The following is a 144179-nucleotide window of genomic DNA, read 5'->3' as shown; positions in this document are numbered from 1 at the left end:
TTTATATTCTCAGAGTTGATAACATTGTAATAAGAACCTACTCTGGGCCATTCAATCTTCTATTGCTTTAATAGTTTTATTTAATCTACAGAGCAAGCACTATTTTCAGTACACAGCCGAGGAAATTCAGATTCACAGAGGCGCTGTGGCCTGCCTGAGGTCACACAGTTACTTCATATCAGAACTGTTATTTGAAGCCAGCCCCTTTGAGACCAAAGCCCACCACATCTCTTCTGGAAGATTCAGAGGCAGCGAGGATAGCATTAGAGGTCCTGAAATAATCTTTCCCTATTCTGATTTAAGAATTCTCAGTATCTAGATGGAGGCATGGAATAGAGTCTCCCAGACTGGCTTCATAGAGAACATGGCCCTCTGACACCTTGACCTTGGAATTCTGACCTCCAGAACCGTGAGAGAATACATTTCTGTTGTTTTACACCACCAGTTTGTGGTCATTTGTTACAGCTGTCTTAAGACACTAGGGCATCATCTCAGCAGATCTGGTTGAGTCCTGATGTGACCTCCCAGGCCCATTGTGGCTACTTTGGAAGGTCACCATGCTGTGGTCAAGGGTAGACAGGACTCACTCAGTTCAACTAAGATCTTGTGCCACATATTCGTCTCAACCAGTAAAACCAAACTTGGCACCCCATCCCGTTTCTCCTGCCTTTCTGGAGATGTGATTTTAAAATAGAAAAGTATCTGTGCAATGTTAAAAAAAAAAAGAATTCTGAGTATCTGAAAAAATATTTTCTTAAACGACAAACAATACATAGAGGGATGGAAAAAGAAACCTTACCTAATTGAGTGTAATCAAAAGAAACAAAAACCAATGCCTCTTGTTGGAATCAGTTTGGAGTAATGAGGTGCCAGGCTGTGGTTCACTGGCAAGAAAAGGTCTGCAAAGTCGTTCCAGAGAGATGTGGTCCTGACGCAGCTGCGTAGATACAGCCCAAGGAGTAAAATGTTCCAGTTGTATTCAGTCAATGACAATGATCTCTCTAACTACTAAAAACCAAAGAAACCTCTTTCTTCGTAGCTAGTTTGAAAGGCTACATTAATTTGAAGCCAGATCAGATTGTTATATTCTGTGCAGCCCCACCATCTTCATCTCTAAAGAGGAGATGATACAGGAGAGTCATATATATTGCGTGAGAACTAATAAGCACTACCAGTTTGTTGAATGTATTCATACTAGCTGTTATCGTTCGGATTTGAATATCATTTTCAGTACTCAAGAAAAACGAATGGTGAGTAGCCCGTAGCTGATTCAAGACTCTCCAGAAGGGGTGATCACGGAGCTGGGACTCAAAGGCATCCCATGTGAAGGTGGCAGGTGTTGCCTCAGCTCACAGTGCTTCCTTTCCCCACCAAGGGTGCCCATCACAAAGCACTTCTGTGTGCCCAGATACACATGGCTGTACATTCTAACCCATTATATTCAACGTGGAAATCCGGAGCCCCGACAAAGCAGGGCATGGGTAGAGACAGAGGAAGAATGGCTTATTGAAAATCAGCATCAAATCTGGAAGAACAGATGACACATGACTAATTTGGACGAGAAGTTTAAACTCTCTAAATTATAATTTTCTTATGTTTAGAATAGGGGCAATAATGATATAAATGTATAAACAGTGATAATTATTATATCATCTCAACGGGGAGTTATTTGCTGTGTGTCTGTATGAAAAAGTCAGATTCTCATCCACTACTGTTATGGTTCCCCAAAATACAAAGGTACCAATGTATCTCTGATAAGATGTATGAAAGCAGGTGACAGGAAGTACATTAAGGTGCCAGACATTGGAGTCTAATTCACGTCTACAGAGAGTTTACTCTAAGCATGTTCTTTTTAACTCAAAGGTAGAATCTATGAGTTTCCTCTCTGTTAAGCCCTGGCCTCCTGGTTCTAAGGATTTGTTGTAGACATACTTCCTCTTGGCTTTCATAATGTGTGTCTAGTACATAAACTTCCCTGTGTAGGCCTAAGGCTGACTGAAATTGCGTCCTTGAACGTAGAGATCTAAGATTTCCTGACCCTTCAGCTGATAAAATATTTTAAAGTGATGAGAAGCCAAGCTGTGTGTTGAGAAAAACCAGATTCCCAACAAGGCGATTTTTTTTTTTTTTTTTAGCATAAAAAAGCCTTTTTCTCTGCTGACTCTTTGATACCAGATCTTGTCTTTGATATTAAAAAAGTGGCATTCACTTAGAGTTTAGACATGTGCTATCCAATAGGCGTGTCACTAGCTACACAGTTGCTTAATTTAACATTAAATAAAATGAGAAGTTCACTATTCAGTAACATTAGACACAATTCAAGTCCTCAACAGATACATGAGACAAATAGTTACCATAATGTTTTATGCAGAAATAGGATATTTTCATCCCAGTGAAGAGTCCTTTCAGAAAGCATAGATCTAGGCCAAAGCATGAAGTCATAAGAAATCATGAAAAGAGTCATTTTTTAAAGTAATGATATCATTTCTGTAAGGGACATTCCCCCTTTTAAGCCAATTTATTTGGGCTCACCTATAAAATGAAGCCACTGAACCTGTACTCTGACCTATAACTTACTAGCCAAGAAGTCTTGGGCAAATTGCCCAACCCTTTTGTAATTCTTGGTTTTGTTTTCTAAATAATAGGAAAGGTAATATGTACTTATTGAATGAAATAGTGAAAATGAGAGCCATTTATTAAACCTGTTTCTTCACTTGATAATATATGAAAATAAGACAACAGCTGCTTTCCTTTCAGTTGCCCCAAACCAGGCACACAGAAAATACTCAGTAAAAGAGCACTGAATTCACAAATTCAATGAATGAATAAGTAATGCATAAGTAAATGAATACAGTCATTAAGTTACTAAGAGCATATTCTGTGCCAGGTACAAGGCTCTACAGTGGAACTATAGAATAAAAACAAGAGTTCCAGCTTCAAGCAGCTTATAATATGCCTGGAAACAAACAAAAAAATAACAAATCATCAAAATAGATCTTGAGATGGGTCATGATAGAGGTGCCAAAGCGGTACCTTACTCAGCCTTGGAGGACATGTTGAAGGGTAGAGAGCGCATCACAGAGAAATGACACTTACTTTTGATCTGAAGTATGAATAGGACTTTGTCAGATTTTTTAAAGGTGGTGAATGTGAGGAGGGCAAGCCATAAGAGGACCAACCATCCTAGTTTGCACAAGACTGTGCCAGTTTTAGCACTGAAAGTCCTGCATCCCAGCTAATCCCTTAAATCTGGGCCTCCTGAGCTTGTTCATCAACAGGAGGCAAGAGCACAAAACTGATTTCCAGGTGGAGGGTAGAGAAGAAGCAAAGACAGCAAGGGAGCTGTCCCATGAAGCGTTCAGGGAACAATAGTGTGTAGAATGGAGTAAGTCACATAGACCAGCGTTCCCTCTGGAAATGACCACAAAAAGCCAAGCAAGTTCCCAAAACCCACATATTTTAAAAGTATCAGAGAGCTGTGGAAAGGGTAAGAAATAAATGTTCTAAAATTCCAGAAAACAGAGAGTCATTCAGAAGAGAGTTGATGATGGACAGCTGCCCTTCCCTCCTGCCTGTGCTGGGATATTGCAGGCTCTGGGCATGAGTGAAAGAACTAAGATTGGCCCTTGTGGGTGAAACAAACCTGCAATTGATCTCAAATATTGGAGTTATCACAGAAAGGCTTTAAAATATTTATGATTAGTATTTTAAGACAAGAGTGAAAAAGATAGCAAAATAAACAAAATGATAGAGAAGTTCACCAGAAAAGTGGGATTTATAGTAGAAAACCAAGTGGCCATTCAGGAATGAAAAATTCAATATATTAGAACTTCAGTTTTGACAGTAGATTTTAGCAACGGAATACGGAATTAATGAACTGAGGGCCAGGTCAACAGAAAATACCCAAAGTGGAGAGTAGAGAGAGAGAAAAAAAGGTAGAGAAAACAAAAATAAAACAGAATAAGAGCATAAGAGACAGTGGGGCATGCACAGACATTTTCACATATGTGCAATTGAGTCCTAGAGAGATAAGAGGAAACAGGCCAGAGGAATAGCCAAAGAGACAATGGCCAAGAATTTTCCAAAACTGATGAAAGACATCAATCCAAATATTCAGGAAGCTCAATGAGCCTCAAGCAGGTTAAACACCAAAAATAAATAAATACTCACCTAGAGTTTCATACCCAATAAAAATATTCCTACAACATGAGGAGGAAATAAATAGTTTTTATGATAAACAAAAACAAAGGAGATTTGTCACCTGAGAGAAGGAAAATAGTTCCCAGTAGAAACATGAGAATATTTGAGGGAATGAAGAAGAGTACAGCAGAGAGTAAATGTGGAGGCAATTGAGTCAATAAGCACTGTAAAAAATTACAGTAGCTGGATTGTCCTGGGAATTTAAATGAAAAGACCTAATAAGCATTAATGTACAAGGCAGGAGTAGAGAGGAATTCAGGGAGCTGTAAGTTTCCAGCAATACTTTGGGAATAGTAAAAGTCATCATTTGCATTAGACTGTAATATGGCGAGATGCATGGTGTAATACTCGGATAGTCACTAAAAGAATAGTAAAAGAATGTATGATTAACAAGGTAACAGGATGAAGAATGAAACAATTTCTAAATCTTAGATGGGGTAAACTGTGGATACACAAAGACTTCTGTTAGAAATGAGATTAAGGAAGCCACATTCTGCTAAGACAACTAGCACACGTGAAGAAAGAAATGCACATAGTTGTGTAAAGGTAAACACATTAATGAAAACAACATGCATAGAAAATCAACTGGTTCCCACTGATATTCCATTAAACAAAGTGCTTCTCTTTCCAGTGATCCAGGATAACCTTGTGGTTCAATCTAAAGATGCCATTGCTCTTAAGTCAAGGATTTTCATTTCAGTTGTAATAAGAAGGGTCAGATCACAGCCAGAATAAAATCCATATTCCCTAAGGACAAGCTGAAAAGTCAAAAAGGGAATACAGAACCCCTGAAAAATTCACAAGGTAAAAAAGTTAGGGATGGGAATATGAGAGAATGTTTCCAGATCTGAAGACCAGGCGTCCTAACATTTTTTTCTTCTCCCTTTTCCCCAAAGTCACGTTTTGGGGAATCATTGCATGACATTTCATCTCTGGAAATTCCTCACCTGGCTCATAAATTCACTGATGACTCAGTAAGGTTGAGAACATGAAATCGTCTAAGGTCAGACTCATGGTTTCCTTTCAGGCTCATTTAGCCTTTCATTGCAAAACCAATGCATCTGCTAACCACAGGGACATGGTTGGCACACACTGGAGACAAAACGGCTCAGTGTCACTGCTTCTGAGAGAAGGTTGTGGGCCAGGATGCACCGTTAGTGTGGGAGGGTACAGGATGGTGAAGCACCTCTTCTGTGGCTTCTGAGGACTGCTCCTCCTGCAGAAAGCATTGAGTCCTCCCACCAGACCGTTTCTCTACATCAAATTGGCCAGCAGTCAAGGGCAGACTTTCTTGAAATCAGTACAATATGTACCGCTCAATGATTGAAAGGGCGTCATAAGGACCCCCTACCAAAAATAGACACCCTCACTGCCATACTGGAATGTCACAAATCCTTTCATTTTTCACTCCATTAACTCAGATTGTCTAAAGGTCTTAGATTAATGTAATCGGCAAAAGTATTATTGGGTAGGGCAGTGTAATTAGGACCTCTTCAAAATAACAACACACCACTGGGGAATTCAATAAAGCAAGGATCCTTTGGAATTAACTTGCACAAGTATCATATCTTCATATTTCTATTCTTGGGTACAACATTTTGCTTCTGCCTATAATGTGTTCCCATTGGGAATCACTACTTATCCTTTAAATTTTACCTTAAAAATTGCTTCCACCCCGCCTGCTGATGCAGGGGACACGGGTTCACGCCCCGGTCCGGGAAGACCCCACATGCCGCGGAGCGGCTGGGCCCGTGAGCCATGGCCGCTGAGCCTGCGCGTCCAGAGCCTGTGCTCCGCAACGGGAGAGGCCACGGCAGTGAGAGGCCCGCGTACCGCAAAAAAAAAAAAAAAAAAAAAAAATTGCGTCCACCTTGAAAGCTTCCCCAGGCACACTTACTTTCATTCTCCCTATATTTACATTACTCTTTGTGCCCACATTTATTACAAAACTTGTCAACCTCATTTTTAATCACTTATCTTCCTACTTCTCTACTAAGCGGTGTGTAAGCTTTTATAACACAAATCCTGTGTTTAATCTATTTCTAGATCTCCAGTGTCCAGAATGTTGATGGCCCCTAACACAAAACAGGCACTTGGTAAAATGTTGACTAAATAAATATTTAAGAAAGATAATCTCGGGAAGATTCCCAAAAAGATGCTAGAGGAATCTGAATGTGGACAGTGAATAATGAGAAATATGTGGGTCCCAGACTGCACTGGGATGGATCCAAGCCCTCTGTGGGGTAAGAAGTGTCTCCAGAACTTGCAAGTTACCAAAGATGGTCCTAAGCAAGGTTAGCAGAAGAAAGCAAGATCATAGGAACCTGATTTACTACCTTGACGGTGATACTTAAGATTCATATTCCTGCAGGATGAAGGCTTGAAAAGGACCTTATACCAGTCGTTAGAATAATTGTGTTGAAATCCTAGCTCAGATCCTTACCTGATATCCTGGGAAATCAAGATGATTATGACAGAAACTATCAAATGTTTATTAAAACCACCAAACCGATTTGTTTTTCCTCCTGAGCACACAGTTAGGTTACCTGTATCACCCCCTTCCACCAGGTATGACTATAAGCCTGAGTTCTGGCTGATGTACTCTTGAGCAGAAGCTTTGTCTTCTGCTTCCAAGCCTGGACCATTCAAACCTCTCATGGGATCCTCCACATACTGTTTCTTCCTTCATCTGCTAGACCAGGATGGCAGAGGACTCCAAGGTCTAGGGAGTTATAGACCATCAGAGGGAAGGAAACAGGATCTCTGAATGGATGGAGAAGAACACGCTCTACCTTCCTGCTGCCAAACCACATCAGACTCCAATAAGAATGATAAAGATCTCACAGCTCAGTAGCTTCACATATTCAAGGTTTCCTCTTGTAGCCATTTGCCTACCATACTGACAAATACAATACTTCATCTTGTCCCTTGTCTGACAAATGGAGACCCTAATTCCTGCACTGCCTTCTTCACAGGGTTAATGTAAACATCAGGGTAAGGTTTTGTCAACTGTAACATCCTTAACCCATCTTATCTGAGTTTATTGTTGCCTTTTCTTACAGAAAATTGGGCAGGAAAAAAATCATTTCAGAGGAATTATAAATTCCATGGTGAGAGACCAATCTGGAAAGTGTAGATCTTGTCCAACATGAGTTGGAGAAACCTTCTTCTACTTTAATGAAAGGTTGGGATGAATAGTCTGTGCTTTGGTAGTGTTACCTTTCACCTCTGTTGAGTTTGGCTTCAGGGTCTGGTGAAGCCGCTCTAGAAAACTACCCTCAGTCATCTGGGCATTTGCTACCCTATGGGTGATCCTGGGTGACGTATCATTTCTCTGGACCTTAATGTCATTATCCACATAATGAGGGGTTGAACCAGAGACCTTCTGTGCCTCTTGGTCTTACTAACCATCCCCGAGGATGGTTGGATCTCTGTCCCTGGATGTCTTTGAGGGAAGATGTTGTAGAGGAGATTCCAGCCTCAGGGAGGATTGCTTGACCTCTTGTCCTTAAAGTCTTTTTCAAGCCAGAGATTTTTGAGATGGCTTTGTGACGAGGAGGATTATGCGTCATACAGGTTTCTGATTCTATTTCAGGAAACCCGTGGGAGGCAGTGTGCTGTTGTGGAAAAGAATGAGGGCACTGGAGTCACCCAGACCTGGGTTTGAGATCTGACTGTAAAACTCACAGGCGGAGTAAGGTGGAAACATTATGCTGATTCCCTGAATCTCAGTTCCCTTCTCTGTCAAATGGGTACAATAGCACGCACTCCCAAGTCATGTTGGGTGCCTACAAGGGTGGCCTGAGAAAGCACTAGAACAGCGTCTAGAGCACACAGCACACTCACTCTGGTACATACTCCTAAGGGATACTGCAACAACTTTCCTGAATCTTCCACAGGTTCTGAATATGGGGTGAACACCATCTTTTTTCTAACTTAGTAAGTAGACCTTTGTTAGTATTTCTACAGTACACAGATATATCAGTCTTCATGGTTCAAAGCCACCAAATGTATTATTCAGAAAAATGTATTTCAATATTCCAACACAGCCTTGGTGTCCTCAAGACATAATAGGAATAATATCTACCATCAGTGTTTTGGGAAAGTTAAATAAAATATGACATAAAATACCAAGTTCACGGAATGTCATTAGGATTCAAATTCGTTCATTCTTTTAGAGATCAAATAGTTATTATGTGCTTACTACATGCTATGCCCTGTGCTCCATGACAGGATTCAGCAAGATATGAATCAGAGCTATCGTGAGTATAACTAGCACTTATCAATTCCTTAATATGGACCAGGCTCCGCGCTAAGTGTTGTTAAGTGTATTTTCTTACTTATTCTTCAAAACAAAGTCATGGATTATTATTGCTCTAATTTTAAAGATGAGGAAATTACTGTTTAGGCAGTTGAAGTAACTAATTGTTAGAACCAGGATGCCAACCCGAGATCTTCAGGTACAAAGTCTATTCCGTAACCAGTGTGTGAATCCCACCTCCTGTCTTTCTGGATGGCATGGCTGAGCAGTGGGGATTCCTCCCCTTAGTATGGGAGCTTCCGGTGTAGAACTTGTAGAGGGGGACTAATTCCATTCACCCCACGATAAGGATATAGTGCCAATGGGACATGCAGGTGGAGATGTCCTGCTAGCACTTTTATAACTGAGTTTCCCAGATCAGAGGACTGAGGGCAGAGATTTCAATATTAAATCCCTCTCTCTTTCATAAAATAATTAGTACACAGGAAAGGAAAAAAACCCGCATCACTAATAACAGAAAGAACAGCAGTTCGCTTTGCAGGGCAGCCCTCAAGTTTTAAAAGTAGGCTCCTGCTGGGGGTTCTGAGAATTTGGAGGGTAATTATTTAATAGAAAAAACAATGGCCGCCATGCTATCTATTTTTGTTGCATCTTTATATGAAAACACCATCTATGGAGTACAATGAAAATGTTTGAAACTCAAGCCATCTGTTTCCTTTCCCCTGGATTTTTGGATGATTTTTTGACAACTCTGGGTTCCACTGACTTAGACTTGTGGTTTTGGAGCTATCACTGGTAAACCTCAAGCCAGCGGCTTCTGGGGGACGCATGGGTGGCATTTAGGTGCAGAGGCAGAAAGATGGAATCAGCAAAGATTTCTGAGCTGTACTCTCCTGTTCAGATATAAAGTCTGGAGGGGTTGAATGAGAGCTGGGCCAGGAGTCAAGAAACCCGACTTCTGGTGCTGTCTGTTGCTAGGTGGTTTCGAGGTGGTCAGTTTCTTCCTCGGCCTCAGCTCCGCATCTCTCATTTAAAGCTTTCCACCATTTTCCAATTCTCAGATTCTCTCTGCAATTCCAAATTTTCTGATTTCCACTTCCTGTCAAATTTTTCCCCTCCCAGAATATTTTATATCCACTTAAGTCTGCTAATACATCTCTTGAATGTTTGAGTTCATAGGCTTGTATATACTAGTCCTCTCCTCGGTGGTATCTTCTCCCAAATTCTGAACGTACGCATTATTCAAGGCTCAATGACTCCTTCTCTCAGGGAGAGACCTTCAGTGACTCAGGGTCATGTTAGAATTCACCACTCTGAATGTTGATTCTCTAAGAAATTAGGAAATAGGGATTAACATATACACGCTACTATTTATAAAATAGATAACTAATAAGGACCTACTGTGTAGCATAGGGAACTCTACTCAGTATTCTGTAATAACCTATATGGGAAAAGAATCTGAAAAAAATGGATATAAATACATATCTATACATATATAACTGATTCACTTTGCTGTACACCTGAAACTAAGACAACATTGTAAATCAACTATACTCCAATAAAAAAAAGAAATTTGGGTTCAGCAAATCTTCAACTTGTGCAGGATCCCCCCAAAAGTCCCTCATTTTACACATGGAGTAACTGAGGGCTGCATAGACTTGATACATGATAGAGACTCCAGAATTGTTTTCAATTGTGTTGAATATTTCTAGACCTTAATAGAAACCATCTATTTAGAATTTCCTTCTAAGAAATAACTTCTTGCTCTTTCCTAGCACTCCCTCTTTACCATTAGGTTCATAGTAGCCATGAAAAAATCCAAATGTTGGTGAAACCCATATCCTCACCTCCATATAGACCGTAGTAGCGGGTGGAGTAACAGACACTGGGATTAAAACCCCAGGCTCTGCTTCTGGCATTCATTTGCTGTGTGGCCTTAGGAAAATGAATTCTTTTGTAGGGATAAGGCCTCTGTTTCCTTATCCCTTTTTTTCTGTTCAGCTCAGTGGTGAGGAGCCCTTGAGTCAAGTTTATGAGAGCTCTGTGTAAACAAGAAGAAGCTGCACAAATGCAAAGTAGCTTTGATATTCAGAAAGGTGATATTATGACCCCTGCATACAGTGTAACAGTTGTCTATATGCGTGTGGATAGGAGGATGTTGTCATTTTTTTGGTAGCAGCTTTGTCGAGATAAAGTTCTTGTATCATACAATTCCTCTATTTACAGCGTATGTTTAATGACTGAGATATGCCCTTCTGCCTAATTGACCTGGCTCTAAATCTTCACTGTGTTTATTTTATTGGCTTTTTGTATGCTTGGTATGACCTAGGCTTAGAGAAGCAGCAGCCCTGCTAGGTGACCCTGATTTGCATGGCCCTGGGTTCCTTGGTTTTCGGTATGAGTTGTCCTGACCTTCTCTTGCTTGTTCAACCAGTGGAGGGGCAGGAAGGGGAAGGGTGGAGGGGAGCTCCCACCTTTTCCTGCACAACAGCAGAGACCTCAGACCTGCACCAGCCACAAGGCCTGCAAACAAAAGGGGAGGGCTTTCATGCGTTTTATGTGCCTTTACGCTGATACCCAACTTGAGACTATCTTTTCCACTTCCTAAATTGTCCTCCTCTCTCTTTTTTTTCTTTTTCTTTTAACAAATCAGAAGTGCCTGATTACTTGCAAGGGTCCATCAGCAATACAAAAACACTACCAGAGAAGAAAACGGCGTCAATAAATACTGGCGTCCTACTCAGCTTTAGACAATGATTGTTAAAATTACTTATTTTCACTCATTTAACGTATTATCTCTGACATGAAGTACCTTTTCTCCCTCCCGAGACAAAGACGTACTCCACCTGATCCGGACAGGACAAGAGACGTTTTTATTTGGGTATGGCATTATTTTTAAAAAGTAACTTTGTTGATCACATCTGAAGTGATTTCAGACCAAAAAATAAGAGAGCTGCCCATTGATGAAGCATTGACAGTGCTGGCTGCAAGGCAGTTAAGGATGCTGCTGCCTGGGGAAGAAGGCATGACTGGGGCAGAAGGGAGGGGCCCTGGGTCACCAGCTGGGAGCCCAACTTTCTCTGGTCTTTTCATTCCTTTTCATTGTTTCCAGCTCAGATCACTCAGTGTCTTCTCAGGGCTTCAGTTTCCTCACCTGCACTTTGGAAGGGAGTCAGAGTCTCTTTAGCGCCCCTAGAGCTATAGGGATACGCATGTCTACAATTCTAAGATCCAGCTTAAAAAGAAAAAACCATCAGCCCCCCTGTTTCTATAGAAGAATGAGTCCCCTGTAGGCATGAGATGTCAGACATGTCAGAACTTCTCTCCTTCCTTCTCTTTCATCTTGTTTTCGAAACCCGAGGAAAATCGCCAAGTTTTCTGCCTCAAAATAAAGAAAAGCAGCGAAGTTTGTCCTTTAGCCTGATTGCATCTCATTTCAGTGCCGAGTGCCCCCTCCTCCCCACCGCGACCCCCTCAGATTTTATTTACCGTTAATGGAGTGACCGAATCTATACCAGAAACAGCTACTGCACGTTTGTTATATGCATGTAAAGCTGACTCGCGCTCTCTGACCTTGGGCAGTAAGTAAGAAACAGAATTTTTTTTCCATAGTAAATGAGACATGCTTATATCAGTTGTTTTATTAGATCTTTATTGCAACTTTGTGAGGTTATCTTAGGAATGAGCAAATGGAGGTTCAAAAATGGAGGTGAGTGGAGGGAAGTGGGCAGCAGAGCTAGGGGAACGGGCTCATGGGCTCCCGAGTCCAGTGTTCTTTCCAAAACACCCTCTTTCCTTCTGATGCTCAAGAAAGCAACTAAGACACAGGGCTTCTGTAGATAGAAACTAAGGGCTCTGGGAGCACTGACAGGGAGGCTCCACCCAGAAGTTTCCTCTCAGGGACCATGACTGTCCTTGCAGTTGTGTCTTTATCTACAGGACTTGGACAGAGCCTGAAACTTGGGAGCCTCACAAATGTGTGTTGGGCAGATGACAAGAACAGGATGAGATGCGGAGGCCTTAGGAAGGAGAAGCCCTGAGCTGGACTCTGGATGCTGGGTCCTCAGGGGCAGGGAATGGATCCTCTTTGGGTGGAAGGTGATTCTGTGTGGCTACAGCATTGGGGTTAAGAAGGGGAAATGAAGAAGGAGGGTTAGATTATAACTGTAGAGAAACGTGTTTAAATGAGAAATTCGAACACTATTCTCTAAGCAATGGAGACTCTAAAACTATTGTTTTGAGTGAAATAATAACACTCTCATATGAACAAATAAAGACTAATTACAATAGTCAGGCATCTAAACAGGCACAGGGCCTGAGTGCTTCCCGAAATCTCTACAATCTTGCCCCACTGGGGCTACTCTCTTGACTGTAAGTAAAGCCCTGATTTTTTGTTTGTTGACGCATTTTTGAGACTAGCTAGAGAACCCCTTTCTACTGGTATCCTTTGTATTTCATTCTCTAGCACATTCGCTTATGAGTAGGGTGATCGATTCTCTTGGTTTGTTTGAAATGTTCCTGCTTTGAGCATGGAAAGTCCTTCTTCCCTGGAAATCGTTCATCCCTGGATACATTTATTATGTATATGTCAACATCTCTCCAATGTTGGGTTCCAGCCCAGTCTTTTCTCCTGAAACCCATACCCATATATCCAACCATGTTAAGGCAACTTCACTTGGGTGACTCAGAGTTAATTAAAACCTGGTGTATCTCCTACTGATCTCATAATTTCCTGCTATCCAAAACAGCAACTCAGCCATTGTTCCAGCACAATCCACACAGTTACTCAATCTAGAGACACAGAGCATCACAGGACTCCTCCCTCTGACTCATCCCACTCCTATCCAGTCATCTCTTGAGGACCTTTCAGACTCACCACTTTCCCCCATCCCACTGCCACTATCCCAGACCAAGCCACGGTCAAACGTTCCCTAAATTTTTGTAAAAGAATCTTATTTGCTCTCTTGCTCCTCTGACAAGTATTTTTCAATCATAATCAGAGCGATGACTTAAAAATACAAATCTGATCCTGGGACTTCCCTGGTGGCCTATTGGTTAAGAATCCACCTGCCAGTGCAGGGGACACAGGTCCGATCCCTTGTCTGGGAAGATCCCACATGCCGCGGAGCAACTAAGCCCGTGAGCCACAACTACTGAAGCCTGCACGCCTAGAGCCCGTGCTCCGCAACAAGAGAAGCCACCGCAATGAGAAGCCTGCGCACCGCAAGGAAGAGTAGCCCCTGCTCACGGCAACTAGAGAAAGCCCTCATGCAGCAACGAAGACCCAACGCAGCCAAAAAATTAAAAAATTAAAAAAATACAGATCTGATCATATAACTATGCTGTTTAGTAATTACCAGTGATTTGTCTCCAAACTCCCTGACCCAACTCACAAGGTCCATCATATCTGAGCCACGCCGCTGTTTGTAGGATATCCACAGATGTTCTCCCGTTGATGGGTTGGGGAGGGAAGTTGGAGGAACAGGGGTTAAAGGGTGAAGACTTTTCTACTTCTCCTCATTAAGAATGTAAACTCTGGAAAATAATTTTCCCTTCTTTCCATTGTGGAGCATGACTTAAACTACCCACTCACATTTCCCCAAAGGGAGAGGATTTATTAATCTGATGGGTAAGAACTGGAATTTATTAGGCCACGTTTTACTAGTAGACAGAATCTCTTCAGTCAAAGCCAGTTCTCGCTTGGGATCCTGGTCCCTCCAAAGGCAGGCTCTTATCTTCTGCACAATCACTAATTTGAATTATCAGGCCTCTCTCTCTTTACTCTTCTTTCTTTCCAGACTTCAGGCATACCTGAGTAAGCAGATCTAAAACTTTAGATTCAGAGACCAAAGTCCAAATTGAACCTCAATCCTAAACCACAATTTCTAATCCAAGTGTTACCAAGCCTGGCAAAGGAGATTAGGCTGATGACAAGAGCAGACAGTATTCTTTCCACTTACATTCTTTACTTCTTAGAGAACTGTTGGGATGGATGGAAAGGCTGGTCTCAGGGCATAATCCACTTCAGGTAGGTACCAAAATATATATATATATATATATTGAGCTATTTTGGAAAAGTGTCACTTATATAATCTGATCATACATAAACTCTCTCAGCAAACCAAGAAACCAGTATTGCTTTTGATGTCAATGAAAACATTCCAACGAGTCACATACATACCTACCACACTCTGCTATACTCACATGCATGCACACACACATACACACGTATACACACAATGGAACCACATTATATATGAAGACAATATTCTAAAATTATGCCTATGTGGCAAAAAACACATGTATTCAAAATGACACTGGGTCATCCTTTCTTTGATTGGGCCCCCAATTAAGCAGTTACATTGGTTCCGAGCCTGTGTGTGTGAAAAAAATATGACTTGGAGGGACTCACAGCAGAGTGAGGGGCTCATACTGAGGCCCCCAGAGCTCAGAGCCATGGAGACATCTTCAGGTGTTCACTTCCCGTCTCATGCTCACGCTGGGACATACTCACTGAGTATAACAGTGGGTGAGCCTCTCTCTCTCTCCTCTCTCTCTCTCTTTCTTTGTTTCTCTCTCTCTCTCTCTCTCTCTCTCTCTCTCTCTCTTTGTTTCTCTCTGTATTCAGTCAGAGTTCTCCAGAGAAAATGAACCAGCAAGATATATCTAAAAATCACAAGAGCTAATTCCTTAGGAAGACTGACAAATCCCATGACCAGCAGTCCACAAACTGGAGACCAGGACGCAGATGATGGTATAATTCCAATTTGAGTCCAAGTCCAAAGGCAGGAGAAGACCTATGTCCCAGCGCTCAGACAGTCAGGCAGAGAGAGAATTCTTTCTGACCCTACCTTTTCATTATTCAGGCCTTCAGTGGATGGGATGAGGGCCACCCACATTAACAGGGGCACTCTGCTTCACTTATATACTGATTCAACTGCTCATCTCATGGAGAAACACCCTCACAGACACCCCTAGAAAAATGTTTAACCCAATAACTGGAAACCCCATGTCCCAATCAAGTTGACACATAAAATTAACTCTGTCTCTGTCTGTTTGTCTGTCTTACTCCCATTTTTAGTTGACAGCACATAGTTGAATTAATGTTAACAGCTGTAGTGCAAAATTCATACAACCCGTTTAGGGAGCCAGGAGGAGGAAGCCATTTCTTTTGCCACATTTTGGAGCAGTGTCAGGGAAGACATCTCAGAGAGTTTGTTTTGGAGCACACCTTGAAGGAGAAGTTTTTCAGATGGAAAATGTGGGGTGGGGACTGCAGCACAGCCAGGCCTATGAGAGAGGCTCCTGAAGTATGATCTCAATGAAATGATAGACACATTTACTCTTGGAGTGGTTTCTCTTTTCTTCAGACAGTCTTTCTCTTTTTCTTATCTGTCTCAGTCTCTCTCCAGGAAAGACCTAGGCACCTCAGGAATGAAATAGTGCCTTAAAAAAAGAAAACGTGTTGGCTTAAGAGTCAGAGAATCTGGTTCTCAGTGAGTGACTTTAGGCAAATTACTTCCTCTGCAAGAGTTCGCTTCCTTATTTGTCCAAAAGGACTAAAACTCTCTAGTGTAACACTGATGTGATTTAAATAAAACACGCAGGAGAAAGAATAAAGCTAGAATCCCAACCCAGAGAGCACTTGGTAAATTCTGGCTCCCTTTTTCTCCCCTGGGCATCTGGAGTGCTGTCTCCCCAGGGTCCCAGTCCAGGGCCAGAGAGGAGGGCCAGGGCCAGAGAGGAGGCCACCCACTTGCACAAGAGATGATAAAGATGTGGAATGTGTTTTCTGAAAGCCACCTGTGGTGTGACAGTGAAAGGAAGCCAAGAGAGGAATGAAGCAGGCTGTCTGCCAAACTCTTGGAAGAGGAATGTTCCACAGGCTTTGGTGAGGACAGCAGAGAGACACCCCTCTCGATGTTACTGGATTGCGGTGGTCCTGTTGTTCATTAAGAGTTCCAAAGGGGAACCCTCCTACACTGCTGGTAGGAATGTAAATTGGTGCAGCCACTATGGAAAACAGGAGAGAGTTCCTTAAAAAACTAAAAATAGAGTTACCATATGATCCAACAGTCCCACTCCTGGGCATATATACGGAGAAAACTCTAATTCAAAAAGATACATGCACCCCAATGTTCAGTGAAGCACTATTTACAATAGCCAAGACATGGAAGCAGTGCAAATGTCCATTAACAGAGGAATGGATAAAGATGTGGTGTCTATATATAATGGAATACTACTCAGCCATAAAAAAGAATACAATAGTGACATTTGCAGCAACATGGATGGACCTAGAGATTGTCATACTAAGTGAAGTAAGCCAGACAGAGAAAGACAAATATCATATTATATTACTCATATGTGGAATCTAAAAAATGTTGCAAATGAACTTATTTACAAAACAGAAGCAGACTCACAGACATAGACAGAGTTACCAAAGGTGAAAGGGTGTAGGGAGGGATAATTTAGGAGTTTGGGATTAACAGATACACACTACTAAAAACAAAATAAACAACAAGATCCTACTGTATAGCATGGGGAACTATATTCAATATCTTATAATAAACCATAATGGAAAAGAATCTATCTATATATATGTATAACTGAGTCACTTTGCTGTACACCAGAAACTAACATAACATTGTAAATCAACTATACTTCAATTAAAAAAAAAAGTTCTGAAGGGGAGAAGACTTACATCCTGATTAGAGGATGACACTGGGCGAGTGAGAGCACAGAGGCCTTGAAGCGCCGAGCGGGCACCTGCTGTGCTGGGGTCCCGGATCCTGTCTTGACTTGCAGATGCCACAGCACAGGGCGTGGTGGGGCTGGAAGGTCTCTTCTTATTATACGCAATACTCCACGCATCACAGGTTTCCTCTCATGCCTTCAAAATGTCCGTTTTTCAGGCAGCCCCATTCCTGTTAGCATCATCCTGAGAAGCAGAACTTTCTCTTCCACTCCTTGCTGCCTGAGGTCTAGTGGGCAGCTCCTGACTGGGACAGCGAGGGCCCCTGGGCCCAGAAGAAAGAAGCCCAGCGTGGCTGAGCGCTCCAGCACTTGGCACCTGCAGGCGGAGCTGGCCTTGTCAGCAACGGGGTGCCCTCTCTTTTCCTGAGGAGCTCACCTCCAGAAGAACTGGTCCTGACCTGTTGAATCTATTCTAGAAACCTGGAATCCTCTCTGTCACAGTGAGACCAGCTCTGGAACCTGTCCATCAAGCCGGGCACCCTAGTCCTGCACCACTCTCCACATCCATGTAAGGGAGGTTTTCAGACCCTCTGCTCACATAGAACTTTCCTGAACGGTGTTATCTCTAAGCTTTTGTTCATGCTCTTCCTTCTACCTGGCATGCCCTCTCTCTTTCTTGGTTTATTAAAGATCTATTTTTCTTTCAATGCCAATGGCCCCTTCTGCTTCCAGTCTTCCCTGAAACCCACCATTGTGCTTAGTTATGCCCTTTCAGATGAACTTCAGTTACGCCTGCTTTTGTCGCAATCATTCATTCTACCTGGCAAAGCATTGTTAACAAGCTTATCTTCCCCGTTGGATTGAATGCTCCTTGAGGAAAAGGAGCTCAGAGGAGAAGGGGGAACTGGGCTGATGTCATTAGGGGTAGTTGAGGGGCAGAAGTGGGATGAGTGGAGGCCACGAAAGCTCTGATCTTGGGTGCAACATTTAAGTATGCACTAAAAAAATTAAACTCAGAAGTCAAGATAAATATTTGAATGCAATATATTTTTTTTTTTTTGCGGTACGCGGGCCTCTCACTGTTGTGGCCTCTCCCGTTGCGGAGCACAGGCTCCGGACGCGCAGGCTCAGCGGCCACGGCTCACGGCCCCAGCCGCTCTGTGGCACGTGGGATCTTCCCGGACCGGGACACGAACCGGTGTCCCCTGCATCGGCAGGCGGACTCTCAACCACTGCACCACCAGGGAAGCCCTGAATGCAATATTTTTTAAAAATCAAAATTAATTCAAAAATCCTTGATGAACAAAATATTAAAGTTTAGAAAAAGACAGGCTGCTGTCCATGTACTTGTTTTATGACCCCAGGTCATTGAGCAATATGATGGGAGACAGTCGTTTCCAATCAGCCTGCAGTTCCAAAGCTGTGCCTCCTGCTGTGGAGGCTTAAGAGGCTTAACCACAAAGTGAAAACTGACTGGGCAACACGGGGTTTTATGTGTAGTTGCATTTTGGGTATAGGTAGTCAGTTTTCATTTGTTTTTTCTACTTGGATTAATATACAGGAGGCTTTTGAAAAGTATGTATAAAGGTGCACATCTGTAGATTTCCCTTTAATCCCAGGCTCAACCACGTCTCTGCAAGGCTCTAGTTCTGGCAAGAAGTGGCATTTGCTTTAGGATCATGGCATGGGGACAATTTAGTTAAATTGGAAAGGACCCTGAGGAATCTTCCCCAACTCCTGAGAGGGTCTCCATCAACTCTTCACGGGAGGGTCTCCATCCAAGACGTCTGACTGTATGGAGACCTGTGTCGTCCTTTCTTGTATCTCAAATCACAATTCCCACCCTAGTCAGTTCAGAATCTTCTGGAAATACCAATTCCTCCTCTTTTTAAGTTAGAAATAAATTAGTCTTAATAATTGCTTCATGATGGTTTGTCTATATCATCTTTTGTTTATAAGCAAAATAAGACTATTTTTTAGTCAGTTTACATTTTTCAGTTATTTCAAAGAACACTTACTCTGAACAGGCCCTGGGCTACATCCTGAAAACTCAGAAATAGGTAAACGAAGGTCCTGCCTCAATTTGCTGACAGTTTACTGCACTTGGCTGTGCGTTACTGGGAGGGGAGGAGGCAGGAGATAAGGAGATGGAAAGTGATCGTCATAATTATCACAATCATAATTGGTGTCATAAGTGTAACAGCAGCGTTAAGCTCCGCAACTACAGGGACATAGAAGAGGAAGCCAGGAATTCAACCTTACTAGGTGGAGGGCAACTGGAGAGGCCAGTGATGCCAGGATGAGGCGGGAGCTGGCCTTGGCAGCAGAGCAGGTGCACAGGGAGACGAACGTGGGCTTGAGGTGGTCTTCCTGACATGCTCAAGGGGAAAGGTATTCCTGGAAAAGGCAGCAGCCTATGGAAAGCTCAGAGCAGGAAGAGGTCAAGTGCATTCAGGGGAGTAAACCAGCTTAGTATGGCCGGCCCTTAGGACAGAAGAGTGAAGCACTGGACCTTCTGATCCCCACCAAGGACTTGTGCGCAGCGAGGCAGAACTCTGATGGATTTTAAACTGCTAGAGTGACGTGGTGGGTTTTGTGTTCTCAAGTTTGTCTTCAGGCTGCTGTGAGTGTGAGGGAGAGTGGGTTCAGCCTGGGGAGAGAGAGAGAGAGAGAGAGAGAGAGGCAGGCGGGCGTGGCCTGTTGGAGACGTGCCACGTGGTAATGAGAGGAAATAGAAAATGTCATTAACGTGTCTGCCACCAGCAATGAGAGCTAAATCTATGACTCTCCTCCTCCCATTTCTATTATGAATGATTGTGTTTCAATTATGATTTTGAAAGTATTTCCTTGAGGAAATATGTCAGGGTTCCACGATGGGAAAGAAGGAAATGGAACCATGAAAGTTTAATTTATTGTAGTGACTCTGCATTTACAGAAAGGAAGAAGAAAATGGAAGAGAAGAGAGAGGCCGAAACATGGAGAGCACCCGGGCTGGGCCACCTGCTGTGAGCAAGGAATAGGCAGAAGTGGCCTGAGGTGTCTGAATATCGCTGGAGTCATTTGATGGCCTGTGATGAATGAAGTAGGGAGGCACCATCCCTGCCGGACAGGGAAGCCATTTCATGGGCCTCTAAGTGCCAGCTCTGTTGTTCCCCGAGGACGTTGAAGGAAAGAAATAGCCTTTTCTCGGGAAGAAGGATGGTATGGCTCTAGCCCCACGCTGGACACTGGGGAAGCGGGTGCAGGAACGAGTAAGATGGGGCCCCGCCCTCACAAGGCTTGCAGTCTAGGGGTGAAGGGACACTAGGCTGATATAACAGGAAAGGAAGTGTGGACAAGAGAGCTTCTACTGGACAAAGAAGCAAGCAACGCTAACTGAAAGGCGGGGACCCATTGTCTTGAAATAAAGGGGTTACCAGGCCTTGATTCACACATCAGTCAATGATCGTCTCAGGGGATCACACCCCTCACTGGTCTTTGGAAGGGATGGGTGCATTCAAAGTGCATCCATTTATCCATCCACTCACTTACCATGTAACCAAGAATTCAACCGAGAATAAGTCCCAGGCCTTTGCCTTGTAGGAGCTACTGGGGGAGATAGACACATCAGGAAATAATTAATCAGAAAGCAAGGCAGTCTGAGCTCAGATAGTGATGTGCGTAAGGGTTGTAGGATCTCAGATGCAGCACAGTGAAATCTGTCTAGGAGGAAATCAGAAGAAATCTCTGAAGTGAGACTTAAAGGAGAAAGGGAGTTTCCTGGTAGATGGGTAAGAAAAAGGGGGCAGAGGAGGTGTCCCAATGAAAGCCACAGCCCATGCAGAGCAAGGCAGGGAGGCGGGAAGCGGCACAGTGATTTCAGGAAACCCAGGACTGGTGTGGGAATCACAGGAGAGGAAACTGGTGAACCACACCTCACAGGAGCCAGGACCACCACAACACGTGGGCCGTGCCAGGGACTTGGGATGACCTTGGGGGACCTCGTGGGTGGACTTGGGTTCTCAGGAGACCACACGGGATGCTTGGTGGAGGATGGCCAGGAGGGAAGGGACTGGAGTTCTAGAGCTCGAACACCCAGCCGTCATAGGAGAGAGATGGCGGCGTCTGGGCAAGGGCAGTGACCGCAGCCTGATCAGAGGACATCCCAGGGGCCGTGCCGAGAGGACCGGGAAAATAAGCCTGCAGATGCTGAACGTAAATCAGCAGAAACGTTAGTCTAGAAATGTTCTGTTGCAATCAAAGCCTAGGAGCAATAGAAGTTTAGAGGGTGGAACACATTATTTCTTAAGCGGAAGCTGCATCATAATTACCTCGATCCCATCTCTTTTCATTTGCACATATTAAGCTTATTTGATCCCCAAAGCCATCCTGCAAGGCAAGGAGCATGCCCCTCCCCCCTACCTTTTCCAGATAGGGAAGCTAAATCCCGGAGAAGGTTTACCGTTTGCTTCAGGTTTTACATCCAGTACACAGTGGAGCTGGAACAGAATATATGTCTTTCTCACTCCAGAACCGGCACAGATTCCGTCCGTCCGTCCGTCCCTCCCCTCCTCCCCTCTTGTCTCTGGATGCCAGGCTTTGAAGATGAGGAATCTGGAAGGCACAGGGCCTGGGTCTAATGGAAGAGAAACACTGAATAGACTGCCCTGGGAGGCGTCAGTACTGGAGGTACATTTTTACATCAATCTACAGAGGAAGAAACATCTAGCTCTGCCTGGGGAGAAAGGTAAGGCTTCCAGAGGAGAGGACGTTTGAGGGTGAACATGAATCTCTAGTTGCAGAGGGCTCTCCTTAGCTCAGAGCTTGGCCATGGAAGTTAATTAGCAGAAGAATCTACCTTGACCCACGATGAGTCAGACTGGAGTTCCCTTCTATTTGCGGCTAGCCCCTTGGTCTGCTGGCTAACGCTCTTCCTGGTGACCCCCTCTGCTTCTTCCTCCAACATACTTCCTTCTGACCACTCAGCTTTACCCGAAAAGCCCACTTGGCGCTCACGCAGGTTCCTGCACGAGGCCCCTGGGAGAAGGTGGGTGTGCTGAGTGGTGTGACCTGGAATCCATGGGCTTTTCTGCACTCATCCCAAGGGGGCTGCCGGTAGTTCCCTTTAAGAAGGGCGATCACACAAGTTAATTCCAGTCCCCCTGGCAACCGCAAGAGAGGCAGGCAACTCCCGGTTCATGGGGGAAGCAGCCCAGCATTGCAAAAGGATGCAAATGAATAATTAAGTCACTGTTTACAAGAAATTCTAATCTTAGTGCAGTTCAAGGTAAAGACAGACACTAGCCAGGAACAGTCAAGAACAACACTGCCAGAACACACGGAGACAGAGGCCTCTAGCCAGACGGTGCTTTTTTCTCTAAGTACTGTCGCCAGAAAAACTCAGCCAAAAAATCTCTCTGTTCTCTGGGCACCCGCAGCGTATCAGTAATAATAATAGTAAAAGTAATTCCCTGTGACATTGGATTGCCTGCTGTGCGCTAGACATTTGTTTAGATTATTTTATTTCAAACCTCCCCCTCTTCCCTCCCCCTCAAACATCTAAGTAGGTGTGATTACAGAACAGGAAACAGAGAGGTTGAGTAATTGGTTGAAGTCACACAGTTAATGAGTAACAGAGTTAACTTGGGTCTAGGAAGTGAAATTAAGTCTAATTGCTTTTCAGATCTACACTTTGTTTTGCCAACTGGGGAAAACGGTTCTACAGATTAAGGTTTTATTTATTTCTGAATCTCCTACATCCCTCCCAATGCATCTCAAGTATTTGGGGTTATGGGGATCTTTTTTAAAACTTGGGAAATAAAGCCCGACTTCCTCCTAAAATTGCACCTGTGTACAAGGAAAGTTTTGCATAAAATTTCAGAGTATTCACAGACTTCTTTTGCAAACCATCTGTGAACTGCGGGCTAAGAAACTCTGAGGACACTCTTGTGTGTGAGTTGATTTAGGATTATACCCTCAAACCTTACGTGGTCATTCAGTGCAGGGCTCTGTGACCTGCCTTTGCCCCTAGCTCACCAGCCGCCCACTCCTTCCCGCCCACCCCCAGAGCTGAATAGGGACCGCTGCTCTGCACAGGGCAGGGGAGATTCTGAGAAGGGACATAGACAGCTGTCCTGATAGTTCTTTGTCGAGGTCGATGGAGGTTGTCTCATTGCGTCCGAGACGTCTTAATTCTGACATCACCTGTGGCTTGTACAACCGTCCAGAGGTCCGGGGAAACCCTGTAATGCACACAGCCTCTATTAACCTTACTGATGGCGGAGACGAAACAACAATGACCTCGTACGTTCTCACTCTTTCCCAAACACACCCTTGATGCTATACTAAGACTTGACACGTTGTAGTTTCTTAAGCAGTTGTTGTAATGCAGAATCTGAAACCACAGAAGTGGTCTTTTGTTACTTCGTGTACCGCAGTCCAAACAATACAACACATCAAATTGAAGGCAAAAGCAGATATGAGAATCCAGACATTAAAGAGATTTACAAAAAGTGTAAAACAATCTCTCTCTACTATTTTATTTTAAAAATAATTATTTTATTAAAATATGTTATGTCAATAAGTAATTGACTTATTAGAGTTATATTTGCATGAATTATGCACATTTTTTAACTTTCTCAGTTTTAATTTCTAATATAAATATTAATAGACATAACTCACACAAACAGAAGGCCTTTGAGATTCTTAATAATTTTAAAGAGTGTGAAAGCATTCTGGTGTCAAAAAATTTGCAAACCATTGCACTCTAGCAATCTTTGAGCATACAAAAGATATCTCCAAAAGCCATTATTAGTATGGACTGAGTGGTGAGATGGCCCAGCTTCTATTACCTAATACCTTTCAGCCCCACTCCCGCGATACTAACTCGGAGCTGTGTGGCTGGTCGACAGGGTACTGAAGCCTGGAGAGCCAGTGGTCTTATGTCTACAGTATGGTTCTAGATCGCCGAAGGCCAATACATGCACATTTGTCCTGTATGTCCAGGGCCGCATCACTGGGGAGCTGGACCGCATCTCTTTGCACAGCATCAACCCAAACTCTCAGTGCAGGTGGCATGCCATCTTCTAGAAATGTATCTGTTACAGCCACTGGAGCTCTGGGCTTGGAGATGAGAACATTAACCAGCTGTGTGACCAGGGAAGTCTCTCCTCCTCCCTGGGCCTCAGTTTCCTTATTCACAAAATGTCTGATGAGTGGACCAGACTCTCTCTAAGACATTTTCCAACTTTGACATTCTACTAATCTATTTGGAGGAATAGATGAAAGACAATACAAATAACAATTGGCTTCTACGTGGGGCTTTTTATAGTTGACAATTTACTTTCCCATCCAAATTTTTGCTTGGTGCTGTTTTCACTATACACACACCATGGTAATCGTGGTTGAAGATTCTAGAGGGAGGTTTCTGGTTTTGAATCTTGTGCCACTAACTAGCTGTGTCAGCCTTGGGTAAATTATGCCTCATAGAACTTTTGAGTCGATTAAATAAATTAAGGCAAGATTCTAGCTATGCTACATGCTCAGTAAATTATTATTAGCACAGATTCATTTTATTGTAGTTGTATGTTCATGTGACTGACTCCTCTTCTAGACTGAACACCTTGTTTAGTCTGGGACCAAAATGAACCAATACTAGCAGGCTTCCATCCCACAGCCTAGAAGCAAACCCAGGCAACCGTGTTCTGAAGCAGAGCTGTCCAGTCAGTTCTGCCCCTGAACACAGGCAAGCTCTCGGGGAAGTACCATATTTCTTTCGTGGAATGTGTGACTGGGCTGCCAGAATGGTACTCACACACTGACTTACAGTGACTCCAAATGTTTATTTACTCAAGGCCCTGCACCAAATATTTGTCTGCTGTCCATACACTCTAGGGCAGCCTTGTACCCCACTAAGCCCATCCTAAATCACCTAAGCTGATAATGACCTGCAGACGTATGAGCACAAGAACAGAAGTTTACTGATAAATGACTGAGATTTAGGGGTGGTTTTTAAAACAACGTTAATGGGGCAGTAGTGGATTGATGCAAAGGAACATATAATCTATGTTATAGTAAATATCATTCTTCCCATTTTAAAAGGTGAGAAAATTCCAGGTCAATAGGGATATCATCTAGGGTGTATTTGGCTGGAAATAACAGAAAATTCAGCTCCAGCTGTTATGGGAGTTAATGGGGCCTAAAAAGATAGAAGTAAGTAGGGCTTCTGGAGGAGGCTGATCTAGTGGCTCCGTGGGGTTGCCAAGGACCTCATTTCTTTCTGTCTGTTCATGTGGCTTTTTATCATGTCAGCTTCATGACAGGTGACTCCCTTTATGCTTTCAGGAAGGCGGGTGGTGGCAGCAGCCAAAGCCATGGGCTACTTTGGGCGCATGTACAGAAGCAGAGCGCCTTCCTCTCCTAGGGTCCCCACTCAGGCCTCGAGAGTCACTGGGAAAACCCCCGTGGATCCACATCCGGCCCTGAACTAGTCGCTACTCCATTCTCCATCGCCCCCAACCCTTGTGCTTTATTTTCAACGTTCATACTTATCGAGAGCCTCCTCTGTCAGGTGCTGTATGGTGGGAATACAGTTTTGAAGGAAGCCAACACAATCGCTGCCCACACCGAATTTACATCCTCTGTACTGTACATAAAGTAAGACTAATAGATTAAGTAGATTGGCAGGTAGATAACTGTATATACAGAAACATAACCATGGCTGGCATTTATGGAGACCAGCACCAGGCACTACATCAGATGCTTTTAACTTGCATTTTAGTTCAATCCTCAAAATATTCTTATAAGTATTATCATCCACATTTTAGTATTAGAGGAAAATGGGATAGCAAGGGCAAAGGATCTCAATGCTAAGCTCACATCGCAAGTCCGTGTGAGAGGATACATTTGTGATCTTTTTCTCTTCTTTTTGCTCTGTGCACTGCCTCCCATACAAGGAAATACAATTAATTATGCCATCACTTTATTAGTATTTTTTGACTGTTGGAAGTTTAGATTGGACAAATAATAAATCTAGTTTAGTTTCTTCTTATAAAGACAGAATGTACTTTATTTATTCACTTACAATTTAATTTTGCAATGGCAAATTATGTTGAGAGATGCCTTGATTTTTCACAGTCTTCAGGTCTAAATCTGAACTCATCAGCTTCTTCCAGGGGAAAAAAAAAAATCATTGTTTCTCCTACACCTCCTCTCTTTCAAGGTTAAGGTCTCATTTTCCAGGTTGGCCTAGCTCAGAAATGTCCAGCCAGCCTGACACCCTGCTCCTTGAGAATTCGTATCTAATCAACCTACAAGGCCGCTCAGCCTCTCCCTCAGGGTAGGGTGAAATGGTATTCAAATCTTTCCCCCCATTTTCCAGAGTAAATATCCAAAGTTAAGCTTCTTTATCTCATGTTTTCTTTACTTAAAAGCCAGTGTCATAACTCAAATAATTCTATACTTGTATGTAGTTAGTTCTTGATGAAAATTGGATAAATGAATATTAAATAAGCAAATAATCACTTTTACCTTTTTTTAAATTTGATTTTAAACACAAATACTATCCCATTCCTCCACTAAAGGCTTGATGAATACAAAAATCAGGAACTAATAATAAAAAAGCAACCAATTAAGAAGATCTACTATGTGCCAGGCACTCTCCTAAGTGTTGTACAATTCTCCTTTATTGCCTTAACTGCCCCATACATAAAGATCAGCCTTTTATTTCATAGACATGAATAGAGAAAGATAGTAGGATTTGCCCTGGATCCCACAGACCACTGTGAGGGCTGGATTTTTAAGCCAGGTTGTCTGCCTAGGAATAGCTTCTGTCACTGTGACTAGCCCAAAGTCACAAAGGTTGGAGCCAACAAGATAAGCTCCAACCATATCATGGTTATCTGCTTCTGTTCCCATTTGGGAGACAATAAATGTTAATTGACAGTAAATTTTGGGAAGCTAAGAGCTTCAAGAAAAGAAAAATATATTTTCTAATATTCTATAAAAAATATTCCCAATAGTGTGTCATCATGTTTTTATCATCTGGCATTATCCTGAAAGCCTCAGCTTCTGGTGGGGCAGGCTTGCTTGGGTCATAGTAGAGTGATGCTCTCCAATCTCTGGAATGGGGCTGAGAGAGGCAGCCCCACAGCTGAGAGTTATAGGCATTGGTTTCAAGACACACTACCTCAAATCCCATCATTGATACTTACTAACTTTGTGGCATTGGGCAAGTTGTTTAACCTCTTAACTTTGTTTCCTCTAGTTAAAGCAATAGTAACTACGTCTACCTAATGGATTTTGTTTTGAGAAGAATTAAAGAAAATAACTGAAAATCATGACTACCATCCCTGGCACATGTCACATACTATTATTTTAATTGTGATGACCCCAGTAATCTCTTGCTTATTCAGCAGTTATCCCTGGTGGTGCAAACTATCACCCACTGGGTGGTACACACTAAATATTCATTGCATAATTAAAGAGATAACAGCAAAGGAAGAGATTATAAGCCAAAGGAATAGATGTACAGAAACATGAGGCCAAAAAGCAGTGGGGAATTGCAAGTAATTTATTACCTTTCAACCCAATATCATGAGCATAACAATGGCCTTAAATGGTTTTTGGATTGAGTTAATTTTTTAATAAATATATCTCACTATAGATATTACAAACATAGGCATTCACACACCCAGCACCATAAACTTCATCACTTCTCTTCCAGTAAATGACCATCTTTGGTACTTCTTTTGCTTTTAAAAATATGTTTTAGAAGACATTAATTACCTTCTGTTGTTTGTAATTAGGCAAAAAAAAAAAAAAAGAGATTCTTGATGCCTGCCTCATATTGGGCAATAGGGTAGTCAATATCTAGGGAAGACTCCTTTTTGTATAAAATAAATAAATAGGTGAAAATATTATGAAAAAATTACTCAAATAGATGGCTGAGCTGGTAAGAAAAAGGAGAAATGCTCAAACTCCAGAGATTAGGAGAAGCTCAAGACCAGAAAGTAACCTTTCTGGTTACTTTCTGGAACTCTTTAAAGCTGGTATTTACCCTGGCATTATTTCCCAAGCCCTGGTAGGTTAGTGCTTGTGTTTCAATGGCCACAAATGTGCACAAAGACAAGAGAACAAATCCTGAGCCTGGACAAAAACAGAAACCCCCAAAAGCTAATACTCTTAAGGGATGAAGTAGTAACCCCTCCCACCCCAATAGAGAGAAACTTAGAGTTAATCACCAGGTCCCTCCTCAGCCCTGAGTGGAAAAAATATCCCCATGCATTTCCTAAACAACATGCTAAGACTCACAAGGGCTTAGAATCAGTCAGTCTGCACAAAATTCACACCAGTTGTGTGGTCTGCAAAGACCTGGAAAGCCTCCAAGTAGCTTCCAAGCCAAGGTCCTGGGTCAGAGGAAAAGGGTTTTTAACTGTCTAACCACTAAGGTGACATATATCTCTTCTGTCCTTTGTCTATTGGCCAAAAGTAGTCATTTGGCCTCCAAATATCTGCAAAGGAGGCTTGAGAATATAAGGGTGAGAATTAGAATGCTTGGTGAGTACTGTTTCTGCCACATGGTCTAAAATCCTTGTATTTTAGGAATAGTGAATATTGATTACATTTGGATATTTTAAAATTAAATATAAAAGCTCAAATTTCTAGGATAATGGCAAAGAAGGGTCACAGTATGTAACTTCAAAGTTAGTCAAAGGAAACAGTTAAAATGAAGGGAATATTTTAAAACCTCAATCAATTCAAAAGAAGTTTAAAAAAAGAGAGAGAGAAAAGATATTGAGTTAAAGAGAGACAAGTAGAAGTCACAATATAAAATGGTAGAAACAAAATCAAACTTATAATTAATTTGATAGATATATAATAAACAGGCTATAGTCTCTAGTTAAAAGGCATGGACTCTGGCAAATTTTAGTAAACATTGAAGTGACAGCAAATTCCAAATTATTCTGGAGAATTGAAAATCAAAGACCTCACAACTTATTTAATGAGATTATTGTATCCTTGATACTTGTATTTGTTTTCTATTGCTACGTAACATCTTATCACAAACTTAATTGCTTAAAAAAATCAATTTATTACTTCATCGTTGTGTAAGTCTTAGCCCACACAGGCTCTGCTGTGTTTTGTGTTCAGCATATCACAATGCTGACATCAAGATGTTGGCTGGTTTGCATCCTCATCTGGAGGCTCTAAGAAAAATCCACTCTTAAGATCATTCAGGTGGTTGACAGAATTCAATTTCTACAGGTTGTAGAATGAGGTCCCAATTTCCCTTGCTGGTGGTTGTCTGAGAGTGTCTTTCTCTCAGGTCCTTGAGGCCACCTGTATTCTTTTTCACATGTTCCCTTCCATCTTTGAGCAAAAATGTTGAGTCAAGTGTCCTCCGTGCTTCCAGTCTCTCTGACTTATTCTTCATCCAGCTAGAGAAAACTCTCTGCTTTTAAAAGGGCTCATACAATTAAATTAGAACCACCTGGATAATCTTATTTTAAAATCAGTATGACATAAAACATGAAATAATCATAGCAGTGATATCTCATACTCACAGGTTCCAGGGATTAGGAAATGGTATTTTAGGGACATTTTTAGAATTGTGTCTACCATAATATCAAAATCAGAGAATACTTCAAAAAAGAAACATTGCAAGGCAATTGTACTCATGGACCAAGAGGCAGAAATTCTAAAATGTATACTGTCACTGAATTCAGAAATGCTTAAATAATAAGTAATTTACAATAAACAACTTGGTTATATCTCAAGAATGTAAAAGTGTTTTAACATTTAAAAAATCCATTAATATAATCAACAATATTTCATATTAAAGTAGAAATAAAATATTACCAATTCAGAAAATGCATTTTAAATAAGAGCAGAAAATCTCAAAAAGACACAGATTTCCATCAATAGTAGAATGAATAAAGAATAGTATATTTATATGATCAAATATTGTACATCAGTGAAAATAGGTGAGTGCCTAACTATATACATTAAAATAGATAAATTTACAATAGTCCGGACATGGATACAACCTACATGTCCATCAATAGAGGAATGGATAAAGAAGATGTGATACATATATACAATGGAATATTACTCAGCCATTAAAAGGAATAAAATAATGCCATTTGCAGCAACATGGATGGACCTAGAGATTGCTGAGTGAAGTAAGTCAGACAGAGAAAGACAAATATCATATGATATTGCTTACATGTGGAGTCTAAATAAAAGGTACAGATGAACTTATCTACAAAACAGAAATGGAGTTACAGATGTAGAAAACAAGTTTATGGCTATCAGGGGGTAAGAGGGGGAAGGGATAAATTGGGAGATGGGGATTGACATATACACACTACTATATATAAAATAGATAACTAATAAGGACCTACTGCATAGCACAGGGAACTCTACTCAATACTCTGTAATGGTCTATATGGGAAAAGAATCTAAAATAGAGTGAATATATATGTATATATATATATAACTGATTCACTTTGCTGTATACCGGAAACTAACACAACATTGTAAACTTACTCTACTACAATAAAAATTAAAAAAAAAAAAGAAAAAGAAAAAAATAGAGGAATCTCATAAGTCAAAAATTCAGGGACAAGAAGAAGGATATATACAATAAGTTCCATTATGTGAAGGTCAAGTATAGGCAAAACCAAACAATATATTACTTAGAAATAAAATATTATATGGTATAACTATTTTAAAAAATGGAATGATTTTACAAAATGATCAGTTTAGTGTTTAACTCTTAGTGGAAGGGAATGAGATGCAGTTGCAGAGGGATAAATATAGGACTTAAGGATTATGACAATATTTTTAATGCCCAATGGTGAGAACATGAGTGCTCATTTTATCATTTTTAACTGAACATGCATGCAAGATATATTATTTAGCATGTATGATATATCTTATTTTTAAAAGACCAAAAAAGATTGAATTCTAAAAATAGTCACCCAAATTCCAAATAAATATAAACATATAAAAACATTTTAAAAAATTTTCCCAGATATTGCTTTGCAAAGAAACGTTTCAGAAGCCTATTAATATTTTTGCAAATATTCCCTTTCCAACTTATGGAAAAGCTGGCATCTGAGTTTAAAATGCCAGACTAGAAGAAAGGGAGAGGGGAGACATCCTTTGGAAGGCAAATAGAAAGCCTTTATTTGAGAAAGAATCCTTTGCTTCATAAAGTGGAAAACACATACAATTGAGAATCCAACTAAAGGCATTACTTGAATCACCTAATAAATAAAAAGTTACTGAACGTGTAAAGGTCTTAAGAGGAAAGATCATGACCTGGAGTAAGATTTACTCAAGACTCACCCTTAAAAAAACCCAAAACAGTGTCCCAAAAGGATATCTAGGTAAGACAGAATTAAGAGGTTAAGTCCTGTCAAGCTAAATGGGCTTGGATATACCTTGTTCTTAGCACAGATATTCACTAATAAAGTGTAAAAACAGGAGTACATGTATTTGAGATGATTATCCAGCAATTTAACTTCATTCTAAAATAAGAAGCAACATTTCAGGGATGGATAATTGAATCTACAGTTTTTACAAGCTGTTATTCATCATTTCCACTAGTCAATCAAAAATCACTAGGCATACAAAGAAACAAAAAATGTAATTCACAGTTAAGAAATAAAAAGCACTCTATATAAACCAAATCCAAAATGTCTCAGATGTTGAACTTAACACATATAAGCAGCAATTATAAATATGTTTATGAGCTAAATAAAAATATATTCAAAGAATGAAGCAAAGGGCCTTAATGAATAGCAGATAAGAAAACTTGGAAGACATATGGAAACTATTACAAAAGAACAAAATGGAAATACTAAAAGTGAAAAATACAAAACTTGAAACAAATATTTCAGTTATAGGTCTAAAAGCACATGGGTGAGCAGAAGTAAGGGCCAGATAATTTGAAGATTGATCAAAAGAAATCATGAAATTTGAAGGACAGAGAGAGGGTGAAAATGAATGAAATTAGAAGGTCCTCAAGGACCCATGGGATAATATAAGAACACCTAACATATGTATAATTGGAGTACCCAAAGGTCAAAGTGAGAGATTGGGGAAGAAAACATATATAAAGAAATAATGACAGAAAGTTCCTAAATTTGATGAAAATAAAAACAAAACAAAATAAAACAAACAACACTGCTACAGAGATTCAATAATTTCAATAAACCTCAAGCAGAATAAATGTTAAAAAAAGAACTAAACTTATGCACATTTTAGTCAACCTCTGAAAACCAGTGATATGACAATAATCAAGGGAGGGTGCTAAATGGTACCATACTTTTCAATGTTATACTTTTGGGAAATGTAAAGTGTGCATCAAAACCTTGGGAGTTGGAAGAGTCAGGTAGCAAGTTTAGGGTAGATAGAAGTACAGTATCGACTGTAACTACAGTAAGTTTAAGGATACATATTGCTGGACTCAGAACAACTACTGGGAAACAAATAACAAAATAACAAAAAAAAAAATACATACCGAAAAGCCAAAGTGTAACACTAAGAAATACTGGACAAAGCCGAAAGAAGACAGGAAGTAAATAAGCCAAAGGAAAAAATAGAAAGCAAATGACAAGATGGTAGACTACAACCCAATAACAATGGTTACATTAGCTGTAAGTGGTCCATAAATCATGAGGCATATTGCAGAGATTCAGACCTAAGGTGGGTATTATCTTAATACTAACAAGTCTGACAGACTCTCAACAGATCAGAAGGAAATGGCATTTGGCAATTGCTGGGAGCAGATTTGAGCTATTGACATATTTGTTCATTCATTTATTCAGTCAACATAATAAGTCTTGATATGGGAAGTGCCCTTTGCTCTCCTGTGAGAGATAATGTTAGTTATACAATGCTATTAACAATTATTAATTACTCAATCCATAACACCTGAATTCTACCAAACATTTAAAGACAAAATTCAGCATAATGACTATAGTTAATAATATTGTATTATATACTAGAAACTTGCTAAGAGAACAGATTTCAGGTGCTCTCACCAGACACACACATGCAGACACATACACACACACACACACACACACACACACACGGTAACTATGAAAGAAGATGGATATGGTGATTAGCTTAACTGTAGTAGTCATTTTAGTAATACATGTATATCAAAACATTAAGTAGTACACCTTGAACATATACAGCTTTTACTAAAAATAAATAAATAAATAATAATCTCCAATGTATATGTATATTAAATTATCACATTGTATAGTTAAAATCATCTTGTACAACCTAAATTTATAAAATTTTGTCAGTCATACTTCAATAAAGCTGAAAAATAAATAATAGAAAATAAATGTTAGCACGAGATATAGAAAAGGCTAATAATAAATTAAAGAAAAAATAACAGCAATTCTACAGTCTCTTTCAGTAAACAGAAAAGGAACACTTCTCAATTAATGAGATCAACATTGCCTTGATATAAAAACTATAAATGGCAATACTAGAAAACTACAAACCAATATTCCTCAAGAATATGAATGCAGAAAAATCATTAACAAACTTAGTAAAACAAATTCAACTACATATATATATATATGTATATATACATGTATATATATATGTCATATGCCACAACCAGTTAAGGTTTACTCTTGGAATTTAAGGCTGGGTTACTTTTGAAAATTATCAACATAAGGAAGAAAATCACATGATCATATTATTTGATGCAGAAAAATAACTGGAGAAAATTCAGCACCCATTCATGTAAAAACTCTTAGCAAACTAGAAGGAAACTTCCTAAATCTGATAAAGGCATCTAAAATAATCTACAGCTAACATGATACTTAATGGTGAAAATCTAAATGCTTTATCCCTATGATAGAGAAGAATCCACTCTCACCATTCATATTCAATTATCCTGAAGGACATATTCAGTACCCTAAGGCCAAAAAAAGAAGTAAAAGACATAGAGATTAAAAAGGAAGAAATAAAACTGTTCCTATTCTCAGAATACACTGTCTACATAGAAAATTTCATAGAATCTGCAGAAAATTTATAGGAAAACTCCTACAACTAATAAGTAGGTTAGATAAGTTCACAGAATGCATGACTGTCACACAGGGAAAAAATATTTCTCCACACTAGCAATAAACACTGGGGAATCAAAATTAAAACATCGACACCAATTATCATAGCATTAACAAATAAAATACTTACATATAAATTTAGCAAAATTTGTAAGAATCTATATTCTTCTACGTACCTCAAAATGCTGATAAAAAAATCAAAGAAAACCTAAACAATTGGAGAGACACACAATGTTCACAGATAGCAATTCTCAACATAGTAAAAATGTCGATTTTCCTAAAACTAATAATCTAGACTGAATGCAATACCAATCGGAATCAAAATCCCAACAAAATTCTAAATTCATCTGGCAATGCAAAGAAATTAATCAAAACCATTTTGCAAAAAAATGAAGTTGAAGGATGCGTTAGTTTATTCCAGCTACCATAATAAAATAGCACAGATAGGGTGACAGAAAAGGTATGTATTTCTCACAGTTCTAGAGGCTGGGAAGTCCAAGATCAAGGTGCTGACCAATGCAGTTCTGGGGTGAGAGCTCTCTTCCTGGATTGCAGATCGTTGCCTTCAAGGCCTTTATTTGGAGCATGGGCAATTCATGTGTCCTCATCTTATAAGGTCACCGGCCCTGAAGACCCCATCCTGATAACCTCATTTAACTGTTATTGCCTCCTTACTGGCTGTATCTCCAAGTAGATTCACACTGGGGGTTGGGACTTCTACACATGATTTTGGGGAGGGACAAAAATATTCAGTCCATAACAGGGGGATTATAGCAATTAAGAAGGAATACACTATTGATATGGACAACTTGGATGAATCTCGAAGGCATTATGCTGCACGAAAGAAGTTAATCTCTAAAGGTCATATATTGTATGATTCCATTTATATGACTTTCTCAGAAAGACAAATTTGAAATGATGGAGAGCAGATCAGTAGTTGCCAGGGTTTAAGGGTAGGGGAGGGTATGACCTCAAAGGAATAACATGAAGAAATAGGTTGGAGTGATGGAAATGTTCTATATTCTGATTGTGGTGATGGTTACATGAATCAATCTCTTAGTGTTAAACTCATAGAATACTGAGCCAAAGAAATTTTTTTAATTTAATTTTACTCTAAGTAAAAATAAATAAATAAATAAGGAAGCATACAACTGGTAAGAGATGAATCTCCATCACTCTCTGAGTTTCAACCTGTGCATTTTTATATTATCTCTACAGAAGGATGAAGTGGTACAGAAGTCTGTAGACACCCCACATTAACCTGCTAAAGCATTTTGATGGAGATCACATGATTAACCCACTCCTTACCCCCCAACCACATGTCTGTAGGGAAACATTCTAGATGCCTGGAGCTCTCGGAAGTCTGGAGGGAGAACATTCATGGGTACTAAAGCTAGTCTTCTGCTTGACACCGATGACTGAGAAATCCCCCTGCAGCAATGCTTTCAAACATTTTATTTAGTGATTTTTATATGCATTTATATCTTTGGCCTTGTTTAACATTTTTCACTGAGTTCCCTTTTCCTTTCAAGAAGCAGAAGCCAAAAAAAACAAAAAATGAGTTACAGGAGCCTCAGCAAGAAGTCTCCTGAGACACCACCGTCTGCTGGAAAATTCTCCTCAAGAGTTTACAAGACAAATATAAATATATACTGGAAGAAGTTTTCAGTGACCTTTAAACTGTTTGCATTTCAGGAAGATTCCAAAAGGAGTTTCTGTCCCTGGCAGGTTCTTGGGTTTCTGGGCTTAAATTAAAAAAATCTAAACCAGATCACACTTCAGGCTAAATGTCCCAGACACAGCATCACCAAAGGACCTGGGCAGCAAAGAACCTACTGGGTTTTTGGAAATGTGTTCACTATTTTTTCTATGTGGTTCATTTAATCCCAACAGCTTTGGGGACAGGGATTGTTATTCTCATCATACAGAGGAGGAAATGGAATCTCAGATTACAAAATTCAAGGCTACAGACCCTGTAAGAGTCTCATATTCCTTGTGGGTATAAAGGATTTGTATTACCTATTTCCCAATGTAGTTACAGATTTAACATTGAAGTCAAGAACATAGTAGGTGCTCAATAAATGACAAATGTTATTACATGTGGGTAAAAAAATTCCAAATCCAAGTTCTATAGACTCAGAAGAGCAGGTGCTTTCTGTTCACCATGCAGTCTCCTCTGGGGTCCAGCCAGGCAGACCTCCTCCTCTGTCCTTTGTTCTATGGCCACAGGCACCAGAGACTGCTTTCCCAGCCTCTTTTCCTAAGGTCCCTTCTCCCAAGCTGTGAGTTGAGTGGGCTCCTCTCATCAGAGTTCCTCTTCCTTTCTACCTGCAAAGACAAGGGACTCTTCTTTTTCAGGACTCTGCTGTCATTCACTTTGATGACAAGCTAGTGGTGACAAAAATAGCCAAGATGAAGAGTCAACCAAGTGTGCAGTATCCTATACGGCCCTTGTGAGCTGTGATCAGGCACATCTGTCTTCTGTTCCTAGAACCTTTGAACAGAAGGTGACTGCAGTGAATATGCTTCTTCAGTCTTTATTCTGCCAGGTCCATGTGACATCCCCATCAAAATTTCCCAGGGGGTCTTCAGACAGGGCAGGGGAGGTCCATTCCTTGACAATGGCTCCTCCTTCCATCAAGATCAGTTCAGATGGAGTCTCTCCGTGTTCATCTTCTCCAGAGAGCTTTCGTATTTATGATAGTCTAGATGAGGGGACTCACTACCTCGTACCTCTGAACCACTCATGTCTGGGTACTTTGTTCATACCTGTAAACACAATGATGTACCATTCAGTTACATTAAATGGGAGAACAAACCCTTTGACATTGTAAAATTCTTTGCCTTAGCCTTCTTGTTTTATGCTCTGTGAGTTTCTTCCCTTCTGGTTTTAAATATCATTTTTCAAACTATATTTTAAAAAATAGAGGAAGCAAAAGCAGCAGGGAAATAATTACCTATAAACCCTCACTCAGAGATAAGCTAAAGACTGTTAATATTTTGAGTATTTCTTCCTGATATATTTTCGCTCTTATCTCTCTCTGTGTAGGTGAGACCATAGTGTGTCAGTGTGTGTGTGTGTGTGTGTGTGTCTGCATGTGTGTCTATGTGCTTCTGTCTCTGTGTGTGTATGTGTCTGTGTGTATGTGTGTGTGCCTGTGTGTGTGTCAATGTGTGTCTGTGTGTCTGTGTCTGTGTGTGTGTGTGTATATCTGTGTGCGTGTGTGTGTGTGTGTATACCCTTCAGTGTCCTGCTTTCCTCAGCCAGCTTACACCATGAATATTTTTCCTTATCATAAAAGACAAGGAAAGACTGAGAAACTTCTACTTGGAAGAGATTAAGGAAAAATAACAGCTTTATGCAAAGTGGGATTCTGGATAGGATCCTGGAACAGAATACATTCATTCTTGGGAAAACAAGTGGAATTCAATTAAACTCTAGTTTGGAAACATTAACTTCCTGGATTTGATCACAATTTGTTAATTGGGCCATCATTACATAATACTTTACTATTTGGGACGCTGGTTGGCAGGTATGTGGTAGCTCTCTGCACTCTCTTTGCAACTTCTCTGTAAGACTCAAACTAGTCCAAAATAGAAAGTTTTAAATTTTTCTCATTATATAACAACATATTTATCACAGATATAGTTTGTATCTATTTTTTCAAGTGCTGCATGAAAATATGCTGTACCACTTCAGTTATGAGGGCATTCTTACAACTTTCACAATTTTGAGAACATTCTCAAGAAAGCCCCAGAATGAAATTACTGGGTCAAAGGAATAAATGAATAAGTACCCCAAAATAATTATCTTACTTTCATCAGAATTATCCTTTCTATAACAGCTGCACCTGAAATTCTCAGGTTCAACTTTCAAAGTCCAATGACAGCCTTCTTCTACTGTTTCGGGAAATACAATTACTAAACTAACTTTGGGTTTAAAGTTCCATCCAGTCCTCAAAGTACTACCACTGTTGGAACGGTACCAAGGATTCTCAGTTTCTAGGCGGTATCAGGTTTATTTTAATGGAGGCTTCATCTCAGGTTTATTTGTTCTACAACAACAATTTAAAAAAAAAATGTGTTCCTATCTCTGAACTTACTTCAGGAATGAAAGACTCCACTCTGGTGAAATGTTCCAGTTTGGTGATAGCACGAGCCTTCAGGCCTATCCCAGCCACAATAAATCCCACATCTTGTGGGAAAATGTGTCATTTGCATGGCATTTGCCCTTTGAGAGTATGTGTGTGTGTTTCTCGTGCCAAAGACATTTGAGAGTGTAATAGAGGCTGTTCTGTGTGAGGCAACGAGCTGGTGGCTGAGTGATGTTCTTCCATTGCTTGTGGAAACTTCCAGGCTGGGGACTGCCTCAGTTTCTCCCCTGATCTCAGGAAAAAAAAGCATCCCTTTTATTTGAAGTGCCCATGTCGAAGCTGCATGAAACACTGGGTCCTTCGTCTAATTGAAAACCCACTTTCTTTGCATCATTTGCATAATTATGCACCATAACAATCTCTCACATTCACGTAAGATTTCAAGTTGGACAAACCCGCACACCAGTTATGTCATTTGGCCTTAACCTCTTCCTCCCTGTTGCATCCCCTTCCACTGCCCAATCTCCCCCCAGAACACATCATCCGGAAGCATGGAGTCTTTGCCTTTTTTTAGGGATTGAGGAAATGGAAGCTTACAGAGGGTAAATGAGGTAAATGACACGCCAGGTTTATAGAAAATACCTCGTAGAGCAACACTTGTACAAAATAGATTGTGGGCTGAGTATTTTGTTTTTAGAAACACGACTCAGATTCCCTCAGACCGTGCCTTGCTCATAGTAGACCATCAGAGGCAAGCCCAGCTCTTGCACAGGGATTTCTAGGATCTCTCAGTTTAGAAGAATCTCTCCTTTTCCCCTCTCCCTCGATATTTCCCACTCTCATGGAGACCTGCCTCAGTGTGCATTGCCATCTGCCTTTATAGGAATCACTTTGAAGATGCACCTGGTTCTCTTGCAAACTGTGAGCACCATGAAGGCAGTGCCCAAGCCTGACTCTTCTCTGCACCTTTGGCCCACATACCAGTACTAGTGTCTCTTCTGGGCTGGCGTGATGTCCACTAGTGGGTGTGGAAAGGCACTGATTATAGTGAGAGATTTAAGGATGGAAAAGATTGAGAGTTGGAAGGGAAATTAATATGTATTGATCCCCATTGTTTGCCAGGCTGTAGCCCCAGCACTTTACAGCTATTCTCCATTAATTTCTGACTTAAATATTATCACCCACAGCTTCAAGATGAAGCAAATCCCACTCAGAGAGATTAGGGCATTTCTCCAAGGTCACCTAACTAGTAAGGGGCAGCACCAAGATTTGAACTTAGAGTAGGCAATTCCATGGTACTCTTTGTACTAAAAGACAACCCTGAGTGAACCAGTAGCGTTAGGAGGAATTTAGTTCCTTAAGATCAAGAACTAGTCTCATTTATATGTATCACATGAATGTAATACAGCTAGTACCTGAAAAAAAAAATGAGGATGGGAAATTTTCTACGTGTATTTTATACATTCAAGGAACATTGGGGTCTATTTTCATTGGCTTTCTACACATTATTTTTCAAACTGAGAACAGCTGGCTATTTTCCACTTGGGTATAAATGGATGTCTACATTGCAAAGGTGCCCAGAGCTCAGACTTACTTAACTTTCAGCTTAGGTATCCACCCTGTGTTGCACAATCGTCAAATGGGATATGATGCAATTTTTTTTTAAACAGACTTTGCAAAACAAGTGTTGAGTAACTCGAATCTCTCTTTATCCTTGTATGCGCCTAGCAACCTTGCAGGTCTGTTTGACAGAAAAAATTTGCCCTTGGACAGCAGTTCAGCAAGAGCCTCAAAGGCTCGGAAAAGCAGGAGGCTTCGAAGTGTTGCAATCAGTCGGCCTGGCTGAGATTAACCTGGAGGAAAGTGAGGGAAGTGCTCTGGCTCCACTGAGCCCTTCCCCTTCCTGTGGACACAGCAGTGACAGAGACAAAAGCCAAATGCACGGACACACTTCAGTGTTTACACAGTGGACCGCAGGGTCTGCCGCAGAGGTTGAGAATTGTCTAACACATTCTTTTCTGTGGAAAAATGATGCGACATTACAGAAAATTTTGAAAAAAAGAAAAATTAATCATGTCTCATTTTATCACCCCAATAGAAGTGTTTTAATTCATATTTTACACCGTGGGACAGAATCAAGGAAGCGTACCACCTACGGAGAATTATTGGGTTAGAAACTGGACTCAGTGATGTATATTTATAATCGAATTTTGTCTGACAAAAATCCTCCAAGGTCTGTCAGAAGATTTTCTCCCATTTTACAGATACAAATATAAACTAAGGAGATTTTTGTAACTGAATAAAGTTCCCTGAGCAAACCGTGAATCTGGGATTCAACTCCAGTTTTGTATGACCACAAAGCTAATGGCTTATTCTACATCATCGTCAAGCAACCTTATATCTTTCTCATTTATCGTTATATCTAAGCAAGTTATTTTACTATCCATGTCTAAATTAATATTTTAATATATGTAATCTAAATATCAATAGATATGTGATCATTTACTTTAGAACATTAAGTTTTATAGCAGGTACAAATCTCAGGTTACAAAAAATTTGTTTCCGAGAAATGTAGCTTTATTTTCTAGAAACAGGCTTGATTTCCATGTCAAGCTCCCATTTTGCTAGGTAGTAAGAACTAAACCTCATCACTGAGAGACTTCCATACCTGAACTGTGGCAGATTCCTGAGTGTTGTTTGTGTTCATGTTCTTAACCAAAGCCGTGTAGCCCTTAGATTTTACTCTCTGTCTGCTTTAACATCCCCTGGGACACCCTGATTCCCATTCAGTTCCTAGTTTCTTTCCTTAAAGGTCACTCCCGCATCCTTATCTACCCAGCTGCAAAGCCTCTTCAGGCCTGGCTTCATTCAGCTGCTGCTTAACTGAATGAATTGCTTATCGATGCCTTCACGGCTCGGGCTTTCCATGGCCTTGCTTCCTCCCCAGTTGGCATCCTCTTTACAATGGATTTGCTGTACTTCCAAACGAGGCTCTCAGGTAGGCCACAGGCTATGAAGTCAGTAGCAGGCACTTGTAAATACTGGGATGAATCTTGGGATGTGTCAGGGCAAGAGAGGACACTGGAAGCGCAGCCATCTCACAGGTGACCAGTGAGTGGGTGACATTTGCATTAGTCATGGTTCTCCAAAGGAGCAGAACCAATAGGAGACACACACACACACACACACACACACACACACATACACACACACACACACACACACACACATACGTATTGAATATATGGGGAGAGAGAGAGAGATTTTAAGTAATTGGCTCACAAGATTATGGAGGTTGGGAGAGTTCAATATCTGATGGGAGAGGCCAGCAGGCTGGAAGTGGGAAAGAGTTCAATTCAAATCCAAAGGCAGTCTACTATAGGACCAGAAAATACCAATGTTGCAGACGAAAAACTAAGGCAATCTGCTGGAGAATTCTCTCTTGCTCCAGGAGGCCATACTTTTGTTCTATCAGACCCTCCACTGATTGAGTGTGACCCACTCACATTACGGAGGGCAATCTGCTTTACTTAAAGCCCGCAGATATAAACATAAATCTCATCCAAAAACATCTTCACAGAAATATCCAGAGTAATGTTTGACCACATAGCTGGGCACTGTGACAGGCAAGGTGACACAGAACTAACTGTCACAATACTCTTTGCATGAGCACGCACTATAAATACACACAGCAAAGAGAAGAATACTTCTTCAGTGCTTCTCTTCTGGTTAGTTCAAGCCATGTTCTCAACTTTTTATGGTTGCTCTGAGAGAGGGCCCTTTCTGACAAGTAAAAAACAACCTATATTTACAACATACGAATTAATTCATTTAGAAATATTTATTGTTCCAGGCACTGTGTTAGTCTCTGCAGATTCATGGGTGACTAAAACACCGTTCTTTGTCCCAAGGAATTGAGTTTTATGGATAACTAAACCAGAAGTCGTTAAACACTCCAATAATTGCTAAAACTGCAATAATCAAGAGTGCTAAGGGACCCTATTATTTTGTCATTCCATCGGTTTTCATATTGGTGTTATGCCACTGGCTGCACCAAGGGGTATTAGAAGAAACAGCCATAAGAACTGTGCCACCGTGTTGATGGAGCGGAGGATGCTGTACAGGATGACCTCTACAGCATCCTGTGGTACCCCCTTTATGAAGACCTAGGCCGAGAAGCAACTTGAGCTCAGAAAATAAAATAGTTGTGCTTCCCCTTAGCAACGGGTTAGCTTTTACCTTAAGAACACAGTTAATTCTATACGTGATTATGTACGTAGTTTTTCTTTGCTTTGGCGATGAAGGAGGAAAAGTCAAAAGTTGGGGACCACCTCTGGCAGTCCTTCAGGACCATGCCACATCCATTGTGCATACTGACTATACGCCAACATTCTTTCTTTCTCCCTCTCTCTCTCTCTTTCTCTCCTCCTACTGCCATTTTTCCTTCAGTAGATTTTTAAAAATCTTACTGTATTTAATGCTTTGCTCTCAGCCAACTCAAACGCATTTTGGAAAGATATAGGAAATTGGGTTGATGGAAGTGCAGATGGATGGATAGATGGTGAGACAGATTTTCCTTTGAGGGAGTGATGGGAAATGTCACTGGAGCAATGGCGCAGCCAAACTGAATAGAAGAAGATGAGTGTTTTTTGGGAGTGAAGGAGGACAGTTTCCACTTGGGGGTAGGTCGGGCAGAGAGATGGGGGAGTCTGGATTCTACTAATCTTTGGTGAAAAAAGCTAATTAAATAAGTGACTTAGTAATCACATCATCTGGTTAATGCACTTCAGAACGCTTCCCAGATACTTTGGTCATTATGTTGATGGAAAGCTTTTTGAACAGAAAAAAAAAAAAAAAGCCATCTCCCTATATGCTCATCCTGTAATTATCCATTTCTTGCCTGCCTCTTGCTGTTTTTGATAAGAACCATTAGGATAATAATGACAGACTCGACTCATGTATTAATAATTCTGTCGATGTACACTTCTTCATGTCTCTGTGAAAGACTGAAATATGTTAACCTTTTAAATGCCCTCCGTCACAGGCTGTGTCAGACCTTTATTAATGGCCTGCTTCAGCTGCCCAAACTCCAGCTCGCTGCAAATGTGTGTGATGTGCAGAAACAAAGCCTTTTCATTTTGCTCATGGTCATTTCCCTTTTTAGGAACTTGAAATGAAATACTGTGTTTATCCTGTATAGCCTAAGAATGTACGTCAGCTGCACAGCCTGAAATAGACATGGTTTTGCTGCCCTAAATATTTGATTCTTGAGTCAAGTTATTATAATTGCTAGACATCCTTCTTTAAATATAGAAGGACAGTCAGTGGACCTGCACATTTGAAATAAACATCATGTTCAGAGGTAGCACTGTTTCTATTTGATTTTTTCATAATATCCTCGGTCTTGGTGAGTGCAGTAAAACACAATATTTGATTTGTCTAAGGACATGCAGCTCTAGAGAGACATCATCAAGAGGTCTTTGGGATATGAGAAGGTGTTTCTTGTAGTTCAGGGGTGTAGTTAGGACAGAACAGAAATGTCAACATGCCCTTTTATAAAACCATTGTTTAGCAGCCATTGCCCCAACTTGATGGCTGCTGTTTCACTGATAAGTGGTTTCAGATTAAACAGTGGAGGCAAATACATTTACCGCAGACAAAAGCACATAGGAGGAGACCTAACTGCCTTTGAATTGTTTGATAACTTATCTTCTACAGCCAGGGCATCCAACTAAAGTTGCAAGGCTGCCCTGACATCTGCAGAAATAGCCTTGGGATAAAAATATTTTCAAGTGGTCCTGCTTGGTACAGTCTCAAGTTAGAGAAATAAAAGATAAATAAGGGACTCCAAGTTCATGTGTACCTTTGGGGTGTGCTTATGTATGTGAAACGTTTCCATTGTTCATCCTTCTGATACTTGTAATATCAGGTCCAACCTGCCTTTAGACAATGGCATTTAGATTCCATTGTTAATTTGGAAAGGAACTTGATATAGTGTAGTTCCTTGAAATGAAACTTAAGGAGGACACGTAAGTATGATTTATTTGAAGAAGTCAGAGTGAAGGGAGTTTTCTAATGGCTGTTTTGAAGATAATGAAGAAAATTTTTAGAATACATAAAATCTATCTATCATCTATCTATCTATGTATCTGGAGAACAAATCAAGCAGAAGTGACTATGATTGATATGTTATATCAACTTATATCCAGTACACCTAGTTTTTCTCCATCAGTAATTAACATAGTTAACAAATATTTATTGAACACTTACTATACATATCTAGGGCTTGGCAAGTTGCTAGAAAAATAAAACAGGCACTTTCTGCCCAAGTTTGCACAAACAGGTACAGAGAAGATTGACATTTCATGAGACAGGCTCCTCGATGAGAGGGAATAGCAGATCACTAAATGCTCAGAGAATAGGTACCCCCCCCCCCCGACCTCCACCTCCCCTGCCACCTACCCCCAGCCTGAGTCGGAGAGAAAAAAATAGCGAGGATGCTTCCTGGAGAGGTTGCCTTTGTTTGTTTCTCTGTTTTGACTATTCCTTTGTGTTTGGGGATAACAAAGGCAGAGCTGTGAATTAACCAGACTTCTCAGTTCCTGGCTTAAGATCGACATGTGTATATATGTAAAGATCCATTCTTATTTTCATCTGTGTATTTATTTTTCTATTTAGTTATTTATTTTCCTTTCTCGCCATTCCTCACTCCCATTTCTCCTACCCCCCACTATCAGCAACAACTCTAGTCTGGTTTCTGTCTGTCTCTGTATGTCTTCATATGCTGCGTGTATTGTTTTGTAGGCATGCATTTTAATTTCTTTAGGTGACATTATTTTTTATATCTCATTCTATTCTAACTTCTCTCGCCGTGCACTCTATTGTTCATATCCCTCCTTCCTGACGTGTGTCTGCTACATCTAACTGCCGCCTAACTATCCTCCTCCACCTACTTGCCACCCTAATGATGGACCCACAGGTGATCGCCAGCACCCTTCCACCACGTGTGAATGCCTTTGTGAGGTGGACTGCTAAAGCATCTTGGATGCTGGCATTTTTTACTTAAAAACAAATGAGTCAGTATTTTCTAACACATGCATTGTGGATAATACCAAGAGGTAAAACGTCATCCTTTTCCTCTATGAATTGACTCTAGAGTTGGGGGGGGAGAAGGATGTGTGATTAAAATACTTTAATAAAATAAACACTCTGCTAAAAGTAGACAAAGTAAAATAAATAACTCTGATAAAAATCAAAGCAGTAGATCAAAGATTCCAAGATATAAAAGAAGGCCCTTGTCAAGAACCTACCATGGGCTAGATTTTTTGCTAATTTCCCATGCACTGAACAACCTTCCTGGTAATGATGGGAGAAGGAGGGAGACTTCTCAGGGCAAAAACTAAAAAGTTAGGCTTCCCTGGTGGCACAGTGGTTGAGAGTCCTCCTGCCGATGCAGGGCACGCGGGTTCGTGCCCCGGTTCGGGAAGATCCCACATGCTGCTGAGCAGCTGGGCCCGTGAGCCATGGCCACTGAGCCTGCACATCTGGAGCCTGTGCTCCACGACGGGAGAGGCCACAACAGTGAGAGGCCCGCGTACCGCAGGAAAAAAAAAAAAAAGCAACTAAAAACTTTATTTGGAAAATGCAAGATTTATTCAGGAAAGACAGCACTTCTTCAAGCATAACTGGGGCGGAAAGAGCATTATATTCAGAGCAAATCAAAGAATAAAGAATTGTTGTTCAAAACATGCAGGACATTTGGGGGAATAGGAATTAGGTCCACTTGAGGGAGGCATGGAAGGCATAAGAACGGTGGATAATTTTCAGAAAATCACAGCATGTAACACCATTTAATGTTGTTTTAAATTATGAATAGAGATGGTTTCCTATTAACTAAGCCAATAAGTATCTGTTGAACCATTAATATATGCCATGCAATATTCTAAAATCTGGGATTCTAGAGATGAAAGAGACACGGTCAGGTCATTATCCTTGTGGAATTTACATTCTAGTGGATAAAAGTAGGTGATAAATAAGTAAAAAATGAGCAGAAAAATAAGCAAACCAAATAAGAAAATGTTTGATAATATGTACCCACTCTCATGATATTGCATCAGAAACACTGCCCCCTCTGGGTCGACAAAAATCAAGAAGAAAAGTACCCCTCCCTCTGTGATGAGAGGCTTGTCTACTCAGTAGCTCCTTTCACTAATAGGAAGATGTCGGTCCTCTAGCACTCAGGAAGAATCTGTGGATTCAGCTCCCTCCTTCCTGCCGGAGCCATCGGTAATGCCCAGACCACACAGCTCCAAGGCAGCCCTGGACGTGGAGGAAACATGTCAAAAAGAGACAGTGGTGGCAGGTGGATACATTAGCATGATCTGGTGGGCTCACTGAACTGGTGATATCTGTCCTGAGATCTCAGAAATGATCATACCAGGCAGTGGTACTAACAAGAGCTCCAACACAGGGCTTACAAAACAGGAAGGCCAGTGAGTGAGGAGAGGGGACTAGAGGAGATGGAGAGATAACGGTGGCCCAATTATACAAGCTATGCTATGGAGTTTGCATTTTGCTCCAAGATTTTATTTTAAATGGTATGTACATGCTGTGTGTCTATTTTTTGGTTGAAATTAAGAGTAATTTAATTAAAGAATGAGGTTTATAAGAATCTTTAGAATATCCTGGTTTCTATGTAAGATATAATACATTTAGATTATAAAATCCTGATTTATGGAATCAAGATCCTAGAAAGCTATAATTGAAAGGAATCTCATATATCATTTAATTCAAACTATGTAAATGGAAAAAAATGAGATGATAAAGGATCTTTTTAAAAAAACAGACTCAAACAGAATTATATTATAACACTAAAAGAGTTGGTTTTGGAAGTTATGCCCAGAAGCAAAATAAGAGGACAATTAGAATAAAAACATATCCTCTCTAGATACATTGTCAAATAGCAAGTTCCAAAACTCAAGAGTAAAACAAATGTCATTACTTAGTCTTTCTACACCTGAACTTACTAAGCATAGCAAACCCCCATTCTACCAGGAAATGGAAATAATCTAGGTCTATTTAGTGGCTCGCCTACCCTTTTCCTGGGCCTCTTTCTAAGTCCTAGGGCACATAAGGTGGCCGTCCTAAGCTACTGATAGTGCTGGGGACAGGGGTGGATGGTGAGTCTCATCTTCCTTGTCACTGGTCATTGCCTTCTCTCCACACTGACATACATGGCCATGCACTTGTCCTCACCTGGTGAGGACCCTGAAGTCTGCCAATTCTTGGATCCTGTCTGAAACACCTTCAGGCCCATGGGAAAGATTTTGTATTTTCCCAGGATACTCTGGGTAAGTGGATTCTGTAAAACTTGGATTCTGTGAAACTAACCTAGTACTTTCTGCCTCATTATCTTGGTCTGATATTCTTTCTCACACCATCTCCTCCCCAGGAAAAACCATAGCCTAGCCCTCTTCCTGGCCTCAGGCACTGCTCTTCTACTGTCAGTTCTCAGTCCTATTTTCTAGAAGATTCTTTGTCTACCCTGTCCTTGGTAACCACCAAGTCCTCTGACCTCATTCTTATGTTATGTTCCTTCCCTTCTCTCCAGGTCAGGCAGCTTCTCTCTACTTATCGGCTGGGAATGACAAGTTATGTCTGATCAAATCAGATATTATTCTAAATCTTTTCTATTATCATTTGGTCACCTAGATCTGTCACCTCTCTTCTCTGCATTCTGCTGTGACATAACTGGCTGCCTGAATAAGGGAGCTAAAATAGGTTAATAAGACATATTCCTAAAGTAACCCCATAATATTCAATAATATAACAAAATGTTTCTCCATCACATATGACTTATCAAAATAAAACAGTGTAACTTAAAGCCACATACCATGTGTTATTCAACCATGCTGCAACTCAATGTAACCTAATATGTCTTAAAAGTTTTGTAATTTTGTTCTTTAAATATAAATTGCTCCTTTCACATGCACATACATGTTAGTATGTAAAATACTGGATAATGTATGTATGTTTCTCTAAAAATTGATATAAATATGGACCTGACACACTCATACACAAAACAACCCACACGCACACCAATGTAGCTAAGACCCTATGACATGCTGTGGGTGTTAACCTTAGCCACACAATGGAGGGGATCCCTTTTCTACAGGACAGTCCTCTGGCTCTTCAAAAAACATACATGACTGAGTCCTTCATCCCGCGTAACATTTCAGCTATGTGTCAGATCATGAGGATCAAGGACTTGTGGAATACTCAAATAAATGTCACTTTCACTGAGTCACAACTACAGAAAGGCTGACAAAATTACCTGATCCTCACTTCTGACTCCAGAAAGTTAATGGACCGAGATCATTTTTTCAAAATGGTCAAACATTTTCCATTCATTCATTTTGATGAGTTACGAAATATTAAGTTGAGCACATTCTCCATAACCAGGAACTATATTAGTCACCGAGAATATTGAGATGAAAAAGCCACAGACCAGCTGAGGAGACAGACAGGGAACTAGATCATTAAACCCATTGTAAATGTCTACAGTAGAGGTAAGTCCATGATATTGTGGATTGAAATAGAGTGATTTTTGTCTGCCATGGAAAGTTCAGGAAGACTCAGAGAAAGGCTCATATTTGAATGGGTCTTTAAAGGATGAGTAAGAATAGGCTAAGAGCAAACAAGGGGGAAATCTAGCTCAGGCTTTCCTTAACTTTTTATGACATGGACCTCTTCTTCAACAGGCTAGTAAAAACTATAAATTCCATCACAGATGAGTGATTTTTAAGTTTTAAAATATGATATAATATTTAAAATTTTTTTATTGAAGTGTATATAGTTGATTTACAATGTTGTGCCCATCTCTGCTGTACAGCAAAGTGACTCAGTTGTACACATACAGACATTCTTTTTTTATATTCTTTTCTATTATGGTTTATCACAGGATATTGAATATAGTGTCCTGTGCTATACAGCACAACCTTGTTGTTTATCCATCCTATACAGAATAGTTTATATCTGCTAATCCCACACTGGCAGTCCTTCCCTCCCCCACCCCCCTCCCCCTTGGCAATCACAAGTCTGCTCTCTATGTCCGAGTCTGTTTCTGTTTTGTAGATAGGTTCATTTGTGCCATATTTTATTTTTTTAACTTTTTATTTTATATTGGAGTATAGTTGATTAACAATGTGGTGATAGTTTCATGTGTACAGCAAAGTAATTCAGTTATACATATACAAGTATCTATCCTTTTTCAAATTCTTTTCCCATTTAGGTTGTTACATAATACTGAGCAGAGTTCCCTGTGCTATACAGTAGGTCCTTGTTGGTTATCCATTTTAAATATAGCAGTGCATACCTGTCAATCCCAACCTCCCTAACTATCCCTTCACCCCACCCTTGGATATGATATTTAAATGCATAAAACCAAATACATAGACTTATAAAGAGAACCAATTATAGTTTTAAAATATTATATTGAAATAGAATTTTAAAATATTTTAAAAATTGTAATGTATTGCCTCTTTCTTAATGAATTACTAGATCTTTTTAAACACAATACTCTAGCAGTGATATAATAACTACCATAATTTCAAAATAGTGGTTAACATAAACAATATTTCAGGATATCCTCAATACCTGTAATGTGATAGGGAAAAAAACCTATGCTCTCTGTTAGTGACAAAATCACAAGTTATTGCTAACACTATTGCTGTGTTAATTTATTAGGCTAAATTCCTAATACAAGGAAATGATAAATTTCAGTGGTGTGAGTGAAAAATTTCTTATCCAAGTTCACAAGCTCTCTGTCTATAGATCCATTGGAAATCCATGAACACCAGATCAAAAATCCTTGTGCTAGAAAGACTGACTTGTATGTGCAAATACAATATAAGGCAGCTTGAAGCAAAATGACAGGACTAGGGAGGGGATGAGAGTTTGGTCTGATTAAAGCTTTGTGTGAAATGAATGAAAATTAATCCAGGTTATGAAGTCTTATATGAAGGTTCAATAATTTTGACTTTACCTTTTGGACATGGAAAGTCTTCAAAAAATTTTTTGAGCAGGAAAGTGACAATGTCATACATAGGTTCTGGAGGTTAAATCTGATAATCAAAGTAGGAGATATGTTATACAATTTTTGGCTCTTCTTAAAAAATATTTTTGTTTGAGGTTACATAACACAAAAGAAAATTTATTTCATTTCTAAATGTTCTTAAATCTATTGTGTTCTATATGTAATAAAGAAGTCACAATGAGGAAAATAAGATGACATTCTAGCAGGGTCCATTTTGACATTTAGATAACCAAAATCTTAGCAATTCTTGTAGAATCTTAAGTAATCTAAAAATATCTGAGGAATACTTCCAGCTGTCTGCCAATAATTTCCTTGAACTCCCTTCTCCTCTCCCTCTGTTGGGAAATATAAGGGTATAAAGGCTAAGGGGCTCAGGATTGAAAGACACACAGCAGATATTCCAAGTTCATTGGAAAGAGCAATGCCCCCTAATATTGTTAGGTTTTGGAAATATCTAAAAATGAGGGCCTACATACCCTCTACCTAGATTTAAAAGTTATAAACCAAGCTAAAAATTTGTTCAGTAAAAATAACATTTCTTTGACATCACACTTCCTGCCTTGAGAAAAGCTCACCATGGCCTGGAGGGCTAAGGAGAACCATCAACACCACAGCCCAGCCTCCTTCTCTCCCCCCACCATGTACCTCCCTAGCCCACATGACCTGAATACACTCTCCTCCAAGTCAACTCTTGACCATCCCTCGTGTCAAAGGATGTGCACACCAGTGGCACAATCAACCTGCAGCCACGTGGACCCAAAGAAGAAGTCTATGCTAGTTCTAGAAGGGGGTTCTGGGCAACTTGGGGAAGGAATTGAATGATCTTTGGCCCTTTGAGAATGGGTGGATGGTGGAGTAAAGACTCCTTGCTCACTGGGGAATGTTGTGGGTAAATTGGTTGGAGTCCTGGACAAGGACTCTCTTGTCCGGGATGGAGTTCAGAACTGCTTATATGAAGGTGTGAGCTTTACATATGGGCCTCATTTTACTGACAGATGGGGAAAATTGATATAATTATGGTGACTACAGTGATGTAGTAACTGCTTAATCACTAATAGCTAATCACTAATTTGTTCTTCCCATAAACCTATTCATCTATTATTATATATTTAACTTGATATATGATCCAGTAGCCCTAGAAAAGTGAAATGACTTACCAAGAATATACAGCTATAAAACCCTAGATCCAAGATTCAACCAAAAATGTATTTAAAAGTCATTGCTCTTACCCATTATCCTAAGCTGTTAAGACCCAAATGGGATACAATACTTCAAATTTTATTATTAATTTACTGTCAAAGTCTAGACAGACTGTTCTGAATGTTCTTAAAGAACAGTAACTCTTCATAACTTTCAAATAATTTGTGGATTTGATTTCTGACAACAGTAAAAGTCATTCAATTCCTAGCAGGCTTTATTAATATGGAAGGTCAAAGTCACTCATGCCATCGTATCGACTGCCTATCATGTGGCCGGTAACTTATTTTATAATATTACCTTTCTTCCCAACTCACAAATGGGCAACTGAGGTAACTGCCCAGTGAAACACAATCAGGAAAGGACAGAGACCCAAGTGTTTCAAATATCAAGTCCATTTCTTTTTCCATTAAACTACAATGTATCCTAAGTTGAATCATTAAGCTGAAAGACGAATAGAAGATTCATGTTCTATGGGGTTACAGTGAAGCTCTTCTTGTCCACTGATACCATGCGTAGGAGAAAATCAAATTGGATAAGGAGTGTGAAATCAGAAAATGTCAGTGAATATTGTTTGTTTAATGAATCAATTATATTGAATCAAGTGTTACATATCAGATATGTTCTCTGGCATAATCTCTCTGCATCCCCAGAGAAATTCATTTATTTAGACATACTTTTATTCATTACAAATACAGTCTCTGCATATTATGTCACAAATCAGCCTGTGTGTGTGTGTAGGTGTGTGTGTGTGTGTGTGTGTGTGTGTGTGTGTGTGTTGACATCCTCCATTGAGCACTAACTCATCTTTCAAAGCTCACACCTCTTATTATCTCTTCCCCAACTTTCCTGGTCTATCAAGTTCAAATTGATGGCTCCCTTTGTACCTCTATTGTTTCCTTCAGAAACATCGATGACAGCAGTTCTAACAAATGTTGGAATTATTTGTTTTGAGGATTGTCTCTCTCACTAGACTCAGAGGCACTTGAAGACAGTAACTATGTCATTTAAGCTCTGGGTTCTCATTCTCCAGCATAGCAACCAACACAGGGAAAACACTCAAGTATTTTTAAAACAGAACTTTCAATCCAATTTATTTTAAAATAGCCTTGTTTTGTGGATCTCATTATTATTATGAATTAAAATCAGATCCCAAATATACAGCGCTCTTTGCTGAGTCTCTATTGTGTGTCGGCACAACATTTTCTCAACCTCTGCTGGTTTCAATATGGCAATTTTTGATTATTTCCTCTCTCCCCGGTCAATGTTAACCTTCTGATTTGTGACAAATGTACACGTGTGTGCATATATGTGTGCATGTATGTGTACATATGTGTGTGCACATGCATGTGTGTGGGAGGGTATGGTGTGTGCACACACAGGTATGCATGTGTGTGTCCATGCTCCCAATATGGAAGCGAGGAGGTCTATGGGCTGGAGGAACCACATACTTGCCCAGTTGGTCCTCATTTCCCTCCCTTATTCCTCTTAGCTACCACACAAGCACCTAGAAAGTGTATCAGTCAGCCCTGCTGAGCTGAGGACATGGCAATGTCTGTGCAGTTGAGGACCTGCCCATGTTCTTGCCAATGAGGCAGTTGTTCATGACTTTGATACATAGCCTTGAGATTGTGATTGCCTCCTTTCTGTTTATGGATCTGCTTCCTGATCTTCCTGTGATGATGTTGGCACAGCCATTCTTTCTCCATCCATGTAGAGCTGAACCCTTGAGTCCGATAAGTTTCTGAATAGGCTGGATCCACCAGGGCAAAGATTTCAGGGATAGAAACATCTGAGGCATGGAGATAGCTAATCTTTAAACCACTCTATGTGTCAGCCCTTAGCCAGATATTGTGGAGGGTCATGAATTAGACAAGATCCCTGCCCTCTAAAGTCTAGATGGGGAGAGAGATGCAGAGGCAGAGTCTTTCAGTTCCCCTCGGTGGATGCAGGGATGGAGCCATGCACAGGAGATGAGAGCCATCAGCAATGCGCTCCATCTACAGCCCTGGAGAAGATCAACTCGTGGAACTGACACCTGAGCTGAGTATTGAAAGTTAAGAAAAAGCCCTTTCTGGTGAAAGAGGGGAAAAGAGGGCGAGTGAGAGAATAAATGTGAAGACAAAGAAAGTAACATGAAACTGTGTTATGTGTATCATTGGGACCATGGACAGTTTGGTGCTAATAGTAGGAGGTGGGAGGGTTCTCAGTGTTCTCCCTGCTACACTGTAATAAGAACTTCAACAACGATAAAGGTTCATGTGTCTCCCACATTTTATATTGGCAGAAGTCATCGTGTTGGCTGCAGCAGCTGTGACTGGGGTCTGTGTATCTTCTTTATTTGGAGATTGGGCTAATGAAGCAGCTCCTGCATCGAACATGCTCTTCTCATGGCAGAGGGTGTTGAGGGATGTTAGAACCATGCATGACTCCTAAAGCTTCTGCTCAGACACAAAGGAAACATTGTTTCCTCTTATAATCCGTTAACCAGACTGTGTCACCTGACCAGGGCTGACATAAAGAAAGACAGGAATTCTCTTCCAACAGGAATCTCGTGGCAAAGGATGGGGATGTGCAGTCATCTTAAAAGAAAGGCAGGAAGTGCCAGGGAACAATAACACAGTATTCAGAGTCTGGTCCATCTTAGACAGAAGGAGATGATTTTCCCTTGAAGGGTGCTCCCATGAACAAAGGTTGGGACAAAACCAAAGGCAATCTCCTAGGCTCCTGGGACTCTATTTTAGCCTGCTTGGGTTGCCATAACGAAATCCCATAGCCTGGGTGGCTTAAACAACAGGAATTTATTTTCTCACCATTCTCAAGGTGGCTGGAAGTCCCATGTCCAGGTTCCAACCTGCTGGGCTTCTAGTGAGGAACATCTTTCCAGCTTGAAGACAAGCATGTTCTTGCCAGGTCCTCAAGTGGCCTTTCCTTGGTGTTGCACATGGAGATAGGGTGAGAGCCAGCTATCTGGTGTCTCTTCTTATAGGACATATAGGGCACTAGTCCTATTGGATCAGGGTCCCATTCTTATGACTTCAGCCAATCTTATTCACTTCCTTAGAGACCCCATCTCCAAATACAGCCACACTGGGGGTTAAGACTGCAGAAATATGAGTTTAAGGGAGGAATATAAACATTTAGTCCATAACAGATCCCCTCTCTGAAAATCACACCAGTAGCTCCAGCCTTAGATGGTGGCCAGATCTAGGAGCAAAGGGGCCATACCTCCCATGCCCCATTGACAACACTGAGAACATGGAGACAGCCCCTGGTCTCAGCTTCTGGTGGCCTTCAGATCAGCCCTCACATCTCCAGCATTATGAACCACTAGTAATTCCTTGTTTGCAGTATTTTTCCAAACATCTAACCTTTGCTTATGTCATTCCGGTTTTCTGAAATGTCCTTTCTATCCTTTATAGTTATCACTTATCTTGCTATTTTTGCTTGTGTTTTAATGTAAAAAAAAAATCTATTGTTTAAAACCCAGTCAAATGTTCCTCTCTTCCATCTACCTTCTCCTGTTACTCTCATTGCCTATTTCACTCGATCTGCAAATTCCTTGGGGTCACTTTGCTAACTATCTGGTAATTCTTTACGTACTTGAATTTCTTCTCTTTCTTAAATGTTAAAGTCATATCTCTATATCCCGAACTATAGCATGGGTCAATGAAAAAAAAAAGAATGCATGAATGAATGACATAATTGAGGGAGTTTATCCCATCCTCCTACAGGGAAATTTGCATGCTTCATTTTACTGTTCCTTCCTTCTTTGAAAAATCTCAAACTGTGCTAGTAGTAGGCTTTGAGACATGACTTGGAGGAAGAAAGAAGAGGAAGAAGGTGAAAAGGAAGAGAAAACATCCCAAATGCCTGAGCTCCCAGCCTATGGCTTATTCATTACTGTCACATCCATCCCACTGCCGCCCTCTGAGCCTCAACCCTTCTGCTGTCTCTGAGCCATCAAAGAGTTCCTTACAGCCGGCAATCTAATTAGCCAGACTGGAGAACCATGGAGGACAAGGGCAGGCTCACTTCAACTCGTTAAAGGCTCCTGTCTCCTGCTTGGGAAATTGCTCTCCCCCGTTTACCAGAGCTGTTTGCATTTTGCAGCTCCCAGGGGATAGAGGGCCGTGCTGGTTGAATTTCTGGGTAAGCCATTTGGCCCAGAGCCTCCATAAAACTTTGGCCCCAGCCTTTCTGATGGGCTTTTCTTGTTAAACCTGGAGACAGGGGCCTGCTGTTGGGTCTGCAAAGGCCTAGGCGAGACGGACTGAAGGGTCCAAGACTGTGAGAGAAGTGAGGGTGGTAGGGCACAGTGGAGGCTGCTGAGGAAAGGAACTGGGGTTGCAATGAAGGCAGAGATGTGCAGATCAGAGCTCTGATTTCCAGCTACAACATGAGCCCACTTCATGAGAGTCCACAGTCCATTTCCTAAGCGGAGTACTTGGGAAAGCTCACCGTGGACAGCTCCATCCCACCTGGAACTTGAACCCAAACCCAGCTGTGCATTTAACACTATCATTTGGTTGATGGTCTATGCAATACTTGAAGGGTCTTCTTGCAGTTTAATAGTAACTGCAAGGCACCATGTGCTCCTAGTTTGCAGAGATATGAAGCTGTGGTTGATCCTAAGTTCCTGTGTCCGCCCCACAGTAAGGGTAAGCAAACCGAAACCCTGGAGTTTGGAGCAGAGAAAGATGAATTGCAAGGGCCAAGCAAGGAGAATGGGCAGCTCATGATCAAAAAGCCCCAACTTCCCCGTAGTTTGGGGGGAAGAGTTTTTTTTAATAGGCAAAATTTGGGGGGAGGGCTGCAGGGTTTGTGACTTTCTTCTGATTGGTCAGTGGGGAGGTAACAGGGTGGTGGTCTGGGAATCTCAAATACCAGCCTTCTGGTTCCATCCAGTTTGCAGTTCATGTGCTTGGGCTTAGCCTGAAGTTACCATTCTCCACCCAGCGGGGCTCTTTGTTCCTGTAGAAGAACTCTGAGATCTATATCAGATTGTTCTGTGCATCCCCACAGGAGGAGCCAGAACCCTGTCCCATCCCTGCACTACTGTGTCTTGATGCCTTTCCTTCGTTTCTGCATTCCTTCACTCTAATCAGGAACTATCTGAATATGCTCTTTGGAACTCAGGGAAGGTTCAGGAGACTGAAAGCCTTTTTCCTACAAACAAGAGACAGGGGACACAGAAAGGCTTTTATACCCAGGAAGGCTCCACAGGGTCCTAGACAGTTTCAAAGGGATAAGATATAAGTTATAATGTCATTTCAGCATTGTTGTAAGACAGTCTCTATCCAGGTTCTAACAGCTGCAGTGAACTTTCTAAAGTGCTGAAGCCTGTCTACTATGTGAGAGCCTTCCAGCAGCTCTGTGCTATTTTAGGTAAAGCTTGGATGCCTTAGCTTAGAGTCTGAGGCCCTCTGAGAGCTGGTCCGTGCCTCCCTCTCAGCCTTCACCACTCCATCTTTCTTGCTGCAAGGAAGAGGATGGGGTCTCCCTGAATCTTCCCATTTAGGGGACTTCATGGTGCTGAAGGAGAGTGTATTAGGGACCAGGTATGTGTAGATTCAGATGTAGGCCAGGAACCAGGAGCTGAGAACAGGGGGTGGGAAGGCAAATCATTCTAATAAGGAAGCAGGGGGACAGAAAATATTCTGTCAACTCTATGCCACATTCAAATAAGATCTGATGCAAATGCTCTTTCGAGGGGAATCACTTAGAAGGAGAAACAGGTGTATTTTTCCTCTGAGACAACGTGCCATGGAAGGAACAGCAATATGAAATAGTAAGATTACACTTAAATTTACTTGAGGGGAATGCATCAGAGCAAAAAGGGACCAGGAAGAATGCAAACCCCTCCCCCAGGCTCCCAAGAACCTTTTGGCTTCCATTGCATAGGGAATGGCGTGTGTTCGCTTTCCTTTGAAACTCTAAAGGCCAAGGTGGCTCAACTGAGGGGCTGCCCCAAGTCACACAGCTTTCAAGTGGCAGGTCCGGAAGGATGACCTCTCCTGAGATGTCACTCATTCTTCCCAAGCTGGGGTCCCTTGCCAAGTCACTGTACTAGTCAGTGGGCACAGAAAGTGCACATCCCTTTGGCATATAGTGCCCTTAATGGGGTGTGGCGAGAGTTTATGTGTTTTGCACCCAGATGCGCCTGGCTTCCAACACCAGCTCCCCAACACTTGTGAATGACGTCATCCCAGGCAGGTTGCTTAGACTCTCTGAACTGTAGTTCTTTGAATGTAAAATGGAAGCAACAACACCTCTCTTGACGGGTGGCTGAAGGATCAGAGATTATAGATGTGAGGCGACTAGTACCATACTGGCTCCTGGTAGATGCTAAGTCATTGGGAGCCTGAGCTATATATGCTGGATGCATAAATTACTGAATGAGTAATAAGTGGGTGATCCCTGAGGGCCCTCTCAGTCTAATATGCTATATTCACTATCGTGACGTATTCCTTGGAGTAGTTAAAAGTGAGGTTTCTAAAATGTGCTCCATGGAACCCAGTATCTGGGCAGGAGGTAAGCAAAATGACCTTCAGTATAACTTTTCCTCTCTGATTTCTGGATGCTGTGTTTGATCACCAATCCCCACTCCCCGGGGCTGTGTTTGCTGCTGGAATCTAGGATGAAGTCACACTGCGTTCGAGGTGAATGTAATTACGGGTCTTCTAAAAGTCCCGACAGGTAGCTCTCTGAAGCCATTATAAAAGAGCAGAACTGCCTAAGGGTCCCTGCTCTGTCCCTAAAGTACCATTTCTCTAGTGTTCTCCCATTTAGTGCATTTGAAACACAGCTGATTTCACTGTCTACACCTATTACTTGCTAGCACTTAAAATAATGAAAAGATGAATAAGTGGTGTTGTGTCTACCTCTGTAAATAACAACAGCTATCACTTCCTGAGCTCTCCTGTAACCCATGGACTTTGTTCCATGTTTCACAGGCAGTAGCTCCAGTTCTCACACTCGCCTTGTTGGGTGAGTATAACAGCTCCGAGAGGTGAGATCACTTCTTAGTGTTATTCAGTGAGTGCCTCTTAGAGCCAAAATTCAAACACAGTTTATTCTGGCTTCAAAGCCCACATCTTTTCTAGTACACTGCACTATCCCTCAAATATACCAAGGTAATAAAAACGAATTGGATAAATATGATAAAATATGGTCATGGGGCGTCCCAACTCCAGATCTGAATGTGACTCGGTGAGTGAACGGGGCCACAGCATTTGAGGAGGGAAGTGGTTCCCACCAGAAGCTGCACATCACAGTTGTGTTGTTACTGTTGTTTGTTTGTTTCTCATAGTCTGAGTTCCACCTTAGCCTTACTGGATCAGAATCTCCAGGGACTGAGTCCTGAAATCTGTATTTTTATGTAGCTTCCAATGTGGCTCTGATGCAGTCTTTCCAAGGAAAGCCACAGAAAGCCACTGTTTGGTTAAAAACCATACTGCATCTCTAAGGTCTGGGAGCTCTTATATTCTCCATACTTATGATTTTTTCATTTTCAATGTACATCTTTTCAAAACTGAAGTATAGTTGATTTACAATGTTGTGTTAGTTTCTGGTGTACAGATGCAGTTATACATATATATATATATATTCTTTCTCATATTCTTTTCCATTATGGTTTATTACAGGATATTGAATATAGTCCTTGTGCTATACAGTAGGACCTTGTTGTTCATCTATTTTACATACAGCAGTTTGTATCTGCTAATCCTAAACTCCTAATTTATCCCCCCCTTTCCCCTTTGGTAACCATAAGTTTGTTTTTTAAATGAATGTGCATCCTAATATGGGGAAGTTAAAGCAAAGGCAGAAATGGCTAATTAGGTCCACTCTTAGTTATATTATCTTTGATGTCTGTTGACATATTTTAAAAATTATAGATATGTGCAGATATAAGAATGTATATTTACGGTACAGAAAGTTCCAAAGGAAAAGCAAAAGCCTTTTCCTACCCATTTCCTCTCCTCAAAGGTCACTACTCTTGAAAGTTACATGTGTTCCTGCTAGACACACTGTTCTTTGACTTGCTTTTCTTGGGAGAGATTTTGGAATGACTATATTAACAGTTCATTAAAAAAAAAAATTCAGAGTGTTCCAGGCTGAACCCTAATTTATTTAAGCAGTCTGATATTGATAAACACCTCAATTTCCAGGTTCTGTTTGTTTATTTGCTGTTTACTTTTGAAAATAGTGTTGCAATGAATATTCTTCTGCACAGATCTTGGTGAACATCTGCAAGTATTGATGTTAGGTAAATTTCCTAATAGTGGTATTGCTTAACCAAAAGTTAAGTGCATTTTAAACTTTGATATGTGTTATCAAGTCATTATTCCACCAAACACAAATGAGACCACCCATATTTCAGACTATCACCAGCCTACGTATCACCAAATATGACTGAGCCTAAAAGATGAGACAATAAGGAAGTGAGTCCCAAAGGTGAGTGGTTAAACTGATGCTTGGTGCCAATCCATTAACCAGTATCCTGCTAAGAGCTTGCAGACCTCATATATTAAAACATCGAAATCACACACACAGAGGAATACATACATACATATAAATACATATATACACGCATATATATATGCAGGTATACCCATGTATGTACATGTAAGTATATATGTATGTGTACATACTCACACTTACTTAAACATGCATTGCCTGTCACTGGAAACAAACATATACCAGAGGCAAATATCTTTTTAAAAGGAAGAAGAACTGGTTTCTAAGGAAAAAATATACAAGGAAGATTTATCTTCACTATTTATGCTTTTGTTCCTTTAGAATTACGTGTACACACATGTGTTACCTAGTCAAAAAATAAATAGGGGCTTCCCTGGTGGCCCAGTGGTTGAGAGTCCGCCTGCCGATGCAGGGGACACGGGTTCGTGCCCCGGTCCGGGAGGATCCCACGTGCCGCTGAGCGGCTGGGCCCGTGCGCCATGGCCGCTGAGCCTGCGCATCTGGAGCCTGTGCTCTGCAACGGGAGAGGCCACAGCAGTGAGAGGCCCGCGTACCGCAAAAAAAAAAAAAAAAAAAAAAAAATTAAATAAATAAAGAAAATAAAAAGAATCTCAGAAAATAAAATTACAAATGCATCTAGGCTTTGATTCAGCAGTATCTCCTCTGGAAATTTACTTTACAGCTAAGTTAAATCAGCCTACGTACACAGTGAAGCATATTTAGGATTATTCACTGAAGCACCGCTTATAATAAGAGATTAGAAATGGCCCAAATGTACCTCAGTATCGGACTAGTAAAATGAATATTGTATACACTGAAATGCTCTGCATTCATAGCAAAGAATAAGCTTATTCTACACTGATATGGACTGTTCTCAGAAGTATTCAATTAAGTGAAAAGGCAAGTTGAAGAAAAGTGTGTGTGACATCGACCATTTATATAGAAAAAGAGAAAATAATCATAGCTCTGTGTGCATGGCAAATATACTACGTAGATAAATATATTATGCAAATATAACAGATATCACATTATGCACACACACAAGCAAACACACACACTTATACATACATATATATGTGCATTCCTTGTATTAGAGTAAAACATCTCTGAAAAGACACATAAGCCATAGATAACAGTGGAGGACTAAAAACTGAGAGACTGGGGAAGACAGATGGGAAGGAGTTTTGCACTCTGTTGCCATTATATTCAAAACATAAATGAATAAAATTAAAGGTAAAGAAAAAAACTTCGACAGGCCAACTTTTGAACTCCTAGAACTCTCCACTTATTTCCCAGTAATTTCATCTCCTTGATAGAGATTTTGCTTTATAGTCACTTTTGCTAAGTGGGTGATTAAAACAATTGCACTCTTGAAAGATGAAGGGATGATCCCATGGGTGAGATAACCCTCAGTAGAACTCCAGAGCTGCGTGGTGCTCAGGCATCTGTGTGGACCTGTGACTAGATACCTATTTTCCATCCGAAGTGGCTTTGTTGAAAGAAGTTCCTTTGCATCATCTACAAATCTGACATTTTCCATTGACTGTTCATGAAGATAAAGGGCCACTTCACAATCACCTGGGGATTGGAGCGTCATAAACATCCCATTGTTCTAGAGTCTTGCAGATGGCATTTGAAAGACTGACACCCCTGAAATGGTGTGTTATTGAAAAGCACTAAATTTGAATTTTAATCTAGCTTCATCTACTAACACTTCTGGGAAGTAGAGTGCCATTTCCTAAATGAAATGGTATCCCCTCTTGACGTAAATGATTCAGATAATATTTCATGTTTAAGAAACGAAATATATATGCTCTTGGAAACACACTGTATCTTGACTTGTCAGGGCAGTAAACAAGGAAATAAATAAAGCAGAAAGAGCCACTACTAGTGAGGTGGTGAACAGCAGGGGAACATCTCCCAGGCATGGGCTTTTGTGCACAGCTTTCATACGTGCTTGCGTGCTATTCATAGGTCTTTTCCGCTTCCTTCAGATTCTTGGCCAGGTTCCAGAGAGTTAAATTGATCTTCAGTTAAGAGTTTTTTCACACATTTGTACAGCTCCAGGTCTTAGACACCGTATTCACCATGCTTATACTTACACCTTTAACACAGACAGCAGCTTAAATTCAACGCAGTAAACATGTTATTATATTTCTTTTTTTCCTTTCTCTCTGCCTTACGTCTTTCCTTCTGTGTTCGTTTGTCTGCTCAGGCTGCTATAACAAGATACCAGAGAGTGGGTGGCTTAAACAACAGACATTGATTTCTCACAGTTCTGGAGGATAGGAAGTCCTAGATCAAGGTGCTGACAGATTCAGTGCCTGTTGAGAGCCCTCTTCCTGCTTGCAGACATCTTCCTTCTTTCTGTGTTTTCACATTGGGCAGTGTGGGGGGAGAAAGAGAGAAAAAGAGAGAGAGAGAACTCTGCTCTCTTTTCCTCTTCTCATAAGGAAAGTAAGCCCATCATGGGGGGGTCCTACCTTCATGACCATATCTGAGCCTAATTACCTTTGTCAACTGAAAAAAAAAATGCACAACGTAAAAGTTGAGAATTACATTTTATTGGCAGACAAAACTGAGGACTTAAGCCCAGGACGCAGCCTCTCAGATAGCTCTGAGGGACTGCTCTGAAGAAGTAAGAGAGGAACCAGGATATATAGATAGGAGTTTTGGCCACAAAAGACCAGGTAGTAGGAACATCAAAAGACTACTGTTAATTAAAGAAAACCAGACATCTCAAGTTAATGAATTTAGCGCTTTTCTATGTATGGGAAGATGCAAAATTCTGGGCTCATTGAAATCATTCCTTTGATATGCACCTCAGCTATCTTGGGCCAGTATTCTGTGCTTTCTCATCCTGAGACTCTTCAGGGTGTACTGTTGGGGGTGGCTGCAGTATCTGATGGTTTGATGACAGGCATCCTGTTTCTATCCTGAGTTCCCTCAAAGTTCACCTTCTGGGCGGCTGAAATGTGATGGCTGGATGGCTGCAACATCCTTTGTTTACTGATATGGCAGGTAGCATTTTTTTCACTGACATCTTCCAAAGGCTCCACCTCCAAATACCATCACACTGGAGATTAGGGTTTCAACATATAAATTTGAAGGGGACATAGACAGTCAACCCATAACGTCCTTTCATTTATTCTCCTTCCTTCCTTCAATAAATATGTATTTCTTTTCATGCTGTTGGGGGTCTTAATCTTGGCCCTGGAATTGTAAGGATCATTATAAGATACACAGAGAACCTTTCCTCAAAGAGTCCCCAGACTAGTACAAAGGACAGACAGTGATGCAATGGGAGAGCTGCTCTGGCTGAAGTAAATACCTGGCACCATCAGAAGACGTTAAAGAGAGCAATTATTTCTGTGGAGTTAGTAAGAAGGAAAGTGATTTGGGAGTTTAGAAGTAAAGGTAGGCATTCTAGACAGTCAATAGAAGAAGGACTTTCTAGGCAGAAAACATAGCATTAAACAAAAGCATAGACACATGAACTTGAATGATTGACACTTCCAGCAAATGCAGAGCAGACTAGAGGTCTTTGATGGGAGACAAAAACAAGGCCAGCAATCCTACTCCTGGGCATTTACCCTGAGAAAATCATAATTAAAAAGACACATGCACCCCAATGTTCATTGTAGCTCTATTTACAATAGTCAGGACGTGGAAGCAACCTAAATGTGAATCAACAGATGAATGGATAAAGAAGATGTAGTACATATATACAATAGAATATTACTCAGCCATAAAAAGGAATGACATCAGGTCATTTGTAGAGATGTGGATGGACCTAGAGACTGTCATACAGAGTGAAGTAAATCAGGAAGAGAAAAACAAATACTGTATATTAATGCATATTTGTGGAATCTAGAAAAATGGAACAGATGAACCTATTTGCAGGGCAGGAATAGAGACACAGACATAGAGAACAGATGTGTGGACACAGTGGGGAAAGGGGAGGGTGGGATAAATTGGGAGATAAGAGTGACATATATACACTACCACGTGTAAAACAGCTAGTGGGAGCCTGCTGTGTAGCACAGGGAGCTCAGCTCTGAGCTCTGTGATGACCTATATGGGTGGGATGGGGGTGGGAGGAGGGAGGATCAAGAAGAGGGGATATGTGTATAAATATAGCTTATTCACTTCATTGTACAGCAGAAACTAACACAACATTGTAAAGCAACTGTACCCTAATTAAAAAAAAATTGAAATGATAGGTTGGGACTAGTTTGACAAGAGTTGCATATTTTACACAAGGAAATTCACCAATTCCTTGTACCTTCTACCTGAAGGTCATAGTCAGTGCTTGCAGGAAAGCTCTATTTGGAAACCTAAGAAGATCTGAGATTAAGAGTTCTTCCAGTCAACGACAAAAACAGTTTTTATCCTGATTATGCTCGCCCCCTATAGTGCCTGCCAGCCCTTGACCTTCCTTAACAAGCAGATAGCACCTCCCGTAATCTCTCTCCACACACTGCATCTTATCGCTCAGACGTCTATCAGCTCCCCTATCAGCCCACCCATCCAAACTCTCCTTGCCCATCAGCTAAAGAGAGATGTTTCTCTTCCTTGGTTTTCAGACTCGGGGTAATCCTGATACTTCTAAGAGCACAAAGGCCTGGAAATCAGGGGGTAGAAACTCTCATTGAGAGGAATTCTCAGTTTGGAGTCTCTTGACATCCGTATTAGAAACCATGTTCAAGCTTTCCCTTTGTGTTTGCTCTTTTAATTCCTATTGTATGAAATTAGGTAATGATTATTCCTTTTAAAAATTGGGAATACTGATACACACCCTAAAGAACACAAGCCATAACGTGGCTACATACTAAAACACTCTCTCTCTCTCTCTCTCTCTCTATATATATATATATATATATATATACATAAAATAAACATATATGTGACCAATGTGATGATATTTGGAGGGTGTCAGTGAAAAAAATGTGAAAGCCTTTGGAAGGTGTCAGTGAAAAAAAAATGCTGTCTGCCTGCGTGTGTGTGTGTGTGTATATATATATAATATTTCTATATATTATATAAACATTATATATATATAATGTTTACCTTTCTTTTGCACTGTTTCTAATATGCATGACAAGAGGCTTATATATTCACATATGTTTTCACACAATTTCCCTCCTTCTAGGAATTTGCCCTAAGAAAGTAAATGGAGTGTAGTCAAAATTCCATTGTTCAACAAACATTACTGAAAGTAGGGAAAACTGAAAATCATCTTAAATTACTATCTATTGAGGAGTCATTGAATTAACTACCCTATAGCCACTAAGAATTACAGTTTGGGGAAATGGTGACATAATTTTAAATAAAAAGTGAGAAGCAGTAGTGTATGTAATATTTATACGTAAGCACAGACTGGAGGGGAAGGCGCAAGAAAGTTAGCAGTAGTTTTATCTTAGTGGGATGTTAACATGTGACTTTTATTTTCTCTTTTATAGGAAGGAAAGACACTTCTGCCTGTTCAAAAAAAAAAAAAAAGACACTAGATCAGCTATAGAAAGGATCAGGGCCAGATATGCTGTGTGCAGGAGATGATTAGGTTGTAATTCAAGTTTAAAACTATGAACAGTAAAGAACATGAGGACGGGTGCTTGAGGAGGTCCAGGCTGAAAGGCACAGAAGCAGCTCGATGGCCTGCATAAGGGGAGGAAGACACACAGTTATTCAGGATACCGACAAGAAGGGGGAAATCCATAAATAGACTTATATTCCTAAAACCTTGAAACGAGACAGGGCTAATAAAGAAAAACAGTGATGCTAAAAGGTTGAAGTTCTGAGATCACACTTTTGAATGTACTTGCTTCATGTGTTTCAGCCAAAGGTTTTCATCTCTTATTTTTGCCAATTTTGGGAAAGATTCCATTCCTGCAGTTACATCCTGTTAGACTCTTCTGGAATAGTGATATTCCCTCACGAAAGAAATATTCTGACTTCACGGTGACTACTACAAGATGGAAGAACTGGAAAAATCATTTTTAAAGTGATTTTTGCACTCTCTTTTGGATACTTCTCATGGTTTAAAAAAATAACTACAGCATTAAAATAATGGAAATTTTAGGTTTTTCTGTTCTTGTGGGCTGAGAATTGGGCTTCGTTGAAAAAAATTAAGAGGGACAGTTGGGATGTGAATCCCATGTTTATTGTTTTAAAAGCTCTGTGCTAATACCAAAAGAATGTATTTCTGGTGGGAAGTGATATATTTCCATGGTTTCAGGGAGCTTGACTTCTGTCCTAAAAATAGATTTCCTTAGCTATTATAAACAAAACACCTTAACAATAAAAATAAAATATCGTCCAAAAAATCCACAGCAAACATAGTGTTGTTTTATATCCTTATCATTTAAAGACTTTAGATCTATATGGAAAAATGAACACCCTCTCCCCGCCCCCCAAAAAAGTGTGAGAAGAGTACAAAAGGCAGCTTACAAGAGAAGATTTGCATGTGGAAAGTGTAGACTAAAAAATTATTCACAACCTAAGGGTCGAGGAGGTGAGGGGGGAGCTAGGTGATACAGAAATTTTGCAACAAAGGGCAGGTAGTCTGAACGTCAAAAGCTTATTATTAATTAAAGAAAACCAGATATCCCAAGTTAAGGAATTTACCACTTTTCTATGTATGAGAAGATGCAAGAGTCGGGCTCACTGAAATCATTCCTTTGACAAGTACCTCAGCTATCTGGGGCCAGTATCCTGTGTTTTCATATCCTGAGTTGCCTCAGGGCTCACCGTAGGTAGTGGGTGCAGTGATGGCTGCTAGATGGCAGGTATTCTTTCCTCCCTGAGTTTCCTCAGGGCTCCCTAGCCCACGCTGGAGGGCTGCAATCACCGATGGCTGTGACATCCTTTGTTTACTGATACGGCAGGCAATATTCCATTTATCAGAAGTAAATACGAAATAAAAATGTTAATCTTACTAGCAATCAAAGAAATGATTATGAACACAGTGGTAACATAAAGTTTGCTCCTAGGGGATAAAGAGAATGTGCTGTGGAGTTTTGCTGTTGTTATTACATGTGATTTGATGTTAGTGAGCACGAACCATCTTACGATATCCTGGCGTGGGAAATTGCAGCAATCTTTGTGCAGGACAAGTTAAAATTGGTCCTAGGCCTTTAAACTAGTCATTTAAGCCTTCTAATGTATTATTTGCAAAAGCATGAATATATGCATATATCCATGTTTGCAGTTGCTCAGAGCAGCCATTTTTTAAAAAGAAAGTAATCAAAAACACTGAAAAGACCAACAATGGAAAAATAGTCACATTAGTTACGGTCAATCCATTTGATGGAGTTCTTCCTAATCGCTTCCTAAAAATCAGATTTTTCAAAGACTAATGACATGGGAGCTTGTTCAAAGTAAGAAGTAAAAAAACGTTAAATATATACATCTCCGTAATATGTTTATAACTCTGTGTGCATAAGAAATACTGGACACAATACATCCAAATATTAATAAGTTATCTCTGCATGATGGGATTATCTTTCCTTCTCTTCCACATTTTTTTTTCTATATTTTCCAAAGTTTCTATGAGGAATCTGTATTACGGTATGGTTCAATTAAAACCTGTGATTTAAAAACAAAATGTTATTTCTGGGAGTATAGAAAGTTCTCCTTGGCAATGCATTACCACCCACAGACAATGGGACTGCAGAAGGGCATGACCTATTTAGCAGTGTTCCTGAATCTTTCAGTGTTTAACATCCTCCATCTTGAGGGGACCCAGAGGAATGAAGCATTTCATCCAAGGTCATGTCGCAAGTGTGTAGTGTCAAAGATAAACAAAGCCAGAGTCTACGTACAAAGCCAGAGTCTACGTAAAGTCACAAGGACAGGTTGTAACCAGTAGTATATTACTGCAATAGCAAAAAGACTCCAGTGTGAACTGAACATGACCTCCATTTGTACAGAGGGGTCTGGGAGTTTTAAAGGCAGAATGAGGGGCGAGCATGTGGAGTTCAGAGGGGCTCAGTAGAGTCAGAAAGGGAAAAATCACAAAAAAGGAAGAGGCACGCTGTTCCACGTGAAACACACCTGGGTTTGCTAACTGGTGCTCATAGAAGTTAGGCTCTTCCCTCCAAGAGGCTGAGGGGTCAGGGGTCCTAACCTCAGGTAGCGGCTGGAACACACAGTCAATTCTTTCTGAGGTTTGAGATTTCTCGGGCAAGCACTTTAAGGGGAGCTGGGGTCTACCTGCAGATGCAGCCTTGAGCCTTCAGAAACTGTGTCACTGTTCAAGTCTGTATAGGCCAAGGCTGAGATCTAGAGGTTGAGCCCAGCAGAGGGCTTGGAGGAGCCTGGCTGGAGTTTGGTCAAGGAGAGAGTCTTTGTCAGTAGCAAGACCCATCCTAGAACCTGGCTCTCCTGATCTGTATTCCAATATTCTCACTATCACAACTTTTGCATATCAAGAACTTTCTGACCTGAATGAGAACTTCACCCAGAACTGAAAGGACAAGAAGAATTATTGAATAAGGAGATTAATGAGAAAGAAAATGTTTGCCTCTGATAATAGTCTCCCTTCTCCCTTCCCCCATTGTACTGGATCTTGGTTAAAATGCTCAAAACTTCTTGGTGAAAATGCTCAAAACTTCCCCCATTATACTGGATCTTGGTGAAAATGCTCTTCCTGTTGAATGGAGCATTCCCACCTGTTCTGTGGGGTTAATGCTTGAGTCTAAGTATTTAGTGTGTTGGCTGAATTAGGCCCTGGAGTCTCATCACTTAATTTCTTAATAAGTTATCAGTTTAAGTGTATGCATACCCTATATAAAATCCTGGGGGAGGGGTTTACTCTCTCACATAGCCAACCAGCGTGAAGCATTCTTGGGTATTGATTTCCTCAGCTCACCGTGAGCAGCTGTATTACTCATTAATCCTCTGTTGGTCAAGACCCTGAAAACAAGTGGCGGTTGTAGAGCTGCTTCGTGTTTTCAAAACCTGATGTTTAGAGAACTTTCTGGGATCACTGTAAAACTAGTAAAATCTGGAAGAAAGCCAGCACTGGTTTTGTAAAAACAGTATCTTTCCAACCCAGTTACTTAATGTTTAGCCATTGCTGCAGATTCCTGCCTTGTTTTCATCCTCTCTTTCTGTGTTTTTCTTCTCTCCCTATTTTTTTCCTCCCTGTCCTTCCTTCCTTCCTTCTTCCTTCCTTCCTTCCTTTCCTCTTTCACTCCCTCCTTTTTCCTTCAACTTTCCAACTCAGTAAACATTTTTGGCTCCCACTGGTTGCCAGACCCCTTGATTGCCAGACCAGCGTGTTGCCAAAATCATGGGCTTTGAGTCAGGTGAGCCAAGGATCAGTTTTTGTTCAATATCAACTAGCTGACTGACCAAGTTATTTAATCTCTACTTATTCATTCATTTCACAAGCAGGCATTTATTGCCAGCATCTTATAGAGTGCCTTAAAGTATGCTAGGAGCGCCACTATGGCTTTTTTTTTTTTTTTTTTTTTTTTTTTTTTGCGGTACGCGGGCCTCTCACTGTTGTGGCCTCTCCCGTTGCGGAGCGAAGACTCCGGACGCACAGGCTCAGCGGCCATGGCTCACGGGCCCAGCCGCTCCGCGGCATGTGGGATCTTCCCGGACGGGGGCACGAACCCGTGTCCCCTGCATCGGCAGGCGGACTCTCAACCGCTGCGCCACCAGGGAAGCCCCACAATGGCTTTTAAAAATGACTCTGTAAGACGGACAAAGAGCTGTTGACACTTGGGCTGTTGTGATGATCCATCTAAACAATCTATGTGACAACGGGTAACCCCTAATAAGTACTAGCTACCTGCTCTTTTCTTTCAGCTCCCTAGATGCCAAGTATGCATGGGTGAGACCCAGTTTTTGAAACAACCTCACAGGCTAACTGGAAAAAAAACAGATTTCTTAAAAAAAATCATCAAGGAGATTATGTTATGATTCAGCATTAAAGCATAAAGCCATTTGAGTGCACAGAAAGGCAGAGAACTCGAGAAGTAAGGCATTATTTTGATATTAGTGAAGCAAATAGTCTTCATTGGAGAACGACCCACCAGCATCAAAGCTTACAAAATGGTGTCACAGCTTGGAAGGAAATGTCACAGGCAATGGTGACGCACTCTTAGAAATGCTGTGTTACAGTCGATTTGAGTTCACCGCATGGAAAAACAGCCATTTATGGTGCTGGGTCAAAAAGGGATTAAAAACTAGGCTTTAGAAGTGAAAACAAAAACAAACAAACGAAAAGCAAAAAATCCTGGATTCAAATCCTGACTCCAGGTGAAAGATTTCCTTCTGCTGGGACTCAGTTTTCTCTGCTCAAAGAGAAGTATTAACATTTACCCAGCAGGGTTGTTATAAAACTAAATGCGATAGAGCCTAGGCAATGCAATGGGTTTAGCTGCAAAGCGTTATTCAAACAGGCATTTTGCAGAGCTGATCGTTTACATGTCTGTTTTTTGGTTTTCCTTTTTCCTGAAACTGTGAATTCCCTGAGGATAGAGACAAGTTAGGCCCCAGCTCTCTACCACCAAGGCAGGATGGACCTGACAAGTCTGGAGCTCAGTCACTTAAAACAGTGGACCTGTGCCTAAAGTTTTGTTGCCATTGTTATCACTGCTGTCTTTAAAATCTAGTTTGATACTCACTGCATTCCTGAAGGTGTATGTAAAGCAAGTATGGAAACTGACACTTTGGACGTAAGGAAGCAAACACAGAGAAGTCTAGTGATTTGATGGAATGTTAGAATCGAATGCTTCCATGGTCCTGACATTTCCTGACCAGGCCAGGACTGGCTCAGTCATGAGGGTGGGACTGGGCAGAAACTGGGGGGCATTGGTACCTGCAGGTCCAAGCAGTAAGGGCCTGCAGCAGGGCAGGAAGACCAGGCTTGGGTCCGAGTTAGCTCTCTGCAGTGAGCCCTGTCCCCAGCGCGTGCTTGACTCGAAATGACTATGTGGGACCAGCCTCTAAAGGAAGCTCAGGGTGCCACGTGGCAGCAAGGAGCCTGTCCATCTGTGAGGCTGAAGGGATGGGAGACGAGACACAGGAAAGGAAGCAGGAGAGGCCTGGAGAGGAAGGAATGTGGACATGAGGGGACCTGGGATGGGATGTCCGGGTGGGAGGGTGGGGAGTTCATGGAGAAGGGGCACAGTTGCTTCCATCAGGCCAGGAAGATGGCGTGATTGGATGGGAAAGGGGTGGTTAGTAAACCCCACTTGGGAGATGTACAGTGAGGGATACCTTTGAATGTACCCATTGTCCATAGAGGTAGAAAGAGTAAAAGAGGGGACCAAATGCTGAGAATCCAGACAGATACATCTTTAAAATTCTTATTTTAATTTAAAAAATTAAAGTGTAAATAAATGCAGAAAAATATGCAAATCCTAGCAGCTCATTGAATTTTCACAAGGTGAACACAGCCATGTGCTTCACACCCAGTGCTCCCTGCCAGTCACCATCGTCCTCGAAGGAGGACCACTGTCTGACTTTTTGCATCACAGATCCAGATGTCTCACCTAATTCTAATGTATTACTTCAGCATTTAAATATCAAAAACCCAAGTTGTAAAACCAGGAGCTGTACTTCATGTGGGAAGAGGCCATGACCCCCGACGTTGAACCTGCAGCGTCTTGAGCAGAAGGCAGACCTGGCTTTGCATCACAGATGTGCTATTTACTAACCGCGTGATTTGAGGAATGCTCCTTTTTCTCCCAAATCTCCAGTTTCCTTGTTAGTAAAGTGGGAAGAGATATTGAATCAGTGATGCTGTTGTCAAGCTACGTGAGGTGATACCTAAATAGATGCTCACTCGGGAGCTGGTGCTCATTAAGTATTGACTGGGGCGGGGGGTGCAATCCGTGTGAATAAAAATGAGAATGAGTAGGTGGCCTATTTGATTACACACAGTCATGGATCTTTGGAGCATGAGAGAGCAACCTTCACAGAGGCCCTGCAGGGAGCGGACTGGGACCGGAACAGCATGGAACAGAGAAGGCAGAGTTCTCAGCTCTTTGACCAGCCCTACCTCTACCTTGCTCGGTGACCTCTCACCTGTCACCTTCCTTCCCTGGGCCTCAGTCTCCTCTCCATCCATATAACTTATGGATGCTATCATAAGTTTTTCCCACTACGAGTCTCACTCAAAAACACTGTGAGTCTATAATTAGCTAACTTGGAAAAACATGGAATAAAAATAAACAGTAATTGCAGTGCCCAAACATACAGACAAACTGAAATACATTTGGGGAGTGCAAAAAAGTGTAGAAAGAACTCCAAATCATCTCATATAAGGGTGATACTTCTGCATAGGTTAAATCTCACTGTAATAAACCCAGATAGACCCATAAGGGCAGCCATGCAGTAGACATAAAAGAATACTCCGTATGATGCTGTATGTCAACACCAGATGCAGACGAGTAATCTGAAGAAATAGAAAGAATGGCCCAGTCTAAGGTATAAGCTTTCCAATACTTATAGACAGGAAGTTCCAGGAAGCAGGGCATGTCCTGGCATCAGGGGATGCTGGGAGATGTTACGGCTGCTAGAGACAGGCCTTCCAGCCCTGAGCTTGTGAGTCTAAAACCCTGGTGGAAAAGAGCTCAGATCAATGAAATACCCATCAAATAGTCTATGAATTATTCCAAAATCATCCAGAAGGCATTCAGGTGTGATTAAAACTCAAATGGTTGATTTAAAATTATTTTCCTACTGAGAATTTGAATTAGCTTTCATAGGCAGAAGGTTATTAGAAATTATTAGCTCTACTTCCAAAAAAAGGGTAGCCTTTATATTTATATAGAAGTATAAGTTTTTTTGGAAGTATATATATATATATATATATATACACACACACACACATATATATATATAAAAAGGATACTTATAATGTATATAAGGCATATAATATATATAAGGATCTCTCTATATAGTTTTCTTTTTAAGGATCCTTATAATGTATATATGGTCAAAAAAACCCTTAGGGGGACTGGGAAGATAAATTCTCTTCTCACTCTTATGCCCTAAAATGGACTAACTTGCTACGTTAATTTTAACGCCATACTTTATAAGGCCAAACTACAAAAGTAATAGGATGGATGTAATGATTTTTATTATCTTAAAAAAAAAATAACTGGTTCTTGGGAGACAGAGAGAATTTTTTCCTTGAGAGTAAATTCTAAGGTGGATTTACCCCATAGGTCCTCCAGACCTCAAACGACAACCCCCATCTCCCGACTTCTAGTATATTTCTCTGTGCACTTCACCAGCTCTCTCCATTTCACCTTGCTTTCCAGTTCAAAACATTTCTAATAGCACATGCTCAACAGGCCATATCACAGAATCCACCCACTCATTTACTTTGAAACAAATCCCCAAATGTCTGTTAGTGTTAGGTGCTGAACATCCAAACATGAAAGGGTGCACGGTCCTGCCCTCCAAGTGTCCACAAGCTCAAGGAAGAAACAGAAGCAGGGACACACAGGTGTTGTATAGAGATGGCCAGCCCTAGAGGGGACCCTCTGAAGGACCAGGATGCACAAAGGATATGGGGAGGGGGAAGGGTAAGCTGTGACAAAGTGAGAGAGTGGCACGGACATATATACACTACCAAACGTAAAATAGATAGCCAGTGGGAAGCAGCTGCATAGCACAGGGAGGTCCTTCCTCCTCCTTCTGCCTCCTTGGTTTGAGTAGTGTCTATGGGCATTTTGCAGTGTGGATCTGAGCCCTGAGGGAAGACATTGTCTGTGTTGAGCCTGGCGAGGGAGAGAAAAGTGTGAGCATTGGGCCTCCTGGCCACCCAGCCACGCCCCTGTTCTCACTCAGCGCCAGGCCAGCTGGTGTGAGCTGCTCAGGGCTAGAGGGGGAGAGAGATTGACTCTTAACAAAAGCTAAGGGGTTGGACAAAAATGCAGCAAGGCAGCTAAGCCAGGGAAGAGGGTTCTCCAGCTCCGACCCCCATGTCCTGCACCCTGCACACCTCTCCCTGCGAGGCAAATCCCAGGAGAGCTCGCAGTGGCACCAGCAGCAGAATCCTAAAACAACGGTGAGGAGGGGTCAATAGAGGGTCGACAGCACAGAGAGGGGCCATGATAAATCCTTAGAAACTGCTTTCATTGCCCTGTTCATTGGCCTGTTTCATTAAAGGGCCAAGATCAAAGCAAACAAATGGTAAGGGATAAAACTAGATTAGGTGAATTAATATTTGTTTTTGCTTTAAATACAGGTTTGAGTTCTGCTAAGCTACATCCTGTCAGGGACATGTTAATTTCATCCTTTACTATCTTGGGCCTCGATTTCCCCGTTGTAAAACCAAGTAAACATCCCGTAAACGTCTGAGGATTAAATGAGATCTTAAGTGTGAAAACACTTAGTAAACCGTCAAATGCCCTTTGGTATTCTTAATCCTATAATCAAACTTTCACACAGGTGGATTTTTTTTTTTAATCTTTATGTCTTTTTTTTTTTTTTTTTTTTTGCGGTACGCGGGCCTCTCACTGTTGTGGCCTCTCCTGTTGCGGAGCACCGGCTCCGGATGCGCAGGTTCAGCGGCCATGGCTCACGGGCCCAGCCGCTCCGCGGCATGTGGGATCTTCCCGGACCGGGGCACGAACCCATGTCCCCTGCATCGGCAGGCAGACTCTCAACCACTGCGCCACCAGGGAAGCCCTAATCTTTATGTCTTTAAGAAGTTTTTGAGTTGTTTTTTTTGTGCCTTTCTTATTTAGAAATGCATTGATCTTAGAGTGTCTTTTTTCCCCCTCTTGGCTTTTCGATTTCAAACCCAGTTTTCATGTCTGGAACCAGTGCAGGTAATGGAAAGAATATGAATTTTGCAACCCTCTGAAGTAATGATTTCTAATCCCAGCTCTGCCACTGAAAAGCTGCATGACCTTGAATAATTCACTTAGGGCTTCTGTTTAATGATCTATAAAATAGAAGTAAACTACAAGATTACCTACTTTAGGGTAAGAGCACATTACCTTGATTGGTTCTGAAAACTAGAGAATTGTGATTTCTCTAGTTGGATCCACGTCAACAGCAACTTACTCTCAGAATAGACTAGAGATTTCTTTTGCCCCAGCTTCTATGAATATCAAACACAACCCCTTCGTATTTTGTAAGGGAAACGGAACACTGCCTTTTATAAGAGAGCGCCTGGGTGGAAGGCTGCCCAGCATCCCGTCAGCTCTCCCTCTGCTTATGTATAACTCCAGGCTTGTATTGATATCCGCATGCATTTGTTGGCTCAGCTCCCCCTTTGCGGGCGATAGATCGCTTCTGCTGAAGCTGCCAGTGCAATATTTTGAAAATAGACATCCATTTCTAGAAGAAAAGAGATCCAAATAAGATTTTTTTTCTCTTTTACATTAAAAATCATTATAATATCCGTGTCTTTCATGTCGGCATGATTTTTGAAGCTGTCCCATAAGTCATTCTTGTCATGACCACCCACTGGTATAGAGAGAAGTGTCTTTTGGGGAAAAACCTGTCGAGTTGCTCACATCTGCACAAAGAATAAGGATCAGGTCTAGCCGGGAACAGCCTTTCAGTTTCACAGTCTTAACCTTGTGTTATAGGTCAATTTGCACTCCCCCCAAATTCATATGTTGAAGTACCAATCCCTAGTACCACAGAATGTGGACTTGTTTGGAAATAGAGTCTTTGCAGGTGTAATGAGTGAGGATAAGGTCATACTGAAGTAGTGGGCCTGCATCTGCCATGACTGTGTCCTAATAAAAAAGGAAATGTTGACACAGACACGTCCGCAAGGAGAACACCATGTGACAATGAAGGCAGAGTTTGGGGTGATGTTTCTAACAAGCTGGGGAACACTGGAGACTGTCAGCAAACCACCAGAAGGTAGGGGAGAGGCATGGAACAGATTGTCCCTCAGAGCCCTCGGAAGGGACCTGCCCCACCAACGTCTTCATCTGGGGCTTCCACACCCACAACTGAGACAGTAAATCTCTGTTGTTTAAGCCATCCAACCTGTGGCACCTTGTTACCCTCGAAAACTAATATACTTTGTATGTGCCTAACATTCCTGGGAGGTAGAGATTGTTAGAGGTGGAAGGCAACGCTTAGAAATCATTCAGTGCTATCACCTGAGGATCCATGAGGAAATAATATCTAGAAGGTTCCCCCCATACTTAGAGGGGAGGGGTTGACTAGAAGCCTTGACGCTTGGTAACAAGGAGGGTGGTATGTGTTTGTTTTACCCCACTGTACTCTTTTCTAGGAGATAAATGGGGAAAAGTTAAAGTCATTCAATATAAAAGTGCCCTCAACCTAGAAAGATCCAAACTTCCAGCTCAGTTCACGGAGGCACCCTACGCCCATCCAAGTCCTCCAGGGGCCAACGCCCCTGTCTCTAGTTCAGACCTTCCCAGATGTTTCCTGGGCCCTGTGCCTGCCCTTCTCCTGGGTCCCAAGCACACTATACTGCTTTTCAGAGAATTAGAAGTTATACCTAGAACGCTCCTCCCCCAGACACTCAGATGTCTCTTTCACATTTTTTCCATCTTTGCTCAAATACCACTGTCTCTCCCTTCCTTATCCTGCTCCATTTCTCTCCAAATAGTACTTCTACTGCTACCTGTGTATTCTATTTATTTCCCTTTATTGACTGGGTCTCTCTACTAAAATGTAAGTTTGAGAAAGTCAGGAATCTTTTTCTGATTCGTCCACTGCTGTACCCCGAATGCCTAGAATAGTACTGCCTGCCATATACTGGGCTTCTAATTTTTTTTTTGGTTATTGTTGATAGAATGCATAAATCTTTTTAAAATATCTTTATTTGAACGTTTTTAATGTTACCACTGAATTTATTCCTTTGCTGTTCTGCAAGATGGCCTCAGAGTGAGGTCTCAGCAACTGAGGGGACCTCTGGACTCTGGCAACCTTGTATTTTGGTCTAGTGGCCTGGGTTAGAGGCCAGAGCTATATCTAACTGAGAGAAGGACCAAAAGAAGCCTGAAGGAAGCATTGGTAAAGACAATGAAGCCTTAGCATTGAACTGGCAGAAACTTCTCTTTGGTTATTTCCAAATGTGTTTACAGTTTGTTTTTTTAATATTATATATAGGCTATAGTGACCAAAAAAATTTGGAGAAGCAGATCTAAATATTTTCTAGAGTGAAATAGGTTTAAAAAGTGGCAAGTAGCCATGTGTAGCTGTTTAAAAGTGATTAAAGTTAAAAATTCAGTCCCTTAGTCACGTCAGCCCCATCTTCATTGCTCAACAGCCACCTGTGGCTGCTGGCTGCCAGGCCTGACATAGCCAATGTAGAGCAGGCCCATCATCATAGGCAGAAGGACTCCACACGTGTTTCTCAATGTGTTGATGTTGAGCATCATGAAACGAAGGCATCGCAACAAACAGCAGAAGTTTTCCTTCTTCCTTAGATCACATGACCCACTGGCCAAATTGACTTAGGCCAAGTAGACTCAGCTAGACTTTATGCTTCCTTTATTCCATAATGATTTAACAGATTTCTGAACAACAGGAAATATTATAGTAAGTTTTAGCCAGGTTATGGTATCAGTGGTTCAGATCCTGGGAGTTTTCAATCCATAAGCAAGAAAAGTATTGCAGGAAAGGGCACAGACATATGTAACGTTTTGGTGAGTTCAGGCATATACAAATGGTTCAGAATGACTGAGATTCAGGGTCTATAAGACGTTGGGGTCGTGAAACCTTGCTCTATAGCTGATACATATTTTTATCCCTAGCACTTGACATAATACGTATTAGGCTACTCATGTATATCTGTTGTTGAATGAATGAGTGAATCAATTAATCCACCAACCAATACATCAACAAACCAACTGCAAATGATGTATGTACAAAGGCCAGATGCCTTTGTCAGGATAGGAATGTTATTCTCTACTAATAAGTAGAGCTCAAAATTCCAGAGGTTTTCCACTGTAAAAGTTCACTTCTCATTTAATTTACATGTCTCAAGTAGGCCAGAGGGAAGGATAATCTTCCAGGTGATCATTCAGGGACCATATTTTAGCTACAGCATCCTGAACCAGTGGCCTGCCTGCCAGGTCACCAAGGGAGAGAAAAAAGAGATGGAGGAGACGATTCTAGTTGTCTCAGCCCAGGAATGACAGGAGTCACTTCTACTCACAGGTCATTGTCAAGAATTTGTCACATAACCCCATTCCCTGCAGGGGAGACTGGGAAACGGAAGAGAGCACATGACACATTTGGTGAGCACCAACAGTCTTCCACACCACATCACAGAGGATGTTGCCAGAGGCTTCAACTTTATCTATTAGTGGTTTGCAAGCTATTGTTTAAAAACAGAATCCTTTCTTCAAATAAAATACAATATATAAATAAGGCAAACGTAGAGCTTTTCTGGTTGAAGTGAAGACGCAGAGAGGAGGATCCTTATATCTGCCCACTCAACAGACCCTCTTGTACCATTTCTGTACCTTACACGTTCCTCCAGGGAATCCAGGACTCCTCAAGGCAGAGTGAAGACTTATCATGGGTTACTGGGAGCCCTGGGGGGGCTTTAAGCAGGAGAGTGGTGTGATCACATTTTCCCTTTGTGAAGGTAAATGCGGCAGAGTGGTGGAGGGGGGTGGGAGGGTGGCTTAGATGGCGGGTGTGCAGCGTGGGGGTCAAGGTGAGAGGCAGGGGCGGGTTCAGAGGCTGCTGGAGCCTTCAGACGACAGAGGGGGAAGGCCTGAACCACGTCTCCATGGGACTCCGTATGTTTTCCGGATTTCTTCCAGCTCAAAATTCTGAGTCTTTTTCTCAGATAAAGACAAATGTCATATGAAATCACTTACATGTGGAATCTTAAAAAATGATATAAATGAACTTATTTACAAAACAGACATAGACTCACAGAGATAGAAAACAAACTTATGGTTACCAAAGGGGATAACGGGGCAGTTGGGAGTGGGAGAAGATAAATTAATAGTTTGGGATTAACAGATACACACTACTGTGTATAAAATAACCAACAAGGACCTACTGTAGAGCGCAGGGAACTCTACTCAATATTTTGTAATAACCTATAAGGGAAAAGAATCTGAACAAGAATATCTATCTATCTATCTATCTATCTATATCTGAATCACTTTGCTGTACACCTGAAACTAACACAACCTTGTAAATCAACTATACTTCAATTAAAAAGAAAATAGGGGCTTCCCTGGTGGCGCAGTGGTTGAGAGTCCGCCTGCCGATGCAGGAAACACGGGTTCGTGCCCAGGTCCGGGAAGATCCCACATGCCGCGGAGCGGCTGGGCCTGTGAGCCATGGCTGCTGAGCCTGCGCGTCCGAAGCCTGTGCTCCCCAACTGGAGAGGCCGCAACAGTGAGAGGCCTGCGTACAGCAAAAAAATAATAATAATAAAAAGGAAAAAAAGAAAAGAAAAAGAAAATAGAATTTTGGTGTGAGTTAACATATAGAACTGCAAAAAAACACCACAACAAAATTCTGAGTCTCTTTTTGAATCTGATCTCCTTTCATCTTTATAGGGGTTGAAGTCATTCCAAGTTTCCTTTCAGTACTGACACAGGTCTGATACCAGAGTCAGCAAATGGTTTCTGTAAAGGGCTGCCTGAGCCGGTATTTCAGGCCTGCAGGCCATTTGGTCTCTATCACAACCACCCTACTCTACTTTGCTGAGACAGAGCCATGATAGACAATATACTGACGGATGGGTGTGGTTGCATTCCAATAAAATTGTATTTATGAACACTGAAATTTGACTTTCATAGATTTCCCACATCATGAAACATTATTCTTCTTTCGATTTGTTTTCAAATCATTTAAAAATGTAAAAGACATTCTTAACTCACACGCCGTATAAAAACAAGCTGTGGGCCAGATTTGGCCATGTGGGATATTATGTTGACCCCTGGTTTTTTTAATATGGAATGATGACGTCATTGTGAAAAGGACTATATTCATGACAGTAATTTTCTTTTTCTTTTTGAAGTGGCATATACTGTGATGAAATAAAAATAAATGTAGGGGAATAATGTTTTCAACAATTTTTCCACAGAACACTCAGAGACCTTAAAAAAAAATACTGGAAATCATCCTTGGTTTAATCAATGCTAATGTATTTTAATTTTGTACCACCTCCAGGCACTGAAACAAACCCACACAATTAGAATAAACAAAGCAAAATAAAACAAGGCTGTAAGGCCCTAGTGTTCCCAGATCCTTTCTCACCTCTGTCATAGCAACCAGAAATAAAGATGCTCTCTCTCAGGGCACTGCCCGCTGTGGTGACCAGCACTTAACTGTGAGAATTCCCAGAGTCATTGAACTGAAAGAAAGTTTGGACTTCTTAAAGCCAAGAAAGGAAAACAATTTTGCTCTATTTTCCCTTATCAGCAGTCATCCTATCCCTAAAAGCGCCCAAATGAATAAACACACCAGCGAAAGCATTCCGTGGAATTATTTGTTCTTAAAGTGATTTAACTTTTCAAATAAGGCAGATTTATTTTAGATAATTTGGGAAAACATGACCTAAAGGTATAATGCTGAGAATAAAAGTCACCCCAAGTCTCAGAACCCAGGAACAGCCATTGTAAGCCAGAGGTCACTTCTTTTTTTTTTTTTTTTTTTTTGCGGTACGCGGGCCTCTCACTGTTGTGACCTCGCCCGTTGCGGAGCACAGGCTCCGGACGCGCAGGCTCAGCGGCCATGGCTCACGGGCCCAGCTGCTCCGCGGCATGTGGGATCTTCCCAGCCCAGGGCACGAACCCTTGTCCCCTGCATCGACAGGCGGACTCTCAACCACTGCGCCACCAGGGAAGCCCCAGAGGTCACTTCTTAAACATAATGGGAGTGATATAGAATTTGCATATTTATAGCTTCATTTTTTTTTTTTTTCACTCAGCATTATACTCTGAACATCTCCTCATGTCATTAAAAATTCCTGGATTTATTTTCATTGATCACAGAATTTTGTACAGATATTTATTTAATTATTTGATTTAATGAAAAGGAACATACAGTCAGTTAACAAATAATAATGTGTACCTCCATGCTGCCAGGGACTGGCCTAGATGCCACAGGCCTTGGGACAAGGTCCCTGTCCTCAGGGAGCTGACATGGGCACGTTTTGTGTGTAAGCACAGGGCTGGAGCCTATGGTCCTAAGATGAACATAGCCTGTTTCTGCTCCCTGGAAGCTCTGGGTTAGTGAGGGAGATAGGCGGGCGGTCCAACAACAACTATAGCACAGGGTGGGGCAAAGAGGAGGCTCTGCACCTACAAAGAGGCTGAGGGTGGAGGGCATGGAGAACTTCTGCAGAATAAATGCATAGTTCAAAAGGCATTGCTTCTTATTCTAGTCCCGGGTATCTAGATAGAGACCATGCTGTGTCCAAGTCCGAGTGGTGTCATTCTGCTCAAGAGAGTCTGGCCTGGTTAGTCATTTAGAGAAGACTTAGCGTTTAAGACGAACTCACGCTCAGGAGAGTAGGAAAGATACAGGTTCTCTCACCAGACAATACAGGCAGCGGCATCATTCAGTGGAAATTACTTTGGACCAGGAAGCAACTGCCTTAAATCCTGGTCTCAGGATTAATGGCGATAATGATACCCATGTGCTTACAGGAAGTGTGTTCCACGGTCTGTCATCTCAGTAGACCAGCATCTTCTCTGGGGATGGTGCTGGCTCTGCCTGGCACAGAAGAGATTCTAATTGTGTGTTGAATAAATTAACATAATCTTGCCCACCCAGATCCCTGTCTGTGAAATGGGGATAGAATGTCTGCTTGATTTTCACCAAGTTGCTATGAGATTCAACTAAGATGCTATATAAGACAGCATTGTAAAAAGAAATATAAAGTGTTATGATAACCCATTTAAAAATAAAAGCATTGCATCGTTTGTGAAGAATGTTCTAAATTTTCCAAGATGCTTTTACATGTGATAATTGTTATTATTTTTAACCGCATGAGCACATGTAAGCAGACTTTCTCTAAATACCTGTATCTCCTCTATAAAACATGGCTGTCCAGTGTCTGCTGAAGCATCTTCAGAGTCAGGGGACTAAATTCAAATCCCAGACTGCCCACACCAAGGACAAGTGATTTAAAACCTATGCACTACAGGGCTTCCCTGGTGGCACAGTGGTTGAGAGTCCGCCTGCCGATGCAGGGAACATGGGTTCATGCCCCGGTCCGGGAAGATCCCACATGCCACGGAGTGGCTGGGCCCGTGAGCCATGGCTGCTGAGCCTGCGCGTCCAGAGCCTGTTCTCTGCAACGGGAGAGGCCACGGCAGTGACAGGCCCACATACCGCAAAAAAAGAAAAAAAAAAGAAAAAAAACTATGAACTACAATTTCTTCTTCTGCAAAACCCTACCTCACAGCATTGCTCAGAGGAATCAACAAGATACCATGAGATGACATAAGCAGGGCACCCAGCATCATAGCACAGATTAAACAGGGAATAGCTACTTTAGTATTATTGCTACTGTTGTCCTACTCTATCATTTCTTAATGCAAACTGGGTTTTCATTTACCCAGCACACTGCTTTCACAGGGCACTGATTGCCTACTCAAGAGACGTCCTCATCCACATGGCTGCTAACCCAGGTCCCTTCCATCTTAGTGCTGGCTAAGTGCTTGGATTTAAAAACCGTCCGTTTCAAAACACTTGTTTTGAAAATGTGAATTCGTTCCAGCATGATTGATACGTTAGGGGATAACTTGAGCCTCGTGTGTATCTGTGTTTGTGTATGCATGATTTCATCACTTGGAAATAGCATTCAGCCGACCAAGCTTCATAGGATTATACAAAATACACAGGCTTCACACCTCTCCCAGCTACTGAGGAAGCCCAAATATGTAATGACCACACCCAGCCACGTCTGGTATGAGAATCTGCTCTCCAATTTCTGATCACCCTCTTTCCTCTACTTCACTATAGCTCATCAGCTGCCCCCTCTGACAACCACGGCCAATCAGCAAACTTCAAGCCTTCTCCAAGGAAAAATGTCATGTTTATTGTGGCGTGTATGTGTATCTTCACCACTGAACGTGTGCACGACTCTGTACCACTTTTATTAGGTGCTTATCTTTGTGAGCGCGTGTCATTGTTGATGTTTTTGAGTGTTGTGACCTCTCTCCTTTTTCCCTAAGTCCTGTGGTTTTTACATACTTTGCACAGCGCTGTCATTTGTAAGGTTACCCTATAGGACTTTGTGTTCTCCCCTAAATATTTTATCTTGCTGGACCTGGTGTCTATTGAGATCAATTTTGCTATTTTTTATAAAGTTTGATCAGGTGTTACAAATAAGTGTTTTATTCTCATTTTACAGGTGGCTGATCTGGGGTTTAGAAAGAGTAAGTCCTAGCTTAGCTTTTCATAAGTGGGAGGTGAAATAAGAATAAGAATTGCCTTGTGTCTCCTGTTCCAGGGGAAGCAGCACGTTGCCATGAGAACAGTATAGTCTTTGGAGTGGAACACATCTCGACATGAAGTCCTGCTCGGCAAAATCCTTCTACCTGCGTGCCTTCAGTAAACTTGTCAAATCTCCTCACGTGGAAACATCAGGAAAATGGCACTCACGTCTCGGTCACTGGATATTAAGGTACAAAATATATGGAAAATCCCAATCTAGTGCCTGGGGCAGGACAGAATATTTGTCCTCACCTCTTCCCTTTGTATAATAACGCTGGATAAATTTTATTGAGCACATATTTGTTGCAGGGACTGTTGTAAGCGCTTTTGTGGGATTACCTAATCTAGTTTTTATAGCAAGGCTATGCAGAGGATTCCATTATTATTCCTATTTTACAGATGAGCAAACAGATGCACAGAAAGGTCAGCTGATTTGCCTAAGGTTAAGTAGCTAGTGCGCCAGTTGTGAAGTTGTTGACTCTCAGCTCCAAACCTCCCTTCTATTCTCTGCCTTGTGATGCTGAGGCTGGGGCTCTGCAAAGCACGTGTCTACTTTGCCACCCAGATTCCCATAAGCCTCTGCAAGGCCAAGGGACCTGCTGTTTCCTGTTTGCCACTTGTATCACTTCCTGTCCACTGTGAGTCCCCTAGAACACCTGCTCCCCTGGCAGAAGCCATGTTTTCCTATTGCTACAGCTAAATCCACTTTGCAGTTTTTCTACCACTTGTAGGACAAGCTCTACTGTGCACCCCCCAAAGCTCACCAGCCAGCTGGCCTTCTTCTCAGAAGTCTGTGTTTTAGCTCTAAGGGGCCCTATGTTATGGTTCAATGATTTAATCACCTAAAACCTTCATCCCCTCAGACCTGGGGGCAGTAGATACATCCAGCAGTTGCTACTTCTCTGATACCTTAGAGTCTGCTTCTTACCCTTTCAGTCACCTAGTTAACCACTTTATTCCCTGTTAACAATCATTTGCAAATTCTCTGCATTAGTCAAAGTAAATTGCATGCTCTGCATCCTGGCTGTGCCCTGACCAGTGCATCTGTAAGGGGCAGAGACAGAACTTGAAACCAGCCAGCTGTGTGCCAGAGACAACCTCTCTGCATGCAGCCTCACAACTATTATTCACATGTAAGGATCCTTATGCAGCAGCCATTATCTTAAACATAAACCCAGTTACGAGGTAGCTGAAAGTATTATATCATCAGCTCTGAGTCACAAGAAGATAAATACTTCAATCAACCCTCCTTGTGGCCTGACATTTGGGGACCAGTAGAAATGATTGCTGGCCTCTTCTTGTGACCCACTGACTGCCAAACAAAAGAGGAAAGAGCCAAGGAAGGTCAACAGACAGCAGATGTTCATATTTGACCCATTGGAAAGCTTTCTCTGTAATTCTGCCCTTTCACATAGAACAAGAGACAGAGTAACCTCCCAAGGTACTGCTACTCCACAGTCTAGCCTTCCAGAATGTCTGAGCTGGGAGGGACCTCAGAAAGCATCTGTCTCCAGACTCCCACCTTACTAATGGGTTAATTGAGGCCCAGAGGGGAGAAAGGCACTGGACCCAAATCACGGTAAGTCAGTGCCGAAGTCCAGACTAGGGCACAGTCTCCTGACATGTGAAACCATGGATATGGTGGCTTACTGGGTAAGCTTCTGCTTTAGCACTTTTTGTAGAGATTGCAGTCACTTCTCTGGAATCTGATCTCTGTGGACCAGAGGTCATTTTCTTCTTCCCCATTCCAGTTCTTAGAAGGCTGGGGAGATGGGAGCATGACAGTTTCCTTTCTCTGCTCTCCTTCTGTCTGACCCTATTTTTGCTGCTTCTCTCTCCCCTTCCTTCTCCTCCCTCAAGAGAGCAATAAGGGTGAAGCAAGTGAGACAAGTCAGGTAAATGTAGGGTCAGATCCTGTCTTTATTTAAAATTTAGGTATTTTGTTCATCACAAATGTTTCTGCATTAATTTTTATTTTTAGAAAATCTTGCATTAAAATATTATTTATCAGGATTACTGAGTTTTTTGGAGCCTCCTTATATCTTGTACCCCAGGCTAATGTCTTACTCATAACACCCTTGTCCCATTCCTGCCCTTCTACTCTTCCTTCCCTACTATATGCTCCAGAAAGTTCCCTTTGGAGTACACTCTGTAATCATTTTCTGATGCATGACTCCTCATCTGAAACACTAAAAACATTCCTACTGATGAAGAACACAAAAAACGAACACCTAGGATCATTTGATAGAGACCCAAGAAAAAAGGGAGAATCCCTAACTTTGATGAAGAGGGTGCCATGGTAGTAGAGTGGCTTGGACCTTGAATTTAGAGGAACTGGGGATTGAATCCTGACAATGCCATTTAGCAGCTGTGTGATACCCACTGATCCACTGATGGATAGGATTGATATCTATGATCTGAAGGCACTGGATATACAGACGTGACCAAGGCATAGTCCCAGCTCTTAAGGCAACCACGACCTAGATGGAGCGAATTATTTATTTCGCTGGGTCTTGTTTTCTACAATAGAAAGTGGAAATAGCATTATCTCCTTGGGAAGAATAAATACAGTTCTTATGTGAAGTAGCCTAGCATAATGCGGCTGCCCTATTAAAATCTGCCTCCACAAAAGTAAACAGGTTCCTCCCTGGAGCACTGTTCACAGAAGTCATCATCACTACGTACAATTAGTTTTCCAGAGATTAGATTTATTGTCATACACTTACTCAAACTAATTTGGTAAGACCCAGGAAAAAATAATCACTGGAAACCTTCTGATGAAGCGCCTTGGCATTTAAGGAAAATACTGAGGATGACACTTTCCTTCCAGCCACACTCAAGGCTTTTGGATTTCCATCTAGCAGTTTTCATTCTAGCACCCCTGGTATTTTGAATATGCATGTTTCCAGCAGAATCTTTCCCTTGCACCTCACTCCTCCCCTTCTGAACTTTGTGGGTCTCCCTTACTTGTACAGTGGCTCTTCACAGAAGGATCAGCGATAATCTGGGAGCTATTCCACACACTGTGGTGTTACAATTGCAATCTTTATCTGAAGATGTTTGGGGAGCAACCTCTCCTAAAGTAACGTGGTGGACAGAATTCTAAGATGAGCCCCAGTGAACATGCCCTTGCATAAACTCCTGCTCTTGAATGCAGGTGGAAAATGTGACTTACTTCTAGCCAATAAGACATGACAAATGTAATTGGATAATCACTCTCAAAATTACGATGTATTATATGACTCTACCATAGGGGACTACAGTGCGAGGTTCTTTCTCCTGCTGACCTGCAAGAAATGAGCTGCCAGGTTATAAGAGAAACTCTGGGTGGGCTCTGGGTGCTGAGAGTAGCCCCAACTGACCTTCATCAAGAAAGCAAGAACCTCAGTCCTAAAACCGAAAGGAACTGAATCCTACTAACAACGATGTAAACTCAGAACAAGATTCCAAACCCTAGAAAGGAAAGCAGGCCAAATCATACTTTGACTTCTGCCTTGTGAGACCATGAGCAGAGGATCCAGCTAAGCTTTACCCAGACTCCAGCCACATGGAAACGGTGAGACACAAATTTATATCGTTTTAAGCCACTAAGTTTGTGATGATTTGTTACATCACAATAGGAAACAAGTACACACAACTCACCTACTTGAGAAGGCTGAGGTAGGGAAAGCTAATTCATAAGCTAGAAGTTTTCTTGGTGGCTTTTCTTCTCCACACAGGTCATATTATAGAGCATCAGGCCTGGCTTTGGAGTTCCATTTATTTCTGAATCTAAGATTTCATATATAATTGAATCTTCTCACTTTACATGCTCTACATTTCCCTCGGTAACATTGGTTACTCACAGTGAGTTTTGTCAAAAGATGAGGATGGCATTTCTCCAAGTGTTTACATAGCACTTTTGATCAAGGTGATAAGCATAGAGCTCAACAGAATCTAAAAAACTGCTGGATGGACTGATTGATGTATAACTATAATCAAGAGCCCTATTCAGTGAACTCCAGTAAACTTTCCTCTGCAACTTTTGCAAACTTTCATCTGCAAATTTTGCAAACTCATGAGAGACAAGGCTATTCAGTACATTCTCAAGACACATTCTAAATAAATTACAGCTGTTTAGATGAACAGATCACTTGTGTATTCATCAGTGGTACCCAGAAACACTGCAGGGTGGTATCAGGGAAAGTACACAGATCCCTGCTTCCCACCATATGCACACCCTGCACATCCACTCTGTCCCATCCCACTTCACTGCACAATGGAGGCACTGTTGTGATGGAAGATTTAATTTTAGTCCCTTTTTATCTCATAACAAACCACTCCCAAAAACCCATGGTTTAAGCAACAATAATTTGTGCTTTTCTCACGATGTTGTAGGTTGATTAGGTGGTTCTTCCGTTTCCATGGTCTCTGCTACGGTCACTTAGTGGTTTTGCATCAGTTGATGACTGAGTTGACCTACAAGGTCCATGAAAGCCTCACTCACATGTCTGTGGCCTTAGAGCTGACTGTCGGATAGGGAATCACAATTCTCCTCCACATGGCCCCACTCCCCTATGGTGTCTCGTCCTCCGAAGTCTCCCCCCATGGCATTTCTCTCCAGCAGGGTAGCTTGGACTTTTTTTGCATGGCAGCTGGGTATCAAGCAAGCAAAAGGGCAACCTTCCATGCCTCTTAAGGGCTAGGCCTGAAAGTCCACAGAAATATTTCCATGACCTATTATGTAAGTAAGTCATCAGCCAGTCCAGATTCAAGAGAAAGGGAAACTGATTCCACTTTTGAGAGGAGGAACTTATTGTGGGGTCGGGGGGTGGGGAGGAATTGTTGATGACTACCTTTGGTGACCATTCAAGTTATGAACTTGTGGGTCTCTCCATGAACTGATGCTTGTAGTTTACCTTTGATTATAGGTTTTCTATAGATAATGAAGTATGATATTGAAATTATTAAATAATTAGCTTAAAGTTATTTTTCATGATTTGTAGAAATAACTGCAAGTCCTTTAATCCCTTCAGTTATAAAAATTTTATTTCTTCGAGACCCAGAAAGGGTATTATGACATAGTAGGTGTGGGTAAAATCACTAGCAGTAAGGATGGGAGGGGACACTAAGGTGTGCCCTCCACGTATACCCCACGGAACACTTCTGATGAGTTTCTAGGGGGATTTTCAGACTTGGAAGTTGTAAATTCCAAAGTATGTCTTGATCTCCTTAATTTTCCTCTGATATTCCATTTTCACTCTCTTATCCATAATGTTATGATCAAAGAAATAGATCCATGCTATCTACTGAGAAACACTCAAAATTCAGACTGATAAGGTTTTGTCTTCTAGCCTAGTGCTGGGAGTTAAAACATTATTATACAGAAATGTCCTACAATATTCACTCATTCATCATTATATTCATCTGCTAGACTAGGAAACTGACACGTAAAACTTGTCACTCACTAAATAGCACCCATACCATGATGATGAGTCTCCATCCTGAGCCTTTGTCCTTCAAGACCAGTTGATGGAGCATGAGACCCTCTAAAAGCAGAGTTAGGATGGAGACAGTGAATGAGACAGGCCTGGGTCTGAATTCAAGCTCCACTATTTTAATTTATCTTCTGTTAACATAATTGCATAGCTTTTTATTTGTTTTTTAATCTTTAATATAAGGACAGTAATTCCTACTTTACAATTTAGATGTAATTTTTAAACCAAATAACATATCAGAGGACTAGAAGTTAATGAGAGCACTATTAATTACACCTCCCTACTTGTCATCATAATATCACATCTTTGTATACTGGGATAGTTTTCACCAGGAAAGACATGTTGGAATTACCTAAGAGGTAAATATTTTCAGTAAAAATACAATCCTGTTACTATATGCACAGTTTTCTCCTGGAATTTCTCATCCTTCATGGCAGGGAATTTGAGTTTCATGCTATTGATGTAAAGATCATTCTGAGATGAAGAATTCTCCTGCCTCTAAGCCCTGTACTACTGAACATTGGTTTATAGTGTAGTACAGGATAAACACTTTCCTGCTCTGTCATTTAAACTACTTGAACAACAATCATATAAGGGGAAAGAAGTATGAGTAATATTATTTCTATTGTACAGATGAGGAAACTGAAACCCAGAAATCTTGGTGCCTTTTGTTTAGCCAACTTGTCAGTCAATAGCAGAGCCAGGTCTCAAACCCAGGTCTTCTGACTTCAACACCCATACATCCTGCTTTCTCTCTTAATGTTTAAAAATGCAATAATATCGTGACAAGAGGAAGAAAGCAGACCCTTCTTGAGAAGCTGTTGTGTGACAGGAATGTTTCTACTGGCTTCCTAGGTAATATTTGTAATTTAATCCAGACACTGTGAGAGATATGTATTATTCGTCTGGTGTGACAGAAAAAGCAGCTGAGTCCTGGGGGGTAACAGGCCAGGTTATACAACTCAACATCAGCAGATTTTGAGAATCAGACTCAGAGGAGTGACCCGGAAAACGCATGCTGTTTTCATCATCCTTTGCAATCCATACAAGGGAGGGGCAAAGAAGGAGCTATGTGTCAAAAGAATCTGTAAGTAGCTCGTTTTTATTTGGATTTATTCTAAATCTTAAACCGCAGTTACACAGTATTGAATGGCATGGGTGCGCTGCCCACCAGCTTTGAGTTTGCTATGATAGAATTTTACCTGTAGCCAGAGACTATCTGTGAAATGTGTGCTCTGGAGCACAGAGAGCTAGGAAGAAGTCATATTTTTACCTGGGTTTTCTAACTCTGGGGAACAGTAGTCTGCAGCAGGAGGATTTGATCATGTTTGATTACCAACATTGCTCTCTTCTGTCTTCTTTATGTGCAGCCACTGCTGGCTCCCCTACTATTAATGGGTTTAACTTTAAAGGTCACTCAAGATGGACGTTTTGCCCATCTTTTCTATTACTGTTGACTCACTGAAACTCTATATGAAAATGTGTATACTTCTGCCTTGGGAAACCATGAATGTTCTTTGAATTTCTTTAGGTAATTTGGAGTTGACCTCGTTGGGTAGAAAATGGCCTTCATGTAACGTTAGAGAGGAGAGGTTCACCTCTTCTCTGTGCATGTTTCTGTACTTTACCCAAGAACTGGAGAGGGTTAGACAAGGGTCTCTGGATATCATAAGGGCTGAGAGAGACCTCATGGTCCATGTTCTGAGGAGTGACAGCCCCATCCTCAGTCCTTGAGGAATCAGCCCCTTCCCCACTGCCTTTCATGGTGAGGCTTTCTATTCTTGGCCTTGTGACAGTAACTCTGAGGTGGTTGGAGTGGGACAAAAGAGGTGATATAATAATGCAATTAAAGTGGCTTAGTGGGCTCAGGCTGCCCAAACAGAACACAACCTGCTGGGCAACTTAAGAGACATCTCCCAGTTCAGGAGGTTGGAAGTCCATGATGAAGGTGCCTACAAATTCGGTTTCTGGTGAGAGGTCTCTTACTGGCCTCTTGGAGACAGCTTTAGTCTCTCCTTCTTATACACCAATCCTATAGGGGTAGGACTCCACCCTTATAACCTCACTTAACCTTAATTACCTTCGTAAAGGCCCTATCTCCAGAAACAGTCACGTTGAGGGTTAGGGCTTCAACATATGTACTTGAGGGGATACAATTCAATTCACAGCCATAAAAAATAGCTATTATTATATATGAGGCACTGATTATATGTCAGGCCTCACACTATGGATTTTTACATTATTTTATTCAATACTTGTAAAGTCTTTTAAAGGTAAGGAGAATGAAAGCGAGGTTGAAAACTCAGCACTGATAATAAATAAATGACAGACCCAGGACTTGAACTCAAATGTGCTTGTCTCCAAAGATACTACTCCATGTATTAATTTCAATCTCTCTCTCTCTCTCTCTCTCTCTCTCTCTCTCTCTCTCTCTCTCTCTCACACACACACACACACACACACACACACACACACACTCCTTAAGGGGATTCTTTCAACTTGGAATTTTATCAAGACAACAAAGAATTAAGACTAAACAAACCTTAGAGGGGTTATATGTGGATTAATCAATAGTTATAAAAATTATCTTCCAGAGAATTTAAAGATTCATCTAAGGAGGTCCTGTTATTAAGTGACAGTTAATTTTCGGTAGAGCAACACTGACAAGTTCTTTAAGAAGAAATTATGACAAAAAGAGTTTTGTATGTGATGTGATCCCTTCCTTCTTTCACTTCGTAACAGCTATGCATTCGCTAGTCATCCACGTCCTGGGCTAATAGCAACCCATGTCCAGGACGATGTCAGAATAGCCATGTCTTTCTTTTCCATGGAAGAGATACCTGCCGAGAAGAATCAGTGTGTTCTGCCTATATGTGCTCAAAAGGCCCTCCCTATAGATCCATACTGACCACACATCTGCATCTGTTCCTCTGATTTTTTCCTCTCTGTTAAATGCACAGATGTGCGAAATAGCAGAAACTTTAGAAAAACACCACCAGCTTCCCCACCCCCACTCCAAGCATCCACAAAATGCCTGAGACAAAGAAAGGTGTCTCCTTCCCTGCCACGCTGAGCTACGTGGCTACAAGAAACTTCAGTCCCACCCCTCCCCACACCTGCCCTTGCTTTTCAGGATGACAACTACTGGCCTAGATGTGCCTCCCAGGCTCCTCTCCCAGCTTTCCTATGCCTTGGAAATAATCTCCCTCTCTCTCTGTGTCTCTCTGTATCTCTCTCTGTCTCTCTCTCTCTCACACACACACACACACATTTCTGCCCATGTCACAGCAGCAATGGTCATCTCCAACAGGAAATCCATCTCACAATGAATTAAAAGGGTCAGTGTGGTCCTGTTTCTCAGGTGTTCTACCATCTAACCCAGCCATGGTTACTTTGCTTCACCAACCTACCCACCCATCCTCATCTTTCTTCCTGTTTAAGACTCATTTTGATACAGACACCAGGAGTTGGAGCAAAGGTGGAGTGGTCATGAAAGCTGTGAAATATGTTTAAATGAAGGGCAGTTTTTTCCAAATGCTTAAAGAGAGCAAGCTAATTTCTGTATAGATTAAAAGATTCTACTCAGTGTGTGTGTGTATTTGTGTGCGCACACATAAGCATGGGTATCTGTGTCCAGGGGAAGTGAGGGGTGTAGAGAGTAAGGGAGGAGGACAGAGAGAGAGAGAGAGAGAGAGAGGGAGAGAGAGAGAGGAGAGGGAGAGGGAGAGAGAGGGAGAGTGGGGGGAGAGAGGGAGAGAGATAGAAAGAAAGAGGGAGGGAGAGAGAGGGAGAGAGGGAGGGAGAGAGAGAGGGAGAGAGAGGGAGAGAGAGAAACAGAGAGAGGGAGAGAGAGAGAGAGGGAGGGAGGGAAAGGGAGAGAGAGACATTGAAACTCAACCGGAGATTGCTAAAGCTACTAAAAGAAAGGAAATCTGTGGAATAAGGTCACTCATTATTCTCCCTTTGCACTTCAAACAAACAGTAATTGTTGGTTTAGCTAACAAGTTGTGCCTTAATTACAGGCCATTAGGCACCATTAATAAAGGAAACCAATTCCACAAGAATCTAAATTTCACTTCTTGTATTTCATTCTCTAGAAGGAAAACTGACTCAAAATAGATTTTATTCTCCGTTTCCAAATCCTGTAACAGCTCAGGTATCCTGGTCCATCCAGAGCTTAGCTCAGCTGTCACCTTCTCTGAGAAAAGTTTCCTGGGCTTGTCTCCCCTCCCTGCTGCTTGAGGCATGACAGCATCCCTGGGCTTCCTGCTGTGGACTTTCAAGAGGCAGGTTGTTATATGGACCTGTACCCAAATGACCTGTCTGCTTGTCTACCTCTCCAGATAGCCTCCGAGCTACCCACAGAGGAATGATGTGTTTTTTTTTAAATCCTATTTTCCAGTGAAATAATAACAATAATTACTACTCACCTTCGTCGTTGAATCTCTTATTTATGAAGACACATCCTTCTATTGACTTCTACTATCTAATTTAATAGTCACAACAATCCACTAGGGTAGACATTATTGCCTCTTCTGCTATGTAATTTCCCCCGCAGATGCACTCCCAAACTGTACCCACCCTCCCAAAAAATAAGGAAAGGAAAGGAACTGAGACTGGTCACTCAATCCAAAACCAGTTTCTCCTGACAGGAGCCTTGTCACTGGAAAATCTGATTCCTTTGAAGAATAAAAGCTCTCACTTCCAGTAAAAGGACACGTGTACCCGTTCTAAAGCGGTTTCCTCCTCACTTGGGAGTTACCTAATATAGACCCAAGTCAATCCAGCCACAAGTGAAAAATCTCACAGCCCAACCCAGTCATCAAGTTATACCAAATCAATACTCAGATTTGTGTGATACACATGCTCCGGGTAACATTTTGTGTCACTTATTGAAAAATCTCTCAGCACCTTGGCAGGGTGAAACTCCTTATGCTGCTATCCAAGTGATCCTCTAAAGCTCGTATTTGCCATGTTCCTCCCTTCCTTCATCCTCTGCCTGGATCTGCACTGCCATCAGGAAGGACTTTAGCACGGCACAGACGACTTCGCCCACCTCAGCACACTCCATTCGGGACCCCAGATTTCACCATCTGGGGAGATGACACTTACATCAAGCAATTCACTGAGCTTCTGGTTAGAGACAAATCTCCGGCCCTAAATGCGACTCAACTCTCCTCCCTGACTTTTACTGAGATGTGTTGGTTTAGCAGTGAAAGTTTATATTCTGTTACAGAGTGCCAAACAAGCACAGTGTCAAAACAGTGGCAGAGCATCAGAGAAATCTTCAAGTACATGGAGACTTCTGACATAGGAAGAAGGGCACAACTAAATGGAAGAGATTTGGAGTCCTGTATAGGTACAGCACTCTTCCTGTTGTCTGGGACCCTTCAGACATGATCTTTCTTGTTCACAAACATGCCTGCTTTGAAGACTACCAAGAGAAATGGCATCTGATCTAACCACCTACGCGGGAGTGAAGCGTCTCAGGTATGTATGAAACTGATCTATGCAAAAAAGAAGAAAAGAAAAAAAAAGTAAATTAAATTAGTCTTAGTAAGTTAAGGAGTCTGTGACTCTCTCTATTTTTTTTTTATTTTTATTTTTGGCCATGCCACATAGCTTGTGGTATATTAGTTCCCCGTGCCCTTGGCAGTGAAGGTGCAGAGTCCTAACCATTGGACGGCCAGGGAATTCCCAAGGGGTCTGTGATTCTTGACCTTTGTTACAAAGGACAAAGCTCTTTTCTGGTTTTGTAGGTAGCTCAATTGCTTATGTCCATAATAAATACTAATTAAATGAATGAATGTGTATTAATATTTAAGCATCCTTAATACTTTCAATTGTAATCATGTAACCGAAAGTGGGGTCCGGCTGCTCGCCCCTCAAAAGCCAATAAAGAGGCCAGGTTGGTGGAAAGGAAAGTTTGCTTTATTATGGATGCTGGCAACCAGGGGTGGGGGAGAGACCCCTGTCCAAAGGCCGACTCCCTCCTCTGACAATTAGGGGGCGAGAGCTTTTATAGACAGAGGCAGGGGGCTACATGCAGAAACAGCCCGGTCAGCTGCGACAGTCATTGTGAAACTGGTCATCTTGATTAGTTTAGGTACAATTAATCTTCAGTTCCAGGTTCGGTTTGTTTCCATTTCTTTGAGGCCAGTTCTTGGAACTGTGGCAGCTCATGTCATGGCTACAGCTTGGTCATCATGGAGTTACCTTCTTCCACCTGGTGAGGGTTTCAGTGTCTATAAGACAGCTCACAGGACATGGCTCAGAATATGATCTATAGCCCTTGAGGAGGAACTAAAGGTCCTTGACTTTGCTTAATGACTAAACTATTATTATTTGGTCTCCTTTGACTGTTTTCCTTTGTTTTTGCATTTTCTCACTTCTCTGATTAAACTTATTCTTTGGCTAAAGTTTTTCCACAGGTATAAGTCAGGCTGAGGACCTGGGGGATGGGGGGCAAGGACCCTGCTGCATTTCAGTCATAATAAAAACACCTTAATATTTTAAAAATCACCTTACATAATGTGTCATTTAATGTTCACAACACTGTGAGATTACCCCTCATTCTCACCATCATCTTATGCCATGGAAACCATGTACCAGACACTCTCTTCATAGCGCTCACAAGAACCTCTAAGGGACACACTTCCAGCGTCTCTATTGACAGGTGAGCAAACTGGGGTTCAGAGAGGTTCAGTAAATTGCCCACAGTTACAGAGTTGCCGAGTTGGTGCTTTAACCAGTGCTGTCTTATTGCAGAAGCTCTGTTGTTAAGCACACTAGGAAGGAAAAACCGAGCCTCGGGGGTAATTAAATGACTTGCCCAAGGTCAAGAACTGTGGGAGGACCCAGTGTTCATTCTTGGGATCTGAGTTCCAGGTGTCTCAAATACATCACAGCAGCACTTACAATGGAAACCTGTAAGCGTCAAGTGTCCGGTGGAATAGCTTTCTTTTACCTTTTCTTTTTTCTTTTTACTGACATCAGCTCCGCCATGTACGTTCCAGTTAACATTGATCCAAACAGGCAAAAGAAAGGTTCAGATTGTTGTCCTAACAATAGATTCAGGCTGGATGGCTGATTATATCACAGTTCCCTTTGATGCAATGGAAAAGGGTTCTGGCTCAATTTCTCTGAAAGGACACGTCTTTGAAGCTCCTTCATGTTGAATTTAATGAGTGTGATTGTCATCTTCCAGAAGAGAGTGCAAGTGAAGCCTCCGCAGTTGAGGTGGAGAGAATCACTCTTCAATCCTGTTGTCAGGATCATCAAGCAGTTGGGAGAACCAGGGCAGGATGTGAAATCCATCTGACCATCTATTTATAGATGAGGCAGTGCCTTTGTCATGGTGATCAGACAAGCTGCATGGAAGGCAACGTCTGCAGCTGATGACTTCTGCAAATTAAAAATCATGTCCTAACAGCACAGAAAAGGCAATTTTATTTTTCATTCAAAACTATTGTATAAATGGGAACTTTTTTTCCTCCTGTCCCCTTTATCTTTATGACCCTCCTTCTATTTCTATGTCTCTCCTTTTCTCTCTCTCTTCCCTATGCGTCTCTCCCATTGTTCTTCCTTTTTCATTCAACAAGAATTTGTCTCGTTATATGCTGGGCAATGTGCAAATGACTGTGGATAATTTAGAGATGATATTCCATGAGCCCTGCTTCAAGCCATTTCCAATATCTTTGTAGAATGGAGAGCACTCATAACTCAGAATCAAGCACCTATTTTCCAACTGTTTCCACTATTTACATTTCTTCTCTACGATCTTGTAGCAGTCACTTTTTGTTTCTGTACTGCAGACTCCTCTCCTGTGAAATAAAGCAATGATTCTTATAGCACAGATATTTTGGGGTGGCTTACATAAAAAGGAATGAGCTTAATGATGCTGATAAAAAGCCTAGTTGGACAATCTTGAACAAAATCAACTTTCTAGGTCTCAATAGATGTAAAATGAATATAATGGTAGCATGCATGTTGTAAGATTCGATTTGATAAATGAAATGCTTCACACTGGCGGGATCTGGCTTAAGAAACACCTGGCTCAGTAACAGCTCAGTAGAATTTTGTTAGTAACATAGGATACGGGAATGTACTTTATGAATGATAAAATGCTATAAAAAGGCTACCTACCTTCCTCCCTTCATTCCTTCCTTACTCCCCCACGTTCTTTCTCTCAGTTCAGAGCCTTGTGTTATAGTTAATCTCTTAAAAAGGTGGGATTCTGCTTCCACCTAAGATGAAGAATGCTGCAGAGAATGTAACTCTGACAATGTAGGTACTTTGATCACATTAAATCATCAGTTTTCTTGAGCTCATCAGAGAGCAGAACCATGTAGCCTGAATTCTAAATAGGGCCAATCCTTCCCACGGGGAAACTCAAATCCTCTCACCTGTAACAGAACACAAGAGATATAAGTGGGCCTCATACAGGTTAGTAAAAAGAAAACTACCTAGGAGATAAAGATCCTCTACCTCCATGAGAGAGAAAGTAAACCATCCTGGGCCCAGAATCTGATACCAATGTCTAGCAGAAATATCCCACCACCGAAGGAAAGATGGGAAATTCCAGGCTAAAATCAACCAGATACAAGAGAAAGTTTGACTACCCTGGAAAGGAGGAGCATGAATACCAAGGAAGCTGCAGCCAAGTAGTCTGGAATCTTGACCTTGAACTTCCAGAGTCTCCAGAACTGTAAGAAAATAGATTCCTCTTCTTTAAGCCACCCAGTCTTGTGGTTAGAAGACTAAGGCAAACTAAAATAAAATACATATCTCAGTCATGGCTGGTAGATGGATCTAGAGATAATAACCATATCCTACCTCCAGATTTTCCTGGAGAACTTTAATTTAAATGTTGTGCATTGTAAGTGTAGACATATTTGTAAGACTTGGTACCTATTTTCTTACTGCCTTTCATTAAGTGTGTACTAAATTATACACCTAACAATACTGTATGAGAATGACTTCTCGTCAGGTAGGATATTCCCTCCCGTTCCCTTTCCCCCACCCCGTCCTCCCCCTCCCTCTCCTGCTCTCCCTCTCTCTTTCCTACCTTTATGAAATACAAAATCATACTATGTAACCTATATCTTGGGACATTTTTCCTCTCATCTAGATGAGGTATTGTCTCAGGCTACTTGGGTTGCTTTAAAAACATACCGCAGTTTGGGTGTCTCAAACAGCAGATATTTGTTTCTCACAGTCGTGAAGGATGGGAAGTCCAAGATCAGGGTGCCAGCTGGTTCAGTTCCTGATGTGGACTCTCTTCTCAGCTTATAGATGGCTGCTTTCACCCTGTGTTCTCACAAGGTTGAGAGAATGAACTCTGGTCTCTCTTCTTCTTCCTATAAGGACACTAATCCCGTCATGAAGGCTCCATCCTCAAGACCACATCTAAACTTAATTACCTCCCAAGTAGATGTTTGTAAATCACTTAAAAGACAGCTTGACCATATGGAATGCATTATATAAGTGCTTGATAATACCTACCTACACACATACATTCCATAAGAGAAATCGAAGTCTGATTTTCCATCAGAAGACAACAGGTATAGCAGGTATACAGTCTATGTCCCTGTTTTAAGGCACGGATGCACCCAACTTTTCTTGAATTGCAGAGGCTGCTTCAGTTCACTGCATCATGGCGTCTCATCAACAAAATCTAAATCCATTATATGGAGCTGCCTGTGAATAAAAATAGCTCTATTCCTGATAAGGAGATTGTTTTTCCTCTTACCTTCTGATGAGAACTATTCTCACCCCCAAAATTCAGTTTGAGAGCTTCAAGAATGTAAAAAGAAGGTGGAGATAAAGGACTTCAGGAAAAGCTAGGCTTGTCATGACATGAATAATGCAAAGGTTAAAGGAGTCTTCAAGCATTCTGTATCTGCAGCCTTGGCATGGCAGCCCTGCCATTTGTCTATAAATAACTGACAGGTCCAAAGTCTAAGGGATTATTTTTAATGTTACAAGTGATAAAAGCAAGGCTCTGAAGGATTCAGAGGAGAGAAATAACCCTGTAGAATGTCAGAGGAAAGAGCTTGCAAGTGATAAAAAGAATGAATAATTTAAGACTTTCTAGGGTTGAACTTGATCATTGGAGGTTCATTATGTTTCCCTAGACCTTTGCTTTGAAATCCATGGTCCCTCCACAAGTGTAGTCCTTGCTCTGTTTGGCCTGATCTACGTCATGGGATCGTGGGCTTCCTTCCCATCACCAGATCAGCAATGCTGTTGTATGGGCACTGGCTACAGGTGATGTACTTGTGAGAAACTTTCTTTTGGTTTTTTGCTTTTTTTCATTCATGGCCAAAGAGTGAAACACGTTAAGAGAACATACAAGTATTTCAAAAGTTCTGTTCACTTTAACGTTCCAGAAAGTCTTACTGCTATCTATTCCCCCTTGCACCCTCTTTATTTTGAGGCGTATCACCTTGGATGCTGTCACGTTTAGGTTACTGAAGTAAGTTTATTACTTGGCTTACCTACTGTCAAGCTCATACCCAACCAGTCCAGGCTGCCCTCCACTAAACCAGATGAAGCTTTCCACTGGGTCCCTTCAATGTCCTGTCCACAAGGCTCTGGCAGCTGCCACTGCCCACAGAAACAAATCCTATAGACTACTAGGGCTTCCTTCCACTGCCACGTATGTGCTGATGACTCCTGAATCTTGACTTCTTTGCGAAAGGTCCAAACCCACACGTCAAATTGCATATGATAAACATACCCATTTTGGTTGTCCACAAGCTTCTCCAACTCAAAATTTCCAAAACTAGATTCTTTATACCCACTTCCTTCCCATGGAAAAAAAAAACAAAAAAAACTCCTTCTATTTCTTTCATTATAATCAAGTAGTCACTCATCCAGAAAAGCACCGAGACCCAGTCTCAAATATCACCCTCTTTCACTCACCAAATCCTAGCACATCAAGCTCTGTCAATTTTACTTCTTAAATATCTTTCAACTCTGCCCCCTCTTCACAATCTCAAGCACTTATCCTCTCCTGGCATACCCCCTGAAAAACCTCCTCATTCGCCTTACCAGCTCTGGTCTCATCCCATTAAAATATCCTCCACTCTGTCCTTACTCTGACTACTGTAGGCAGCAAACTTGAACAAGTTGTCCTCACCTTGACTTCCACTAGCAACTATATAATTGCCAGCAATTTAATTTTTAGCTAAGGTGGTTCCACTTTCGACACAGCAGCGTAAGCTTCTAATAGATCAACATATGTGGGAAGAAAAGATACACAAAACAACTTCTAGAAGTCTCTGAATAGAGACCAAAAGCAGACAGATTCTGGAAAGGTATTGAAATTTTGAATAAGGGAATAATATAAGTTCCACATTTTTTCAGATTTTGCCAGACAGTAATCATATTGTGCGACTGCGTGGGATGGCTAAAGTTCCCATGGAAATCCCACTGTCCTTCTGCTCTGAGGCATAGAACAACAGAACCTAGGATAACCGCAACCACCAGGAGGAGAGGGGAGAATCCTAAAAGAGAGAGAGTTAGAGATGGGAAGCCCCAGGTTCTGTGTTCAAACTCTGCAAGATTCTGGCCAGTTCCTGGGGCAAGCTCAAAGCAACCTCCTTAAAAGATAAAAGAAGTGATTATGATTTGAACCACAGGTGAGACAAGATTTCAGTTTGAGTCTAGGCAAAAGGAATTATCTGCTCAAACAAAGGCATCACAATCTTAAAAGGAAAATAATAAATCTGCAGTCTCATTAACAAATCCTTTGCAGTGCTCAACAATGCAATCTAATATTGCCTGATGTAAGAAGAACCAAGAAAATGAGACCATTCTCAAGGGAAGAAATAGTCACAGAGACAAAAACTTGAGATTGAATGAATGGTGAAATTAGCAGGCAAGCATTTTAAAGCAGCATCTCTAAATTTGTTTAGTGAGGGTAAAGAAAATAAGCTCATTTTAAATAAAAATGTAGGATATCTCAGCAGAGAAATAGATGATACAAAATAGAACCAAAAGGAATCTTAAAATTCAAAGATACAATATCTGAATTTAAAAACAAAACAAAACGTGGGGTGAATTTAATAAAATTGTGACTTGTGATCACAGAAGATGGCTAATGAACTTGAAGATGGATCAATAGGAATTATCCAATTTAACAAAGAGAATAAACACAGGAAGGGATAGATGGAGGGAAGGAAGTAATGAAGGAAGGGAGGGAGGGAGGGAGGAAGAGTGAGCCTCAGGAATCTGTAGTACAATATCAAAAAGCTTAACCTACGTGGGACTGTCATCCCAGTCCCAGAAAGTGAGACGAGACAGAATGGGCAGAAAAATATTTGAATAAATAATGGTCAGGGGCTTCCCTGGTGGCGCAGTGGTTGAGAGTCTGCCTGCTGATGCAGGGGACCCGGGTTCGTGCCCCGGTCCGGGAGGATCCCACATGCCGCGGAGCAGCTGGGCCCGTGAGCCATGGCCGCTGAGCCTGCGCGTCCGGAGCCTGTGCTCCGCAGCGGGAGAGGCCACAACAGTGAGAGGCCCACGTACGGCAAGAAAAAAAAAAAATGGTCAAACACTTCCCAAATTTGGTGTAAGATATAAATTTTCACATTTAAGAAGCTCAAAGAAAATCACAAAGAGAAGAAATATGAATAAAAAGCATGGCTAGGTATATCATAATCAAACTTTTGAAAACGAAAGATGAAGAGAGTACCTTTAAACAGCCAGAGAAAAGCTGCATAGTACATACTGTGTCTTGTGAAGTATAACATACACTGACTACATGATCTTATCATTCCACTGCTAGATATCTACTCAAGAACATGGAAACACAAGAACTTGTACATAAATATTTATGTTAGCCTCATTAAAAATTGTAAACAAAACAAAACAAAACAAAACTGGAAACAACCCAAATGCCCATCAACAAGTGATCAGATAAGCAAAACATGACTATTTCCAAACAATGGAATACTACTCAGTAATAAAAAGGAACGAATGTACCAATGTGGATGAATCTCAAAATATTGTAGAAACAAAATACACATTCTGGATGATCCTATTACAGATAATTCTTTAAAATACAAGCTAATCTATAGGGGCAAAAAGTGGCTTCCTGGAGTTGGAGGAACTACAAGGATATCAAAGAAACTTTTGGGATGATGATATATTCTGTGTTTGAATTATTGAAATGATACCATGTGTATACACATCTTTCAGAGCTCCTCCAAGCATACCTCCTTAAATGGATGCAATATGTAACTTATACCTCAATAAATTATTATTATTATTTTTTTTTTTTTGCGGTACTCGGGTCTCTCACTGTTGTGGCCTCTCCCGTTGCGGAGCACAGGCTCCGGACGCGCAGGCTCAGCGGCCATGGCTCACGGGCCCAGCTGCTCCGCGGCATGTGGGATCCTCCTGGACCGGGGCACGAACCCGTGTCCCCTGCATCGGCAGGCGGACTCTCAACCACCGCACCACCAGGGAAACCCTCAATAAATTATTTTAAAATATTATCTAAAGAAATCCAAGATGACTCAAAGAGGAAATGCATACAAAGTCCTGTTGTTCTTCAATACGTTTTGACATTGATCTGTCAGTTGTTGAAAAGTCTAAATCAGAGCATGGATTATGAAAAGGAGTGTACCATCATGTTCAGTAATCTATGAATGTCATCCAACGGCCACCAGTTTCTCAAATGAGTCTTTAGTCTCTCATGAAGAGATTTAAATCAAATCTCACTATAAAAGTTAAAAAAAATGGCTTTTAATTGAACAACTATATGCATAGTCATATCAGTTACTGCAATATATTCTATTGATTTTAAAACATTTTGTCCTTAATTTTTTTCTTAAATTTATGGTTATACTATAATTGATGGTACCTTAAAATCAAGAAATGATGTTATATGTAAAAGTGTTCTATCAAACACCTAGTACTTAACAGGTGTTTTGTTGTTTAAAGTTTTAGAAGTAAAACATTTAACATTTGGGAAAGGAGATATAAAATAACATTTTATATCAAAGCCTGTTAAAAGATATAATTCGCCGGAAGAGGCTCTACCCTAAATGTTCTGGCAAATTAGTTTTACCGAGTTCCGTTCTGTGATAACTTATGGTCCATTTACCAAGCAAGAACTAGGCAGCCAGAGTTTGGAATAACTCATGTCCCTCTGAGAAATTTTCTTAGCCTGAAGCTTCAGGATTATTCACCATAATCTTGCTACACTGTTAATCCTGAGATGAATGGCAATTTAAAATGTTATTAGAGATAGTTAAAAGCTGAGTTTTGCTCTTTCAAATAAAGAGGTAGAACAGAAAGGGGACTGAGATTATCCTACTGCAATGGTGATGGGGTAAAGCCTTGTTTTTCCTTTATAAATTAACCTCAGTCAATGGCAATACTCATGAGGGTTTCTAATCCATATGGAATAATCCACCTAGTATATAAAAAACAAATTTGATGTCATTTCATTTGAAAGAAAAGAAACTTGATGTTTTCATTAACAGATTTTTTTAGATATTAAAATAGCTCCCAGACACAGTGCTCATACACCTGTTGGATGCCAAATCTCATTCCCAATCAAGAAATAACCAGGGCTTCTTAGAGGAATGGCTGTTGCCAGGTCTAGGCCAGAGAAAGTACAAGATGAGCTTGAGAAATCTTGGTATGCCAGAAAAAAAAAGAAGTGCTTGAAGGTTAATGTGGTCATGACAAGATGACTGCATAGCCAGCTCAAGGGAGCTCCCACTGGCCACGTTTAGGATATGTGAGAATAAAATTGAGAGAGATTGGTTTTAAAGACTGATTTTTAAAAGTTGAATAAGAAAAAATCCATGCATTCATAGTTTTATTCCAAAAAAGAAAAGGAAAAATAGAGAGAATGAAGCTTTCCTGTACAAAATAATGCCTTTTAATAAACATAGAAAGGATACAAAATTGTATTTAAAAAATAATTTTGCAACCCTGAATACATAATAATTGATTCAAGCAAGAATCATCATGGTTTAAGAAATTATTGGGCAATGTCTACTTATGAAACAGGATCTTTGCATGATGTTACAATGTCAGCTCATGGATTGCGTAGTAATTATACGGGAAAAGCATACCTTGACAATGGAGAGATCTGATGATCACCTCCTTAACCAAGTGATAAAATATAGTATTGGCAACATTGTACAACCTGATATTATTACCCTTTTGATGATGAGATACCTTAGGGAATATAACATTGCCTGCATATTATTCACACCAAAACACGTTGAACTTGAATTTCATCAAGCTTTAGATCTAAATTCCAGTTTGAAAACACCAAGGAGAAAAAATCAGACAAACCCAGAACATGGGAAATCTATAAGACAGCACTCTTAAACTCTTCCAAAAGTCGGTATCATGAAAAGAAAATATTCAGGAATTGTTTTCAGACTCATCCAATAGAACTTCCAGCAATAATGAAACTCCAACATGGTGTCCATTAGCTATCTGTGGGTATTGTGTACCTGAAACATGGTCAGTGCTACTCAGAAACTATATGGAACAGTATAGCTCTAGCTTAAAAGAGATTGAAATGGCATAAGAACCAAATGAAATACCATACTTTGATTGAATTCTGGCTCCAAAATTATAAATAAATAAAAGTGATAGAATACATTTTGGGTGCAAATGGTAAAATTTTAATAAGGAGAGCATATTAGATGGTATTGTAAATTATTAACCTTTTGAAGACTGCTAATAATTTTGTGGTTATGAAGGAGATTGTCCTTGATATACAGGAGATGGATGTTTAAATATGCAAAGTTTAAGTGAATGATATGTACAATTTTCTTTAAATGGTTTAATAAAAATGCTGGGGGAATGAGGAGGGGGAGAGAGAGAGGGAAAAAGAAAGCAAATATAGCAAAATATAAACAAATGTAGGTGTAGGGTATGTGGGTGTGTATTATACTATTATTCTGAATTTTCTGTATTTTGAAATTTTTAGTAACAGCTGTGGGGAAACAGCTCACAAAACCCTAATTTCCAACTTTACTGACCTTAAGTGTTTGGAAACCTGAGTTAGCACTATTGGTGGGTGTGAATCTGCCCACCCAGATCTAGATGGAGAAGAATCAGAGGCTAGAAGGGAAAGAACTTGTTAAAGGCTCCCCATCATTAGTAGGCTAATTAACGAAACATCTTCACAGCAACACACAGCTTAGTGTCTAACTGAATAACTAAGTACTATAGCCTAGCCAAGTGAACACATAAAACTAGCCATCACAGTGGCCACGTGAAATTCTTTGCTAATGAAATAAGAAGTAATGTTTGTCACTTCTGAAAGACAGACCAAATGTGTCTCAACAGTCATGGAAGTATGTGCCGAGGTGGACCACACTTCAGCCTGGGTACCTGAATAACTACAGTCAGTAGAGCTGCTGCCGTCCCCAGGCGGAGAAGCACTTAGAGCTTGTATGTTATAGCAGCATAACCTGTCCAACCTCTCAATATGCAAGTAGGGGAAGAAAAGCTAGACGGTCATTCACTGACTCTATTTACCTTTGGCCCAGATATGACACATATCACTTCTTCTTTCAATCTATTGGCTAGAACTAGTCTCGTGGCCTCACCTAATTACAATGGAGATTGAAAAAGCACGGGAGAGCACAGGGATACTTAGTAAATGTTTTTATCTTATACAGCCTATTAGTCACATGAACTTTATTCATTACTCTAATTATTTGAACTTTATTTCTTCCTCTAGATAAATGGAGATAGAGACATCCACTTTATGTGGCTGTGGTAGAGATTAGATTAGAAGATAAATGTAAAGGAATATCATACACTAAATCCCCGAGAATGGAGTTACCTGCTTTTATTGGTCCTGTGCATCAGAGGTTCTTAACCAGTACAGAGCATGGCCTTTAGATCACAAACACCTGATGTTAAAAGCAAAATGTTGTGAAAGTATAAATATGTGCGTGTTTTTTATAGAGGTCATTGCCTTCCACCAGATTTTCAGAGAGATGTTGGGCCCAACATGTTAAGAGTCAAATGATTTTCTTACCTGAAAAACAAAACTAAACAACCCTCCCGGCAAACCAAGTCATAGACTCTAGACGATGATCTATCCGGTTGTTTGCTTTCTAGAAGGACTTAGGCTCAGAACTGTGGACCTCCATCCAGCTCACAGTAAATGCCATATCTTCACTGCATCTGCTCTTGGGTCCATCTGTCTTGCCCAAATGTCTCCTATCTTTGACTGGTTACTGGTCTCTCAGCATCCTCTTCTCAGAGCTTCTCACCATCAGGCTCTGTGATCTGAGTTCCTCAAGCTTCTCTTCCTGCTCTCATAAGGCCCCCTCCTCATGCAGCGGCATTAGTCTGGCTCTTAAGTTACAGCTCTGCTATGGGGAAAAACCATCGCACTCAACGAATTCAGTAATTTCCACACATTATTTTTCTTCAGTTTGATTTGAAATTCCTGAGGGTCTACATTAAGCAGAGTAAAATTGCTCAGTTCTGTCAGGAGATCCTAGATTTTGTTGAATTTTAAAAAAATTCTTCCCCCCCCCCCAATTAAATCTCCTATGTCAATTCTAGCTACAATTTGTCAGATTCTGAGACCTTGAATACCTTTCTTCAAGGCAATTGCAATTAAGAGAAATCACTTCTTATTAAACCTAGAAGGGCCTGTTCTTAGTTAAAGGCCATTATTCCTCATTCAAACTCCTTCTGGGACTGTTAAGCCATTATGTGGAGTAGTTTTTTTGCCTTTAACCTTGAAATCATGTGGATTATTTAATTCTTAATGAAATCATGTCATATGCATACCCTTTTGATCTTAAAATGAATTAATTTGATCTGCTTTCAACTTTCCCTGATCATTCTCAAAAACTTGGCAGAGAATCAGTAGACATTGCAGGTTCAAGCCCAGAAGAAATAAGAGCTATTATCTGGTTTTCCAAGTTTTGATGCTTATTATATGGTCATTTCTATGTAGGCAAGACCAATGAGCTTGTAGTGAACGTAGCTCTCTTATTTACTGAGGTACAAATCCTTCCCCAGGAAAGATAATCTCATTATTGTGTCTTGGTAAACCAAAATGCATTGCCCATGAGTATCAGGCTTCCTTTAAGCTACAGAAGCAATATCCTAGTAAAAGAACCTCAAGCTGACCTGTATGTAATCTCATCTTTGAACTTATTGGTTGTTGGACCAGGGGTTAATAAAAGCTATTTTAAAGTGACTTTGGTGATAATTATGTCAGATAATTATATGAAAGCACCTAGCACACAGTGGTCATTTCATAAATGTTCTGAGGGACATTATATGCCAGGCATATACTATGTCTCCCCAGGGTTCTATTGCAATCACCTTAATTCAGAGCTTCTGCTTCTGCTTCTATTCATCCAATCCAAGCCTACATTTGTTTTTATCCTCATTTTTTCTATTCTTATGGTTTTTACCAAGAAGTGCAATCTCTAGAAAGATGTAATATACAGAGTAGGGGTATAGTTTAATGTTAAATCTTTTATATGAAATGGCCCAGCTTCCTTATTTTCTAGCTGTGTATCCTTTGCAAGTTACTACTGTATATAATGCTTTGGTTTTCTCATCTGCAAAATGAAAATAAGAATTTTATTTTGGGGCTTCCCTGGTGGTGCAGTGGTTAAGAATCCACCAGCCAATGCAGGGGACACAGGTTCGATCCCTGGTCTGGGATGATCCCACATGCCGCGGAGCAACTAAGCCCGTGCACCACAACTACTGAGCCTGCGCTCTAGAGCCCGCAAGCCACAACTACTGAGCCCGCGCTCCTAAAGCCCATGCTCCAAAACAAGAGAAGCCACTGCTGTGAGAAGCCTGCGCACCACAACGAAGCGTAGCCCCCGCTCGCGGCAGCTAGAGAAAGCCCGAGCGAAGCAACAAAGACCCAACGCAGCCAAAAATAAAGTAAATGAATTAATTGATTTCTTTTAAAAAAAACAATTTTATTTTTTATTTCTTTTGTCAGGACTAAGTTAGTATACAGTTGACCCTTGAGTGACACAGCGGTTAGAGGCTCCAACCCTCCATCCAGTCAAAATCCACGTTTCACCTACAGTTGGCCCTCCATATCTGTGGTTCCTCCATATCTGCGGCCTTCTGTATCCTTGGTTCCACAACCGCAGAATCAACCAACGCTGATCGTGAAGTACTGCAATATTCACTACTGAAAAAAAATCCACGTGTAGGTGGACCCGTGCGGTTCAAACCTGTGCTGTTCAAGGATCAACTGTATTTGTATATACCACTTGGAATCATGCTTGTCATATGGTAACTGCTCTTTACATTTGTTAGTATTAAATGAAGGGCTCAATCCATATTAATTATCATCATTATTACTCTTCTAGTGGGAAGAAACATATGCAAGAGATAAAAGAGAATAAAGAACAAGATATAGAAAATTATTAAGAGGTACAACCCTCTACTTTTAGAGAAACAAACATCTTTAGGATCAAAACCATTACGGACTTTTGGAAAATCCAATTTAATAAAAACATAAAAATTGTAAACTTCTAACTGTATTTCAATTTTTAACATAATCAAAGAGACTAATTCAAGTAATTGAACGTGGTACTCTGAATGTGCATTTGTAGCAAAATATTATTTAAGGACAAAAAAATCAAGAAAATTTAATTTTTACTTAGTAGTTTTATTGTTAATATTTAAATTGATACTAAAAATCTGGAAGTATTTCTTTATATTATAGCTAAGCAAATAAGTAAGCATGTTGATATTATGAGAATCCAAGGTTTTTGCTGTAGAAGAAGTCAAATAAAAATATACAATAAAAGAAATTAAAGGCAACCCTGTGATATAAAATTTGAATTGGAAATATCAGTATGAACTTGTGATTTAAATATATAAATATTTCCTAGCTTTTCTACTGAAAGGACTTAGAACCAGGGATGCCACAGAAGCAATGAGCATACATGGCACCCATATCTTAGTTTCTAAATTCCAGGGAGTCAGACTTCCCTAAGAAAGAGCTAATTCCAGATCTGAGACAGGGAAAGGCTGCAATAAATCTTCAATCTCATGGACCATAAGGCAAAAAAGTGCTCAAAGCCTAGGGGACCATGAATAAAGGAGTGTGGTTGGCATGTGTATTTCAAAATATAATAAAGTTTGCTTCATCCTGTTTGCTTGTAATCCCTGGTTATGTCACCCCAAATGAGACTCAGCTACTCCGATAGGCATATGGCCACCTTGCTTAGGAAAGATACAAACGTGGTGAGCGTGAGAACATTCAAGAATAATGATGTAACCCTGAATGACTTAACCCAAATGATGTAAGTCAATGATGTAACTTGGAACTAATAGAATGTGAGGCATATGGTAACTTTCAGGTCCTACGTTAACTAGCACAAAACTCAGCACTGCCACCCTCCTCCCACCCCTCTCCCAGCTACTTTCATCGAAAAACCCTTGTGCTCTCCCTGTTGTGACTTTCCAGGAAAGATCAGAGTATCAGCAGGAAGAGGACACTTGGTGGTAGGCAAGGCAGAGAACAAAACACCGAACAATCAGGGGATTCAGGTCATGGATCCCTTCACCACATTTTAATTTTGCCACTTAACTTTTTAAGGAGATAATGCTTTAATTTGTAAATGCTTTAAAAAATAAAAAACGTAACCGCTTTGTGTGTTTTCTTGATTCTGCTTCTTTGTTCTACAGCTGAAAAACTAGATTTTGCAGTGACTTGAATAAACTTGAAATTGAAACTAAAATTGGAAACTCAGGTGGAACACCGAAGCCATTTTTAGAGGCTCTTATTGTCTAAATGTGTGATAATTTGAACATAAAAAGACTAATTTCGGAAATGGATCACACTGATTTTTTTTAAATCCATATACCCATAAATATTATGCAGAAAAGATAGGGAGAAAAAGGGGGGAAGTGGAAAGAAGTCAGCTTATAAATGTAGAAATAATAATGGTTAGAAAAATCACTATTTTCCAACCACCAATATAATAATTGATTCAGGAATGTATCATCGATGAAAACTAAAATCATTTGGGAAAAGTTGTTGGGAGATACAGTAGTTACATTCATTACAGAATGTAGATTCAATAATTTAAAGTAAACAATTTTAAAAAACATCCCTTCAGAGTCAAAAGAAGCTTTTCAGGTATTGCTCCTCAAAATGTGTGCAATAAAATTCCATGAGATATTTTAAAAATCTCTTTAGGAGGAAGTTACAGCATCCAGCATTTCCAAACACAAGGAACCCAGTTTCCCACCTGCTTCCCCACTGCCCTTCTGAGCATCTTAAAATGCTGGAGTTCTAAAGAACACTCTTTAGGAAATACCTAAACTGAGTGAGATAATTCAGGTCATGATTCTTGTGTCCAGAGAGGACAGCATCTGATAAAGTTCTCTTGGCCAGAGTGTGTCTCACATAGGTTTAGGGGCATTTGTCTGGGATGGGGGTAGGGGCACATCCACAACCACGCTTCTGCTGCCTCACGTGGGATACAGTTCCATGATGCTTTCCACAGTACCTGACACGCACTTGGCTCAGAGTCAAGGACCCATGAGTTTCTACTGAACTGGATTCAAAGGATTCTAAACCTAAAATTGCTCTTAGGTAAATAAATACGAAATTACTTCTTGGGAATTTGTGATTTATACTTGGAAACGTTAAGATAGCATTTCATTACCCAGATAATTCTAATCTTAATGAAAAGAAAATTACATCCAGGAGAGATCTCCCTAGCAATTACGAATCTCTACGAGACTGAAAACAGGAAAGGTGACAGGAACCAAAAAGCATGGAAATTCTATCATTTCTGTTGTACCTTCCTGGGAACACACCTGCAGATTGAGTGAGCAGAGCTTCGGGATTCCTAAACCTCATTCTAGCTCAGTCGTGTGAGTCTAGGCTAAACCGGATTGGAAAGATTGCAGCATCGCTGAATACAAATGAAATTTACTTTCTCGTTTTGTAAGCTGTATGTATTTGGAGGACAATTTGGCAGAGAAACATTTATACCAATATCAGTTCTCCTCATCAGTTATCAAAGTAATTTTTGCCATTGAAATCATGGTGTGAATAGGAGGGAAGACTACAGACAAATTTATTATTCTCCAAACTTTTAATAAGCACCTACTATGTGGCAGAAAATGTTCTAAAGCTGCAGTGAATGAATGAATAAAATAAAAATCCTTTATATCAAAGAGCACACACTCTAGTGGAGAAGACCGATACGTACACACGCAGTTGGAATCTTCATTCAGCAAATATGTCTTGGATTCCTACTATGGCTGAAGAAGTGTGCTAAGAGTGAGAATATGCAGGGATAAAAGGCAATACATATCTCTGAAAAAATTACTTGGAGAAAAAGGCAGTAAGTAATTCACTGTATTACGGTGTATTAAGTACTGTAATATAGTTGCTAACTCTGCCTAGAGAATTAGAAACACTTTCATTTCTGAGTACTATTTTTCTAGTCTTTGAAGTGTGAGGATGAATCCATTTGTCAGAGAAGAAAAAGACATAAAGAGCAGTAAAGACGAACAGAGGGAATCCTCAGCACGTGTCCTTGAGGAGGAGAGCAGAAGTCCTCTGGGCTCACACACTGTCCACTCTGGAGAGCGGTGTGGCTGTTGTCCCTAGGAAGGCCTAGGTCGTCACCATGGGAACACAAATGGCTAATGTACTTGTTCACCTTCTAAGATAAACAGCCCATGCAGGCATCCGTCCTGTTCTGCCTTTGCACCGTGCTGTGCCCTTTTGTCCCCACACCTCCTCCCCCTTCTCCTCCCCCTTTCAAGTCTTTCCACTGTATCCCTTGGAATCTAGATTCCCTATTACACCAAGCCCTGCATTTCAACCTCTTTACTAACATGCCCTCTGTTTTGTATCTTAACTGGTCAACCTCTCAAAGGTGTGTTACTTACCGTCAGATCCAAACGTAGCTCAGGGTCAGGAACTAGGGTCTATCTCCCTCTTGTTCTCCAGTGGCCCTTTTGGAATATTGCAGGAAATTTCACTGAGGAAACATCACTGCTCTTTTAATCCTTTGACATATGGTTAATAATAATTATCATTATTATTATTAATTTATTATTTTTATTATTATTATTAAGAGATTATGGCTCAGATTTTAAGTGTATCACCGACAGTCATTATAAATAGGCTTTTCTTTTTCTTCTTTTTGTTTTTTTAATTGAATTTAGTCGATTTACAATGTTGTGTTAGTTTTCCTTTTTTCTATGAAGTGTTAGGTCTCCACTCAGACTAAGGTGGAGAAGAAAGGTCAGAAGCTCAAGGAGAGAAGAAGAAGTATGAAAAAGTGGAAATCAAATTTATTGAAAGTATAAGATTTCCAGGCATAGTCATGGTAAAGGTAAGTAACCACTTTACCCAAGGATGGGGCTTTGCTGAGCAAGTGTTAAACAAAGGAAAGAGAGAGAGGCCAGAGGATGCAGGTATTGGTAAGACAGTGTTAGCAATGCTGGTCCACACCAAGCACTGTTGAGGGCGGTGAAGCTGGAATCACTCCGTTAGATGTAGGACCTTTTTGTCTTTGCCTAAGGACACACATAGGCACCTTAGTTTTCATCTTCATCTTCACCTTCAAATCCTCTCCACTCATCTGCCAGACAGTGAGTGAATGAGACTTGTTGATCCCAGCCCATAACAATTGGGTCACCACAGCCTTAAATCCTTATAAGCTGAGACTTCAGGTATCATGGAGCAGAAACAGGCTATCCTTGATGGGCCCCTTCTGAATTCTTGACCTACAGAATCCATGAGCATAAGAAAATGGTGATTGTTTTGAGGTTTGAGGTAGTCTGTGATGTAGCATTAATGATTGCAACAGAATTCGGTGCCTGAAAGAGGTTGTGGACACAGCTATAAGAAAAATTCCAAAACATGTGGCATTAGTTATAGGCCCAGGCAGTGATACAACTGGGAGGGCCTTGAGAGAAGGTGGGAGTTCAGAGAAAATTTTGTCAACACTGTCACCTGTAATGTCAGGGAAATTAGAAAATATACTTAACAAACTGGTGGATTTTTCTAAGATTTTAAAGCAGATTGTTAAAATTTCCATCTGGTTTATTTTAGCCATGTATGATAAGATGAAAATAGAAAGAGATGAGCTAAAAAAAGAATCTTTTAGCTTTCAGAAAAATTTAAAGTAAATATAAAGTATTCAGGATGTGTTGGGTTAAAAAAAAACAAAAAAAAAAACCCCTATATTTTATCCTTAGTCTCTCCCAGCAGACTATTTTCAGGTTAAGAAAAGTCCTCAGAGCAAAGATCAAATTGAGAGTGCTGCCAGAAAAAAAAAGTCTTAGAATGAAGGTAAAGGCAAGTATGTGATTGTAAAAACCCTTTGACAAGACCTCAGAAAGATTTAAATTGGTGCTTCATAAACCCTTTAAAAGAGGTGAAAGTTCATCCAGGATCTTAAGGGCATGCCTCACACACTCTTTCAATAGAGCTTCCATGAATTATAAGGACTGTGTCCCAAGCCAGCCTCAGAGGGAGTCCAAGTTAGAGAAGAGATGATCACAAGGCTATTTGTGAGTGTGACCTATGTCTAATGGTGGATATTATAAATTGACACATGGGAACCCTGCAGAATCTTTAAAGGAATTGTGTCAACTTGGGCAAAAAAGGACAGACACTAGGAAAGAAAAAGAGTCCTGGAGATCCACATTCATGTATGTGGAGGAATCAGGAAGACAAGCCTACTACTCAGTCACAAACATGAATTTCTTTTAATATGGACAATAAGTGATGATTTGGGGGGGAATCAAGAGCCCCTGGTCTTATTCCTATCCTGGAATATAGGCTGAATTTTAACTGTCTGAAAACTGTCTGACTTTTCCACTCTACTGTAAGCTCCATGGAAGGAGGGACTTTGCCTAGTTTATCCCGTTTCAGGTAGATGAAGAAATAAAACAGACGTAAATGTCATATATCCCCTGAACTCAAGGAGACACTTTTCCTCCAGTGGAGAGTGGGACAAGAAGAAATTTTTAAATGGATGGATTTAGATAAAGAAGAAATAATTTCTGTCTAGAGAATCGGGGATAGCATGTTACACATAGACACACTGACGCAACTAAACTGGGCCTTTGTGAATATCACTGTTTGAAAAAAAAGAAAATGAAACCAAAACGAAACAGTCTGTATTATCCCAAAAGTTTAGTGGTTTTTCATGGAATTTTATAGGAATAAAATCCATTTCTACCTGGGCCAAGTTTCTGTATTTTGCCTTTATTTATTTTCCCTCAAAAATGAAATTATTCTTGAACATTTTGAAAACTACCTGTAGGTATTTATGAAAGAAGTTAATTTGTAGGTGTTTGCAAATGGACATTTATCCCTGAGATCGAGGCCATTTCTTTTTCAGAACTGCTTAATGATATTGATATGCAGCAGAATTGTACCAGCCGGAGTCACTAGGGCCTGCTCTGCTCATACGCTAGTAGGTGCAATTATTTGAAGGGAATGCTGAAGGTCATTCTTATCATGGCAACAGAAATTGCAACCCGTAATCATCACGGAGTTTGAAGAGTCCTCAAAGAAATGAGCTACATGTATAATTTGGGGTTTGAGCTAATTAGAGCCAGAGTGAATATATCTGAAAGGGTTAGGATCCATTCAGAGTAGAATTGTCTTGATTATAGAATATAGCTGCCCCTAGGCAGACGTCATGCATTTCATTGTGGTCTGGGTTTTACAGGGTCTCCTGTCACCCACTCATTTGAACAATTTCAGAAGAGCCTATCAACTCAAAGCATCTTGTGGAACAGCCTCTTGAGGACGGTTCAGAATGAGGCATTTGTTTTAGAATCCAAAGTGTGCTCCTAATGGCATTGTCCATTCTGGGTATCATATAATGTCCCTGGGTTTAAAATCAAAAGAGTAATAAGAGAGAATTAGGGAAACCCATATAATGAAATAATTTTTATTGTATATCCATCTATTTATCTATCCATTTGCTGACTCATTTATTGAAAACATATTTATTAAACTTTAAATATGTATTATCAGGCGAATAATAGTGCTTACTTCATGAGGTTGTTGAGAAGATTCAAAGAGAATATTTATAAAGCTCTCAGAGCCATGCCTGTCTCATGATAAACGTTACATAGATGCTGAATACTTTTTCTCTCATAGTTTGAGTCCAATACCAATTTTTTTGTGGAATGAATCAATGAACCAATAGATGTGTTGACATTAATCAAGGAGGGACCAGAATGTTAGAACTTGAATAGCTGAACAAAAGGGAAAACCCACATTTCATGTGCAGGGGAGATTAGATGCTTCTTTTTGGAAACAAGGACCAGAATAAGAGAGAGCTTTCTAACACTCAGGGTAGTGGTGAATGTCATGACCTGGAGGTGCTTGCACCTATGCTGGACCATCACTGTGCAAGGGTGGGTGAGGTGGGCAAGGGAAGGTCTCCACCTTCCAGTTGAGCATTTTAAGTTCCAAGCAGTCTCTGAACATCTCAAAGATATTTGATTCACCTCAGTTAGTGGACAGATTAATTTAAACCAAAGCTTTTTAAGTAACATAGCACAAAGTAGCTATAAAGTAAGGTTAAATATGGTTGACTTGCAGTTCAACCATACTAATTCTGTGTTGATTGAGGTGCCCAAACTCTTTGCATTAAATCCTGACTATTTCATCAAAGGACAATCAAAAACAACAGAATATTTTCTCCTCATTTTTCTTTATGCTATAGAATTCACTTACGAGCAGTCACAGGGAACATTTTTTTTAACCCAAGTCCCTGATGTCATCACTTCACACACACACACACACACACACACACACACACACAGAGACACACACACAGGCAAAGTGGGGATGCAGGAGACGATATTTGGGAACACAGACCTAATGGTTAGAAAGCCTTGGTTCCTCGTTCTGTCTGTGCTGTTTGCTCAGCAAATTTGGGTAAGTTACTTGTGCTTCTGAGCCTCCGTTCCCTCCTCTTTCAAGTAAAGATATTATTTTGATTACTCCATTATTCAAAGAATACTTAGAGAGCCAGAAGATCAGGATTCTAGCCCAGCTCTGTCACTAACTCGATAAGGGATCTTTGGTCAAGTTGTCTTCCCATGGGCCATCTGACATGTCTATAAAATGAACTACCTAACATATGACCTGCTTGCTTTGCAGAGTAATTGTAAGAATCAGAAATAATTGATATTGTGAAAACTGTATCTACAGATAAAAATATGAGTGTTTGCTTTAAATATGTAAATATATTTATAGCTGTGTTTTAGGTATTTATACATCCATAAGTAATAGATAATACAAAATCTTTGCCAGTTTTATTTTTTTATTTTTTTATTTTTATTTTTTTTTAACATCTTTATTGGAGTATAATTGCTTTACAATGGTATGTTAGTTTCAGCTTCACAACAAAATGAATCAGTTATATATATACATATATTCCCATATCTCTTCCCGCTTGCGTCTCCCTCCCTCCCACCCTCCCTATCCCACCCCTCCAGGCGGTCACAAAGCACCGAGCTGATCTCCCTGTGCTATGCGGCTGCTTCCCACTAGCTAACTACCTTACTTTTGGTAGTGTATATATGTCCATGCCTCTTTATCGCTTTGTCACCGTTTACCCTTCCCCCTCCCCATAGCCTCAAGTCCATTCTCTAGTAAGTCTGTGTCTTTATTCCTGTTTCACCCCTAGGTTTTTCATGACATTTTTTTTAAATTCCATATATATGTGTTAGCATACGGTATTTGTCTCTCTCTTTCTGACTTACTTCACTCTGTATGACAGACTCTAGGTCTATCCACCTCATTACAAATAGCTCAATTTCGTCTCTTTTTATGGCTGAGTAATATTCCATTGTATATATGTGCCACATCTTCTTTATCCATTCATCCGATGATGGACACTTAGGTTGTTTCCATCTCTGGGCTATTGTAAATAGAGCTGCAATGAACATTTTGGTACATGACTCTTTTTGAATTATGGTTTTCTCAGGGTATATGCCCAGTAGTGGGATTGCTGGGTCATATGGTAGTTCTATTTGTAGCTTTTTAAGGAACCTCCATACTGTTCTCCACAGTGGCTGTATCAATTTATATTCCCACCAACAGTGTAAGAGGGTTCCCTTTTCTCCACACCCTCTCCAGCATTTATTGTTTCTAGATTTTTTGATGATGGCCATTCTGACTGGTGTGAGATGATATCTCATTGTAGTTTTGATTTGCATTTCTCTAATGATTAGTGATGTTGAGCATTCTTTCATGTGTTTGTTGGCACTCTGTATATCTTCTTTGGAGAAATGTCTATTTAGGTCTTCTGCCCATTTTTGGATTGGGTTGTTTGTTTTTTTGTTATTAAGCTGCATGAGCTGCTTATAAATTTTGGAGATTAATCCTTTGTCCGTTGCTTCATTTGCAAATATTTTCTCCCATTCTGAGGGTTGTCTTTTGGTCTTCTTTATGGTTTCCTTTGCTGCGCAAAAGCTTTTAAGTTTCATTAGGTCCCATTTGTTTACTTTTGTTTTTATTTCCATTTCTCTAGGAGGTGGGTCAAAAAGGACCTTGCTGTGATTTATGTCATAGAGTGTTCTGCCTATGTTTTCCTCTAAGAGTTTGATAGTTTCTGCCCTTACATTTAGGTCTTTAATCCATTTTGAGCTTATTTTTGTGTATGGTGTTAGGGAGTGATCTAATCTCATACTTCTACATGTAGCTGTCCAGTTTTCCCAGCACCACTTATTGAATAGGCTGTCCTTTCTCCACTGTACATTTCTGCCTCCTTTGTCAAAGATAAGGTGACCATATGTGCGTGGGTTTATCTCTGGGCTTTCTATCCTGTTCCATTGATCTGTCTTTCTGTTTTTGTGCCAGTACCATACCGTCTTGATAACTGTAGCTTTGTAGTATAGTCTGAAGTCTGGGAGCCTGATTCCTCCAGTTCCTTCTTTCGTTCTCAAGATTGCTTTGGCTATTCGGGGTCTTTTGTGTTTCCATACAAATTGCAAAATTTTTTGTTCTAGTTCTGTGAAAAATGCCAGTGGTAGTTTGATAGGGATTGCATTGAATCTATAGATTGCTTTGGGTAGTAGAGTCATTTTCACAATGTTGATTCTTCCAATCCAAGAACATGGTAGATCTCTCCATCTATTTGTATCATCTTAATTTCTTTCATCAGTGTCTTATAATTTTCTGCATACAGATCTTTTGTCTCCTTAGGTAGGTTTATTCCTAGATATTTTATTCTTTTTGTTGCAGTGGTAAATGGGAGTGTTTTCTTGATTTCACTTTCAGATTTTTCATCATTAGTATATAGGAATGCCAGAGATTTCTGTGCATTAATTTTGTATCCTGCCACTTTACCAAATTCATTGATTAGCTCTAGTAGTTTTCTGGTAGCATCTTTAGGGTTCTCTATGTATAGGATCATGTCATCTGCAAACAGTGACAGCTTTACTTCTTCTTTTCCGATTTGGATTCCTTTTATTTCCTTTTCTTCTCTGATTGCTGTGGCTAAAACTTCCAAAACTATGTTGAATAAGAGTGGTGAGAGTGGGCAACCTTGTCTTGTTCCTGATCTTAGTGGAAATGCTTTCAGTTTTTCACCATTGAGGATGATGTTTGCTGTGGGCTTGTCATATATGGCCTTTATTATGTTGAGGAAAGTTCCCTCTATGCCTACTTTCTGCAGGGTTTTTATCATAAATTGGTGTTGAATTTTGTCAAAAGCTTTCTCTGCATCTATTGAGATGATCATATGGTTTTTCTCCTTCAGTTTGTTAATATGGTTTATCACATTGATAGATTTGCATATATTGAAGAATCCTTGCATTCCTGGAATAAACCCCACTTGATCATGGTGTATGATCCTTTTAATGTGCTGTTGGATTCTGTTTGCTAGTATTTTGTTGAGGATTTTTGCATCTATGTTCATCAGTGATATTGGCCTGTAGTTTTCTTTCTTTGTGACATCCTTGTCTGGTTTTGGTATCAAGGTGATGGTGGCCTCGTAGAAGGAGTTTGGGAGTGTTCCTCCCTCTGCTATATTTTGGAAGAGTTTGAGAAGGATAGGTGTTAGCTCTTCTCTAAATGTTTGATAGAATTCGCCTGTGAAGCCATCTGGTCCTGGGCTTTTCTTTGTTGGAAGATTTTTAATCACAGTTTCAATTTCAGTGCTTGTGATTGGTCTGTTCATATTTTCTATTTCTTCCTGATTCAGTCTTGGCAGGTTGTGCATTTCTAAGAATTTGTCCATTTCTTCCAGATTGTCCATTTTATTGGCATAGAGTTGCTTGTAGTAATCTCTCATGATCTCTTTTATTTCTGCAGTGTCAGTTGTTACCTCTCCTTTTTCATTTCTAATTCTATTGATTTGAGTCTTCTCCCTTTTTTTCTTGATGAGTCTGGCTAGTGGTTTATCTATTTTGTTTATCTTCTCAAAGAACCAGCTTTTAGTTTTATTGATCTTTGCTATTGTTTCCTTCATTTCTTTTTCATTTATTTCTGATCTGATTTTTATGATTTCTTTCCTTCTGCTAGCTTTGGGGTTTTTTTGTTCTTCTTTCTCTAATTGCTTGAGGTGCAAGGTTAGGTTGTTTATTCGAGATGTTTCCTGCTTCTTAAGGTGGGCTTGTATTGCTATAAACTTCCCCCTTAGAACTGCTTTTGCTGCATCCCACAGGTTTTGGGTCGTTGTGTCTCCATTGTCATTTGTTTCTAAGTATTTTTTGATTTCCTCTTTGATTTCTTCAGTGATCACTTCATTATTAAGTAGTGTATTGTTTAGCCTCCATGTGTTTGTATTTTTTACAGATCTTTTCCTGTAATTGATATCTAGTCTCATGGCGTTGTGGTCAGAAAAGATACTTGACACAATTTCAATTTTCTTAAATTTACCAAGGCTTGATTTGTGACCCAAGATATGATCTATCCTGGAGAATGTTCCATGAGCACTTGAGAAAAATGTGTATTCTGTTGTTTTTGGATGGAATGTCCTATAAATATCAATTAACTCCATCTCGTTTAATGTATCATTTAAAGCTTGTGTTTCCTTATTTATTTTCATTTTGGATGATCTGTCCATTGGTGAAAGTGGGGTGTTAAAGTCCCCTACTATGAATGTGTTACTGTCGATTTCCCCTTTTATGGTTGTCAGTATTTGCCTTATGTATTGAGGTGCAACTATGTTGGGTGCATAAATATTTACAATTGTTATATCTTCCTCTTGGATCGATCCCTTGATCATTATGTAGTGTCCTTCTTTGTCTCTTCTAATAGTCTTTGTTTTAAAGTCTATTTTGTCTGATATGAGAATTGCTACTCCAGCTTTCTTTTGGTTTCCATTTGCCTGAAATACCTTTTTCCATCCCCTTACTTTCAGTCTGTATGTGTCTCTAGGTCTGAAGTGGGTCTCTTGTAGACAGCAAATATATGGGTCTTGTTTTTGTATCCATTCAGCCAATCTGTGTCTTTTGGTGGGAGCATTTAGTCCATTTACATTTAAGGTAATTATCGATATGTGTGTTCCTATTCTCATTTTCTTAATTGTTTTGGGTTCGTTATTGTAGGTCCTTTCCTTCTTTTGTGTTTCTTGCCTAGAGAAGTTCCTTTAGCAGTTGTTGTAGAGCTGGTTTGGTGGTGCTGAACTCTCTCAGCTTTTGCTTGTCTGTAAAGGTTTTAATTTCTCCATCAAATCTGAATGAGATCCTTGCTGGGTAGAGTAATCTTGGTTGCAGGTTTTTCTCCTTCAACACTTTCAATATGTCCTGCCACTCTCTTCTGGCTTGCAGAGTTTCTGCTGAAAGATCAGCTGTTAACCTTATGGGGATTCCCTTGTGTGTTATTTGTTGTTTTTCCCTTGCTGCTTTTAATATGCTTTCTTTGTATTTAATTTTTGACAGTTTGATTAATATGTGTCTTGGAGTATTTCTCCTTGGATTTATCCTGTATGGGACTCTCTGTGCTTCCTGGACTTGATTAACTATTTCCTTTCCCATATTAGGGAAGTTTTCAACTATAATCTCTTCAAATATTTTCTCAGTCCCTTTCTTTTTCCCTTCTTCTTCTGGAACCCCTATAATTCGAATGTTGGTGCGTTTAATGTTGTCCCAGAGGTCTCTGAGACTGTCCTCAGTTCTTTTCATTCTTTTTTCTTTATTCTGTTCTGCAGTAGTTATTTCCACTATTTTATCTTCCAGGTCACTTATCCGTTCTTCTGCCTCAGTTATTCTGCTATTGATCCCATCTAGAGTACTTTTAATTTCATTTATTGTGTTGTTCATCGTTGCTTGTTTCATCTTTAGTTCTTCTAGGTCCTTGTTAACTGATTCTTGCAATTTGTCCATTCTATTGTCCATTCTATCTCCAAGATTTCGGATCAACCTTACTATCATTATTCTGAATTCTTTTTCAGGTAGACTGCCTATTTCCTCTTCATTTGTTAGGTCTGGTGGGTTTTTATCTTGCTCCTTCATCTGCTGTGTGTTTTTCCGTCTTTTCATTTTGCTTATCTTACTGTGTTTGGGGTCTCCTTTTTTGCAGGCTGAAGGTTCGTAGTTCCTGTTGTTTTTTGTGTCTGTCCCCAGTGGCTAAGGTTGGTTCAGTGGGTTGTGTAGGCTTCCTGGTGGAGGGTACTAGTGCCTGTGTTCTGGTGGATGAGGCTGGATCTTGTCTTTCTGGTGGGCAGGTCCACGTCTGGTGGTGTGTTTTGGGGTGTCTGTAGACTTATTATGATTTTGGGCAGCCTCTCTGCTAATGGGTGGGGTTGTGTTCCTGTCTTGCTAGTTGTTTGGCATAGGATGTCCAGCACTGTAGCTTGCTGGTCGTTGAGTGAAGCTGGGTGCTGGCGTTGAGATGGAGATCTCTCGGAGATTTTTGCTGTTTGATATTATGTGCAGCTGGGAGGCCTCTTGTGGACCAGTGTCCTGAAGTTGGCTCTCCCACCTCAGAGGCACAGCACTGAGTCCTGGCTGCAGCACCAAGAGCCTTTCATCCACAGGGCTCCTTAATTTGGGATGATTCGTTGTCTATTCAGGTATTCCACAGATGCAGGGTATATCAAGTTGATGTGGAGCTTTAATCCGCTGCTCCTGAGGCTGCTGGGAGGGATTCCCTTTCTCTTCTTTGTTCTCACAGCTCCCAGGGGCTCAGCTTTGGGTTTGGCCCCGCCTGTGCGTGTAGGTCGCCGGAGGGCGTCTGTTCTTTGCTCAGACAGGACGGGGTTAAAGGAGCCGCTGATTCGGAGGCTCTGGCTCACCCAGGCCGGGGGGGTAGGGAGGGTCACGGAGTGCGGGGCGGGCCTGCAGCGGCAGAGGCCGGCGTGACGCCGCAGCCTGAGGCGCGCCGAGCGCTCTCCGGGCGTCCCTGGATCCCGGGACCCCGCCAGTGGCGGGCTGCACAGGCTCCCCGGAAGGGCGTGTGGCTAGTGACCTGTGTTTGCACACAGGCCTCCTGGCGGCGGCAGCAGCGGCCCTAGCGTCCCATGTCCGCCCCTGGGCTCCGCACTCTTAGCCGCGGCTCGCGCCCGTCCCTGGAGCTCTCTCAAGCAGCGTTCTTAATCCCCTCTCCTCGTGCACCAGGAAACAAAGAGGGACGTAAAAGTCTCTTGCCTCTTCGGCAGGTCCAGACCCCTCCCCGGACTCCCTCCCGGCCAGCCGCGGCGCACCAACGCCCTGCAGGCTGTGTTCACGCCGCCAACCTCAGTCCTCTCCCGGCGCTCCGACAAAACCGGAGCCTCAGCTCCCAGTCCCGCCCGCCCCGGCGGGCGAGCAGACAAGCCTCTCGGCTGGTGAGTGCCGGTCGGCCCGATCCTCTGCGTTGGAATCTGTCCGCTTTGCCCTCCGCACCCCTGTTGCTGTGCTCTCCTCCGCGGGTCCCAAGCTCCCCCACTCCGCCTCCCGAAGTCTCCACCCGCGAAGGGGCTTCCCAGCGTGTGGACACTTTTCCTCCTTCTCCGCTCTCTCCCGCTGGTGCAGGACCCGTCCCTATCCTTTTGTCTCTGTTTAGCTTTTTCTTTTGCCCTAACCAGGTACGTGGGGGGTTCCTTGCCTTTTGGGAGGTCTGAGGTCTTCTGCCAGCGTTCAGTAGGTGCTCCGTAGGAGTTGTTCCACGCGTAGATGTATTTCTGGTGTATCTGTGGAGAGGAAGGTGACCTCCGCGTCTTACTCCTCCGCCATCTTCCCGGAAGTCTGCCAGTTTTGTTATAAATTGAAGTAGGATCAAACACTGTTTTCTGCAAAGTTCCTTCAGCCTTTCATTTGTCCCTTCTTAGTTCAACAATATCTTTTCAATTTGTCCTAGATTTTAGGGATGCTGTAACAGATGATGACAAACTTAGTAGTTTAAAACAACAGAAATTTACTCTCAATTCTGGAAGCTAGAAGTACAAAATCAAGGCATCGGCAGGATCAATGCCTTCTTCAGGGCTCAGGAGACTCTCTTCCTGGCCTCTCTCCTGGCTTCTGTCACCAGCCATCGATCTTGGTGTCTCTCGGCTTGTGGCAGCGTCCCTCCAATCTCTGCCTATGTCATCACACGTTGCTTTACCTGTGTGTCTGTGTGTCTCTGTTTTCTCTTCTTGTAAAGGCACCAGGCATTGGATGAGGGCCCACTCAAATCCACAAATACCTCATCTCAACAAAAACCTGGTTTCTACAAAGACTCTATTTCCAAATAAGGCCACATTCTGAGGTTCCTGGTGGACATGAATTTGGGGCGGGGAACCTTATCCATTCCAGTACACCATATAACCCTCAAAGTCTGTTGCACAGAGAGCTGCAAGAAAAGAGACTCCTGATCTTCTGTAGTGTATTAAAATATATGACGGGCTTATTATGTTTCCTTACGATGGTTTCTGCTTTGTGCCCTATTTTCTATGGCATATTACTGCAGTGACCCCTTGTTTCCCATTAAGCGGGTGCACTAAGTATTCGGCAAGGGGAAGAAGGATGAAAGGAAAGAAAATGTACATGGATCAGGGTAGCAGGAGCTCAGGCTCTGCCTCAGTCTGGATCTGGCTCGCTCCCACCCTGTCCTGGTTAGGGATTTACACTTGCCTGTGCCAGGCGGGACTGTGTAGAATGTGGACCCCAAATGATGAAGAGGAGGTTTATAAACGAAATTGTCAGATTTCCCATAATTCGATACAATTATGTTGAATACGTTGTTCTAATCCCAGCCGGCTGCAGAGAATTTCGATTCCACGCATGTTCTTACCATGGCCCAGGCAAAGCTATGAACCTCTGAGGCCTGATCATCGGCAGAGGTGATTGCAATAGATTCCCAGGGCAAAAGGAGTGTTTGAAAAAGAGCTGTAATTGGAAGGTCTAGCAACTTCTGTTTCTAAACAATTTTTCCTTCTACTAAAAACCTTGAAATCTATGAATTTGATTTATTAATGAAGTCTGTAATTTTCAGATAAAACACACAGTCTGTAAGTGAACATTTGCTTAATTTAATTGGGATAAAATTGGTCCTATGAGCAATGTGTATCATTGACAAAGTCACCCACACTCCCTATATTTCAGCTTCGCAAAATACAAAACAAATACTATTATCTGCAATTTTCCAGCAGGAATGAATTCAACAAAGGCTTTAAAATAAGCTTCAAATGTAAAATAAATCCTTTCTACCATATATAAATCTGGGGTTTGCCTGGGATTAGGACCAAGAGAAGAAAAATAAGAGAATTTTTCCTACTCTGTCTTTCAGTTGTAAGCCCCCTTCTGTCACCTCAAGCCAGGAAGAGACGGGTTTTATTCCGTCTAGTGCACGGTACACAGGCGGATTTAGGCTGCCTTTGGATCTAAAATGGACGTGTACTCACCCCACCTCAATCAGAACTGGAACCCTTGACCATGTACTGTCACCCATTTATTATTCAATACTCCTTTTACTTCTCATGGAATACTTCTAAAAACTGACCATAGCTGGACTATAAAATCTTGTCACATTTAAAAGAACAAAAATTATTCAGAGAATATTTTTTAGCCAGAGTACAATTAAGGTATCAATCTAGGAAGTAATTTGAAAATTCACATATGTTGAGAAATTAAGAAGTATACTGTGAGAACCAATGGGGCAAAGAAGAAACCATAATGCGTATTAAAACATTTTGAATAACGTGATAAAACTATGGCATAGCGAACTAGTGAGATGTAGCTAAAGCTAAGCTTAGCAATTTATAGGCTTGAATAAATATATTAGAAAAGAACAAAAGCTGAAAAATAAGTATTTTCTAAACATCTATCTCAGGATGTTAGGAAAAGAATAGCAAATTAAGCCCAAAGAAAGCAAACAATAAAGATATGAGGAGAAGGTTAATGATAAAGAAAATAGATATATAATAGAGAATAACAAAACCAAAACACTAATAAATGGAGAAACCCCAGAAAAAACTGACCAAGGAAACAGGAGACAAAATATCAAGATTAAGAAGAAAAAGTGGGTATGTTACAGATACTACAGAATTTTAAATAGCATATCTGAAGGTAATTGAAAAATTTCAACAATTTAGAAGAATAAACAAACAAATGCCTAAACAAATTTCTAATTCTTGCACAGGAAGAAAACATAAATATGAATAGCTCATAAATTTTAAAGAGATTAAATATACAAAATTAAAAACCTCACAAAGAAAACTCCAAACCCAGATGACTCATCGGTAAATTACAAAATAATTTTTAATAAATAATACTAATCTTAGGCACACACACAGCTTATTGTGCAAAGATAAATATATAATCATTTTTTAAAGTTTTTCTTTATTTTTAAATTTATTAAATTTACAACAAACTTTCTTTCCTCCTTCCCCCCCTCCTTCCTTTCTTCCTTGCTTCCTCTGTATAGTGCTATAAGTTTTGCTTATATATAGAATCCTGTGGCCATCACCACAATCAAGATGCAGAAGTTTCATAACCAAAAAAAAAAAAAATTTTCCTCGTGCTTCCTCTTTGTAAGCAACCCCTCTTTCACTCCAGCCCTTGGCAATTGATGATCTGTTCTCTGACCGATGGTTGTTGCCTTTTCCAGAATGTCACATAAGTACCTGAAATCAACTAGTGTGTGTTCTCTGGGTCTGGCTTTTTCATTTAGCATCCTGCATTTGGAATTCATTCATGTTGTTACACATATCTGTAGCTAGACCCTTTTAATTGCTGAGTAGTATTGCGTTGAACGTGTGTACAACAGTTTTTATCAATTGAGGGCCATTTTGATGGTTTCCAATATTTTAGCAATTATGAATAAAGTGCTTTTAAATGTTAGCTTACAGCTGTTTTGTGGACTTAAATTTTTGTTTCTCTTGTATAAATATTTAAAAGTGGGATTGCTGCTGTGCCATGTGACAAGTGTATATTTATATAAGAAATAAAACTGTCTTCCAAAGTGGCTGGACCATTTTGCATTCTCACCAACGGTGTGTGAGAATTCCAGTTGCTCCATGTTTTTGCCAGACTTGGTATTGTTGGTTCTTTTGCTTTTAGCTATTCAAATAGGTGTGTAGTGTTATCTCATTGTAATTTTAATTTTCTTTCCCAGTGACTAGAGATGTTGAACTTGTTTTCCATTTGTATATTTTCTTTGGCAAAGTGTGTACTCAAAATTTTTCTTGTTTGTAAAATTTGGGTATATTTTTTAATGTTGAATTTTGAGAGTGCTTTACATATTCTGAATACAAGTCCTTTGCCAGATTTGTGATTTGTGAATAAATTCTTCTATTATGGCTTGTTAAAAAAAAAAAACACTAATCTTAGGCAAACTTTTCTACAGAATAATAAAAAGGAAAATTTCCCAGGGGTTCTTACCGTCAAACAGCATTTGTTCCAAGACTGCATTTAAAAGTGAATCAATGTAATTCATTACATTAACAGAAAAAAATGAGAAAATTAATATGACCATGACAATAGATAAAAATAATCCTATTTATTAAAATTTGAAATTCATTCCTGAATATCCAAACATGTTTTGTTAGAAAGAAACTTTATTAATCTGAGATAATGTTTGAAACCAAAAAATAGAATTTTTTAAAAATTACATTGAAAAGATGTAGAGTTCCCTCTGTAATCAGGAATGAGACAAGGTTTCCCATTATCACAAGTTGTATTCAGTATTATAATAAAGACCCCAGCCAGCACAATTAGACAGAAAAAAGGAAAAGTATAAGTTTGGGGTTGAGGAGGGACCATAACTGTCATTAGTTGCATATGATATTATATGTGTAGAAAATCTACAAGAATGCACAGAAAAATTACTAGAAATAATGAATAGGTTTAGTATCCTCAGGTTCATAGGGAAGTTGATTATTTTCCTCACTATCAGTTTTATAACCCCATTTTCCTGCTTAAATGTGGTTCTACGTATTTTGCATTCACTTGTTCCACATGTATGTTATGGGCTGAATATTTGTGTCTTCCCCAAATTCTTATATTGAAACTCTACCCCTCCATGTGATAGTATTGGGAGGTGGGCCATTTTGGAGGTAATTAGGGTTAGATGAGGTCATGAGGGTGGGGCCCCACGATGGGGTTATTGTCCTTATAAGAACAGGAAGAGATGAGAGATCTCTCATTCTGCCATGTGAGGACACAGCTAGAAAGTCTGCAAGCCAGGAAGCAGGCCAGCACCTTGATCTTAGACTTCTCAACTTCCAGAACTATGAGAAATAAAAGTATGTGGTTTAAGCCACTCAGTCTGTGTTACAGTAGCCCAAGCTAACTCACGAAGTGAGTTATTGTTATTTGACGACGTATTATTATGATCATATGTTATTATGATCTTTGAATAATCTTCTCCTGACGAATGACGGAGGGCCTGTTTCTTATTCCATATTTACTGTTCATTTCACCTCCTAGTTGGTTCCCATAGTTCCTGACTCTACTTTACGTGTTTGGTCCATTTTGTATCAAAATATTGTTTCTGATATTTTCGATCAATCCCTCCCCAAGAAAAATGGCCTTTATTAAAACAGCCTGCAAAACCACAGTTACTAGGGGAGGTGGGTGGATAAGCATCTGTTTGGCTTCCTCATTTTTCCCTACAATCACTACTACAATTAATGCAGGAAAACTCTCTCCAGCTAAAGCAAAGGTAATGCAGCAGAAGGGAAACCACAGGGGTGTGGGCATCCTACATGGTTCCATTCCTATACCTCTACAACTTATCAGTTAAGAATATTGGGTGAGCAGCTTAGTTTTCTGACAAAATTATCTTATCTATAAATTGGGATTTTCAGTAAATACATCTCAGGGTTATCCTAAAAATAAAATGAGATATCATGTGTCTAGTCCTAGCATAGTGTATTGACATTTCTTCTTAGTAAATATAGAAAATAAAACAATAAAGAAAACAGAGTATAAAACCTTCCAATGCTTTAAGATTGAAGAGCCTCCAGTTCAGAAGTTGACAGTATCTATTTTCTCCAGAACCTTTACACTTAGCTATCTGTGGTACATTTTTTTTTATCTTCCTCCGCCTTAAGGCATGTGGTATGGCATTTAAAAAGGCGAGATCTTTCCCTTCCACCATCAATTAGCCATGACTTACCAAGTACCCACTGTGCAAGTGGAAGAGCTCTTGGTAAGAAATACTAATAGTCTTAATAACACATACCTTAAATACAGCACCTTGGATTTCAGTAAGCTTTCATATACATCACGTTATTTGACCTTCACAATATTACTAGGGTATAAGTAGGGCAGAAATCCAGTTAGAAATCATCCCTTATTTTACAGATGAGAAAACTGAAGACCAGCAAAGATAAAAAGTCTGTTAGTTCGTAACAGACCATACTATATGCCCCCTACTCTTGGACATCTCTGGGAAAGTTTTTAGAAAGGGATACAGAGATTATCATATTAAGTGCATTAAGTCAGACAGAGAAAGACAATTATCATATACTATTACTTACATGTGGAATCTAAAAAAATGATACAAATGAACTTATTTACAAAACAAAAATAGACTCGCAAACATAGAAAACAAACTTATGAGTACCAAAGGGGATAGCGGGGGTGGAGGGAAGATAAATTAGGAGCTTGAGATTAATGTATACACACTATTATATATAAAATAGATAAACAACAAGCACCTAATGTACAGCACAGGGAACTATATTCAATATCTTGTAGTAGCCTATAATGGAAAAGAATCTGAAAAAGAGTTTATATATATATATATATATATATATATGAGAATCACTTTGCTGTATACCTGAAATTAACAAAGCATTGTAAATTAACTATACTTCAATTTTAAAAAGGGGGCAGCTAGAATATGAATCCAGCCACTGGTGCCATGGTGAGGATATGAGTTGTGTTGGGAAATGTTCTGACTTAGAAGTCAGGAAAGATTATCATTAAGCCCAAATACCTGCCTTGCTATTTATTATCTGGAGGGGGCCTTGGAAAATGGCCCCACCTCTCTGAGTCTCAGTTTCCTTGTCTGTAAAATAAACAGAATATGTTTCCTGTGATTATCCAAGCATTCACTGAAAAGTAGTTAAAGCTTTCAGCACAGTAGCTGGCAAACAGTAGACGTTTACTAAACCTGATTTTGCCTTCTCCACCCTCTGCACGTTCAGTGCTTCCAAAGGGCATTAAGATCATTTAACATTTACTCTGAAATAATCCCTTTTTTCTTATATGACCTCAGGGAACAATATTGTCTAAAATTGGCAAAAAAGGATGTGTTGAGGAATCACATCTTCTTTTCAGTAATTCTGCACTGTTCTGGCAAATTTTAAAGAGGTTTCTTATTTTCACAGATGCCCAGTGTGGAGAGATACACCAAACACTCATGCTATGTTTAAAGCCATCGAATTAGATGACTCAGAAGGAATTCAAGGAGCTCACTGGGTCAGGGTTCTGGAATGGACCTGCATAAATTATCTCTGGACCAGTGTCAGAGCATTTGTACAGGGAGCATTTGTACAGTGGGAACCAGAATAAGACAGGGTCAGGGAGCATTTGTACAGTGGGAACCAGAATAAGACAGGGTCAACACTGTACGTTACAGAATCTAGACAGTCATAGAGCAGAGGGGACACGAGAGATCACAGTCCAAACCCCTGAAAGTTTAAATAATGAAAACAATGTCGAGGGAGTGGGAGAGACTTAGCTAAGGTCTAACAGACTGTGTACTCAAGAGTGCAGAGACAGTAGCGTTCCCATGAACACTTTGTCAATCTGCCACCCCTTTCACATCTCCTCCAAAAACAACACACCACCCTTCTCTCTCTCAGCTCTCACTTTCTATCAGAGCTTTCCTCTCACCTGGAAGCACGCACTAATATCTCTTCTCCTTGTTCCATACCAGAGCCAAACCAAACCCAGAAAGCAACCTTCTCCAAGAGTGCACAGGAGATAGCTTCCCTGCTTTTCTTTCTCTTTACGAACAAACCTCTTGAAAAGGTCAATTGCATTTGCTGATTCTACAGCCTAATTTCCCATTCACTTTTTAACACAAATGAGATTTCTAGTCCTGCCAGTCTTCACCATTCACCAAGGACCTTCTAATGACTGCTTTCGTTCCTCATCTTTTCTATTTATGCCTCCCTGAAAACCTTGTTCCTGGTTTCTGGAATGCCCTGGCTCTCCCCTCCCCACCCCTCCTGAAACTGTCTCTGAGTCTTATTGGATGGGAACCATTCCTCCATTCCCTAAGTGATGGTATTCTTCTGCTGGGGACCCATCCAGGTCCTGGTCTCTGCAGGACTAATTGGCTCTGTTAATCTCACCTATAATTTTAATCATTACCTCAATAGAATGATTCCCAGATTTATAATTCTACCTAAGATTCCATTTTTCACTCTAGACCCAAACTTTCACCTACCTATAGGCCCTTCCTGGCTTTTTTACTAATTTCAACAAATCTAAAATATAAGTCATTCACTTTTTGTTTCCTGTGAAAAATATTCCTATACTGTCTTCTTACCCAGATGCAATCCTTGTAGTCATATTTTTAAAAAATTCATCTTTCTCCTTTGCCCTGAAGTCTACTTGGTAGAATTGTCAGTTAAAGCAACACCATTTTCAATAGCATAAAAAATACAGCATACTTAGGGATTAACCTAGCCAAAGATATATAAGACATGTAGACTGAAAACAACAAAACATTGCTGAGAAAAATTAAAGAACACATAAATAAATGGAGATATATACTACTCGTATATCAGTCGACTATATATTGTTAAGATGCAAATTCTCCACAAATACAATCACAATCTTAAAAGCTTGTTTGTGAAAATTTACATCTGATTCTTAAATTCATATGGAAATGCAAATACCCCTTGCAAAGAGCCAAACAACTTTGAAGAAGAGTAAAGTTGAAATATCAACACTATCTAGTTTCCATACTTAAAGGTAGAGTCTTAAAACCAGTGTGATATAGAGATGGAGAGAGAGATCAATAGAACAGAGTAGAGACTTTAGAAGTAGATCCTCACATATATTGACAGGTTTTGAAAAACATGCAAAGACAATTCAGTAAATAAAGGACAGCCTTTACAACAAACGGTATTGGAAAATTAGATATCCATATTAAAAAAAATGAACTTCTTCAATCTATAACTTGAACCATATACAAAAGTTCATTCAAAACATTGAATAGACTTAAATATAAAACTATAAATCATTTTGAATAATATTTACATAGGATTCAATTTTGTGACCTTGAGTTAGGCAGAAATTTCTTAGATGAAACACAACATACATCTTTACCACATGATCCAACAATTCCCTCATATGTATTTACCAAGAGAAATGAAGTTTGCCCCTAAGGAGAACACCCCACTCTTCCCATTTGGCTTATTCAGCCCCTCTGGGAAACCACTGGCAAAACCCAAGCCTCCATGGGTCCAGGGAGATCAGATGTGGATACTTGAGTTCCTCAGAGAGCTCAGTGGCCCTTTCCCTCAGGAAACTAGACACTCAGTCTCATTAGACAATGGAGAGTGGGTAGCAGATGGACTTCAAAACCACAAGAGAGACCTTAGCCATCACTAGGGCTGATGTACCCACAGAAAGTCAAGGACCAGGGGTAACAGGCTTAAGTGGATATAGGCTGGCTCATAAACTGCATCTCACAACCTCCATAATTCTTCCTCTTGCTCATGTTCTATATCTGGTCAAGCACTGACTTCCATTTAAGAGCTAGGGCTTTGGAGACAAACATGCCTGAGTTCACATCTCAGCTCTGATGCTTTTTACCTGCGCACACTCAGATAAGAAACTTATATCTCAAATTCCTTATCTGATACAGGAGGATCATTTCTTCTGTAGGGAGTTCTTCCAAAGGTCAAACGAAAGTACTTTGAAAAGTGTTTAACACAGTTCCAAGCACATAGAAATTATTTTCTAAAGAGTAACTGTCGCTGTTGCTATTAATCCAAATTGTCTCCATCTAACTGCCATTTTCCCTCTTTATGTCACCATCAACCCTCACCTTTTAATGGGCTTTCCTAGTGGTATGTTTCTCTCCCCAGTGTAGTCTTCCCAGTGCATCCTGGTCTATACATTCTTGGACGTTGTGTAGTTGCGCTACAAGAATGTACGGACAAGAAAAATGGGGATATAATCTCTATACTCAGCTGAATGGCCCAAGAAACACATAAACTTTTAACCAGATATGTATCAATAGGTGTGATGAGATTAGAAAAAAAAAAGTATTTCAATTATTGTGGCACCAGGTAGAATCAATTAACCCCTGGCATGTTTTCAAGTATTTCCCTTGTCAACTACCACAGGTCAGACAAGATGCTACTTAGCATCAGACCCATCCTTACAGCCCCCTGATGTGGATACTATCACACTATTTTACAGATGATAAAATTAAGCTTCATGGAATTTCATAAATTTTCCCAAGGTCATAGGACTAAATGACAAGATCAAGATTAAAAACATATACTTGTCAAAGATCTGTCCTTTTCCCCCACTGTACTAGATAATCTCCCTGCCCACTTAAATGTGGTATTTTTATATACATTTTTCACCCACAGAATCCCTTGTGAGACCCTGCTGTCATCCCCAAATCAAGAAATCGTATCCTATAAGAGCAAACAGAGCTGTGACAGGTGTGAGTTCAAGGTAAGTCCAATCTAGGGAACCTCGGAGATTACAAATGTGGTCTAATTCTACATAATGTCCCCTTCTACCCCATGAGAAAACTGCGCAGAGATTCTCAAACTTCTGAATTTCCTCTTTGACATTTTCAATATTCCAGCTGCTCTCCTAACAACCATGTCTCATGAGCACCCAACCATAACCTAGGAAAGTGGGACCAGATTTCCTGCCAAGTGGTTACAGTTTAACAGTAAATAAATGAGTCCCTGGTACTTTTCTTATAGCTGGCTGGGGGGCCCACTCCCACCTTCTGGGTCCACTAACAGCTGAGTAAATACATTGCCAGAAGCTGCAACCAGAGAATTACCATTCAGTGCCCACAGCCCAGGATATACTAGGACTGCTGTTGTTGATCCATTAACAGGCGGGAAATTACCAAAGCCCTCACTACTAAATCCCCTACTATGTTGTCTGTAAAAAAGACTGTTCTATTTCTTGAACTGGAGAATCAGAGGCAGGACTATTCATTTAGATAAAATTAAATTAAAATCTTTAAGTTATACTCAAAACCTGTATAGATGCTGCAGCCTCGTAACTAAGCCCGGGTCTTGGACAGCTTGTCCACTGCAGCCCACCTGACGTATCCATCACCAGCAGGTGAGGGTTTAAGCAGCAAGCCATCAGTTCTGTTATGCAATTTTCTTTTATTTTTCCTCCAGATATAACCTATTTTATTTTATTCCTTTAAAAATAACAAGAACTTTATATTTTTAGTTAATTTTTATTGGAGTATAGTTGCTTTACAATGTTGTGCTAGGTTCTACTGTACAGCAAAATGAATCAGCCATACATATACATATGTCCCCTCCCTTTTGGACTTCCTTCCCATTCAGGTCACCACAGTGCATTAAGTAGAGTTCCCTGCGCTATACAATATGTTCTCATTAGGTATCTATTTTATACATAGTATCAATAATGAATATGTGACAATCCCAGTCTCCCAATTCTGCCCACCCCCGCTCCTTGGTATCCATACATTTGTTCTCATCTGTGTCTCTATTTCTACTTTGTGGAAGACCTAAACAGACATTTCTCCAAAGAAGACATACAGATGGCCAACAAACATATGAAAATATGCTCAACATCACTAATTATTAGAGAAATGCAAATCAAAACTACAATGAGGTATCACCTCATACCAGTCAGAATGGCCATTGTCAAAAGATCTACAAACAATAAATGCTGGAGAAGGTGTGGAGAAAAGGGAACCCTCATGCACTGTAGGTGGGAGTGTAAATTGATACAGCCACTATGGAAAACAGTACAGAGTTTCCTTAAAAAACTAAAACTGCATTTTTCTAACGAACACCTATGGACAAACTCTGTGTTAGGCCATTAGGCCCTGGGCTATTATGCTCCGTGGGAGTATTTGGGTGGAATGCATTGTCCCTGTCCTCATGGTATATCAGGAAAAGCCAATATCTGAAGAAACAGTTTTGATTCTGGGGGACACACATAACAGTAGGCATATATTCAGGCCAAAGAAGAAATATCTCTAGCGGGATTAAACAGGGGATTGCCAAACAAGTAATGTGTGAGTGCAGTTTCAAGGATGAATTTGAGTGTGTGAGCTGGGGAAGGGTAGATGTCTGATGAGAAATGTCATTCCATGTAGAGAAAGCAACATGTAGCAAGGAATGAAGGAGTGAAACAGCAATAGCATGTTGTAGAAAGTCAAAGGAGTTGGGATTGGCACAAAAATGAGTCTGGACATAGGCAAGGGTGAAAACGTGGCCTCTCCTTCCAGCAATGCCACTTGCTTATCTCAAGGCTAAGTTCAGCCCTTGGCATGGTGTCCACAGGACACAGATGTGAGCATAGCATAGTCTGTCCTGTCCCCAAGAAAGAGACATTCCCTTTCTACGCTACACGATCCTTTGTTGTACTTCTATTAAACACCTTCCCTATTCCTGTGTTTTTCACCTAACGCTGTTAACACTGTCATGTTTTCTGTAGATCAGGAGTGAATCTTTCCCTCTATGGTTCTCTAAGGCACAGTTTTCTCTACCACAGCACCTATTTGAATCTGGTCCTTAACTAGAGTCGGAGCTTTTGGAGTATAGAGACCATTCATTCTGCATTTACAGAGCTTCTATTCAGACCAGACTCTCTGGTATGTACTGGTGTCACAGGTAATAAGTGACAGCTAAATATCAGGAGCTGAGTGAGCAACAAAGACAGCTGTCCCAGCCTAGCCCTTCCAGTGGTCAGAGGAAGCATCAGCTTTACTGATTTTTCTCTTTATCCCAGTACCAATCGTAGGAACTTGGACAATGGTGGTTACATTGTTGTGACAACGTTGTGTCTTGGAATGAGTAGTGAACTCTAGAATACTGAGTTCATGTCCATTTCTCTCATAATAATAGCTGGGCAAGTCTTGATCATTTATTTTCCCATCAAAGAAATAAAAATTAAAACTATCCCATATTTGCAAAGCACTTCCTATTTCTCAATGTGCTTTTATGTGCATGGGCTCATCCATCTTTATAACAAATCCATGTACAGTTGCAGATACTGAGCTTTGGTGGTGAAAGGGCACAGCATGAACTTGAAGCTGGGATTTTCTTTGAATTGCAAGTCCTTTTCTCGGGTTCTAAGGCCCCACAAAACTCTAAAACTCTACATTCTGTGGCTTGGGATTTCTTATTTTCAGTGAAGTGTTGTCAACCCATCCTTATTATGTGTTGTTCATTCAAACCACATCCGAAAGAACAATGGCCTTGACAGATGTCATTTTTGCTTCGTTCTGAACAGAAATAATGATGATTCTTCCTGCTGACAGTGGGTCCTCTCCCTGACCTCAGTACACACTTCTATCCCCAGAAAGCAGAGGTCAGGCAGACGCCTGTTCCCAGGCAGTAGCAGATTTCTCTTTGTTGCCTGGGAATTTTCCACAGCTTTGGAGATATAATAGTGTTCTGTCGTGTTTGGTGATGACATCTACCCTGTAACAAAACCTTTCCTTTATCATTTTCTCAAAGGTTGAAATTCTGCTCACTTCGTTTTTCTTAATAACCACATGTCCCTTTTGGTTTGATATGTGTGCTGTGTTGTGTCATACACTGGCAAGGATGGTGAACTTGGAATCAGAGGATGCTGGTCTGGGTCCTGAACTGATGCCTTGTGACTTGGGACAATCTACTTAGCTTCCTTGAGTCTTGACCATCTGTAAAATGGGAATAATAATAACATCTGACCTCCCTGCTACTGTGATTATCAAATGCTATTAAAATAGTGCACACTCTTATTATTACTATAGTTTTATGCACGGCTGAACTATTGAAGAATTGTGCTAATACACCTAGAACAGAATTAAGTAGCCGTGCAATGAATTCAAGCCCATTCTGCAGTGATGCGATATGATTCAGTCTTTCTAGAGCATGCAAGTCTTAGCACAAGGTGACTGTGCTAAGACAAATGCAGCCCCACTTGTGCAGATTTCAGGAAGGAAGGAAAGAAATAAACATTTATGAGTCTCACTGTTTTCCAGATGTGCACTAGACATGTGACATTTAGTTTATTCTGAGCACCAAATGCTACAGAGTCGGCATAATTATGCCCATTTTATAAGTGATGAAACCTAATGGCAGAGAGGATAAGGATTGGATCCCAGGTCAGTTTGTTCATATTTAATATTTCATTTATATCATATATGTGTATGTGTGTGTATGATATTTGGCCTTGTGTAAGTATCAAGACTGAAATCTAATCCAAGGCTAGGGACTCAGAACCCAGTGAAGTGAGAGAGCATATAGTTTGCAGTCAACAGCAATGGTTTTGGAAGCTGACGTGTGTTTGGATCTCATCTGTCCCACTTGGTTGGTCTGAGATAATAATGGGCAACTTAGACAAAATTTCTGGATGACTAAATCTGAGAAATGGCCACGATCTGCCTCACAGTATCACCGGCACACACGGCACAGGGTCAGGCACAGAATTTCCTTTCTTCCTAGGCATTAAGCATCCATTCTGAAGTCACACACAAGCTATGTCTCCAGATGAAACATTCGGCACTTATCTTTGCATCGCACTGTAAATTCCTTGAGAGCACGGGCTGTGATTTATTCATCCTGCATCTCCATAAACCCCAGCGCAGTGCTAAAGTCAAAATATGTAACTGGGGTAACCTGGCCAGAACGTTGCAACACGAAAACCTGGTTTTAAGTCCAGGTTCTGCTTGGGTGATTTTATGCAAAGGCTTTTTTCTTTTTTCTCTCTCCTGAGACTTGGTTTCTTGTTCTGTCTAATGATTCCTCTATCACAGGCTCATTACGAAGATTAAGTTAAAGCCCATCGTCAAAGTATGAGAACTCTAAACTGAGATAATCTTGTGAATGATTGAGTAAACCTTGTTTCCACCTAAAATAAGGCAGCTACTTTCAATTTCGTCTAATGCTATTTCTCCCATTTCATCTCTCCTCCTATCCTTATTCCCTCCATCTTTAGTGACATGATAGTGGTCTAGCTCTGGAAAATACTCAGGGCTATGTGAAACCAGTGACTAATACATTGATACATTAATTACAGAAAACTGGTAGCGTTTGCAGGCCATGCTTTCTAGTTCTGATTACTCGTTGAGTGGGTTCAACTGCTTTCTGCGTCGCCGTGTTATCACGCATTTGCATTCAACTTCTTATTTTCTGGCACCATTGCTTTCCATAGGGCCTCCTTTCCTCAGTAAATTGTGAGGGGGAAGTCAGGTGATAGAGACAAATGAAGAAGATGTACCTGCGTCTAATTGAAGCAGTCCAAATATAATCAAAAGGAGTAAAGGATTTGGAATTATCCTGTCATTTTAAACTGTTAAAACCAAATACTAATGGATTAGATGAATTCCAATGGATCTTGAAAATGTATTGCTTTTTGTAGAGGGATCATGTGTATTTGTACTGAATTCATATACAGGCTCCAGCATCTTAATAAAAGAGTAATCATGACCTATGTATGTTATGAAGTTGCATCGAGCTTTTGTCATTTCATACATTTAGACTTGTCATTTATTATAATCATCAATTTAAGTGATTTATTGAAGAAGGGATAAAGCAATGATAATTGCTTTTTCTTAGCAAGATATTTGAGGATTGTCATGATATGCAGTACTCTCAATATGATAATCAAATACTTGTATATAACCGACAACCTAATCTTAGCATTGTGTGCAGATAAGTGGATTAAAGTCAACTCTCTTTCCAAATGTATAAACATTTACAAAATAGAAATTTGTTTTAGAATTAAAATACATTTCCTGAAAAATACAAGGGATGTGATCTCACAGAATCAGACAGAATCACAGATGACCATTTTTTCTTGATGGAAGATTGTTCTAGAACACAGGTAGAAATTTTATAATTAGATACAAGATACATAATATGTATCTTTACAGGGGAGGAAACAATTGGAGTGACTTGGGAAGAAAAACCCAGTATTTATTCAATAGCTAGCATTTGTTTGATGCTTGTGTGTACATGGCACTATCTTGGGTATTTGTAAATATAGTATCCATTTATTCTTTTAAAAAAAGCCCAATACCAATATTTGACCCCTCTTTACAGATGAAGACATTGTGGCTTGGTTTTTTAGGGCTGTGTACTTAGTGTCTGAGCTAGAATTAGAACTCAGGTCTTCAACATCAGCTCCATTATTCTTTCCTATATAACATCACAATATGCGTTTGAACAAAGGAATGACATAAATATTTCCTTAAGAAAAGCACAAAACCTATGACTGTAAGATACATTGTTTTCAATGTAGCAGGCAACATATTCCCCCCTTTTCCCCCTACGATGTTTGTAAATCAAGCAGTAGCTGAATCCAACAAATGCAATCACACATTTTCCCTGGTTCCACCGAATGTCATGTGCATAATTGCACTTAATAATAATGTTATACACTCATTTTTCATTTGGTCTGTTTATATAGCCTACGTAGGTTCATGAGTGATTTGAAATATGCCTTTGCCTGAATCCTTTCACAAGCACACTTTTTTCCTTTCCACACTTACTTCTCTGTAATAATCCCATGCTTCAAAGTCCAACAGCTCACCTGCTGCAGCTTGAGCAGGAGATAAATAAGGTCAGGAGGGGATTTATGAATCATCTCTTCTACCACCTTTTACGGGAAACGCTGAAATCCAAACCCATTTGGCATTGACTCAGAGTGAGACTTCCTGAAGCAGTGAAAGGAAAAGGAAAACTATTTAAAGTCACATCTTCTAAAATAGAGTTTAACCCCAGTGACCCTACCTACGTGATAAGCCAGAAACCTAGCATCAAGGGCCATAGAACTTTTTGGAGAAAAATTCAAGGTATGTCCCTGGCTTACCCGTTTTTTGACTGACTTTGATTTCTTTTTGTCCACATTCATATCAGGTGGCCAAAGAAATCCCACTCGCTGAAATATATTGTGCCTGTTATAAGCCTCACTTTGCAGAATGAAATCCAATCATTCATCCAATTGATTGATCAGTTAAGTCAAAGGTATTTACTGAAAGGTTACGACCATTTGTCAGATACTTCTTATGTACTTGATATTAACTAGGTGATTCTACATATTTAATTTTACTTAATCTTAAAAATTAAAAAAAAAAACCAAGCTATATAAAAATATATGAGAAAAGCTCCCTGGCAAAGGTAGACACATGGACAAAAATAAAAAGCAGTATTCTTGTAGTTTAGGTTTGTCACTCCACTTTTGTGCTTTTACAGAATTTGAAAGACAGAAGCATAAAAAATAATTATAAATCTATGTTCACTGCTACACAATATATAAAAACGTAACTTGGGACATCAATAACATAAAGGAGGTGGGGCTGTAAAGGAGTAAAGTTTTGTATACAATCGAAGTTAAACTGTCATCAGTTTAAAACAGATTGTTGTAACTTTAGGAAGTTATATACAATCCCCATAGTGACTGCAAAGAAAGTATAGAATATAGACAAAAGGAAACGAGAAGGGAATCAAAATGTGTCACTACAAGAAATTAACTAAACATAAAGGAATGCAGTAAGGGCAGAAATGAGAGACAAAAAGCTATAAGACACGGAAAACAAATAACAAAATGGCAAGAATAAGTCCTTCCCCCTCTGCACTTACTTACTTTAAATGTAAATGGATGCATCCAAATGGAGTATTAGTTGGCCTTAAAAAGGAAGGAAATTCTGGCACATGCTACAGCATGGATGAATCTTGAGACATTATGCTTAGTGGAGTGATTGAGTCACAAAAGGCAAACACTGTATAATTCCTCTTATTTGAGGGACCTAGAGTAGTCAGATTCATAGAGACAGAAAGTAGAGGGGTAGTTGCCAGGGACTGGGGAGAGAGGGAAGGGGGATTTACTGTTTAATGGGTACAGAGCTTCAGTTTTGCAAGATGAAAAGAGTTCTGGAGATGGATGGTGGTGATGTCTGGACAACAATGTGAATGTACTTAATGCCACTGAACTGTACATATAAAATGGTTAGGATGGTCAATTTTATGTATATGTATTTTACCACAATTTAAAAAATAGCAACAAAAAGTAAAGACAGAAAGGCACCATAGGTATTACGGTTCCCATTTTACAGATGTAGAAACTAAGGGCTGTAGGTGTGTGGTGGTCCCATGGCAAGCCAGGGCCGGAGCTTGGACACACCATCAAGACCTCCATAAATAAGCATCTAAATGACCTCATAAAAATGAAAGCACACTGGAATTCCACCTACGTGAGAAAGACAGCAATTCTTTCTCAAGGTATTTTGTAGGTGAGAATTTACTTTTTAGCAAAATAATGAGTTTTAGGACTTGGGAGGTATATAAATATCTCAACAAATTAATATGTGAAATGAAAGGAAATTTTTGAGCTCTTTTATGGCCTTATGCAAGTTTCCTTCTGAGTGATGAATGATGGCATTAGTAAATCCTATGCTTTTTATATCTTGTCAGTGAAGTTTCGTCCTGAGATATATCCAAAAAAGGGATTGCATCTAAATAAGGTCTCTCTGTAGCAAGATACTAGCCAGGAGACCAGTTAAGAATAAAAGTATAATGCCATAGAATCAAAGACCAGAACAACAGAAATGGAGTCTCCTGGAGTCTAAACTGGGAGCCAAGGATCATGCTAAACTCTGGGAATAAACAGACTTTGTGGAACCACTGTTTATAATTTTTTGATACTAAATTGATAAAATAAGGGAAACAAGGTCCTCTGTTCTCTAGTGGGAATATAAAAGAAATATCAATTCCCATTTATAGAACACTAGATAATGAATCAAGTACCTTCACAAATATTACCCTAATCCAGATAAAACAGACCCAGGAATATAAAAACACCTAAACTTGCTCTTGAGTAGTACTGGGGAAATTAGCAACTAATGTAAGGTGTTGAAGCTGGCCTGATACTTAGAAGGGAGTTATTGAAAGCACCTTACCTTACAGGAGTAAGTGCTAGAAGAGGATGCATTAATTCCTGAGGTAGTTTTACCCCCTGTCTAAATTTTATACTGGGTTCATTGACTGATGAAAGCAGTAGCAAAAACAAGTCATGACTCTGAACATGAAAAAGTTTCTAAAGATGCTTCAGCCCATGAAAAAGAGCCAGCTGTGAAGTGTCTGAAAACTCCTATGTAGTGGTTATCTATTTTTCTTGATTCCTCAAAATCTATTGCACATTTTTGGTGGTGAAACCTGATTTTTACTTGGGAAATTTTTCTTTACCACTGGATAAAATCAGAGACAGAGAGATCTGGCTCAGCCAGGAGGTAAGCCCATGCTAGATCTCCCTTCCTAGAACTTGAAGAGAGAGAGAGTACCCAAAAGATAAGACATGGAGGTTCAAGTGTTCCAGCCGTGGCACCCACAGGGGCAACCCTGTCCAGCAGGTCCTGTTCTGAGGCCTGTTCCTGCCTTTCCAGCCTGGTTTTCACTTTCCCTCCCATCCTATGAGTTCCACCCAGCCTTCTAATAAACTCTCTGTTTACGTCAGTTGGAGTAGGTTTCTGGTGCTTACAACCAAAGGGTTTTACCTGATATATGAGGGTATTTTTTTTTTTTTTGCTTCTCATTTATTCTTTCATTGAGTCATTGATTCATTCATGCATTTGTTCATTCAATAATCATTTATTTACCAAATATTTGGGGCAGGTCCTAGAATTAAATCAGACATGATAACTGCTCTCAAGATTATAGTCCATTGGAAGGAATTAAGATTACACTCCACTGTTTCTCCATGCTTTGTTCATGTTGCTTTGTTCTTCTGGAATGGCCTCTGTGTCTCTCCATTTCTTCCTATTCATATTTGTCATTAAAGCCTCAGCTCCTCCAAGAAGTCTTTGATGCCCTACAGGCTGGATTAAGTGACCATCTCTAGACTTGACACCACCATGGATTATTGTAGGCTCCTTCACTAGAGAATAACCTTCTTGAGGGCAAGCACTCACCACGTTTATCTCTGCATCTTCAATGTTCAGCACAATGCAAGGCCCTCACTGGGAATTCATTCATGGTCTCTGAAGAAATGGAGTGTGATGAGTGGTGAACAGACTTTCATGCAAGATGTTAGTGGGAGAATAGAGACAGGAGAGACCAAATAGACTTCCAAACAGAGGGTCTAGTAAAGTTTCAGAGAAGAGATGTCACTCAAGTCAAATTTTAAAGGATAATTGCAAGTTTTCAGATAAAAAAGGACTAAAGTTATTGAATGAGCAGAGGGAGGCCATAAAGAAAGACATGAAATAATGGGAATGCATAGAAGAGGAAGGCTGAGTCCTCAGGGTGTCTGGAATACAGATTTTTAGTGTCATGAGGGTAATGAATCAGAAGAAGAAGGACTTTGTCATGTTGAAGGAATTTAGTCTTTACTCATATTCAGTGAGAGGCAGTATGACTGTATTAGTTTGCTAGAGCTGCCATAACAAAATACCACAGACTGAGTGGCTTAAGCAGTAGGTTTATTTTCTCACAGTTTGGGAGGCTGCAGGTCTAAGATAAAGGTGTCAGTGAGTTCTTTTTTTTTTTACTTATTTTTTGGCCACACTATGCAGCATGTGAGATCTTAGTTCTCCAACTTGGGATTGAACCCACGACCCCTGCCCTGGGAGTGCAGAGTCTTAACCACTGGACCACCAGGGAAGTCCCAAGTTTGGTTTCTTGCATGGCCTCTCTCCTTGGCTTGCAGATGGCTGCCTTCTTGCTGTGTCCTCACGTGGTCTTTCTTCATGTCTGTATGCAAATTTCCTCTTTTTATAAGGACACCAGTCAGATTCGATTCAGGCCCACTCTAATGGTTTCATTTTAACTTAATTACTTCTTTAAAGGCTTTATCTCTAACTAGAGTCATATTCTGAAGTACTGGGGCCTAGGACTTCAACATGTGAATTTTAGGGTGACAAAATTCAGCCCATAAAAAGAATGTAGTAGTCAAGAGCAGAGACTCTGCAGTTGACTTCCTAGGTTCAGATCCTTGATTTTTTATTTAGTAGCTGTACAATTTTGGACAAGTGACTTAAACACTCTTTTCCTCAGTTTTCCATCTGCAAAATAGTATTAATAATTACTTTTGGGTTGTTATGAATGAGAATAGTGCTTGGCAAAACAATAAGTAAAAGGGAAAATATTCACTGGGGAGAGACATAATCAAGGATCACTCTGGAGTCAGGGTAGGGGATGGGTTGGAAATAGGAAAACTGGAGGCAGGAAGGTCAGTAGAACATACAGAATTTTGTAACCTAGTCATTATTTCAGAGAAAGGGGAGGAAAGAGTGAAGATACATAAAGACGTTGGCATCAGCTGGGATAGGAAAATCCTTAGGGAAAGCATATTTAGAGTGGAGGGAGAGGAGCTCAGAGGCATTGTGAGTTTGAGATGCTTGAGATTCACCCAAGAATCAAGTCTAGCAGATAGTGACACATACAGTTCTGAAGCTTGGGGTAAAATCTTGGGCCCTTAAACAACAGAGTCAAGAGTCATAAGAGAAAAAATGGCAGCTGTATTCATAAATTATGGTGAAATTGTCCACAGAGAACCAATCCATATGACTTTGAGACTAGCACCATAATTTTCCAACACGATCACTAGGGAACGTAAGACCAAACCCCACATCCTTGCCAAAAGTCATCCTACTAACCAGGA

The sequence above is a fragment of the Leucopleurus acutus genome, assembly GCF_964270905.1.
Source record: "Leucopleurus acutus genome assembly, chromosome: 12".
In the NCBI taxonomy this organism is placed as follows: Eukaryota; Metazoa; Chordata; class Mammalia; order Artiodactyla; family Delphinidae; genus Leucopleurus; species Leucopleurus acutus.
The sequence above is the reverse complement of the archived record's forward strand: the minus strand, read 5'-3'. Positions refer to the sequence as shown.